This window comes from Miscanthus floridulus, chromosome 13 (assembly GCF_019320115.1).
Source record: "Miscanthus floridulus cultivar M001 chromosome 13, ASM1932011v1, whole genome shotgun sequence".
In the NCBI taxonomy this organism is placed as follows: domain Eukaryota; kingdom Viridiplantae; phylum Streptophyta; class Magnoliopsida; order Poales; family Poaceae; genus Miscanthus; species Miscanthus floridulus.
The window spans coordinates 5,441,328-5,585,506 of NC_089592.1; the positions used below are offsets into that span (position 1 = coordinate 5,441,328).

The following is a 144,179-nucleotide window of genomic DNA, read 5'->3' on the forward strand; positions in this document are numbered from 1 at the left end:
GCGTGGTTGAAGACGACGTGCCTGCCATCGACTTTCCTGGCATGGTGGTGGATCTCCCAGACGTCCATCCCATTCCCCTCCAGAAGTAGCAGCACGGCGAGCTCCACGGTGTTGAGGCAGATCTTCACCTTCTACAGCTGCTCCACTCGTACGACGGAGCGCAGATCCGAGCCGTACTCTTGTGGAGGAGCTGTAGAAGAGCCGGAGCGTGGCGCGCCTCCGCTGAATCCACCTTCACGACGATGTGCTCCGGGTGCTCGTGGAGGAGGAGAAGGCCCTCCTGAAGGCTCGCGACGGTCCTCCCCACCGCTAGGGCCTCCATCTCTCCTTGTTCATCTTTTTCTCGCTCTTTCTCTAGATAACTGATGTGGGGTGGGGCTTCTCTCTCCTGTGTCCCGAGAAAAATGGACGGCTATAACACTGTGGGTATTATAGTGACGCGATTTCTTGCCAATCACGTTTGTGATGCACGAAAGGTGCCCAGTCGGACCCGAGGCAACCATGATAAATCGCGTCACTATGGGGTGATTGGTTACTCAAAACTTTGATGCATGCGTACAACCAAACACGATCTCGTTTCTTACTGGACCAACAACAAAGACAACCAAACACAGCAAAGTGCATAGTCTTATCATGGCTGGAAAGAGCCTAGACAGCCACTCCATCCCGGCTCGCTGACCCTTGAGCAACCAATCACCCCCATAGTGACGCGATTTCGTGCCAATCACACGAAAGGTACCCAGTCGGACCCGAGGTGGCGGGCAGAAGCTTCGAGAAGGGGAGCGTTGTCGCGGCATTGGACGAGTCCGCACCTCCACGGGTGCGGTGCGGTCGTCCGAGGGACCCGAGTTGCTTGTCCTTGCTGGGAGCGGGCGGACGGAAAGTAGTGAGGGAAAGCAATAGAAAGAAGAAAGCAGGAGACGGGTTGCCGACGGAAAAGCAAACGACGTCGGGTCTCCGAATTGGTGGGAGTGTGATCTCCAAGCTGGTGCCTCTAGCTGGCAGGTGGGTCCCGTGCACAGAAGCATGAGTACATGAGGGGAATCCGAGGGGGAGTGACGTGCGCTGTGTGCGGGGAGCGGGTGCGTCGGCGGATATTCTAGGGTGCTGGCTTGCTAGCCGACCGGAGGGCTTTGAAGATCACAAGTTTCCCAACCATGTCTATAAACTCCAAAAGGAGCTCTATGGGCTTAAGCAAGCACCAAGAGCATGGTATGAATGCCTTAAGGAATTCTTGCTTAAACAAGGCTTTGAAATAGGCAAAGTTGATGATACCCTTTTCACTCACAAAGTTGGCAAATATATATTTGTGTGCCAAATATATGTGGATGACATAATATTAGGTAATACTAATCATTCTTTTTATGAGGAATTTAGTAGGATCATGACCAAGAGATTTGAGATGTCCATGATGGGTGAATTAAAGTTCTTCCTTGGATTTCAAATCAAGCAAGTGAAGGATAGAACTTTTATTAGACAAACAAAGTACACCCATGATATACTCAAGAAGTTTGACATGGTGAATGCCAAGCCTATCAAAGCTCCTATGCCAACCAATGGACATCTAGATCTCAATGATGAAGGAAAAGCTATGGATACTAAGGTATATCGCTCCATGATCGGCTCTCTACTTTATTTATGCGCATCTAGGCCCGATATTATGCTTAGTGTGTGCATGTGTGCTAGATTTCAAGCTAACCTAAAAGAGTGCCACTTAGTGTCCGTTAAGAGAATCTTGAGATATTTAGTACACACTCCTAACCTTGGCTTGTGGTATCCTAAGGGCTCTAAGTTTGATCTACTTGGGTATTTGGATTCCGATTACGCTGGTTGCAAAGTAGATAAAAAAAGCATCTCGGGGCCATGTCAATTCCTTGGACGGTCCCGAGTGTCTTGGAGTTCTAAGAAGCAAAATTGTGTTGCCCTTTCCACCACCGAAGCCGAGTATGTTGCAGCCAATGCATGTTGTGCTCAACTACTTTGGATGAGGCAAATCCTTCAAGATTTTGGATGTCACTTCACCAAAATTCCACTCTTGTGTGACAACAAAAGTGCCATAAAGTTAGCCAACAATCCCGTAAGCCACTCAAGAACTAAGCACATAGACATCCGACATCATTTCTTGAGAGACCACGAAGCCAAAGGAGATATCAAACTTCACCATGTGAAAACTAAAAAGAAACTAGCCGATATCTTCACTAAGCCTCTAGATGAGTCATGATTTTGTGCTTTGCGTAGTGAGCTAAATATACTTGATTCTCATAATGTTGTTTGAACTATAGCACACCTTGATTGATGAACTAGTATGGATAGGAGAAATAAATTGGAAAGGTTTAAATATTGTGCTTCAAAATGATTTATCATAAGAAACAAGTGCTTTAAAATCTTGGATGGAGCCATTCTCTTCCTTTCCTCCTCAATCCACGTAAATCAAGGTGAAACCCTAACCTAGTCTCGATCTATGCTATGGAGCTCTATCTTTGTTGAATGATGGTTTCTAGTGACTGCATGATTAGGGTAGAAACTAGTTTGATGAATGAATTGAATCAAAACACAGATTCATTTGTTGATCCTCATCTATACCCACGGCAGTGCCGCATGTTGGGTGTGGTAGTGCCGCACTCAACAGAATGAATATGTAAATATAGATGTTGTTCCATCGATGACTCTCTATTTTGGTTGGATTTGTGCACCAGATGTATTTCTATCTTAAACATGTAGCTACTTTACCTACATTATAGACAACTCCATGTATTTGTTTAGGTCTACTCATTCTGAGATTCTCTAGTGGTTTAGGAGAATGGTTGAGAAATAGTCTAAATAGTTGAGAAGAAATGAATCATGGGAGAGGTGAAGCACTAGGTGCGGCAGTGCCGCTCGTAGGGTGCGGCAGTGCCATACCCTCTGACCAGATTGGTTCAGGGTGCTTTTCTAACCCGAGATTTGAATCATCTCATCTATCTAGAGTGTTTTACAAGTGTTCTTCTATACCCCTTATGTATAGTTTCTCATTTGGACCTATATTTATTTGCATAGATGGCCTCTGGAGGTGATGATGATCGAAAGGGGAAGAGGAAGATGACCGAGCCTCGGGATAAGCAGATGCAATAGTAGTGCAGTAGGCAGAGATGTTGCTAGAGACAGAGAGAGGAGAGATCAGATAATTTAGGATGAGGAGAACCTGGAGAGGGCTGGTCGCACCATTCCTCCAGGTGCTTGCCCAGATACACCACCTCATCTTGAGGAGTTTGATAGGAGCTACATCAGAGAGTATTCTGAGGTTGTAGTTATGAAGCATCCAGTTGACACACGTCCTCATCCCGTGTTCAATTATGCAGAAAAGCTAAAGATGGTGGAAGAAGCACGGGAAAACAAATCCCTATGAGCAGCCAAATGATTTGGGGATTTACTACATGTTTTGGAATAAGTTTCATTCCAACTTCTATGCATATATGAACTTCAACTCCAAGAAATCCAAGGTTGTCAAGATGCAGTATGTTGATTGGAAGGAGATGAAGGCAAAGAATGAACCTGAGTTCAATAAGGTGATCAAGGTTTGTGAGTTGTTTGGCCTCACTAATATTATGAGCTTCAGATATAATTGGAATGAAGAAGTGCTAACCTAGTTACATGCTACTTTCTTCTATAGCGTCTACACTGATGAGATTCCCTGGATGACTAAAGGACAGCATTATAGAGTTGATTTTGTGACTTTTTAGCCGGATCCTTGGTTTTGGAGAGTAGGAGCGGGGTTTCACTTACATTCATGATGTGGCTAGAGCTGAGATTCATGATATTGCCTATATGTGGATTGACAAGAGAAGTGCAGATGGGAAGGTCAGTGGCCTGAAGAGCTATTATTACATTCTAAACAATTTGATCAGGCACACTATCAATCCCAAGGATGGAGCAGCTTCTAATCTTAATGGATATGTGAGGAATGTGCTTGCTAGATTTGCTCCTGTAGGTGACATGTTCAATGTCCCTCGCTTCATGTGGTGTGAGCTACAAAACGCCATGGAGGATGGGAAAAAGGGGATACCCTATGCTCTCTATCTCATGTTTATGATTGAGAGGGTCACCGGTTACAGGTTTGATAAAGATGGTCTCCACACCGTCTACAAGATTGAGAAGACACAAGCCTCAGGTGCTAGCAGGGCAGTGAGATGGAGAAGTTTGGGAGATGAATTAAGGTCATTTTCACCACTTGCACCTATGCAGCAAGGACCGCATATGAGGACCGGTTGGAAAACAGTGAAGCCAACCGAGAGTCTAGAGAGCATGCAGGGCTGCCACCTCTTTCACCAGTTCAGTCACCACCGATGTTTGATGACCTCCCTAGCCTTTCTGAGATAGATTCAGAGGATGAGGAGGAGGATGAAGTGGATCGTGATGCCTAAGAGGGGGGTGAATTAAGCAACTTAAAATTCTAACTCTAAACTATGGCCTCTTTTTCTACCCTTAGCAAAACTTATGCAAAAGATAAACTATCTAAATGTGCAACTACGGTTTTGCTAATGTGCTGCTATCTCTACCGCAAAAGGAGTAATGCAATCAATGTAAATGAGGAAGCTAAAGAGCAAGGTAGAGATATGTAAACTCCCATCGATGACTCTGATATTTTTACCGAGGTATCGAGAAGCGCGCAAGCTTCCCCCTAGTCCTCGTTGGAGCCCCTCGCAAGGAATCCCTCGCAAGGGCCAAGCTCCCGGCCGGGTAACTCCATGGATAGCCTCAGGCCTTCCCCACATGCAACTGGGTCTCCGACGTACCTTCCGGCAAGCTCTCCCGGATGCTTCCCACCGTCTTCACTAACAAGCTTCCGGCCGAAACGCCACGGGCCTTATTCCCTCTGGTACACGGTGGCAGCCACACCACAAATGCGGTTGGTATAATCTCGCAAGACTACAAGCCCCTCCGATGTACAACAATGGTGCGCGCAAGCACCGAGTGGTAAGAGGTATGCAAACCTCACTAAACACTAGGCCTAAACCTAGAGCAAGCGCATAAGCGGTGGTCTAATCAACCTAAGCACTTCGCAAAGCACCTACGCTAATCACCTAATGAAACACTAAGCACTATGCAAGTGGAGATCACTAAAATGGTGTATCAACATCCTAGATATGTTTCCTCAGCTCCACACTCCTCAAATGGCCCGTTGGGGGTCTATTTATAAGCCCCACTAAGAAAGTAGCCGTTGGGGACGAAATCCCGCTTTTCTGCTACTGACCGGACTCTGACCAGCGTCTGGTCACAAAATGGCTCTCTGGAACCTTACTGATGTTGACCGGACCCTAACACTCAGCGTCCTGTGCAGCGTCTGGTGCAGCGTCCTGTGCATCGGAGCGTCTGGTGCAACGTCCGGCCGCTGCTGCTAACTCTGTTGTTGCCGAGCCTCTTGATCGGAGCGTCTGGTGTAGTGTCCTATGTAGCATCCGGTACAGCATCATGTGCATCAGAGCGTCCGGTGCAGCGTCCTGTGCAACGTTCAGTCACTTCTGTGAGCTCGTTTCTTTACGATCTTGTGTCCAGCTTAGTTTCTATCTGTGCTTGGACTTTGCTTGATATCTTGGGTCTTCTCTTGTGCTTCTAAGGTCTTGCTTATGGAGTTGATCATCGAATCATCACGTTGCCTTCGTCCAAGTCACATCTTGCATCCTATTGAACTACAAAATAATCACTTGTAAATTCATTAGTCCAATTTAGTTGTGTTGGTCATCAAATGCCAAAATCCAAAGTAAATGGGCTTAGGGTCCATTTTCCTTACAATCTCCCCCTTTTTGGTGATTGATGACAACACGACCAAAGCAAGCAAATAATAGAATTTTGAAATTTTAAAAACTACCTACTTGCTAGGATGCAATGCAAGGGGCAAGATTATATGATGCTAAAAGATACTTCTTGTAAAACTAAGGAATATCACATAAAAACTTATCTTGCCCTTGCAAATATCCCCATGTGGCATTATGGATTTAAACATTGCTTTCTATAAATTCTCCCCATTCCATTGGCAATCCATAATCCACTCTCCTCCCTTTCTCGGACCATTACCACTTGTAGACCATTATAGTCTAGCTTTTGGTCCTACAAATTAATGCTTGCTTTTGGTCCTCTAAATTCTCCCCCTTTGAAATCAAACACCGAAAAGGAAGACATTAGTAGCACAAGGGATGGTCAAACTTTGTGATCCTTTGTGTAGAGTGGAATAGATCACCAAATTTGACTCTCACATTATATAGATTAAGCTCCCCCTAAATATATGCATACATATGGTAGAAGGTAAAGCATATGCATAATTGACAAATTATTGCTCAAGGGAATTTAATCTATATAATGCATGGAGAAAGCATATAAATATCAAAATAAAATGAACATGATGATATTGATTTAGAAATACCACATGTGGAACAAAATTTGATTTCTACCACTTGCAATAGGTGGTGGATATTTGAAGTATGATGCTTAACTCTAGGGGACACCATTTTCCTTGCAATGAGACTACTACACATATGATAAGCTTGAAAAGGTGTTAGTCTCAAGGCATCCAACTTGTAGAGTAACCTCCCCCTAAATTTGTGCATACAAGTGTGGAATACTTGTAAGAATCATGCACATTGATTTTAGGATCAAAATACCACTTGAAAGATGACATCACATGAATGTGAGAGTCATTTTCGAATATGATATTCGGGAGAGATTATCTACAATTTAGACTTTGGCACATATTAGATGAACAATTGTAAGACAAGCTATGTGTCGTGCTCCTAAACAATTTAAAACCATGTATGTTTGCTCCAAGGGTTAAGAATGAAACCGAGGCAAGCCTACCATAAGATATACCTAGTATATGCATGACAAAAGATATAAGCATGCAAATGCAAACCTAGGCATGAAAAACAACTAGATGCTTAAGGATACCATTTTGTAAGAAATACCACTTGAAAGTAATAACATCTAGTTACCTAACATGGGAAGGGGAATTTGGGTCCATAGTATTCACTTACCCACATGGCAATGACTTTTTCCATCATGATGCACCCCATGAAATGCACCCATACTTTGCCAAGTCTCCAAATTCCCCAAAATCCATTGGACTTCTCACTTCCCTTTCGGGATCCAAACCTTCTTGGTGCTCTTCATGTTGGAAATGATTTCCTTTGGCACCCAAAAGCATTTGACTCCATTGTTGGCTTGCTTGTTCACCTTGATGGCCACCACCTTGTCATTTTTCTTCTTCTTTAACAAGTATGGTGTGGAGGCCTTCTTGTCCACCTTGTTGGTGTAGGTGTTGGAGAGCTTGCTTGTTTGCTTCTTCTCTTTCTTCTTTGCTCCTCCCCCATTCTTCACCTTGTACTCATAGGACTTGTGACCTTCCTTGTGGCACACGTAGCAAACCATGGTTTGTCCTTCATCAAGCTTCTTCACTCCCTTGACGGTGTTATCTTGATGAAGTTGGGCTTGCTTCATCTTGCCTTTCACTTGAGTCAAGTCCTTGGTGAGGCGAGCTACTTCTTGCTTGAGTTGCTCATTCTCCTTTGCAACCTCTTGTGTGCATGTATCTACAATAACTTTCTCAACACAAACTTGGTTACACAAAGATGAGTCTAAACATAAATCATTACAAGAAGTAGAGGCATCCTTTTTAGACATGTTAAAGATAGAACTTTTCTTTTTAGATGCCTTGGTGGGGGTTGTACTAACGGCTTCAAGCTTAGCAACTTTGTTAGTTAGGCTCATCACAATGTTTGCACATAGTTTCTATTTTAGCAAGCAAACTTTTATAAGCATCTTGTGAGCTAGCTAACTTTTCTTTTAATTTTTCATTTTTCTTCACAAGTTGCTCATCATTAATTACACATGCATTTGTTGTTGCACTAGCCTTAAGTTGCTCAATTTTAGTAGATAGTTCAACATTGAGATTAGCAAAGTTCTCATATTGTTCAAGCAAGGGTTTTATATGCTTCTTGTGAACTATCTAGCTTCCCTTTTAATTTTTCGAGCTTCTTTTGTTGACTAGTGCAAATTTTAGCATAATTAAGATTTTGATTGCACAATTTAATCATAAGAAAGCATTTCATCATCACTATCACTCTCACTAGAGGATGAGCTTTTGTTACCTCGTGCCATAAGGCACATTACGAGAAGAGCTTGATGATGAGTGCTTGCGCCCTCGCCTCTTGTGATGGTGTTCTTCTTCACTTGAAGAATCATCACATGACCTTATTGATGTGAGGGCTTGGTTCTTGCATGCCTTCTTCTTTGTCTTGGGTGTAGGCTTGTTTGGACAAACTTCCACAAAGTGCCCCAACTCGCCGCATCCATAGCATCCTCTCTTTCTTTGCTCATTTCTTTGATTAGTGAAAATGAGATCTTGGATTTAGGATGGGCACACCCTTGACATTGAGCCTTTGGATCATCTTCTCCACCTTGTTGATAAGTTTGATTGATTCTTCATCAAGGTCGGAGGTGGAGGAGGAAGATTGATCATCATCACTTGAACCTTCATCATCATCATCATCCTCATCTTCTTCTTCATTCTTCACTTGAGGAGCTTGAGCTTGAGCTTGTCTCAACTTGCTTGCCCTTCATCTTCTTTTTCTCGCTACATGCGAGAGCTTTGCCTTTGCTCGATGAAGAGGCTTCTTCTTGACCCATCTTACGTGACATTTCAAATGCCACTATCTTGCCAATGACTATGCCCGGGGTCATGGTGCTCAAGTTCTCCATGTTGTGAAGGATGGTGATGATGCTTACATATTTCTTTTGTGGTAGCACAGGAGATGATCTTCCTCACGATGTCCGCATCATCTAGCTTTGTTAATCCTATAGAATGGAGCTCATTGATAATTAGATTCAAACGAGAATACATATCACGAACAAGCTCATCATCATTCATTGTAAAGGAATCATAATTTTGCTTAGCTAGACAATGTTTTTGCTCACGGACATTACTTGTGCCGTCATGGAGCTCTTGGACTTTTAACCAAATTTCATGTGCCGTATTTAAAGTGAACACTTGGTTAAACACATCCATACTAAAAGATTCAAACAAGCAATTCTTAGCTCTAGCATTGAAATGCATTTCTTTTTCATCACTCTTTGTGGGTTTTTTCGGGATTCTTAATGGGTTTCATCCCGTCACGAGTGACTCTCCAAACACCCTAAATCAACCGCCTCAAGGTAGCAAGCCATTCTAGCTTTATAATAAGAGAAGTTAGTGCCTATCAAAGTGTGGAGGCCTAGAGGTATCCGTCCCAATCACTCTAAATAGCGTCGGCTCAACGGCGGTTAAGCCAAAGGTCCAAAATGAGCCAACCGGCTCCGATACCAATTGAAGTGGACCATGACGCCTAAGAGGGGGGGGTGAATTAGGCAACTTAAAATTCTAACTCTAAACTATGGCCTCTTTTTCTACCCTTAGCAAAACCTATGCAAAAGATAAACTATCTAAATGTGCAACTACGGTTTTGCTAATATGTTGCTATCTCTACCGCAAAAGGAGTAATGTAATCAATGTAAATGCGGAAGCTAAAGAGCAAGGTAGAGATATGCAAACTCCCATCGATGACTCCTGGTATTTTTACCGAGGTATCGAGAAGCGCGCAAGCTTCCCGCTAGTCCTCGTTGGAGCCCCTCGCAAGGAATCCTCGCAAGGGCCAAGCTCCCGGTCGGGTAACTCCATAGGATAGCCTCGGGCCTTCCCCACACGTAGTGGGTCTCCGATGTGCCTTCGGCAAGCCTCTCCCGAATGCTCCCCGCTGTCTTCACTAACAAGCTTCTGGCCGAAACGTCGTGGGCCTTGTTCCCTCCGGGTACACGGTGGCGGCCACACCACAAACGCGGTTGGTATGATCTCGCAAGACTACAAGCCCCTCTGATGTACAACAATAGGTGCGCGCAAGCACCGAGTGGTAAGAGGTATGCAAACCTCACTAAACACTAGGCCTAAACCTAGAGCAAGCGCATAAGTGGTGGTCTAATCAACCTAAGCACTTCGCAAAGCACCTACACTAATCACCTAATAAAACACTAAGCACTATGTAAGTGGAGATCACTAAAATGGTGTATCAATATCCTAGATATGTTTCCTCAGCTCCACACTCCTCAAATGGACGGTTGGAGGGTCTATTTATAAGCACCACTAAGAAAGTAGCCGTTGGAGACGAAATCCCGCTTTTCTGCTACTGACCGGACTCTGACCAGCGTCCGGTCAGCACTGACCGGACGCGTCCGGTCACAAAAACGGCTCTTTGGAACCTTACTGATGTTGACCGGACTCTGGCACTCAGCGTCCTGTGCATCGAAGCATCCGGTGCAGCGTCCTATGCAGCGTCCGGTTGCTGCTGCTGACTCTGATGTTGCCGAGCCTCTTGATCGGAGCATCCGGTGCAGCGTCCGGTGCAACGTCCTGTGTATCGGAGCGTCCTGTGCAGCGTCCTGTGCATCGGAGCGTCCGGTGCAGCGTCCGGTCACTTCTGTGAGCTCGTTTCTTCGCGATCTTGCGTCCGGCTTGGTTTCTGTCTTCGTGCTTGGACTTTGCTTGATATCTTGGGTCTTCTCTTGTGCTTCTGAGGTCTTGCTTATGGAGTTGATCATCGGATCATCACGTCGTCTTCGTCCAAGTCACATCTTGCATCCTATTGAACTACAAAATAATCACTTGCAAATTTATTAGGCCAATTTGGTTGTGTTGGTCATCAAATGCCAAAATCCAAAGTAAATGGGCCTATGGTCCATTTTCCTTATAGAGGAGGAGGACCAGCCAGAGCTTGATCCTCACACGAGTTTGAGGTCCACCTTGCAGTCCATGAGGAGGAGCACCAGGCGTGAGCACCACACTTCGACCACTCATCGCCAAGGGAGAGCTGTGGTGTCTTCTTCTTCCTCCTCCTCCGACGACGATGATGATGATGGTGGAGAGAAGGACGTTGCAGGTGCTAGTGGAGCTGCTGGTGGGGATGATGTCGATTGGGACACCATCCAAGAAGATGAGGAGTGAGTGTTGGTCTTTCTTCTTTTCTTCTCTTTTTGGTGCTTTATGCCAAAGGGGGATAAATTAGAGAGGGGTCAACAACTTTTTTGACTCCATGGAGATTGGACACCATGGAGAGAAGGTTGCTTGCAGCTAGAGTCATGTTCGTATCCGTTTAGAGTAGTCTTCGTTAGGTGAGAGTTTGAGAGTCCATTAGAAACTCTATTTATGTAATAATACTACTTAAGTACTTTATATATGTGTAGGATATGGATATATATTAATCTATGTTGTCGCTTGTGATATAATTGTGCTAGAATGTATATCTTTATATGTATCACATACTGTGTAGAATGTATATCTTTATATGTATCACATACTATGTGGTGTCTTTCTGATCTGTGCTGTTACAGCAAGTGCAGCAATGCAGTAATCCAACAGCATACAGTCTGAGAATTGTGAAGCTTTGCAGTCAGATTGCTAAATCAGTGATGCGCTGCGAACAGTATGTGGAAATCTTTAGAAACAAGGGATTTAAGAGTTCACTATGAAGCTTCGAAAACCATGTCTGAACTTGAAAGCTGCATGCTTTTCATTGGGACTGATTTCGGGCTCAGGAAGACCGTCAGGCCGCTCCTTTCCGAAATTGAGAAGACTTGTCCAGAGATGTAGCCACTAAATTATGACAGGTAAACCCTTTGCACTGTTCCATGCATGCTTCGGCACGAGACACTAGTGTATCTCTTGTTGTCGCATGTATCAATGTATGTATGTGCTTTGCTTTGTTTCATTTCTCGCTATTTTTTTATGGAACATATATATTGGAGTGTTGTTTTCACACAAATTGTATCCGTTCTCTGAAGAATTTATGTTTTTTAGGAACTCTGAAGAATTATGTTACCGTTGTCCTGTATGTGCCTGTAATAATTTTGGTATTAAAAGTTTACATGATGTGCAAGCTGGTTTGCAATGCAAACCTGCGGGTGTGTGGTGGCAATCCTGGAACCATACCTTGCAATGCTTCAAACCCTTGTCTGATCAAGAAGCTTTTTTTAATCTTTATTTTCAAACGTTTGTTGAGCTATTTTTCATTTTTCGACTATGTTTGACACAAATAAATAAATAAATTGCAACTATGAATATTTTCTAGGTCAACTTTAAACACTTAAGTGCATGAGATGGTTGGCTTGGCATGCATGAGTAGGTATTAGAGAAATAGGGTATATGTGTACTTTTATTAGCTTTTACTTAACGGGCTGTGGAGGATAATTGTTTAATAATGGCATGTGTAGATAATAGAGAAACATGGGTATTTCTAATTCTTTTCCCGCTTCCTTTTCGAAAAGAAAAGAGAGACTGAGAACGTACATCACCACAAATCTCCATCCACAGACAAAAAAAATCCACGTATGTGACAGATACCAAAGAAAAGCGACACGACACTGATCTGAATTGAAGGGGCGGTGTCCAATAACACAAGATACAAAGCATGGTCTATCCATGCCTACAAATATTACATACCTACTCTGATTATGAGACAGACATTGAACAGGCCTTGCAATCCAATTCATTCCAAGAAAGAAAGCAAGCTTCATTCAAATCTAATCTAATCTAACCTATTTATTCAGATAAGTTATCAGCATGGCACCGAGTACAGTGCTCCACCACCGTCAGCCTAACAGTAGAAGGAACCTTATCTTCAATATACGTTCTAATTGCCGAAACCCCTCTACGTGCTTCCATGAGAAAATCTTTACTCATGGGAGTGCACCTGCCACCGGACATTGCGCTATCACACTTAGGATCACCATAAGTGGTATCCAGTGTGAGCCGGCCAAGTGACTTTGCGTTCCTGAGAATATAACACGTTAGCTCAACCAAGCTCTTGGCTGAGTTGAAGCCTTTGAACCTCACAGTCTTAAGGCGGCCATGGTGCTGCATAGGCATCTGCCTCAACTGCAAGGAGCCGCCTCCGAAAATTGATTCATGCTGCATACTTTCCTCAGCTACCTGTGTGGGGTGGAAAAGACATCATAAAATAGAGTGAAAATGGATCCAGCAGTTACTAAATATTTTGCAGGATGGAATGAACAGCGTCTTACATCCAACAGCCAAGTCTCCAAGGAGGGAGAAGCGTCAAGGAAAGAAACCAGAGAAAAATAGTCATAGGATGGGCAAGAGGTCAATCTCAGATAAATAGACAGCCACTTAAGGAATAGGAATTTGGTACGAAGCATTGGTGTATTAACCCTCTGCAAGGTAAAGATGTTTCAGATTAGATTTACAAAAAAAAAATGTATGACTATAGTAATATTCATATATACATCCCCTAGTCTACAAAAACCAATGATTTAGGAAATCCGTACCTCATAATCTGAGCTGATGGAAAGAGTCTTGAGGTTTGGCATACTGGATGACAATTTAACACGGGCGTAACAGACGAGGTTGGAACGGCCCATGCGCAGGTTCTTCATTTGCAGTGTTTCTCCAAGGGAGACTTTTACACTCTGTCCTTCAAGGATAAAACAGGAGAGATTTCGAGCTTTGCTCTCTATCACTCGCAGCTTCACGCAACAAGAAACCTTCAGGCTATGGAGCTGCAGCAGGATGCTAGGTATCTTCAGGCACGTTATCTTCTCGCAACCATTGAGGTCTAACTTCTCCAGAGCATGGGAGTTGGAAAGAAAGCCCTCTAACTCATTATCCAAAATATGCACAGAACGCAGGAGCAGACTTTTTAGGTTTCTGAAGGGGCCAAGTTCAGGTGTGGGATGGAAGGCGCAGCAGGAAAGTTGAAGATACCGGATTGAGTTTTGGACACCATCAGTTAAAAGTGTGCATGGGACATTATGCTTCATGTCAACTCTATAACATAGCTCAATGGTGAGTTCTTCAATCCCACGTTTAACAGCAACCTGAAGCCAACTGTCCAGATACTGGTAGGCATCATAAATGCCATATAACTGAAGCTTGAGTATCTTAATGTTGATGCCTGAGTGGTTCCTCAGGATGTTGTCAATTATGCAGATGAAATTCTCTTGAGATGCATTTGCATTTGAGCAAAGGATATGCCAGTTTAAGGTTAGATTGGGATGACATCTCCAGAAACGTAGAAAGGCATGAGACGAGCAAGCAGCACGGGCAGCATCACGCAGTGGCAACAGGGAATATATATGGTGCAAAATGTCCTGCATGCACACACATGGGATAAAAGTCAAACATTGGGATTGTAAACCCAAATGGTTACTTATAAAGTTATAAGAGAAAGGAAAACAGCAGAACATGGAGGTAATATTCTACCCTAGGTAATCCTCCACATGAGTGCACATGGTATATTGCATTACACATTGCACATATGCCAAGAATCTGCAAAGCGAAGAGCTCACACATGGGGGAGTGTTGGGCTGCCTAATGTTGTAAATTGTAATTAGCCCATGGGCTTGCTTAGAGCCCACTATTTTATGTCGGTGTGTGAGTATACCTAAGAAATAGAACAGACCATCAGAGTGCAGGACTGAACAATTGCAGAACTAGGATCTCTGTTCTCTGTTTATAGATAATATATTAAGATAACATAGTGCAAAGAATCTGTGTGGCTAGAGCTGGCATGGGGATATTATGGTCCCCGCCACATAGCACCACGCTCGGCACACCTAACTTGTGGCGGAGAAAAACAGCGCCACACATTTGGCGAGCGTTGGCACAAAAATGCAGAGACAGCGCCACAGATTCTTCGACACGCCAGATCCGTGGTGGCAACCAAACAGACCTGCGGCGCACCAAAAACGCAGCGTGGCAAGCTGCAGCGGCAACCAAACAGACACTAAAATTTATGTCGAGTACCTCGGGAAGGGTTGGGATTGAACACATCATTCTTTTGGCGGCGTGAGAATCACCATGAGCATCTTGTTGACAGGGTGAGACCTTTCTTATATCCATTGATGAATCAATCGATCCGTCTGCAGACCAAAAATTGAATATGAATAAGAATGGGAAAAAAAGACAATCTTTTTCAAATAACTTTTTACTCCGTCCAAAAATGAATGTAAAACTCGTTTTTTCCATGATGAGTCAATCAACCTCAAGTTTGACCAAATCGTGTATGTAGTCTAGAGCAGACACTGCAAATCCAGTCACACCTGAGATAGAAGGCAGAACCACAGAACGACAGAAGGGGCGGCGGTCGCCGGGGCCGGACGGGGCGGGCGCGCCGCGGTAGGTGGGGCCGCGGTCAGCCGAGCCAGCCACGGTGCGGCGCCGTGCGGGATCTGATGCGATGCGAGGGCGCGACGCGGCGATGTTGTGACCTGCGAGGGCCGCGACTCCGGACGAGGAGAGGCGGGCGACCGGCGTCGGGGTCGGGGACTCGTGCTAAGATAAGCTCGTATGAAGAGAAGATATATGTTGCTTGGGCTGCAGCTCCGGGCCTAAATCCGCCCTATCTACCTCGCCGGTTCGCCGACGGATCTCCACGAGAAATCGCTATAGTTCTGTTCTGCTCTCCGTCAGATTTTAGGACTCTCTCTACGTGGCAGCCCTGCCCTCTTTTTATGTCCTCGGAGACGCTTGACTTTTGGATTCGAATTCGAATCATATAAACGCCAAAGAAATCGCGCAATACTATTCTGTCTTTTCTTTTTCTTTGAGAAGAGATATACTCCATCCGTTCTTAAAAAAAAAAACTGCTATTATAAAACTTGGGGACTTTCCCAATATTGATGGCAAATTACATTTTCTTTGAGCAACTGATGACAAATTACATAAAACGGCAGATGCTCCCGTTGATGAGCCGTGACACCAGCCCAATGACCCTCTCCTATCCGCTCATCCACTCGGCCCTCGCACCGGTGCTTAGGAGGCACCTAGGCCAGGGGCAATGGCCACCGCAAGGACTAGGCACGCGGCACCTGCAGCGTCCACCCACCGCCTAGGTGTAGGGTGGCGCGTCCTGCCGCCTTCGAGGTGCGCCACTCGGCCGCTGGCCCAGCCAAGCGAGGCAGGTGGCCGCCTCTGAATCACAGCGCTCGGCTGCTGGGCCCGCTAGGCGTGGCGCATGGCTACCGTCTCCCAGTCGTGCGCCCGCTGCCTCCCCACCACGTCGCGCAACCGCCATCACTGCGCCCCGCTGCGGGGCCGCTGCCTTCGGTGAGCTCCACACGCCGACGAGCCTTCATTTCTCCCAAGCAGCAAGGAGATGTTGCGCTGAAAGCGTAGTTGCAAACGTATATTTCAGATGCTTCATAGGTATATTGCAGGCGTTTCATACGGATGTTGCAAAAGTAGATCCAGATGTTGCATATGTTGCGAGCGTCTGTTTCAAATGTTTTATTTATTTTTCAGACCTATGTTGCATATGTTTCACACATAGGAGCATGTTGCAAGTGTTTTATCTGGATGTTGCCTATGTTTGCAATGGCTTTCAAGTGTTTTTAGGTGTTTTGGCAACTGTTTCGAATGTATGTTGCAAGAACTGTTTCGGACGTATGTTGCAACTGACGTTGCACATATTGCAATGGAACCCAACTATCATAGCCGCATCCTGGGCGCAGACGGTCTTACGTGCATGCGCGTAGGGAGCGGAGGGCGCGAGCTGTCCCACATGCGGTCAGGCGCTACGGGAGACCTGCTGGTGACATTGGCCCCTGCATGGGCGGGCGAAACAACCAGGCACAGAAACAGGGTGAAGAGAAACAAGGCAGCAACATCAGGCTCATGCATCCGAACGTCCCGTTACATAAATGCCTCTATAAAATGCTATGAGTTTTAAGGCACAGTGCGCTAACTAGAGTTACGATCAGACAACAGTACTCCACATAATCTTCTGAAGGATACGACGTGCAGTGGAGGCCAAATGAGTGGAGAGGCCGTGTGTGCGGTCGTGTTTGTATTTCGTCTTTATACTTTTTAACTAGTACGGTAGCTTTTTTTAACGTGAGATGGATGAATGTGTCTGTCAGGTGGGTCCCGCATAAGGACATGGTATCCTCGTACTCAGTTAAACCAGAGCCAAACGGGAGCAAACAGTTCATGTATGCACATAACACCCACGCGTTGCTACAGGATACTACTTACCTTGTATGTATGCATAATCAGCTCAACAAAAAGAAGTCTCAATCCAACTTTACAGTGGTTTTTTTACAAGGCATATATTCATTCAAATAAAGATATAGATGTTATATGCCCTCCCCAAAAGTATTTTTTTTATCATTTGACATGGAGCAAATCAATCTGTTCAAAATAATGAGATGAGATGGCATTACCATTCTACGAATTCGGATCACAATTAAGCATTCACAGTCTAGTTATTTCATACAAAGATAATTAAAAATATTAATTGATTGAATATGCACAAAAAAGAGAAGCTTTGCGTGAAAAAAAAAATTAGTCAAATTTACCATGTCCTGCTCTGTCACTATTTCTGAATCTCTTCATGAATCATGACACATTGTCGTGGTCGCTTTTGGTCCTAACCAATAGCTCTCAAGTTCCAAGTGTTGGTTGGAATCAGTCTTCCAATGGGTCAATTGCTCCTTGTGCTTGTCAACAAGGTATTTGAATCTTTTTTTACATATATATTGAATCACATGTATCCATTATGTCTATATTAAAATAGCTGCACAAGAGCCAGGGGATGGGACTGCATCACTTCCTGGGCCTCGCCCTTTTGCTCTGGAGGTGGGCTCACTTTCATTGGACATACCGGCCCAGGATGGGGACAACCAGGCTGCGGTGGATGAGCCGGCCCAAGCGGAGGGGCCTCAGGAAGGGCGGCCTACTACCACCGTTGCCGGACCGCCAATAGTCGCGGACAAACACCCCCGTTCAGGGTCATCTCTGATTTCATCAATCGGCTTAGGCTACCGCTGGAGGATGCCCTTGTCAAGTCGCCCCATGCCACGCCGTCGACTCCTCCCTCGTCCCCCGCCGGAGCGATAGACTCGCCGCAAGTCCGCTACCGAAGCCGGAGGTGCAAGCAAAGAAGGTACTACTCAGCAAGTGGAAGCCGCGCAAACAGGGCCAGAGCCTCAACTCGCCTGATGCGTCGATTGCGGACAAGTTCCACAAGACGTTCGCGGAGCCGTTGTTAGCGTCCAAGGAGGCAGCCATGCGTGAGCTCTTTCCGATGAAGAGCGCGCAGGGGCAGGGCGACACCGGTGTCGGATTGAGCGTTGTCTGCTCAACGTCGCTTCGTTGTTGTCTCCTAGGGCTGTAGGGCAAGATCTTAGATCGCACAATTAGTTTCCTAGTTAGTCATAACAGCGTGTGTTCCATCATCTAGCGGTGCCTTTTGTTAGTGTTCAACCCTATCACTTATGGCATCTCGTTGTGATGTGATGACGGACATGTAAGCTTTCCAAACTTCTTAATGAAACACGTAAGTCTGGGCAAAATACCCGATACCCATTACCCATATCCGAATTACCCAAACCCAGACCCGAATTACCCGAACCTGAGGTATCCGATCCCAAATTCAAATAACGATTTTGATTACCCGAAATTAGTTTGGGTAATTCGGGTAATACCCCCCGACACCCGAACTACCCAAACATTTGTCTCTGTCTTTGTGCTATTAGATGAACACTTGAACTTATCACTTTATTAGAATATAATTATCTTTGTTTGAACAAGTGACTTTAATACATTACTCTACAAAATGCTATTGAAATTCTATATAAATTGCTGCTGAAATTATATATAAATTGCTACTGAATATTTGTGTAGTTTGTTGTTTTTTTAATTCGGGTATATCGGAAATACCCGAACCCTGAATTATCGGGTACCCGAAATTACGGGTAATGTTTTTTCAGGACTAATATCGGGTAGCAGTTTTCATTACCCGAATTTTGAATTACCTGAATTACCCGACCCAAAAAAATCGGGCAACCCGAACGCCCAGGCCTAGAAACATGTGCTAAGCACGTTCTAAAAAAAATCTTACCACAATATCATAATTTGCTACTCAACAAGGGCTATAGGAGGCTTGATCACCCTCCTTCCTTGATTCCATTCAACCCTACAAATTTGAGCAGAGAGATTCAGAACAAAAGAAATAGAATCTATGAACCTAAGCCTACATGATCACTTGGTTAGAGTAGTCTTGGCTGAATTCAAGACCCAGGAATCAAGTCTCCTTGTCTTAGCTTACTTTCCACATATTTTCAAAATTCATAGCTGTTGGATTCTAAACTGGAGCATTGGACAATGGGCCTGTTTTGATGAGTTTCATATTCTTAAAAAAAACCAGTTTTTGCCTCTAGTCTCTAAAATCTAGATTCTGAACAAAAACTGGTGGCGGTGTTTGGATCCCCAATTTTTAAGAATCCGGCTTTATTTATTGCTCACAGGGTCACAATAAAACTAGCAAAAGCTGGATATCAACAACTTCTTGGTTTTTAAGAATCTGACAAACAGGACCAATATTACTCACCATTGGATTTGCTCAAACACAGTACCCCGCCATCAATCTTTGGGATTTACACAAAACATGGATGCAAACATAGGCAATGTATTTATATTAGATTTAATTCGAGTAGAGGATCACTTGGCTCACCTTCGAATACCTGGTATCTACCGGCACTCTGCCACACACTATTCATATTGCTCAGGGTCCGTATGCTAAAGTTTAGTCCGTTTCATATCGGACCCATTCTGTCTAAAACCTTAGGAATTCCTTAACTAGGAGGACTAAAAATGAGCTAATTATAAAACTAGTTGCACATGGGTAGACTAATTAGCAATATGAATCTATTAAGCCTAATTAATCCATAATTAATAAATATTTACTGTAGCACCACATTATCAAATCATGGGCTAATTAGACTTTAATAGATTCGTCTAGTAAATTAGTCTCAATCTGTTTAACTAGTTTTGGAAGGTTACCAGAGAAGAAGGGACCGATCGGTTACTTTGAAAATGCGGAACCGAGGAATTTCAGTTTCGGGTAATTCGGTTCGGTTTCAGTTCTAACCGATGGAACCGAATTTTTCAGGAACCCAGAAACAACCCATTCAATTGCAAATTTCGGTAGCATTTTGCCTGATTTTCATGCAGTCAAAAGGGACAATTTAAACAGCAATGCAGCATAAAACAACAGTACAACACATATATGTTATTGTTCTCTCAAATATTCAAGCATAGAGCAATATTCAAGCCTGCAGTAAAAAAACAAAGAGGTCCAACAGCATAGCAATGCTCCAGGCGTCCAGCACCACACACACACATATTCAAGCATATAGAGCAATGAAAAAACAAGAGGTCCAACAGCACAAGTGAAACAAGAAGTCCACCAGCCTGCAGCCCTGTACGGCTGCACCTTCACAGGAACCAGTCTACACTCCACAAGTCCACAGCCACTAGCCCACTCCTTACTTCCTTAGCTAGCCTGAAACAATATTTGCAAACTAAAACAAGTAAGAAAAAAATATATTTATGATGAGTATATGACTTCAAGAAATATATATATATATACAAACACACATGCTCATTTATCTTTAGACTATTTATTGTTCTTGCTTTCCTTTGAGGATTTGCTTGGATTGGAGGACTTGCTTGGCTATGATGAGCTAATGTTGGTGGATGTAAATATCTTCTTTTTGTTGCCTTGGATTTGTGACTTGGCAGCATGGGCATCAACAATGGCTTTGTCCTTGAATTCTTGAATAAATTCTAAAAATAGAAAACAACAAACAAAGAAAACATTAAATATTTTTTTCATTGTTGAAAACAGTAAAGAAATGGTACAATAAATGGTCATCCTCTTTTAGTTTGGTCAATTCTTCTGTATTCTCTACTGAGTTGATGGGAGTTGCTCTTCTAAACCAATCTTGAGTGCAAACAAGAGCTTCAACCATAAATGGACTAAGTGAACTCCTAAAATCATCTAGAATACGCCCACCTGTGCTAAAGGCCGATTCACTAGCAACTGTGGATATTGGAATGGCGAGCACATCACGGGCCAATGTAGACAATATGGGAAATCTAGTGGACTGCCCCTTCCACCAAGCAAGAATATCAAACTTTTTGGTATTTCTTCACACTCTTTAGCCAAGTACTTATCCAGTTCAGTCCTGCTGCCCCTGCTGCAATTGCTTGTTCCATTGTTCAGCTTAATCTTCTTTGTCAGCTTAGTCTTCAACTTTCTAGCACCCTCTCCACCTTGCTTAGATGGGGGTGATTCACTTGGTTGGAGCTGCACATCACTTGGAGAACTATTATTCCTGTATTCTTCAAAAATGTCTTGCAAGCATTTGGTAATTGCAGCCCAAACTTTTTGTCCAACACCATCACCTTTCATCTCTTTGATTACCATTTCTGTATAATGTGAAAGCTTGTATCTAGGATCAAGTACAGCAGCAACAAAAATCAGCAAGTTAATATTTTCCTTCTCCTTCTCCTTTCCCTTTGCCTTGTCAATTTGCATTTCTAAATGTTCATGCCACTTCCCCCAATACTTGTCATACTTGTCTTTCATTCTTCTCCCCATTTCTTGCTGGACAGAATCAGAACTACTCATCCATTCATTCACCAATTCAATGACCTCTCCAATCTCATGAAAGTAAGTGTGAGCAGTCACACTTAATGATGCTGAAACATGTTTTGTTACTTCAGCAAAATGCCCTAGAAACTCAGCTAGTTTTCTTGCATTATCCCAATCATGCTCATCAGGAACTCCTGGACCGGGAACACCTGGCTTAATGTCACTAAGCAATTCAATTGTATAGTATGGATCTTCATCTGGATACCTTGCAAACACCTTTTCATATGTGCAAGCTGCTTTTAGCATATCATATGTCGAGTTCCACCTAGTGCACACATCAAGGTTCAAGAATGCCTTGCTATCCACTTTCTCCCATTGTGCAATCTCTTTAAATTTGGCCAATCTTGATGAACCATTCCTAACAAATCTAATCGCAGCCCGTACACGCTTGATAGACTGGTCTACTTCTTTCAAACCATCTTGGACAATCAAATTAAATATATGTGCAGCACATCTCATGTGAAGGTATTTGCCCCCTGCTATGCTAGTTTTCACACTATTCATTTGTCTTCTCAAATAACTAACACCACTATCATTTGCACTAGCATTATCTACTGTTACTGTCATTACTTTGTCCAACCCCAATCAAGCAATACTTTATGCAGGTGTTTTCCAATATCATCCCCCTTTTTACCTTTTACCTTAAAAAAACTAATTATCTTTTTATGCAGGCACCAATCTTTGTCTATAAAGTGGGCTGTCACAGTCATGTAATTATCTTGTTGCTGTGATGTCCAACCATCGGTTGTGAGGCAAACTCTATTGCATTGTTCTTGAAAGAAAATTTTAAGTTTTGCTTTCTGCTCAAAGTACAACTGCACAGTGTCCCTAGTACATGTCCTTCTAGAAGGGATAATGAACCTAGGGCAAGCAAGAGACATGAACTTTCTAAAACCAGGCTTCTCAGCAAATCCAAATGGTTCCTCATCTTCTATGATCATTTCAGCAAAAGTAGACCTAAGCAATTCAGGATCAAACTTCCAAGTACCTACACTAGTGCCTTGATTTACTGACAAAACACCTTGTTTTGCATCATCACTAACTCTATGAGGATTACGCTTGCAAGTGTTAAAATGCTTACGCATAGCAGATGTACCATTGAGCACTGGATGTGCTGCAATTTCATTGCTGCAATAGTTGCATTTTCCCTTGACCAACTGACCTTAATCGTAGATTTTGGTGAAGTGATCCCACATGCTAGATCTGGATGCCATCGGCTTTCTCTTCTTTTCCTCCTCATCTTCTACATCAATGACCTCCTTCTCCTTCTCTGCATCACCATCAGCCCCAGTAGCAGCACCATCCTTCTCTACATCACCATCAGCCCCAGTAGTACCACCATCCTTCTCTGCATCACTATCATCCTTGAAATTCCCATCACTCCTGCCAAAGGTCTCTTCCCAATCCCTCATGTCTTAGTCCATGTCCTCGTCAGACATCTGAAGAAATGCAGTCAAGTTATCAACTACAAATCCCCACAACAAATCAGTCACAAATACAGTCAGATCTTTAACACTTACATTGCAGGACGCAGTTGATGTAGCCATTGTGGAGTAGATCACAAGAAGTGGTGGCGGGCGACAATGGCTTAGGGCCGGTGGCCGGGTAGGTGCAGGGTGCGTCCTGCCTCCTGCGCCGATGCTGGACTGTCGGCCGTCTGCGCCTAGCCGGCTGGGGGCTGGCCGTGTCGGCCTATTGGGGTTGCGGAGGGGAGGGGAGGGCCGGAAACCAGAGGGGAGGGGTCGCGAACTCGGCGTCTGGAGCGCCGAGGCCGCGCGCCACATGGTGGATGGTGGATCGGCGCGGTGGGGGTGGTGAGGACTGAGGAGAGTGACTGAGTGATATCGATGCTTAGGGTTTACCTCTGTTTGGGCTGGGTTGTATTCTAGGGGCCTTTACATAGCTCGGTTATTTCAAGTCAATTCGGTTAACCGAGTGCTAGAACCAAATTAACCGTAATAATTTCGGTTCCTGGGAACCTAAAACCGAACCTAGGACCAAATATTTCGGTTTCGGTTCCGGTTAGTTCAGTTCGGTCCTCGGTTCTCGGTTTTTTGTGCCCAGATTGATTTGTGGGCGGGCGGCGGGCGCGCTCAAAATCAAAGCAACTCGCGCGTTGCGGCGCTACCCCGTCCACTGTGGGCTGTGTGGCCAGCCGCCCGGGGCCGGCGTATGCGCACAAGCACACCGACAACACGGCGTTGTCCCTGTGCGTCCCACGGGCCAAGGCGAGGCGAGGTGAGGCGCGGGAACCCACGTCGACCACAAAGGACCAGGAGCGGAGCGGATCATCAACATCAACGACTGCAATGTTTTTTTTTATTTTAACCCTTTTTTAATATTTATTTTAAAAATAACACGGCACCTTTCTATTTCCACATCTAACCTGTTTGGCCACGCCACCTCGCCTGGCGCGACAGCAGTGCCACGCAGGCAGGTCAGCCGCGCGCTGACCGGAGACGTGGCAGACCCTGCCTTGCCGTCGACTGCCGCGCCACCCCGCATGGCGCGGCAGGGGCGTACACAGGTCGCGGCCGTTGCTCTCCCTCTCTTCCTCTGCTCCCTTTCTTCTTCCTGGGAACGCTCGGGTGGGAGCTTGGAGCTCCAAATGTGACGCCACCGAGCATCTCCCGGCCACATCAGTCTCCAGGCGACGTCGGTGGTCGCCCCCAAGCTTCTCGCCGGCCTCGAGCAAGGTAATGAGGCTCTTATTTCTTGTTTGAATGGTGGTTTCAAAGATTAGGATTGGTAGATAGGGTTTGGAGGAAAAGTATATTTGGGAAGGGTTGTAATCTATTGTAGGTAGATTGGATATGTTATGAAACTTTCATATGTTGTCTTTCCACTATTTTTACGTGCACATGTAGTTACATTTTCTCTATGTTAAATTTAATTAGTTAGTTAGAAATATGGGTACCATGTTTAGTTTAAGGTTAATTTTGGGTCGTACGTGTAGGTTATATTATGGGTACCATGTATAGTTTAGGGTTAATGTTTATGGTTTAGTTTAGTTCTTTAGTATTATTGGTTTTTTGTTTACATTAATTTGAGATCCTTAGATTGGTTTTAAATTACATCCCTTTTGTTAGATGCAAGAAATGTGGTGGAGCGAGAAGTGGCGAAAATGCGGTCGTCCTAGAGAATTATACCCTGACGTGTCTAGCAAAGATGCCCCATCCCTCCTGACCTCCCTGTCACTAGCTGTGACTGTGGTTTGCCGGCCCACGTGTTTCAATCGAGACATCGAGACACAACTGCCAGTTGCTTCTACACATGCAGTCGTATTAATGTAAGTAATTATTTCACTTTCATTGTTTCTTCATTTGTGTTAGTAGTTTACTAATATTTTGTTGGAATCATGTTGTATAGGACCATGAGAGGTGCTTTTTCTTTCAGTGGATCGACGGTCCTGATAAGTTTGACCCAAGGTACCTCCTTTTCGATGATTGGTGGAGAGAAAGACATCCACTTGAGCACTTCAAGCGGTGGGTTCCACTTTCCTCTAACCCCCCGCCAATGACGGACGAGGAGAAGCACATAGCCACGGCAAGACGACTTGAGGAACCTCCTCGGTGCCATTGCGGAGATCGAGCTGTGATATCTCCTTTGAGTTCGATGGAGTTTGTGTGTGCCAACAAAGACGAAGTAAGTGGAAAGTATATCTCTTGAACTGTTTAGATGTATATGTGCATGTACTAATCTATCATCTTTGAGGCGCATGGATTTGAGAAGTGTGATTTCAAAGAGTGGCTATAAGGTCCTAAGTCTCATTGGCCGGAGCCAAATAAAAAGAAGAAAGATAGGATAATTCACATAGTACCTCCGGTACTTTACGAATGTGGTGTTGAAGCCCACTATGGTCTAGTTTCTTCGGAGCGTGGAATAGGCCATTGGTGTGGCCATATGGTTGACTATGATGAGGTTGGTTATTGTTGTGTAAACCATGAAATCGAATTTACAGCACGTAATGACTTATGATTAAATTTTTTCTTTGAACAGAGCACTAGGAAATATAAGTGGGAGTCTTATGATGGTAGAGATGAATTCTTGGATGCAATCAAGGAGAAGCAAGTAATGGGACCACTACTAGAATCTCGATTTTTTCTGACGGTGCGAAAACCCACGGAAAAATTCGAATACCGTCAGAAAAATATTTTTCTGACGGTGTACCCTCAGAAAAATACCCACAGAAATATAATGACAGAAAAATCCAATTTTTCTGTGGGTTCACCGTCAGAAACAATTTTTCTGTGGGTCTCGCACGCACAGAAAAATTGTGTTCGCCCAGATTAAAACTAATTTTTCTGTGTGTTAATCCACACAGAAAAAAGAAATAAACGCACAGAAAAACTCATGTTTTTTTCTGTCGGTCTAGGTGAACTCACAGAAAAATTCATTTCGCCCAGATTAAAAAAATATATAATAGATAGCATACATATAAAGATCCAAATGTTCAACACATTCATTAATGACATCCGGGCTACATAGAGATGATGTTCAAATGATCCGGCATCAATACATTCAAAAGCATTACCATCTCATCTCAAAGTTCAAGTCCCAGTCAAGATGAGTAAAGTACCAGCATGCATCATTGAGTCATATTATACCTAAAACTAAAGCTAACAGATTAGAGCCTATCAAGGGCCTCGAGGTACTTCTGCTTGCAGATGTCAAAGAAGATCTTCATGGAGTAGCGGTTGTCCTCCAGCATGGTGAAGCCACTGAGGTACCTCTCCACCTCGTCCCACTCGCCGCCCTGCACGAGGTCCTCGAAGTGCTTCATGTTGAAGTAGAAGCCCAACTCCTGCTCCAGCCTGCACGGGCAACCGCAAAAAGCATCAGAAATCCCAGCTCACCCAGCAAAGAAAGGCTCCAAAAACCCCATTCATGATCATGGCGAGTACTCCCTTGTGCACCGTCTCCTTGAACTTCTCATCGAGGAACTGCAGGATGAGGAAAACCAGCTCCCTGCTAAGAGACGACATGGCTCCCTGATCACAGTCGGAGCCTCCAGCTCTCAAAAACATGAAGCTGGAATCAAATCAATTACGAGAAGCATGCAGATGTATCAGTGAATTGGTAGTTGGGTTAATGAGATTTTTCATGTAACTCTAGTGATTAAAGCTATGGATCAGAGCTTATTGATGAGAAACCATGAGAGTTACAACTAGCCTGAACACATTAACATCAAAGCACATTACACCATTGATTATTACTGCAAATAGTGACAAAAACTCTGCCTACTAATCAAAAGAAACTCTCTCCATTATTCATGTGATGCTACAACTTGTCTTCTGAATTGTTGTAAAATACAATTGCTGTAGTAAACAGCACTGTTAAGCCCTGAATCATATACACATGCAAGCTGTCAAACATAGATGTTTATAGATATACTGCATATATTATTGGTACCATATATTATTAGTAGCATAACAAAAGTGACTAGAGTTGTCTCACGAGTGACGACAGCGACATGTACATGATTCAAAATATCTCGGTTTCAACTGCCAGGCCGTTGGAAACAATGAAACGAACTGGAAGGATCATAGAAGGACGTATTGGATTTGGATTCGATGGCTCTAGGCACAAAATAAACTCTCAGAAACAGTCGACCCAGAAAATATATGGAGATAGGGTGCCAAATCTGGTAACAAGGACCAGAAGGAAAGCAGATGGATGGGGTGCCAAATCTGGTAATTGGAGCAGCCAAAGAAACAATCCTGGGAGACCCCAAGGAGACCAGATGAGAGGGGTCCACCTCCACCAAGACAACGGTTTGAACTAACAATAGAGGAGAAGAACATTCTTCTAGAAGTTGAACCCATAATATTCCGTGTGAGAAGTTGAGTAATCTTGAGTGGTTTGTCACATGAATGCAATAACAGAAAGCTAACATGGTAGAATGGGCTAGTTTTCTTATATGAGAAAGATGTCTAAAAAAATCTGTAGACCAAAATAATAATAAGACAGTGCAAAGGAACATATCAGTTATATACTAGCACAGATCAGTTATATACTAGAATGGTGATCAAATGATGTAGTATTCAACACATTGGCCTCAGATATCAGTTGCTCCTCGGTTGACCTTGAGCTTGGAGCATAAGAAACAAACAGAGTAAGAAACAAAGTTCCAGTACCTCAACACAAGCTCAAGGTCATCAGTTCTTGGCATGCTTAATATGATATCATCATTGGCAAAGTAAGTGAGGCCTCAGCTTAACGATATGTTGGTACAATTTCCAGATACTCAATCATAGGTGGCTGCCAAGGCAAAAAAAACAGATAGAAGAAAACTAAGATCATGTCCCATGGTTTGATGACAGTCATGAGAATCATTCAGAATGCACAAAAAACAAATTACAGCCACCTCAGAGTTTATTTTTCATGTTGCATCATTGGACAAATAGATATCAAGAGTTTGAACATCACAGTCATATCAAGAGATTGAACATCAGTGTCATAAATTCTAGATGCTTTAGCACAAAGAACCCTCACTAGATCTAGAATCAGAGCTATGGACTTAAGCAAGACGCGGCTGCCACACCATAGGGTGCTCCTCCAGCGCCTAGGGTTAAGTAAACATCATCGACCAAGGCACTTTGCTCAGTTTGTAAATTGGACTAGGCATCATCATGTGCAAAATCTAGGTGACAAATGCTTAGATTTCTGAAAGCAGTTGCCATCATATTTACTACAAGGCATTGAGATAAAGCAATTGTCAATGGGAGGAGCAGCCAAGCACTTACAAACGGAAGAAGACATGAGGTGCTATACTAGTCAGCGCTTTCACAAAAATATCCAAATTATTGCTAAGAAATAAGACATTGTTTCAATCTGTAGACAGAGTAACTGCTAATGCATGGTCTGAATTTTTAGACGCAAGCAACATATACACAACTGTATTTTCAATTCTACTACGAACCACATATCAATCTCACTAGATCTCTTTTTAATTTAATTCTAACACAACCAGACATGACATAGAAATATTAACTTTTTACTAAATATACAAATGTTACTACTGCTAGTCATCATATAAATTCATAGGTCTTATCCTTACTGGCACTTAAAGGCACTGGAATCACCAACCCACAAACTAAAATAAGTACAGACATTTCTAGTGGTCAGACTGCTGCTTGTGCCAACATGCTTGTGCCCCCAAGCCGCGCCAGATCGCGCCGCATATTAAATTCAGATGCTACCAACTCAAGATAGTGTCTGATAGCAACTACCAACTCAAGATAGAGCTGTTCACTTAAATCATTTGGGTCATCTCATATTGGCAAATTCCTTGAATGCCTAGTATGTCTGGCTGGGTTCACCAATACCATCTTTGTTGACTACAATCACATAGTGTGCTCTATCTGTTGCCTATAGATTGTTGACTACAAAAATAATTTAATATTGCACCTAGTAGGCACTTAAAATAGAGAAGACAAAACAGCATGAACATCAACTAAGAGCAAAAATAAAGTGCACAGAGTAATCTTACATGTCACTTTCATCTTCCTTAAGCATAACAGAGTAATCTTACATGTATTGCTCTGGTAAAAAAATCAGTACTAGTTATATTAACAAAATTCAATCCACATCCTACGGCATACACATGTGATTAGATCAGATCTGTTCTGAATACACATAACCAAATAGCTTAAATTAGGGTTCGTTCTCAAATTTGCACAAAAGGGAAGAGAAGGAACATGCATACCTGGCTTGTGTTGTGGGTGCTTGTCGTTGGCAAAGGGCTCACCTCGGCCACTGGAAGGAGGCTGCACTCGGAGCTGCAAGTGACCTGATGTGGTTGCGCTTGGAGCTGCAGATCTGGACGTCGGGCTGAGAAGGGGCTCTAGATCCACCATGCTCGGGAGGGCCCGCACGCCGGGAGGGCTGTGCTCGAGAGGATAAGAGGCCACCGCCATGCCCCGCCGCCGGCCGGATCCAGGAGAGGGAGGGCCAGATCCGGCCGGGTGAAGAAGGGGGAGGGGAGGGGCACCCGCCGGGGAAGAAGGGGGAGGGAAGGGGCGCCGGCGGGGGAGAAGGAGGGGAGGGCGCAGATCGGCTCGGTCGGCGGCGGATCCAGCCGCCTGGGGGCGCGCCCGCCATGGATTTGGCCGGATCCGGGGGTGAAGGAGAGGGGCCGCGCCCGCCGCGTCGATGAAGAGGGAGAGGGAGGAGAGGGAGTGGCGGCGCTGCTCGAGGAGGGGAGGGGCGCGGCGCTGAGTCGCAGAGGGAGGGGCGCTCTGAAAGGAGAGAGTGAGGGAGGGGGCGCGGTCTAGTGCGTTGGGGGCGCGGCGGCCGGCGGGTTAGGGTTAGGATTTTTTCTGTGCGTGTACATATTTTTTCTGTGTGTTTTTAAAGAACCGACAGAATAAATTATATTTTTCTATGGGTGTTTATTTTTTCCGTGTATGTATTGTCACGCACAGAAAAATTATGCGATTTTTCTGTGGGTTTTAGTATTTTTCTGTCGGGATATTTTGGAACCGACAGAAAAATCGTAATTTTTCTGTGCGTACCGAAAATAACGCACAGAAAAATTTATCACCCACAGAAAAATGCGAGATTCCAGTAGTGGACGGAAGATAGGGTGTGGATCTCAGCTCGTCGACGTCTTCGTTAAGCAGCACATACTGGAGATGCGTACGTTTGCTAGAGAAAATGATTTTCTTAACCCGATGGGTGTTAAGGAGAAGAAAAGGTTGTTGGAAGCCAAGAGGAAGGCAGAGGAGGAGAGGGCAAGGGAGGCGGCAGGAGTACTGATGCAGGTCATGAAAGACCTTGTTGGTGCATTGCCTAGATTTGGCAGTGAGTGATTGAAAGACACGATATTTTTGTTGGCTGTTTTGAATTATAATCGTGCTGCTAACTAGTTGCATTTTGTACATGCAGGGATGGGATGTAGCGAGGACCATGCCGCAGACGTGGCCCGTGCAAGATTCCAAAAAAATGCACAAAAGCACAGAACGAGAGGTGGTCGCCCTGTGCTATCTCAGATTGTGGAGGCCGATGAGGGGGGCGAGGATGAGGAGGACAATGCTAGATTGGGCGAGCTCATCGCTCTAGCGGAGGCGGGCTTGCAAGCCGAGGAGGACGTGTTCTTGCCTCAGGCCGCAGATGAAGCGGAGGCCGCTTACTTCAAGCGAAAGGCAGAAGAGTCCAATGCAGATGAGCCTAGCCACATGAACGAGGTTGTGGTAGAGGATTGAGACTCGGACGATGAGGTCTTTAGTGATTATGTTTATGACTAATTCGACTAAGGAAAGAACTTATGATCTGGATGGCCCTGTTCTAAATTGAAGTACTATGAATTTATTTGTTTGATGTACCTTATTGTATCAGATGTGCATGTATCGGACCCCATTTATTTGGACGAACAGTTTGCAGACTTATGCACTATAGTTTAGTACTTTCAATTTCAGATTATTTGGCCTATCCATTTGCGTGCATATAATATAGCTTAAAAACTTGAAACGATGGTGAATAAAAAAAGACAGAAGACAAACTGCAAATTCGTTCCAGGCATTGCCGCGCCATGTCCACCGGCGCGGCAGTATAGTACTGCCGCGCCAGGCGGGCTGGCGCGAGAAGGCTTTGCCGCACCACCCCGCCTGGCGCGGTAGTAGTATACACTGCCGCGCCGATGGACCTGGCGCGAGAGTGCCTGGGTCGAAATTTGAGTTCATTTCCTTTTGTTGAGTTCGGTTTTCTTCGGTCCTTTGTTTTTCAGTTTAGTTTCGTTCAAATGAGTCTAAGTCCACAACATTTATACTTTTGGACACAATATAAATGGCTAACACAACTTTCTTGCATTGAATCAACTACACAAGTACACAAGCGGTCACAGTACAAGTCCAGTGCACTAGAATCTACTAATATACAAAGGTACTTCACTACGTCGAACCAACCCTAAGTGCCAGGAGTGTATGGCCTGCGTGGTCGCCTCTGTCTCTTGCGCGTCGAGGACGTCACGTTCGGAGTGAATGCAACATCGGTGCGGTCGCGCTGGCGTGGGGGCACGGTGCAACCTCTGGTTGTCACTAGGACCCTGGACGTAAGAAATAACAAAATCAAGCACTATGACTATGTCGTACGAATAATGCAGTATTTGCGGAAACTTAACACAATTACCAGCGAGTCGGTCTGTGTGCCAACCGGTGCACCAGGCAGCTGTGAGAAGCCGATCTCCTGTGGCTCCCAAGGGTCCCACGCGTCTGCCGGAGGGTCGTGGTACTCAGGGGGCTGGAACCCGTGTGACTCGTCGCTGTACCAGCCGTGGTGCTGTACGCGGTACTCATCGGTCGTCGTTGTCGTCGCCGTCGTCGTCGTATGGACCAAGGGCCCCCTTCCCCCGAGGGTCCACTGTGCGTGCAGCAGAAGTGGCAGCAGTCATTGATCTTGAAGCCCCCTGAGGTGCAGCAGAACTGCTAGCACTCCTCGAATCTGAAGCCGTCGCATGGGGGGTCGAGTGTAGAGGACTCGACACGACGGGTGGCTCCCACGGAGTGCTCATGCAGTTCAGCTTTGCTGCAAGCTTCCTGCAATTTTTCCTTAACTTTCTGCAGAAGCAAACAAATGGGATGTTAGCAATACAATAAGGGCCTGTTTAGATTCCAAAAAATTAATTACACAGTGAATCGCGAGACGAAACTTTTGAACCTAATTAGTCCATAATTAGATATTAATTATCAAATACAAACGAAATACTATAGTGAGCCAAAATCCAAAATTTTTTGGATCTAAACGGGGCCTAATTGTATGTACGATATGAGATTATGGGCGTGTATTTTGTTTTCACCTGGGCAAACGCGTGAAGCGGCCCATGTGGTTGGCCACTACTGGCATGCAGTGCTTGGGCAGCTTCATCTGACATCCTCATGAGTTCTGTGGCTTGTCAATTATCAAAATGTTAGAAAAAATAGGAGCATGCCATGTTTACTTTTATTAGGCCCGTAAGTTCATATACCGTACCACGTAGCTCTGTAGTGGGCCCCTCTCAGGCTGTGTCTCGCGCCTAGTGACGGTGTCGTAGTCGTCTGAGAAGGTCGCATCGTCAGGCTCGTCCTCAATCCGGTGCTCGTTGTAGGGGGGCCTCAACTGCGTCCTCGTCGATCTGTACAAGAACCGAAGGTACTCGTCGAATGTGGCCCGGGCCATGTTTAGATGTCCTAAATTCCAGAATTTGGCACTATGCAAAAAGAAGATTCCCTGTCACATCAAACTTGCGGTACATGCATGGAGTACTAAATGTTGATGAAATCAAAAACTAATTGCACAATTTGGTTGTACTTTGTGAGACGAACGTTTTAAACCTAATTAGTCAATGATTGGATAATTATTACCAAATAAAAACAAAATGCTACAGTACACGCTACAGTGTCACGAAATCTGCCGGCGCCAAATCGGTGCCCAACTAAACATGGCCCCGGTCATATGGTGGACCCTCCGAGGGGTCCTCGCACGGTCTGTTCTCCCACAACAGTAAAGGCTGCACATGGGGTCCTTCTCCTTGTACCTCTTCTTCCGGTCGTACCTGTCATTTTCATATTAATAAGTGTTAGGGTGTACACATTGTCTTGCCAAAATATAACAAACAAGTGTTTAGTTGACTTACTTGTGTCAGTTCCGATTTGTAGACAACTCGGGGGCGGAAAATGTTGTAACCGACCGAACTGCCTGTTTACTCTGCTAGGTAGGTGGACCTCCACCACGTGGAAGTACACAAGTGGAACATCTGCACGCCAGATGTCCTTGTCTCGCTCCGTCATCTCACTGAGGCCTTATTTAGATGCCATCCAAATTCCAAGTTTTTTCACTCTCTTTCCATCACATCAATTTTTAGCTGCTTGTATGGAGTATTAAATGTAGGTAAAAAAAATAACTAATTACACAGTTTAGTTGAAAATCACGAGATGAATCTTTTGAGTCTAGTTGGTCCACGATTGGACAATATTTGCCAAATAAGACGAAAGTGGTACTATTCATCGAATTCAAAAAATTTGCAAAATGAACCAGGCCTGAGTTGGTAAGTTGCTAGCTCGCTTCATGCTCAAGGCTCCCAAGTAACCTATCAATGCCGAACATAGTTGGACTTCTTGCAGAACACATGCCCTGAAAGAAACAGCTTCAACTCAGACAATGTAAGGAATACCATCCCCTTGCTAATGATCTCATTCTTATGATTGTACAATGATTTTCTGCACATCTACAATCCAGTGTCACATACAGCAATATATGTCATGCTGACGTCCCGGTAATTAGGAACTCCGCTAAAAGGTACGTTCACGGACCTCAGTTGCATCAGCTCTGTCGCTGTGTAAGGCTCTGGTGGCACGAACTGTTGTGCTTCGCTCAACCTCACCCATGAATCATAAGGGGTACCATCCTCCACTTGACTAGGACCTGGCACATCTCTAGGTACTGGCACATCTCTAGCTACTGTATCCTGAACCGGTACTGCGTAACGGTTACCTAGGTCAACTGGCATATCTCTGCCTCCATCATCATCATCCGAACTGTCTGAATCACTACTACCTTCAGCACCAATCATTTCATCCTCTTGCTGCTCCTCCTCGTCCCACTCAAACGAACCCACATCGAAATCATCGTTGATACGACCAACTGAAAACCGCCTAGATTCATCAACTGCCATTGGAGAAGAGTGAAGTTGCTCCTACGTCAACTGACCGTTCATATCCATATTGCCAGGTGTTGCATGCACATGGACCCCCATACTGTTCATTGTCTGCAACGCCGTGATAGGACGGCCCATCCTCCTTCCTGTAGCCATCCTCCACCACCATCTCAGCCATGGGCACCTTTGACCCTGCAATGACCCGTATGTAGCGAGACCAATGACCCTTGTTGCGCAAGGGCATTAACACGAAGTGTGTCCTAGTCTTTCCACTATCAAACCTCCCCTTCAATGTGAAATCACCATCGAACTTTTCCTTCACACGCAACAAAGAGCTCACTGAAGTTAGCAGGCTCGTCAAACATTTCCAGTTCCTCTTCCATATCCTCAAACACCCCATCCACTTTTGTAACGCTTCCTCCGTAAAAAAATTGGACTAAGCAATCTATCTACAAAAGTATTTCAGCAAAACTAATCAAGTCTTCCAAATCCGTGTAGCGCATACAACTAAACCTAGAGCTAACACTACGTATACTACTCCAAACTAACTAATCTAACTACCTACAATAACCCTAACTATACTACACTATAACTAACTAAACTAAACCCTAACTATTCTAACTATACTAAACTAAATTCTAAACCCTAACTATACTACACCATAACTAGCTTATGATAATAATCTGACTATACTAACTATTCTAATCACTATACTAATCTTAAGAGTAAACCCTAACTACATATCAGTTCGTTCAAATAAAAAAATCAAAGATGAAGTGGGCAATACCTTGCCTTTGGAGGGGGGACCTTGGGGGACACCCCTGATGACAGCAGGCGAGCAAAGGTCCACCGGTGGCCTGCCCTGGCAGGCGGCAGGCGCCTACAGCGAGGGAGAGGGTGCCTAGGGGAGAGAGGGAGTGGGGAGAGGACCGAGGGGACAGAGAGACGCTATGGGGAGAGGACCGAGGGACAGGGCACTGAGGGGGCGGAGCAGCTGCCAGCGGCGACGGCTGTGGGTGGCGGACCGAGGGAGACAGTGAGTGAGCAGAGAGGGAGAAGAGAAGCAACGTCGCGCGTGCAATGTCTATTAGGCCCTGCCGTGCCAGGCGGGGTGGCGCGTCAGCGCCGCGCCCGAGTCGATGGCACGACAGGCCCTTGCCACGTCAGCGGTGGCACGGCAGTAGTGTTTGGCTGCGCCAGCGGGTTAGATGTCAAAATAAAAAAGTAGCCGTGTTATTTTTAAAATTACTATTAAAAAAGAGCTAAAAAAATTCAGCGCAGCCAACCCGACAGACTGACTACCGCCTCGCTGCGTGCTGCTGTCCGGAATCCTCCTACGGGCAACCGCAACGGCCACGGCATCGCGCGCACCCCCGGCCGTCCCCGTCCCTCTCCACTTGTGGGTGTTTACTCTTATAACACAGTACAGCCTACTCCTCCTACCACGCAGATTTCTACTACACTACTACAGGAATCAATTTGCGCAGCGTGGCCAAAATGCGCTCCATGGCGGGCACCTCTTTTGCCCGCCACGGTTAACCGCGACGGGCCACCTTACCTGCCCGCCGTAGGAAATAGTTATTTACCGCGGCGGGCGGTATGAATCTCCCGCCGCGGTTAATACGATTTACTATGGCGGGCTCTTTAAACTGTCCGCCGCGGTAAAGAGTTGATTTACCGAGGCGGGCGTTTTATCTTGCCCGCCGCGGTAAAGCCTGTACAAATACACAGCACAAACCCTTCATCTTCTCCACGGGTCTTCCTCTCTCAAAACTCATAGGGGGAGGCTTTGCCCTAAAATTTGAGGAAACTTTTGATTTGAGTTGAAGGGCTTGGATTTGAGGGAGGAGGACATCATAAGAGGTTCATAAAGGCTCTCCCTCTCTCTATTTCCATCACCTAGAATTCTCTCTAGATCTAGATCTAGATCTAGATCAATTTTAATGGAAAAAATGATGTCATGTATTTCTTTAACTTTAGATTCATCATAGATGCATGCTTCATCTTTCACATCGTCATTTCCTCTCTTTTTCATGATTTTGGACGTAAAAATCATCAATTCCTCCTAATTCTTCTTTATTTAATGTTGATTGTGAAGGATAATGTTCGTAGATATGATGGATAGATCGGAATGGATGTACCGGATCGATAGAGTGAATGATCCGCGGTACCTCTTTGAATTAAGGAAGTTTGTTGCGGCTGGTAAAGCTCACTGTGAGAGACTAAAGCGGATGACAACCATATGTCCATGTTCTTGTTGCAAGAACCTGAAAGCCCACCGAGACAGCGAGGTGCAAACTCATTTGATCATGTATGGTTTCATCGAGGGCTACACAGTCTGGACATTTCATGGCGAAAGAGTTGGTGCGAGTGGCGGTGCATCTGGAGTGAGCTCTTCGACGCCGACGACAACAGCACCACCGGTGAATAAAGATCCTTCAGCAGCAGCTGCGCCAGCCGACACTGACAATAGTTGTCGTGATTACATCACGGTGGATGATCTAATGCAAGACATGGCCGACGAAGCCGGCGATGGTGGTGATGGTCAGGATACTGTGAGCCAACCCAAGGATGTGCAGCTTGTTGAAGATCTAGTCAAACACTTCGATGAAGACGATGTTGTGTTGGGTTGCCCAAAGTGGTTGGAGAATTTCAGAGAGTTGAAGCAGGCGGCAGTTTATCCTTTCTATAAGGACGGCGGCGATTGTCCGAAGGAGTGCACGGCGCTCCATTTTAACCTCCATATGTTGATGTTGAAGTCTCATCATGGTTGGTCTGACACTAGCTCCAATGAGTTGTTAAGCTACCTTGCCACCACGTACCCAACGGCTAACAAGGTGCCCGCCAATACTTATCAGGCCAAGAAGTTGATTCGGCCAGTGGTAATGAAGCTTACAAAGTTTGATGCAAGCCCTAACCACTACATCCTATATCGGGGCAATGAGTATGAGAATTTGACGAGTTGTCCGCACTGCGGCTTTAGTCGGTACAAGAAAAATGCTGGTTGTCGCGTGGATGCAGAAGACGAGGGAGGCTTGTGGGGTGGTCGGAAGAAGAACAAGAAGGGGGCAAAGAAGAGCAGTGCGGCCAAACAAATCTCGGCTCAGCAGGACGATGAAGAAGAGGGTTACACGCACAGAAAAAGTCCAGCACTGTCGGTGTGGTACTTGCCCGTGACCGATCGTCTGTGTGCAATATTCGGGAACCCGGACGATGCCAAGCTCATGTCCTGGCATGCATCAGCTGACCACCTAAAAGACGATGGCAAGCTATGGCACCCATCCTATGGCAAGCAGTGGAAGGATTTCGACGAGGCCTACCTGGAGTTTGGCAAGGAGCCCAGGCATGTTAGGTTCGCGCTGAGTACCGACGGGATGAACCCGTTCGGTGAGCTTAGTAGCTCGCACAGCACTTGGCCCATCGTGCTCACCATGTACAACCTACCTTCCCATCTATGTCAGAAGCGTAGGTACCTTATGCTGACCATGCTTATCTCCAGACCGAAGCAGCCCAGCAACGATATAGATGTGTTCCTAGAGCCGTTCATGGAGGAAATGAAGATACTATTTGATGTTGGGGTCCAGATGGTGGATGCATCCCGCAAGGAGAAGTTCACACTAAAAGCAATCATCTTTGTCACCATCACCGATTACCTCGGTCTCTTCTCACTGTTGGGGCAGATCAAAGGGAAGACTGGCTGCATAATTTGCATCGACAAGACCTGCTACACTTACCTTAAGGGATCCAATAAGATGGTGTACACGAGGCACAGACGGTTCCTCGCCAAAAATCACAGGTATAGAAGAAGTATTATGAACAAATACTTTGACAATCAGGACGAGCCGCAGCGTGATCAAACGACGCAGACTAGTTGGGGGACAAAGGTGTATGAGATGGTCAAGGACATGGATCAGGTGGAGTTTGGAAAGAAGAAGAAGCTGCCTGAAGATGGGCCCAAGCAGACAAGGAAGCGAAAGCGGGACCAGACGGAGGAAGTCCCCGCCGCCATTCCTTTCAAGAAGAAGTCAATTTTCTTCAAGTACCTGTCGTATTGGAAAACACTGAATACACCCCATGCCATCGACTGCATGCACCTGGAGAAAAATGTCTTTGAAAGCACGATCGGTGTCCTACTGGACATCAAGGGCAAGACAAAGGATGGTATCAAGTCACGGACGGATCTTGTCAATCTGGGCATCAGGCCGGACCTTCACTCGGGACCGCCTCAGAACGGTAAAGTCGATATCCCGGGTGCGGCCTGCAACCTAACGCAAGACGAGAGGATGGTTTTTCTTAAGTTACTTAGGGGTATCAAGGTGCCAACTAGTTTCTCTTCCAACATCAAGAGCCTGGTCTCCATGAAAGACCTCATAATGACCGGCTACAACTCACACGACTGCCACGTCATGCTGACGGTGTTCCTACCATTTGCGATTAGGGCTATTCGTCCAGAGTACGTGAAGATGGTCATCACACGGATGTCATACTTCTTTAACCGCATCACCTAGAAGGTCATTGATAAGGCTGAGCTGCCTACCCTGAAGGAGTTCATCGCGAAGACCCTTTGCCAGCTCGAGATGTGCTTTCCACCATCTTACTTTGATATTATGCCACACCTAATGATGCATATGGTCGATCAGATCCATCAACTGGGCCCCATGTATCTACACCAGATGTGGATGTACGAGCGGTTCATGTCCACCCTCAACAGATATGTCCATAACCGCGCTTACCCGGAGGGCTCTATGATCGAGGCATACACAATAGAGGAGGCCGTGAACTGGTGTATGAGGTACATAAGAGATGGGAGGGTGATTGGGCTGCCTGTCCATCACCACGAAGGCAAAACCTCAGGGATGGGGTGCACAGGCCGAAAAGTACGCACCGATGTGGCAAATCAAACGGTGCAAGAAGCTCATTACAGCATCCTTCATCAGTTAGTGAGCATGGAGAAATACATTGAAAAGCACCTGGAAGAGATCCACGCCGCTAATGACGGGCAGCGCACGGAGGCATGGGTCCAGAACCATCACAAGAACAATTTCATAGAGTGGCTCAAAGAGCAACACATACCCCTTCAAGGATGCCCTGATGAAGATACGGAGACCGTTAAGAGGCTTGTGTTAGGCCCATCCAGCCAAATCACCACGTGGCAAGGGTATGACGTCCAGGGCTACAGGTTCCACACGAAAGACAAGGACAAGAAGAGCTCGGCACAGAACTATGGTGTTCGATACGAGGGCGAAGAAGAGTCCACGGGCCAGAGGAGGCAATACTATGGGCAAGTCAAAGAAATATGGGAACTTGACTACGGCCAAAACCTACGCATAACCGTCTTCCGTTGCCAGTGGGTCAAACCGAATGCGGTTGCAGTGGACAGTTATGGGCTAACCACCGTGGACCTCAAAAGTATCGGCTACAAAGATGACCCGTGGGTACTAGCAACCAATGTCGCACAAGTGGCCTACTATATATATGCAGAGGACCCAAAAAGGCATGTGGTTGTGTCCAGAAAGCAGCGGATTGTGGGAGCTGATGGGGTGCAGAGTCCCAAACAATACAACAACTACGCAGAGCTCAAGCTTTTTACCGATCATCCAAAGAAGATCAAGGCCGTCGAGGACCGATTCAACAAGTCCAGGATGATGCCGTGGGCCCGCCCCGACGGTGAGAAGAGGACGGTGAAAGCACCTACACCAAAATGATATATGTATCCCAGAAACATATATGTAACTTATTGTAGTGGACTCCATTCAAGACAAGTTGTAACTTATTATTAATATCATGGAACCATATGTATGCATCATATATTTTGTTGTGTTGTTTTTTTCTTTTTCATATTATGTGATCTATGTTCAAACAAATGAAACAAGCTTGTATATATATATACTCCTCTATAGCTAACTACTCATCCAACTACGACTGTACTACTACACTCTACTCCTCCAACTACTACTCTACTACTCCAACTATGTACTACTCTACTACTACTACTCCAAACTATACTACTATCTACTACTACTATACATACTCCTCTATAGCTAACTATCTAGTATATATACTGCTCTACCTAAGGGAAAAATAAGATTCCAGATTGAAAAAGGGTAAAATAAGATTTCAGATTGAAAAATATTAACCGTGACGGGCGTTCTAAGGAGCCCGCCGCGGTAAATATTAACCGTGATGGGCGTTATAAGGAGCCCGCCGCGGTAAATATTAACCGTGACAGGCGTTCTAAGGAGCCCGCCGTGGTAAATATTAACCGTGACGGGCGTTATAAGGAGCCCACCGCAGTAAATGATGGCTTATATATACTCCACCACCTCCCCCAAATCGGTTCAAAAACCACCGCACCGCTACCAACGAAGGGCTGCCCAAAAACCACCGCGCCGCCGCGCCATTGCCGCCGTCGTGCACCTCCATCGTCGCCCCTACCCTCCACGCCGTGGTGCCCTCGTCCTCCTTCCGTGCACACGCACCCGCGTCGTGGTGCCTTTGGACGTCGATGGGAACGTGGGCCAGAACCCTAGGCCCATCCTCCGCCATCCGTCCCCGTCTCCCGTCCCCGTCTCCGTCCGTGTCCCGACGCCGGTGTACCTCTGTCCGCGTCCCCACGCCGGTGTGCTATCCTCCCCCGTCTCCCGTCCTCATCTCCGTCCGCCTCTCTGTCTCCACAGTCATCTGTGGCCCCGCGCCGTCCTCTATGGAGGCCTAACCCTAGCACCGCCAGCTCCACAGCCGAGCCCCAAGGAGACCGCCCGGTAATGTGCCAATTGCTCCCCTAATCCCTCCTATGGAGCAATGCCAACTATGGATGTTCTTCTCCGATTTTAGTTTTCCTGAGCAATGCCAACTATTGCTGCCTATGATGCAATTCTGTTTATTGAGCACTTGATGCCACTGCCTATGATGGCACATGTTGAGATGAATTTGGAAGAAAAAATACTAAATGCTGCCTAGGATGCGATTCTTGTTAACTGAGCACTAGATATATATGATGCCACTGCCTATATGTCCTTTGCTGGATCTGCTCCTTTTAATTTGTACTACTCTTGAGTGGGTGCTCAGTTTCAGACAGCAGGAAGGGAAGAGAAGGGGTTGGGTTTTTCCACTGCCTATGATTTGTACTACTGTTATCTCTGAATCTAGGAGGATACTTGCTGCTGCTGCTGTACTACACTCTACTGCTGCTGTACTCCCATGTCCTATTTTGATTTTTTGTGGCACATATGCTTTGTTTGGTGTCTCCTATTGTGGGCTCTACTACTCTACTATCTGCAACTACTACTATTTTCTATACTGCTGGCTGCTACTACTAGCTGCTACTATACTCTACTACTACACCCTACTGCTACTACTATACTCTATCTGCTACTACACTCTACTATTTGATTTTGACTCCATCTATGTGGCATATATATGCAATGATGAACTTTTAAAACAAGAGCTAAGGCAGTGACTCTATCTTGATGGCCGAAGGACTTAGCGCTTTGGGGCCGAATTTTGAAACTATCTTGATGGCTTTTGTTTGGTATTTGCAATGATGATTCTTTTCACACTTCTAAGCTGAGGCAGTGGCATATGCAATGATGTGAACCCTTTTATGCTGAGGCAGCGGCGATGATGATCGAGTGCCCCCGCTAAACTAGGATGGCTTGTATACCAGATACAAGCAACCAGTTTAAAAGTGATGTGATGACAATGGGGCAAATCTGAGCCAACTACTACTACTTTACTACTCTAGTACTACTCTACTTTACTACTCTAGTACTACTCTACTTTACTACTCTATAACTGTGTGTATACAACTGAAATATGTATTCATTGTAGCTTTCCAATGGCGGAGGAACCGATAAGCGAATGGCGCGACCCTACCCCTAGTGCATCATCATCAACTAGCCTCGAGAGCCACGTGTCCGTGACCCCGAGGCCAACAAAGAAATGTCGTACAGAGGACGAAGATGATCTGACCTACCAACCGAGGGACGACGAAGTTGAAAGTGCGCGGTCTCCAAACCCTGAACAGATGCCGGTGGTGCCTCGAGAATTGAATTTCAAGGAGGAACAAGTCAGGGACAAAGAACCCCCCCGCTCCATCTCCAACCACTTCAGGCAAGTCTAGGGGTCAGAGGACAAAGCTGAGAAGGGGGGAACACGGGAGGCACCGGAGGGAAATCCACGGCGAAGTCCATGTGATCCATGAGGTGGGACCAGAGGGAAACCCGTTGTCGCCACTCACGGTCCTTGCCAAGTTCAGCAACCAGGTGGCATGTATAGTCAAGGACAAGGTGGAGATCACTTGGGAGGACTAGAACAATGTCCCGATCGACTACAAGACACATATCTGGGGTGAGGTGACGAGGAGCTTCCATTATCCTGAGGACGCCGATCTTGACAAGTGCAGGGAGTGGGTCATGCATGTGGCAGGAAGAGCCTTTAGAAACTTTAAGTCCATGCTGACCAGGTACTACCTAAAGCTAGGCAAGTCACCCTGTGTCAAATACACTATGGTGAAGGAACATCACTGGGAAGAGTTCTGCAAACAAAGAACAACAGAAGAAGCAAAGGCAAAGAGCGCCAAGTTCAGTGCACTCGCGAAGAAGAACCTACACCCCCACCACTTGGGCATGACTGGGTTTGCTGGTAAGAGGCCCTAGTGGCAGGAGGAAGAAAGGGCTAGAGCTGCCGCCGGGCTTCCCGATCCATACGATGGTGTAGACTTGAGGGCTAAGGATTTCATCTATGCCCGCAAGCCGAAGAAGCTCAAGGAGGGCGCGAGCAAGTTCAATGAGCCCAAGTTTGAGGAGGTGGAGAGGGCTATCATCAAGGCCGCTAAATCCAAGGATAGCTTCGAGGTTTGCAGGGGCCAGGACTTGCTGACCCTGGCGCTGGGAACCTCGAGCACCGTGGCCACGTCCGTGGCATGTCATTGAAGATGAGCTAGAACTCAGTGGAGTCATGGCAATCCGACGCTACCACATACCGGTCAAGGCAGAGGTACAAGGAGGGCATCTTTCAGAAGGGCTATGATCAAGGCGTGGCCGAAATGATTAGCCGGTCCATAAAAGAAGCCTTCACGAGCAATGACCCAGATATGGTGTCGATGAGGTCACAGATGCTTCGCCAGGCTGGCGTGGCCGTGCCTCAAGTTCCACAAGGGCAGACACAAGGGCAGCCACTGCTGATGATCGAGGATTGCCTAAGGCACCCCGTCGACGCCATCCGAGAACCCATGCACGTCCACCTCACGATCCCATTCAGCAGGGCGAAAAAGTTGACCGTGGGTGAGGGTTACATGCACCCCAAAGAAGATATCAAAGATTTCAACCAAGGCCAGATCCCTGCCAACTATGCTGCCATGATACTTACATGGTATGCGACTGAATATGAAGAATTTGAAATGGAATATCCAAATGCAGAAGGGGTAACGATCCTTGCAGCTACCTTGGGTTCCGAAGTTCTGTGGAACAAGGACAACATAGAGATCATTCTCTCAACGCTGACTTCTACACTGACGGCGACACCAGCATCACAACCATCCGTTGCCGGATCTTGTCCCCCCGATGATCCGGATCACGACGACGACGATGACGAAGGCAATGGCGGCGATGACAAGGGAAGGAACTCACCCCGAGGCACAAGCCCTCACCCTCGTTCTCCTCCTCCAACAACAAGTCCACCTCCACCTCCCGGCAGTCCATCTAAGGGCACGAGCAAAGCACCGGGAGGCACAAGCCCTCACCCTTATTCTCCTTCTCCAACAACAAGTCCACCTCCACCTCCCGGCAGTCCATCTAAGGGCACGAGCAAAGCACCGGGAGGCACAAGCCCTCACCCTTATTCTCCTTCTCCAACAACAAGTCCACCTCCACCTCCCGGCAGTCCGTCTAAGGGCACGAGCAAAGCACCGGGAGGCACAAGCCCTCACCCTCGTTCTCCTCCTCCAACAACAAGTCCACCTCCACCTCCCGACAGTCCGTCTAAGGGCACGAGCAAAGCACCAGGAGGCACAAGCCCTCACCCTCGTTCTCCTCCTCCAACAACAAGTCCACCTCCACCTCCCGGCAGTCCGTCTAAGGGCATGAGCAAAGGACCGGGAGGCACGGAGGAACCGGGGGCAAAGACACCGCCTGCTGCCATTGCGAGCACAAGCCACTGTCCTCCACCACCGACGAAGACTAAAGGCGACCAAGGGCAGCTCACATACTCACTTGAGTTCAAAAGGTATGGTAGCGGCGAGCATAATTTGCTAATAACTTTTCTTTGCCATAATATGGTACTAACATTTCTATCCCAGGCCGAGATCACCTTTCCATCTATTTCCTGAATCGGATGACTGCCCCAGCAATTACGAGCATGGGAAGTTCATGATAACCAAGGCCCAACTCATCGACGAGGAAAGGTGGGAGACAAGGAGGTTTCATCTCTGGTACATGGAAGCGGCAAAAGCTGGCCTGCATGGTTTTCTAGTCAAGGTTGTGGCAGAGTACTTCCACTTGCCCGGCAACGATGTAGAACTCCCCGTGGACTTCCACGACATGTATAGACTACTGCGGGAACAAGACCTTGACATCGCCCAAGTCACCTTGTTCTCTATGTAAGTGCTGAATTGAGAGTTTCACATATCACCTGCCTTTGAATCGGTCAATACTACTTATATATGCCACGATGGTTTGTCCTTGCAGGTTGATGGCCTATATATCCAAGGAACTAAAACTTGATGTTATCTATCTATCTCCAATGCATATTGCTCAAAGAATCATCATTGGTTACCACCTATATGACAATCATCCAACCATGAAAGACTTGACCAAGCGACAGAGAGAGACGCATAGGAAGAAACTGATGGACAATGAGAAGTTGAACATTTCAAGATACATACTAGGAGCAATAAAGAAGATCAGGGGAAATGGGTGTATCCTAGCTGCCTACCACTTTGGGTAAGTCGAAGACATGCCTGTAGATATAAGTGGGTAGCTAGCTAGTATTATTATTTCTCGTCGTAACCTGTATTTTGTTTCAATGGCGCAGCCAAGGCCTCGAGGGTCACTGGGTTGCATTTGTCATCTACCCTCAGGATGGCAGGTCCTGCGTATTTGATTCATTGACAGTGCCAAACTAAAAAGGATACAAGGCCTTTGAAGATTGCCTCAGAGTGTAAGTAACTGAACTGTCTTCTCATATGCGTTCTAATGCCCTGCCTAATACTAGTAAATTTTGTATAGCGCTTATAAGGAGTACGTGAAGGATCCTGAATGCTATGATCGAAGAACAGAGAAATTTAAGGCTAAGCATAAGAACCGCATCAAAATCAGACGCAACTTTCTGGTAAGTATTTGAAAGGTTTAATTATGCTTTCCGTTCATATGTGTTCTAATGCCTATGTTGTAATGCTTGCGTATCGATCATGCAGTGTGCCAAACAACCGGTAGGATCATAAACCTGTGGCTTCTACGCCTGTGAGTTCTTGAGGGTGTGCAAGCAGTATAGCAGCAGTTGGAGGGTGCTCAAGATTGGATTGAACTGGTCGAGAGACATGCAGAGCATCCAATACAGCTTCAAGCAGACAAAGGCGGACATATGTAAGTTTGTCTTAGATAAATACGTGCTTGAAGGGGGCACGTTCTTCCATGAGAACAGCCCGCTAGCGATTTTACCGGAGTACGAGAGGCTGAGGAAATGGCCCACGATGATGCGTCCGCATGATTACACCTTAGCGCATGTATAACGACTTTAATATGTAAATGTAATGAATTAACGATGAAAAGAACGACGAAATGAATGTATATATATGTATATTATCTCATGTGTAATGCCTGCATACTTTTTAAGTTTAATCTGTGAAATATGGATGTGATTTGGATTTGAATTTGAATTTATATGCATGCTGTATTTTATTTGAATTTATATGCCTGTTGTATTTTTTTTAATTCAGTAAATAATTTACCGAGGCGGGTAAATAATAAAGCCCGCCACGGCTAATACACATAACCACGGCGGGCTACAAAATGTGTCCGCCGTGGTAAAAGTATATTTACCGCGGCGGACGGTGTAACGTGCCCGCCGTGGTAAAAGTATATTTACCGCAGCGGGCACGTTACGCCGCCCGCCGCGGTAAATCGGTTAACCGCGGCGGGCAAAGCCACCCACCGCGGTTAAGCCACGATTTACCATGGCCTCTAGGCCGCGGCGGATGGCTTTGTCCGCCGCGAAAAACCCAAATCATCTACCCCCAGTAAAATTTGTGTAGTAGTGCTAGCTGCTGATCCCTGCACCACCCAGCAGCCACCAGAGATCCGGCGGCACTGCATGGAACCACTAGCACGTAGCACCAGCCGTACTCGTTGCTTCATGAGAGGCATGCTACTGCTAGGACTACGGTCTACGAGTACCGTGTCGTCGCTTCATGGGAGTAGTACTAGTACTAGTAAAAATGCACGACTGCTAAGGACTGGCCGGCAGGAACATTCGTCGTAGAACAGACAAGATTTTGTGTTTAATTTGCTGCAAGGAAATAAAACAAACAAAGATCGATGTCTACAAAGAGGGGACGCTGGACCAATTGGTCTGGCTGTGCGCTTTGCATACTACCGATCAGAGTTTGAACCCTCTCGGGGACGCATTTGTTGGCTGGAGAAGGCGTAATTTATTTGTGCGTTTAAAAAAAATTCTCTCGTCTGTCCATGTTAAAGCACAAGTCTAAGGTCAGCCTAGTCTCATTAAAGCTGCTACGGTGCCACTGCGTATGGATGGGGCAGAGGTTCGAGGGTTTTCTCGACCTTCGTGAAAAGGTCTTATTCTTAAGCACAATGCCCATGGCTGTCTTACGCCGCACAGGTCACAATGTACTGCTGTATCACGTACGTACGCGACCATCGCGTCCCCCCGTGCACGCTCGCAGGGTCGCACGCAGGCACTGCTTGCTTGCTGGCGGGCGTTGGGATTCCGATCCATCATGCACACCACCCTGGGCCGCCGCCGGCAGGCACGCCATTTGTTTTCGAGACAATTCCTTATTTGACACCAGACAAATGACCCGTTCCTTTCTTGGCCCTCAAAAAATTTTCGTTCCCTATTTGACATCGAGTTCAACTTTCGTTCCTTATACGACACTCCGTCGGGTTTGCCATCCGTGAACCGTTAACTGACATGTGGGCCCCACCACCCTTCTCCCCTTAACTGACATGTGGCAACCAGACAAAACGACGGCGGCGCTTGGACGGGGCGCATCCGCGCGTGGAGGTGGCGGCGCAGGCGCGCTCGCGCGGCCAGGGGCGCGTCCCGTCCCCGCAGCTCACCCCGCACCCTCTCCCGTCGCTCCACTTCTTCCGCTCCCTGCCCAACGGCGCCGACCTCCTCGCGCACCCGCAGCACCTCCTCAGCTGCTACGTCTCCCTCCTCCACTCCTTCGCGCGCTCCAGGGAGACCGCCGGCCCCAACGCCACCGGCTAGGCGCGGCAGCTCGTCTCAGAGCTGCGCGCGCACGGGGACGCTGTCCTGAGGCACCTCGCGCCGGCGTCGTCGGCCTCGTTGATCCGCAGCCTCGCGGCGTTCGGACTCTCCGAGGAGCTGCTGTGGGTGTGGCAGGCCATGCGCCTCGCCGGCATTGAGCCGTCCAGGCTCACCTACAACTGCCTGGACGGCCTTGTCAACGCTGGCCTCCTTGACACTGCCATCAACGTGTTCGACGCAATGTCCACGGAAGATCGAGTGCGTCCCGACGTGGTTTCCTACAACATTCTCATCAAGGGGTACTGCCGCGCGGGGAGGACGCATGATGCGATGGCACGGCTTGCGGATATGAGGGAACAGGCAGAGCTCGCGCCGGACAAGGTGACATACCTCACTCTCATGCAGCGCCATTACAGCGAGGGCACGTTTCCACAATGCATAGCACTGTTCCAAGAGATGGAAGAGAGGGGAACGGGGAAGGAGATACCTCAACATGCTTATGTGCTGGTGATCGGCGCCCTCAGCAAGGACGGGAAACCATTTGAGGCGCTGGCTGTGTTTGAGAGGATGTTGAAGCGAGGTTGCCCAGCCAATGCAGTTGAAGATGGCGCAAGAGTCGATCCACATCCCCACCGTGACAACGACGATGCCCAACTCGCCTCCTGCTGCTCCAGTTCCTGGACGACCTGAGCGCGAGTAGGAGGACGCCGTGGAGCACGCGGACTCCGCCCCCCGTGACGACGACAGCGGCGTTGGCGGCTCAGGCCTGCTGTTGAAGATGGCGTTGAGGAACTTGCGAGCCACGCACCGAGGGACGCCGGCCTCCTTGGTAGCCTTCTTCTCCGGCGCGGGCTCGGACTTCGCGGCGGCGGCGACGCTCGAGACGAGAGCCCGTCATAGCTGGAGCACTCGGAGAGTCGGAGAAGCTCGACGTGGTGGCACCGTGCGGCCCTGGAGCCGCCGCCGCCGCCTTGCTGCCACGATAGCTCCTCGCCGCGGGGATGGGACGCGCCCCTGGCCGCGGGAGCGCGCCTGCGCCGCCACCTCCACGCGCGGATGCGCCCCGTCCAAGCGCCGCCGTCGTTTTGTTTGGTGTCCACATGTCAGTTAAGGGGAGAAGGGTGGTGGGGCCCACATGTCAGTTAACGGTTCACGGATGGCAAACCCGACGGAGTGTCGTATAAGGAACGAAAGTTGAACTCGGTGTCAAATAGGGAACGGAAATTTTTTGAGGACCAAAAAAGGGACGAGTCATTTGTCTGGTGTCAAATAAGGAATTCTCTCTTTGTTTTCTCGAAAACCCCCCCATGCAGTGCTGCCATGCTGGCGCCGTATTAACAATCCGGTCAAATCCCCAGTCAAACCTAACCCTTTTCCATCTTTTCTCTAGCGTATACAGTGGCTTTCTGTTTTCACCTCTCGCTTCACTCACTTTTCTGCTGACTCCTGTGCAGTGTGCAGGTGCGCCGCCTTTTGTTCTCGCCGGTAGCCGATTGGGCGGCAGCCTGCGGCGAGCGCGGTGTCTGGTGCGATGGCCGCCGAGCCAAGCGACCGCGCCTGCCTGCCCTGCCCTGCACTGCACACAGGTTAGTTAACAGTGCAGTGCGTGCGTCCGTGTTGGCAATGCAATGCAATGCAATGGCAGCGTGAAGTGACGGTGCCACTGCATCGTCACAGTACGTGTCATCGCATGCCTCCACCGCGCATCGACATCGACATCGCGCGCGCTGTCTGCGTCGCTGCACCCTGCACCTGCTCTGCGCTGCGCTGCATGGCTCCCAGTCATTCACGGGCTCTCCGTGCCGTGTCCGTGGCCAGTGGCCACTGCGTTTCATTAGCTCACAGTTTCGTTCGTCTGCCATCGCGCGCGGCAACCGTAAAGCCTCTTGATCATTAGTATACAGAGGAACAAATCTACGTTCAAAAAAAAATTACAGAGGAACAAATGCATGGTCATGGATATATCACTACAGGAGAGGTAAAATTCCCCGAGTGTCGCAGGCTTCCCGAGTGCCAAAAATCGGACACTTGGCAAAGGCAATCTTCCCCGAGTGTTGCACTCGGGGAAGAAGAGCACTCGGGGAAGAGAGGCTTTGCCGAGTGCCGCAGAGCAAGGCCCTCTTCCCGAGTGCAACACTCGGGGAAGAGCGGCACTCGGCAAAGAAAAATGTTACTTGACGACCCAGCCCGCCCACGTCGTTAAAACTAAAAAAAAATTGCTTTGCCGAGTGTCGCACCCTGGCACTCGGCAAAGAGGCTGGCTTCCCCGAGTGCCCTGTCATGGCACTCGGCAAAAGGCCTCTTTGCCGAGTGCCAGGGAAGGCACTCGGGGAAGAATTTTTTTTGTTTTTTTTGCGCCATTTTTTTGTGAGGCCTTCTCACATTATTTAAAACTCCTTGTTCAAATTTGGGACAATTTTGACTTTTTTTGGTATATTTCGTTAATTTTTTTCGTTTCGTTGAATTTTTTTGTATACTTTAAATTTGAACTGCAGGTGCATGAAATAATGGAATTTGGTGATTCAAAAAATGATATTCATGATATTTGGTGTATGTTGAGGCCGTATCCAGGAACTCACATGAAATGTCGAGCATCTTGTTGACGTAACATGACGAGGTACTTGCGGGAAAAGTGTATTTAAATCATATAAATCCGAACAAAGTCCGAAAATCACGAAACTTGTCGGGGCGTCATGTTATCGCATGTAGATGCTATGATAAAAAATTGAGAAGGTTTCGAGCAAGTTGTGACGTCGGATGCCTAAAACCCAGACATCTACCTGGCCTTTTCTTGCTTTTGATAATAACCTGACCGGCCATATCTATATTATTTGGCCCTTTCAGAAACTGAAGCCTAGCTCAAAAAAAACTCACTCTGTTTCCCTCTCATTGATCTTGAAAGTGGCGAGAAATGGATCATGATGATGTGGCTGGCTTTTATTAGTGGAGGTTAATTGCAAACATATATTCCTGACCTCGATCTGAGACTTCTAATTAACCCAGTACAATATGCAGCGGGATCTGTTCTTTTCATCTTTGATATTAATATGTTTCTTGATTCGAATGGGCAGGGCCTACCTAAACCTTGGATCTGGTGGTATTAATATTAACTCCTTGAACGATTCTTGACATTGGAGCATGTACAGATCAGCGAGCAGTAGAGTATAAAGGTACTTCCATTGGCACACTACTACCACATGCCATGCATGTTGTGCATGCTCTCTATTAATTTGTCAAGTTAGCACGACATATAGCTTGTATAGACAGCGAATCGATCGATGTTTACTTGCAGGTGTCCGAACTCCTAAGCTGACCCGGCCCGGTTGATGAATGGCAGGTGATTCAGCTAATTAATTCATTGTGATATGTGAAGAAAATAAAGCCAAATCAACTCTTCCGCTGAGGGTGGAGTAGAGGCCACGACTGGCCAAATCTGGTCCGCTTCAGCTCAGCTCTGCTCTCGATCCCTGGGCTTCCTTTCTTGGCATACGGCCCGTCCACCGACAGCAACCACATAGGCGTCGGTCCTGCCTGGGGCGTGTGCTCAGCTCAGCTCGATAGATAAGGTAGCAGCGACCAAATTTGCTAATAATAGCATTGTAATTAATTTTTGGGATTGTGTGACCATGATCAAATTACAACTGCGTGATGGAATCCGTGTGCTTAATTCTATCTCGGTCTATGCAACAGGGTGTGTGCTCATGCTTAATTACTCGATCTAGCTTCTATTTGTACTCGCAAGTCAGGTTTTCCAAGTCTTCTATGTGTGTGACACTAGAAACAAGAGACGACGAGTGGTTCTCCCTGGGAAGAAGCGGGTTGTCGAAGTTGAAAATCAAGTGGAGGAGGAAGAGTTCAATTATCAATCTAATGAAATCTCTCCTTTCGATACTTCCATCCTCCCTAAGATTTCGGCGAGCGAACTAACACCATACCTAAGAGATGGTCATAAGGAGGATGGCCCCATGGCAAAAAGACGCCGAAAACGGCAAGTACACACAAAATAATGCTAATGTGAGTTTTGAATATGCCCTGTGATTTTTTTAGAACAAGGTGATTTAGCAAACTGCTTAACTTGTTGTTTATTTATGCAGGTGAGCTCCTCAACTGCTTAATTTGCTAGTGCTGAAATTTGAGCAAATGGAATCTGATATATATGATATATATACTTGGTAGAGATAGGAGCTAGCATGTGGATGTATATGTTTAACTCTTGCAGTTGGTTGCTTTCTGGTGTAAAATTCTAGAACTGAGTAATTAATAAATATATTGTGCAAATCCGAGTAACTGAACTCTGAATTCTGAAACTCACCAAGACACTGATGCTAAACTTTCAGATGCATATTCCTGATTAATATCTGTTGTTCCTAATAATTTTCCTTCTTTTATTTGTATGTAAAAAGAAGGGCTCCCTATGTGTGGGATGTGAGATACTACTGAGTCAATCGAATGGACTATGACCAGTCCTGGGTTCATTCAAGGAGTTAGCAGTTTACTTAGGAGCCCAAATATTACTGATCTGCTAGGACATAAAGTCAAAATTAAAGCAAATAAATCCTCCAAAGCTAGACCTCGTCAGGCACCAAAACCAAATGCTGGCAAGTAATCATTTATATCTTCATTTTGACTTGAGGATTTTAGGATAACACCAATTACCTCATGAAATTTTGTATTGCACCCGTTGCAACGCACGTGCATTAATCTAGTACACAGAAAAAGCCTGTCATTTCTAGTCATTTGGTTCCATGGTGATCTCTTATGTAGAGGCATCTACTTAGAGTCAAATCCTGTGATATCTGAAATTCTTTATAGAGGTTGTGCGAAATCCTGTAACCTAATGTTCCTTTGCTGAATTATATTGTTGCAGTGTTTATGTTCACATCTTCAGGCTTTGAGCAGATATGTGGTGTCTTCAGTTAATCTAGCTGCACATCTAGTAGGAGACTGAGAGAGCCTTGCTGCACTCAGGTTTGTTAATTTTTTCATGAATCTACGTCTAGTCAAGGAATGGATGAAGTTCAGTACTATATATGAACTGCTGCCAACTGCACGCAAAGACTAGGTGATTTGCTGATGTTAGGAAACAATTTTAGGAAACAATTTTAGGCCGAGCGTCAGAGGATACAAGCTTTGGAGGCCCAGCAAGAAGGTTTGCTCAAGTTCGTGCAACAACTTGGGCAGCAACAAGGTTGGGAGATCCCAGCACAGCTGCTTGCACCACCACCACATCGTCGAGAGTCTACTCCGGTGAGTATGAGTACCGATGTTTTACTTTCTTTACTCATGCTTAGTGTCAAACCTAGTGATGGCCTTTGTGCCGGATTTGTTGATGTGTCGGCCTTCGTGCCGGATTTGTTGATGTGTCGGCCTTCGTGCCAGAAATGTGGTTGTCGGCCTTCGTGCCGACGTTTTTCTTGCAGGTTTTGGAAACCTCCCCGTGCAGGGGAGGTGCTGCCGAAATTTTCAACTTTTCCTTAAACTCCTTTACATTTTTATCTTGTCACTCACGTGATCTCTTTTCTTTTTTGCAGCATCAATCGGGGGCGGCGTCGAACCATGTCGTAGGGTCGCCGGCATCGCACGTCGGGCCATCCCCACCTGGACACTCGCCGGGATCGCACCCTGGGGCGTCCCAACCCTCACAGTCGCCGTGAGCTGCCTGCGGAGTCATTTTTATGTATTGAACTTGTGAACTTGGAATAGTGTGTACTTTTGAACGTGTGGTTTGTAATATATTGTGGATTTCGGACAAATTTGGTCGTTTGTGATATATAAATGTGGTTTGTGATATATTGTTGTTGATTTGTGGTTTGTGATATATATATGCTTTGTTGTTTACATGGAAAAGGAAAAAACAAAAAAAAAGAATTTTTAGAGGTGGCTTCCCCGAGTGCCTGAGCTGCGGCACTCGGCAAAGAGGGTTTTTTTAAAAAAAAACAAATTTCTTTGCCGAGTGCCTGAGCTGCGGCACTCGGCAAAGATTATTTAAAAAAAAATTCAAAAATCTTCCTCGAGTGTTGCACTCGGGGAAGAAAAAAAAACGGCGTCGGCCTTCGGCCAAGCCGGAGGGTCTTCCCCGATTGTTGCACTCGGGGAAGGCTTTTCCGAGTGCAACTGGGCCTTCCCCGAGTGCAACTGGCACTCGGGGAAGCCACTGGCTGCTGTAGTGTATAGAGGCATGCCGCATGCATCACCCATGTTTTTTTTAGCGAAACGATAACGAACAAATGTTTTTCAAGCTAGGTTGCTATCTGAGTAGAGTAGCTGTACAGTTATCGTGCGCCGGAATTGTTAGGTGCTGCCTGCATATATGACTGCATGTACAGTATCAGTATTGTAACGCGTCGTGGTTTGCGGTCCAGGTTGTACGTATGTTTGTCTGCCTCTGCGAGACCCGCCGGCGGTGCACGTCAGCAGGGACAGCGCCGTCGTTCACGCCATGCATGCATGAGCATCACTCGCGGCACGCTAGCTTAGCTTCGTCACTGTAAGTCTGTAACTCGGTTTTACGAGTAGTTCTATGTTTATCTTTTTTTTTTAAACAAATTTTTTTTACTAATTCTACTTTGCTTGTATACGATGGTGGTTCGTTCTCAAGAACAGTACATTAGTACTGGAGTATATATAGGAACTCACCTTTCGGCCGTCAACATATACAGTAATATGCAAGCTAGCTGTTGTTGGAGTCTTGGAGACGAGACGTTCACCTGAATCCATCTGTATCTTGGCCATAATGGAGTCGTACTCACTCAACTTTAGAAGCACAGTTACTGCAATGGAGTTAGGCTGCTGCCATGTAAACTGTAATGGTGGTTTATTATAAATCGTGCAGAATGGGCACTTCTCTGATCAAATATGTTGGACAAGGCCAATTGCCTAGGAATTATATACACAAAACTGAGCACAAACTTAGGCCGATCTCATGCATCATGCATGCCGGCCCAGTCCACCACGCCGGTGCTTAGGCCAACTGGGCTTGATACTAATTGGGCGGCCCAGCTTTATTTTAGAAACAGAAGCCACGATGGGCTGCCGAGTTCTGTACAGATTGGTTTTAGATTCAACATCGAACCAGGTGCTGGGATGGGCTATTCATCGTTGAGCCGTGTTCTTGAGTTCTTGCTTGTTCGACGATTCTCTGAGTAGAAATTAGCCTTCTAGGTGAGGTCAACCGGGTAGTAACACTCGACATGATGTTAAGGTTGCAGGGTTCGGGTTTTTTTATCTGAAACTAAATCGATGTATCACATCTACACCAAAATTGATAGTTACCTCCTCCACCTAACGGAAGATTTGGCATCCCCATTCTCATCAGTACTCTCTGCCAAAATGTGGTTTGCTTTTGTGTGCCATAAAATTTTGAGCAAGGTGAAACTCCGTCTTTTGAACTAAAATCAAGACCAAAATGTAAGGACCACTGCTACGAAATTGATTTTAGCTAGTAGACAAACCATTTCATTAACGAAGGCGGTCACAAAATGTAGCTGTCTCTTAAAATAGGTGACGATTTTCGGAGGCAATCATTTTATTTTAGGAGACAGTAAAAAATGTTTGCCTCCAAAAATCTATTAACAGAGACGGGCCTCTTAAGAGGTCTGCCACTAAAAATAGGAGCTAATTTTGGAGGCGGGTTCCTTATGTGGTTTGCCTCCGTAAATATACCCGAGGCCTAGCCATGCCCATATCCAAACCTTATATATATACAGAAGTTAGGGTTTCATTCAAACTCTCTCACTTCTCCAATCCTCTCTCGTCCTCTCCCTCACTTCCCGCTGCCCCCCTACTCTCCCTTTCCCCGTGACACCTCTGCCAAAGGTTGCACGCGCGTGCGTGACATTCTCCCCCGATGACGGCGTGCATGGCCTGCTCCACCGACGGCCGCGCCCTCCACCACCTCGTCTAGATCCACCGACGGCGCCCTCCACCACCTCCAAATCCAGCGGCGACGGCGTCCTCCACCACGTCCAAATTCGGCAGCGGAGCCCTCTACCACCTCCACCTCTAGATCCGGTGGCGGCGCCGTGCACAGGGCTAGTCAGAACGGAGAGGGCGGGAGGCAGGCCCCGTCGATGGGTTTAGCGGGCTCATGATGAGTTTTGTTTTTTTAATCTATTTTCGGAGGCGGGCACTTGATCGCCTCTGAAAATACCGATTTACACAGACGTTGTTACGGAGGCGCCCACCTCGAAAAACCTTTTTGATCGTCTATGAAAATCTAGTATATGGTAGTGGACAAGGCCATATTAGCTTTTGGTCCAAACAGACCCATGGTACGAGGCGATGGTGCTCGCGGGGCAACGGTGCCCCTGACATGTGTATGCACCCAGGCCACATAGATCAGGTGCCTAACAAACGTGCTGATAGGCACCATGGTGCACGGGCTCGACGTACTCGACACGCCAGTTAGGCTGGGCTAGGTACACTACGACCATGTTTGATACTGCTCTCCCAGCCGCTCCGCTTATAGGCTCACAACTTCGTCAACCAAACAGGAAGAGGAGGAACGACTCTGCCCGAAATTCACGCTGAGAGGAACCGAAGAATGGAGGAGCCCAAAATTATAGGTTTGCCTGGTTCTGTCCTCTGTGCAGACAGGCCCACCCCAAAATGCCCTTCCCCCACGCCGATGTGAGCATGGGCGGTGCTCGGAGGTGAGACTCGACAACACCAACATCGATGGAGGGAGGTGCGGATGGAGGGGAGGCAGAGGGAGGGTGTGGGAAGTGTCGAGGCAGAGGTACGGTGCGGTGACATGGTCGAAGCGAAGTGAGCGAATAAAAAAGAAGGGAAAGAAAAGAGAACTAGGAGAGGAGGAAAAAATAAAAGAAGAGAGGAATACTCCCTATGTCCCAAAATAAATGTCATGGAATACTCCCTATGTCCCAAAATAAATGTCATTCTCGTATTCTGAGGAGTCAAACACTTTTAACTTTGATTAAATATATATAACAAAACATTAATATTTATAGTACATAATTAGTATCATTAGATAGATCGTTGAATCTATTATCATATATAATAAACTTATTTGAAGATACAAATGTTGGCTAATATTTTCTACAAACTTAGTTAAACTTAAGAAAGTTTGACCGGCACGAATATAGAGCAAGCATCGTGGTTGTTCGTTGGAAGTCAATGTGTGGATCTCCAGTGGCTCGGGCACTAAAAAACACAAGAGGGACAGGGCAATCTATCCTGGTTCGGGCTTCGGAGCTCTACGTCTAGTATACTGTTCTTCGTATTATGGACTACCCAAATTGGGGATTACAATGGAGGAGATTGAGATTTTGGCAGGGGATCGCTCTGTGTTATCCTACGACTCGTTGGTGCTCTTCCTCAGGGAGTAAGAAATCGACCTCCTCTAGCTGAGGTTCTCTGGTGTGTTTCGTCTACTGTGGGATATTCTAAAGATCATTCCCCTTGGTTGGATTTGTCCCCCTTGGTGGGATTTCATCCCCCTTCTATACGAGCCGACCCTCCCCTTATACTACGAGGAGAGGTCAGGTACAAATCAGTTTTGGGTTTTAGTCTATAGTCTACGTACGCGGGTGCAGGAGTGTGCTGCCGCACGTGTGGATAGACCTTGTCTTCATCGCGTAGGGAGGACTCGACAGAGCCGCAACTGCCCCCTGACGTCACTGCCTCCACCTGGCTCTTGACCGTCAGGAGCTGTTTGGTGCAGCACGGCCTCCCCCGGGTGAACCTTCTCAAGGCTTCCTTGGCTACGAAGGAGCCTCTGTCTGGAGGGGCTGACGAGTGGGCCCTAGTGCCCTTCGCCCTTGGAGTTGGTGAAGTCGCTTGTCCTGTTGTGTCATGCCGGTTGCATGACCCTATCGAAGGAGTGGCCGACATAGCCTTGCGCCCGTTGAATGGACAGACGATGTGGAATCTTCGTACCTGTCAGGCCTCAGATGCCTGGCAGGTTGCCCGTGGCTCGAGACGTTGGTTCGTCATCCAAGCGCTAGCTCGGGCCTGCGCTAGGTTGGAGTCAGGCTCGGGCTGCTGTCGCTCGGCAGTCCGGGGCCTTGGCGAGCCCCCGAGTCTCGAGTAGTGGCCATAGGTGTGCTCGTGCTCTGCCTAACTCCTTCTAGAGGGTGCGCGCGAGCATACCCGATGGGTATATCCCCCGAGCCCCCGCGCGATGTATGAGATCGGTCGGGGGGGGGGGGGGGGGTGTCCGTCGGTGGACTTCTCCTCTCCCGGGGACTTAGCATACCCCTATGTTAGACTCTCGCCAGTACCCCCATCGTTGTTTTCTAGGCCCAATTACATAGCTTAGGGGCCTGTAAGGAAAGGTTTACGGCCCATTCAAAGCCCCTAGATGTGCTATTGTAAAATACAAGCCCCACCAGGGGGGTAATGAAAACCTCCCTTCTCACCTTTCCTATAAAAAGAGGAAGAGGGGGAAGGTGGAGAGAGACTAGACCCATCACTCGCTTGGCTCTCCTCTCTTTTCTCTCCTTCGTTCTCTCATGTTTGTTGGTAAAACTAACACTTTATAAATTGGACTAAGGGAGTACTTTCTAATGGAACAAAATCATTCACTGGATATACTAAAACAATGTGAAACAAACTTGTCTCCAACCCCAATCCCAATGGATGCACAAAGCCATAGAGTACCTATGTTCAGTTTTTTTCTACCGAGGAGACACAATCTCAGAATAGAAAACAAGTTGCACATAATAAATACTGTATGTGGTTCCATATCTCAAAAGAAAGAACAAATCACATATACAACTCACACCAACCAGTTACTATACTACTCTGCAGACTGATTCGAGAAACTAGTATCCATATACTACTATGACTTACTACTACTGATCACGACTCTCGCCAATCACGATTCTGGCCATCCTGATCACCCCCACTACCGTATACTACTAGAAGAATTACATACTAGTACTCCTCCTATTGACGACGGGAAACAACACGAAAATGGAACACAACACAACATCCAATCCCAAGCCAATTGGGGCTTGCTTCTCGCCGACATCGGCCTCATCGCCGTCGCCGTCGTCGTCACCGCCGTCTGGCTCATCGACGTTGGGGATCTCCACCACTAGACGCTTCAGATCCAGCAGCTTCTCCTTCACGACGTCCATGTTGTCAAGCAGCCACTGCATGTCTTTGGTCCCGTGGTGGAGGTGGCGGGCGTGGCGGTGGAAAAATTTTAATTCTCGGGCGGCAACGACGAAGGAGTCGCCAACCCCGTCAATTGCGCCCCATCATGCGGAGCAACCACCCATAGCGGTTGAGGAGGCACCCGTCGATGGCGCTAGTTGGGACCTCCTTCAGCACGGGCACCACGACCACCAGGACGATGTCCAGCTCGCAGCTGACGTGCGCTAGATGCCTTAGCTTCTGGTCACGGTCGAAGGTCCACTCGAAGGCCTGTGTCGTAGTCGTCAGGAGCTGCAACAGCGCCGGGGCCTGGCCATCCTCCCCGAACTGCATGAACACGGCGATGGGAAGTGCGTCGTGGCTGTCCGTCAGGAGCGCCGCCTCAGCGACCCCGCAGATCCCGACCCTCCCATTGGCTGCCATCTCTCGCCGACCGTCGGCTCCTCAATGCTCTCACTCTCTCTCTCTCCCTCTCTCCGGTGATGTGGATCTCAATTCTGATCTGGTGGGACCAGATGGCGGTTACGGGATGTGACTTGTGACTACGACGTGGGTCCCATTTTATAGGAGAGGGAGGGGAGGTCAGGAGAGGAGCGGATGGATGGATGCCAGCGCACCGATCCGTGTGCTCCACCCTGATTGGTCGGTCCCAGCCATTGACACTTCGATAGTTTCGAGTTCTATTCACGTCTGATTCGAAACCTGCAACTAGTGCTGATTTCACTTTTTTTTATCTCTTTGCATAGATTTTTGTTGCATCTCATATTTTATGTAAACATAAGACTTTTTATCATCTATCCATTTTTTTTGTTGAAACTATTTGGACACATTTGGATGCTTCTTTTTCAAATAGGAGCACGGGAGAATGGGAATGGCTGGGAGCACCGGATATGTACTCAGTTGAGGTGAGCCTGAACAATTGTGATAGTAGTGTCAATTTGCAAACTTTTGCTCACAGCCCCAAGTCTGGAACACACTACACGGTTATACATGGACATGCCGTTGACGCAAAGATTGGTCCTCACACCCAAAGTGTTAGAACACACCGATCGCAAACGGATCGAGAAAGACGAACTAGAGGAGGAGGTGGAGGAGGAGGTTGTCACTCCTTCGATCACCAAGTGGAGGAGCGTAACACCAGGGGAGACGACGGGGGATATGCCTGTGCCATTGAGGCGCCAGGCACTGTCCTATCCGACTGCTAGGGATCGGCAGAGGGTGCTGTCTCCATGGCCAGTTGGGGGAGCAGAGTGCACCAGATTTCTCCAGTCCGATCACCATATCTATCTGGTGCGGCAGTGGCCCTGCCAAGTGTAACACCCCTGGTGTTACGAGCTTGTTTAGCACCACGATTTAGGTCTAAGAAAAAAAATTCCATAACGAGTTTTTTGGATTTTTGATTTAAAACATACTTGATGTGATGAGTAAATCCTGTATGACTTAGTTTTATGGACTCAAATAAACGTCCAAGTAGATTACTCAGTGCGTAAAGATATTTAGAAATATCTGACAATAATTCGGGCAAATAAATAGCGAACGGTTTGTTCTATTAGATTAAGCATGAAAATCAACTTTTATAAATAAAATAAAATCCATTAATAAATAGAACGATATATATTAACGGTTCATTTCTCCTCGCACCGACGCCCCTCCCCGTCTTCCCTGTAGCGCCGCCTTGGTCCACGCTGGACCACGCCCCTCGGCGCTGCTCCTCCCGTGCGCCCACGCCGCAGTCGCCGCTGCTCCGTCCCTGTTGCTGATGCCGCCGTAAGGCTCGCGCAGGGCCTAGCTGGGGTTGCGCCGGGTTTGCCCAGTGCCATGGAGCCCGCCCTCGCCTACCGTCACCTGCTGCCTGGCGCCGACGATGCAGCCGCCGCCGTTGTCCTGCGGCCGTCCGTGTGCGCGTGTGGCGGGTGCTCCTCGGGTCCCGCCCAGCCACGCTGTTTCCGTCCTCGGGTGCGGCTGGAGCCGCTGGCACTTCCCCGTGCCGCCTCGCTTCACCTCCGCCGCCGGCGAGCCGCCGATTGGGCCGGCGGATTGCTTCCCTGTCCGTGCTCTGTTTTGGAGGATAAGGTGAGGACGTAAATATGTAAATACGAGATTTTCCGAGGGTCTAGATGTAAAGACTGTGACTCGAATGAATTGTAGAAACGGTAGCATACTAAATAGATAGAAACTTGGGGACATTTTTGCAAAACCGTCAGTGCATCCTGGGCTTGCCCAGTTGGGCTAACTGGTTGGGCCACGCTCGCTGTCCGATTGGGCCACCGACCTCCTCTGTGGGCCGCGTGCGCCGTGCGCCCTGTCTGGGTCGGCCATGTGCCGCTGGGCCGCGCCTGGTCGGTAGGCCACGCGCACGCCTGTGGGTCGTCGGCGTCGCCTGCCATCGCCTGGGCCGCGCGTGCGCCTTCGGCCAAGCCGGTTCGCCGGTCGTGGGCCACGCTACTCCTTTCATTTTTCCAAGGAATTAGAGAAGATTTCGTAATATAAATTCTGAGCTGATTTTGTTATTTAAATATAAAATCATTTAGGAGTCCATAGATTATGAAATCAGTTTTGTTAGTTTCTTAAAATCATGATCTACCTGTTAGTATATTTTGTTCACATAGTTTGATAATATTCTTGGAAGCTATATAATTAATTTAAGGTACTTAATATTGTAAAAAGGTGAACTTATAGGAGTTTCTGGGATAAATCGGTGATAGTGTTGACTCTAAAAATTTTATAGTAAATTACTAATGTTATTAGTTGTTCATTGTAATTTTTGTAGCTCCAAAATAATTAGTTTGCTAAAGATAATGATGCCCTATTTTGAATAACGATTAAATCGATAGAATGAAATAAAGAAACTACCTGGGTTTGTATAACTGAAATACTATTTGGAAAATAACGCCTTATTCGACAACCTGGATATGTAGCCTAAGTACGGTCGTTGTTAGGACTAGCTCGTTAACTTGAGAGACGTAAATCGTATTTTACGAGTCCCGATTGAAGTCGATTAATTATATCTTTGCATTACATCGCATTGCATATCATAATAGGGACGTCGATGGATCACGGAGTCATCGGGAGTTGCTGGAGAAATTGTCCTTTTGGAGATCGGTCGCCATGATGGAATGCTAACTTCTGATTAAATCTTACCCAGGCAAGCCCCGGTGCATAACCCCTACTTTTCTGTACTTTAAATTATATTTGTGCATTAAGTTTTAAGGAGTTGAATGGAACCCACTTGTATATATATATCTTTATCCTATGAGTCTTACTAGTATGACAGGATCGTGTAGATTGCTATGCTACAGGACTCCGGTAGAAGTTGAGTGATTATCTATCACTCGCGAGAGATAGGAAATATATTACTGTATTATTATCATCTGGAAAATATAAATGGTGGAAAGGAAAAATAGTGACCGGATAGGGATATGATTTGGGTATTGGTGGGTGTAAGAGGTTGTGTCGCCGGGCCATGGGGCATAGCTTGGTTATACTGCTTTCCCTGTTCGTGTCGGTTAAGGATCAGCCATTACATAAGACTCTAGGCAAGTCACAGACTTATTATCCCGAGCACATACTTGGGATGTGCGCTTGGAAGACTTGTTGCTCTCTTGTCGTGGATCCGGCTCTTTTCGGACCGACTGTCAGGGTGGTTTTTGGGTTAGGAGGTCCTTGCACCGCACTGAGTCCGGGACTCAGGAGCGGGGGCTTGGAGTCCCAGTTTGGACGGAGACCTGGACACCCAAGATAGGAGGGTGATGGGTTGGTCCTGCTTGTGCCTTGGGTACAAGTGGGACGTGTGTTTTCGGGATACCCAGCTGGGGGCATTGATTCACGAATCACCGAGAAATCCGGTATGTCTTGTCGAAGGCCTAGCACTTTAGTAAGAACTGAAAGATGAAAGATGGAATGAAAAAAGGAAATCTAATTGCTTACCACATGCTTGAAAGTAGCACATGTGCTTACATAGAATGGTTAGTTAATGAACTAATGCACTGCTAATAAAAATCGAATATAAGGACGCACTTTTAGTAATGCTCCTATAGATACAACAAACCCACAAGCCAGATAGCCTTGCATATCTTTGGAGTCTTTTCTTTCCTCCTGTTGGGTAAGTCTTGTTGAGTATAATTGAGTACTCAGGGTTTTATTTCCCCCTGTTGCAGGTGACATGTGGATGCTAGAGCTGACTCTTGTGTGTGGATTCCTCCTAGTAGACTCAGAGAGGATTTCCTTTACGCTGTGATCGTAGTTTTTTTTTATAACTCTTACTAAATATTTTTATAAATGAAAGTTTTATAATCTGTTGTCATAGTTTACATATCAATGATTCATCATGTCATGATTAGCTAATTATTTCCGCTGTAATTCTAATCACATGTTTATATTCCGCTGTTCAATTAAATTATTCATACTTATGATAATATGATTACATTCCGTTGTTATAATAATAAATATTATACTCTGATGTTGTATTAAAAGTGATGTAAGAAATTGTTAAGAATGATGTAAGCTTTATTCTCTAATTTGTGATCCTGATGGAAAAATGTGGATTTTCGGGTTCTCCCTTGGGGTGTGCCCGACAGGACCGTGTAATTTGGTGTTCTCCCTTAAGTGCTTAGTGTCTAATGAAAGATGAGCACTCCTAGGAGGCATTAGATTAGGCGGTTCTGCCACACCAAGGCAGCCCAGTCTCCCAACAGTCATTGGAGTTGGGGCTATATTAGGGGCGGCGCCAGGGGTATGCCCCTGTATAGGCATACCCAAGATTTTGAGAGAAAAATTAATATGTATACATAACTTTATATGTGTCTTGGTATGTTTACATCATATTGTGCAAATATGGCTCATAGGCTCAATCCAATAGCCGTTTCTGGCAGCCCACAAAGGAACCAAGCCCAGAAAACATTTGCGTCGCTCGCTTCACCCCCTGCTGGCATGCTCGGTTGCTTCCGTCGCTCACGTCGCCTCCTGCTTTGCTTCCTCGGCTCTGCGCGACCGCGCCGCGACCTCCCGGCTCCCCCTCCCTGACTCTAGTGACCGACGTGGCGGCACCACCAGGCAGGGGCAGCGCCTTGCCACGACGCCACCTCCCCCACTCTAGCCAGGCCGACTCGCCCGTTCCCCTCCCCCTCTTTGGCTCGGCGTCGGCGGCTTGCCCCCTATAGCCCTGCCCCCGTGAAGGAGCCAGCCACCGACGGCCATGGGCGGCACCCCTTCTGCAGCAGCAGCACCCTCCGACCAGGTTAGCTGCCGACGCCCTCCCCCTCCCCCTCGGCGGCTTCAAGCAAGGTGAGAAGTCCAGAGCAGATCCAGAACACCCTAGATCCACTCCTCAGTGATTCAGTGAACTATTGAAATTTTCTTTCTCTAATCTTTGATTGTATTCTTAATTCTTGTAATGTATATGAGGAAGAAGGGTGTTGGCATATTTGCATTGTGGGATAAAGCTGCAAAGGAAAAAAACAGCCTCCACATCCACACCAAATGCTAATTCTGTTGAGATTGAGAGTAATGAGAGAAATATGCTGTTAGCACTTGTGCCAGCTTAGAATGATGGTGAAGCTTCCCAACTTGTGCAAGCTCAGAATGATGATGAAGCAAATGGTGCAATGAACTATCATTGCTTCCATGTTGATATGTTTATGAGCATCATTGATAGGCAACTTGGAGAACTGAATGACATATTTGATGAGGTAAACACAGAACTACTTTCTTGCATGGCCGCATTTAGTCCACTTGATTCATTTGCTGCTTATGATCAAGCCAAGTTGGTTACACTTGCTACAAAGTTTTAACCTAAGGATTTCACAACTGAGGAATTAGGGAAACTTCCATGGCAGCTTACTATGTACATTTCTCATGTTCGTAGAGTTGAAAGGTTTAAAAATTTGAACAACCTATGTGAGCTTTCAGTTAAGCTTGTGGACACACAAAAAGATGAACAATATTATGTTCTTTACAAGCTTCTTAAGTTGGTGCTAATTCTTCCCGTAACCACTGCTAGTGTTGAAAGAGTGTTTTCCACGATGAATTATGTGAAGAACAAGCAAAGGAACAAAATGGGTGATGAATATTTAAACAATTGCCTGGTTACATTTGTTGAGAGGGAATTCTTTAGTTAAGTGAAAGATGAGGATATCATCTATCTTTTCCAACAAAGGGATCATAGAGTTATATTGTAGTAGCCTTTACTGTTTTGTAATATATCTTAATTATTTATGTTTAGAACTTGTACTTTGGTTATTATTATGGATTTGTTATGGCCATTATAACTTATTGTCCATTATATTACATATTTGCTTCGAAATTTTTTATACGTGGCTGTCGACAAAAGATGCTCGGCGGTCCACCGAGGGGTATCCCACAATGCTAGATTTGTCGTAGAGGTGAGCGAGATGGTAATACAAGCACCAAGACACAAGATTTAGACAGGTTCGGGCCGTCTGATCGACGTAATACCCTACGTCCTGTGTCTTTGGTGTATTGTATTGAGTATGAGATGTATGGATCGTGTCCACTAGGGGACCCCTGCCTCTCCTTACATACTCTGGAGGGGTAGGGTTACAAGGAAAGTATCATATTTGGTACTATACAATATCTTGTGGTGCACGTCGAGCAGCGCCATGCACGCCTTGATCTTGTGGGCCGGACCACCTCTGATGGTGCGACCCATGTCTTGTCTTGTGGATACCGGGGGCCATACCCCCACAGCTAGTCCCCGAGCCTGACAGTAGGTGACGTAGTCACATGGTGCCAAGGTCAGAAAGTAGAAGACCAGCCGAGCAGGCAGCCAGTCCCCGAGCGTAGCCTCGAGATGAGAAAAGCGCACATTCACCGCAAGGTGAAGTGTGCCCACTTAGTCCCCGAGCCTACTGGAAGATGAAGAATGAATCTTGTAGCAGGGTCAAAGAAAAAGAAGTTTGAAAGCTTGCCGACGTCATCCGACATGTGCGTATCAAGACCCCAGACGTGCTGCCCAAGATCAGCACCCTGACCCGAATAGCATGGAGCAGCTTGATAGCACACCGACGAGACGTAGAAAGATCCGAGGAGCGAGGAGTGCCTGCCGTCACTGGCAATGTCCAAGCGCTGAGGAGCGAGGAGTCCCCGGCATCACTGGCGATGTCCGAGCACCGAGGAGCGAGGAGTCCCCGGTGTTGCTAGCGATGTCCGAGCACCGAAGGGCGAGGAGTCCCCGACGTCGCTGGTGATGTCCGAGCACCGAAGAGCGAGGAGTCCCCGGCGTCGCTAGTGATGTCCGAGCACCGAAGAGCGAGGAGTCCCCGGTGTCGCTGGCAATGTCCGGGCACCGAGGAGCGAGGAGTCCCCGGTGTCGCTGGCGATGTCCGAGCACCGAGGAGCAAGGAGTCCCCGGCGTCGCTAGCGATGTCCAAGCACCGAGGAGCGAGGAGTCCCCGACATCGCTGGCGATGTCTGAGCACCGAGGAGCAAGGAGTCTCCGGTGTCGCTGGCGATGTCCGAGCATCGAGGAGCAAGGAGACTCCGGCGTCGCTGGCGATGTCTGAGCACCAAAGAGCGAGGAGTCTCCGGTGTTGTTGGCGACATCCGCAAGGTGAAGTGTGCCCACTTAGTCTTCGAGCACAAAGAATCCGAGCCTCGAGGAGTAACCAACGTAGCTAGCGATGTCTGAGCACCGAGGAGTCCCTGGCGTATCTAGCGATGTCCGAGCACTAAGGAGTCCCCGGCATAGCTAGCGACGTTCGAGCACCGAGGAGTCCCCGGCGTAGCTAGCGATGTCCGAGCACCAAGGAGTCCCCGGTGTAGCTGGCGATGTCTGAGCACCGAGGAGTCCCCGGCGTAGCTGGCGATGTCTGAGCACCGAGGAGCGGGGTGAAGTGTGCCTACTTAGTCCCCGAGCATGAAGAATCCAAGCACCGAGGAGCCCCTGGTGTAGCTGGCGATGAAGCACGAGCGACGAACGGTCTGGTCAACTGGTCGGCGGTGAAGTGAGCATTGAGCAGAAGCGACCGGCGAACAGTCCGATCACTGGTCGGCGACGAAGTCCATGAACCTAGCGGTCCGACCAGTTGACTGGTGGAGAAGTCCGAGCACCAGGTGATCCGATCACCTAGACGATGATCCCGCAATACAAATATATAGAAAGGGTAGTACAGGATGTAAAAATATATGAACTCCGAAGAAAAATCAGCAATGATGATGAAATAGCATATGTAGCTCGATGATTAGTTGGAGCGAAGATGTATTTATATTTAATATAAACCGCCCGACCAGTTAGTATGTAGCCGAGTCTCCAGCCCTAGCTAGCTCATAGTCCAAAACATCGAGCGTGAGGCCCGTGCACGTGTAGGAGGAACAGGCGTCACCAAGGAGCCGCTGCCGACCACCCATAATGCAGAGGGCAGACGCTCGTGCACGTGTAGGGAGGAGCTAGAGACAGGGCCATCTCTAGAGGCGTCCGAGCATCAACGCGACTGTTCGGGGGTTCGGGAAATCGTTTGGAGAGCAAACATAGAGAAAACAGCTCGAAGAAACATTATGGCGATATACGAAGATTGGAGAATACTTAGGAGAATATTAAAGCGTGACTTAGCTTTAGACAGAACGTTTGGTCGGCGGCATATGGTGTTATCTGGTCGGCGTTGATGGCGAGCACCTGGCGGGCGGTGAGTTGTTGGTGAAGATGACCTTGGAGGTGGTTTAGATAGGTTCGACCATCAGTATGACGTAATACCTACATCCTATGTTCTGATGTATTGCATTGAGATGTCGAGTAGGGGACCCCTGCCTCTCCTTATATACTCTGGAGGGGTAGGGTTACAAGGAAAGTATCCTATTTGATACTATACAATAGCTTACGGTGCACGCCGAGCAGTGCCGTGCACGCCTTGATCTTGTGGGCTGGACCACCTCTAATGGTGCGGCCCATGTCTTGTCTTGTAGATACCGGTGGCCATACCCCCACAGCTAGTCCCCGAGCCTGACAGTAGGTGACGTAGTCACGTGGTGCCAGGGTCAGAAAGTAGAAGACCAGCCGAGCAGGCAGCCAGTTCCCGGGCATAGCCTCGAGATGAGAAAAGCGCACATTCACCGCAAGGTGAAGTGTGCCCACTTAGTCCCCGAGCCTACTAGAAGATGAAGAATGAATCTTATAGCAGGGTCAAAGAAAAAGAAGTCTGAAAGCTTTGCCGACATCATTCGACCACCAAGGGAGCACCGAGGAGTCCCCGACGTCGCTGGCGATGTCCGAACAGCGAAGAGCGAGGAGTCCCTGGCGTCACTAGCGATGTCCGAGCACCGAGGAGTCCTCGGCGTCGCTGGCGATGTCCGAGCAGCGAGGAGCGAGGAGTCCCCAGCGTCATTGGTGATATTCGAGCATCGAGGAGCGAGGAGTCCCCGGCGTAGCTGGCGATGTCCGAGCATCGAGGAGCGAGGAGTCCCCGGCGTTGCTGGCGATGTCCGAGCACCGAGGAGTCCCCCGCGTCGCTGGCGATGTCCGAGCACCGAGGAGCGAGGAGTCCCCGGCGTCGCTTGCGATGTCCGAGCACCGAGGAGTCCCCGGCGTCGCTGGCGATTTCCAAGCACCGAGGAGCGAGGTGTTCCCGGCGTCACTGGTGATGTCCGAGCACCGAAGAGCGAGGAGTCCCTGGCGTCGCTAGCGATGTCCGAGCATCGAAGAGCGAGGAGTCCCCGACGTCGCTGGCGATGTCCGAGCATTGAGGAGTCCCTGGCGTTGCTGGCGATGTCCGAGCACCAAGGAGCGAGGTGTTCCCGGCATCGCTAGCGATGTCCGAGCACCGAAGAGCGAGGAGTCCCTGGCGTCGCTGGTGAGGTCCAAGCACCGGGGAGTCCCCGGCGTAGCTGGCGATGTCCAAGCACCGAAGAGCGAGGTGAAGTGTGCCCACTTAGTCCTCGAGCATGAAGAATCCGAGGGGCGAGGAGTAACCGACGTAGCTGGCGATAAAGCACGAGTGACGAACAGTCTGGTCAACTGGTCAGCGGCGAAGTGAGCATTAAGTAGAAGCGACCGACAAACTATCTGATCAACTGGTCGGCGACGAAGTTGATGAATCTAGCGGTCCGACCAGTTGATCGGTGGAGAAGTCCGAGCACCGGGTGATCCGATCAACTGGACGATGATCCTGCAATACAAATATGTAGAACAGGTAGTACACGATGTAAAAATATATGAACTCCGGAGAAAAATCAGCAATGGCGATGAAATAACGTATGCGGCTCGGCGATCAGTTGGTGTGAAGATGTATTTATTTTTAATATAAAGCATCCGACCAGTTAGTGTGTAGCTGAGTCTCCAGCCCTAGCTAGCTCATAGTCCATAATGTTGAGCGCGGAGCCCGTGCACGTGTAGGAGGAACAGGCGTGACCAAGGAACCGCTGTCGACCGCCCATAACGCAGAGCGCGGAGCCCGTAGCACGTGTAGGGAGGAGCCGGAGACAGGGCCGTCTCTGGAGGCGTCCGAGCATCAACATGACCGTTCGAGGGTTCGAAAAATCATTTGGAGAGCAAATATGGAGACAACAGCTCGGAGAAACATTACGGTGATATATGAAGACTGGAGAATATTTAGAAGAATATTAAAACGTGACTTACCTTTAGACAAAAGGTCTGGTCGGCGATGTATGGCATTATCTGGTCGGCGTTGACGGCGAGCACCTGACGGGCGGTGAGTTGTTGGTGAAGACGACCTCGGAGGTGGTTCCGAGATCGGATCTGCTGTCGCGGGGGCTGGTGTAGCCAGCGATGAATCGTCGTCGTGGACCGACATGGATCTCCACGAGTTTGATGATGAGAACGCGCCGTTGATTTGAGGTCCATCTGGCTCGCCATGGGATCAAGCGCACACCCCTACCTGGCGCGCCAACTGTCGATAAAAGATGCTCGGCAGTCCACCGAGGGGTATCCCACGATGGTAGATTTATCGGTGGGGGTGCGCGTAATCAGGAACCGGATGGTGACACAAGCACCAAGACATAAGATTTAGACAGGTTCGGACCGTCTGATCGACGTAATACCCTACGTCATGTATCTTTGGTGTATTGTATTGAGTATGAGATGTATGGATCGTGTCTATTAGGAGACCACTGCCTCTCCTTATATACTCTGGAGGGGTAGTGTTACAAGGAAAACAGGCTATTTGGTACTATACAATATCTTGCGGTGCATGCCGAGCAGCGCCGTGCACGCCTTGATCTTGTGGGCTGAGCCACCTCTGATGGTGCGGTCCATGTCTTGTCTTGTGTATACCGGGGGCCATACCCCTGCCGCAAATGGCATACCCAGCCGCAAATTTCTGGCTCCGCCATTGGCTATATATGCCCCCATACTTGACCATTGAAAGATGTTGGAGCTCATGAAAGTTGTGCTTGAGTTGAGGCTCAACTCGATCTATCCACCATATGCCACCGTAAGTTTGAAACAGACACCAGATTCACCCTCTCTTGTGTCCTCACGGACCTTTCATATGTTCATTTTCGGCTGAAGAACGACTGATCCGTTGGTAGCCGATTCGTGCACCGTTTTTTGGTCGCCTGATGGTTTGACCTGGCCCGCATGCGGTAGCAATGGTACGAAGATACTCTATCTGTCCCTTTTTATCTATCCTTCTTACTTGGTGAGATGTCAACCATACTTAACTTTAATTAAATATATAAAAAGAAATATTAGTATTTATAGTACATAATTAGTATCATTAAATAGATCGTTGAATCTATTTTTATAATAAATTTATTTAGAGATATAAATATTGCCAATATTTTCTACAATATTAGTGAAACTTTAGAAACTTTGATTGACACGGATCCCACGGTGACACTTAAATAGGTACCGAGTATGTAGCCTCAAATATTCTGTTCGACTTACCCTATATTCGGCTTGTTTTTTTAGCCAGAACAGTGTTTTTCTCTCACAACAATTCAGCCAGAACAACGTTTTTCAGCCAGTTTCAGCCAAGATTTAGCAAGCCAAACGGGGCCTAGCCAATTGGAAGCTGCCACCTCAGTGATAGAAAACGCGCGCAGTTGGCCAAGCCAATTCGAGGTCTCCGATTTGGAGGACGTACTCTCTGCCAAAACTTGGTTTGCTTTTGTACTAGTGTTGCCAGCATAAATTTTTTGAGCAAAGTGAAACTCAGTCTTTTGAACTAAACAAAGACCAAAATTTAAGGACAAGACCAAATTTCAGATTGGTTTTTGGTGGCATAGAACCAACCAACCAAATAGGCCCATGGTACGGGGCGACGGTGCTCGTGACACGTCTATGCACCCGCTGATAGGCACCATGGTGCGTGGGCCGAATGCACTCGTTCGGTACTCTTCTCCCAGCTGCTCCGCCTATAGCTTCACAACTTTGTCAGCCAAATGGGAAGAGGACGAACAACTCTGCCCAAAATTCACGCCACGACGAACCAAAGAATGGAGGAGCCCAAAATTATAGCTCTGCCCGGCTCTGTCCTCCGTCCAAGTGGGCCTGCTCGAAAATTCCCCTCCTTCGTGGTGACATGGGCATGGGCAGTGCTTGGAGGTGAGGTTCGACGCCGCTGACGTCGCAGGGAGGGCGCAGGCGGTGCCGAGGCAGAGGCACGGTCGAGGCGGAGCGAGCGGATACAAGAGGAAGTGGGTAAGAAAGAGAGAGGGAAAGAAAAGTGCTCTTAGTTTCCAACTCTTGGGGTCGGATGCGCTTGCCTATTAGTTGCGGCTCGCCAAATGAGCTCTTAGTTTGTACTAATCTGCTAAGGGCACGTACAACGGGTCTCCTGACCCGTCTCCGTGAAGTCATTTTTGCGGAAAACCCGCCCGCCAACGCGAAGAGACAGGTCCATCGTCGTCTGGCAAGGCGATGGGGAAAACTCGTGGCCCGAGGTGGAGTCGCCGCCGGCTCGAGTCGCCATTGTACGGTCGCCTCGTCGACTCGAGTTTTTGCGCGTGGGGTTCTAGTTTTTGCGCGGGAGTTGTCGCGTCGTACTCTCCGACCTCCCTGACGCTTTCCTAACGACCGCCACAACGTCGAGCTCGACACGTCCTTCTCGTCTCCTCCGCCGGCGCCACCTCCAAGAATAGACAGGGACCAAAGTGATTAAGTTAACTGTCTCTCTGTGGCCTGTGGGCTTTGGGATGCCCATCAGGGAGGTTTAGAGAGAGAGAGAGAGAGATGCTTGCTGCTTAAATGCAGCCCAATGGTACAGGAGCTTCAATCCCTGGCCCATGTGCTTGGCTCGCAAAGCGGAGGAAGGTCGTCCACGGCCACGCGTGTTCCTTCAGCCAATGGGCTGAAAGAGGCCCAAGACTGAAAGCTAACCTTAGCTCGTGAGCCATGACCATAATTTACTCACTCATCAGATAGGGTGCAAGTTGTAAGCTTAGTTAAGTTTGTAGTAGATCGAGCTCCAAGTTTCGGGGACACTAGTTTGACAGTAACAACACAGCTCGAGTAACGAATTACATCTTGTTGCAACTGAAAATTTAATAATTAAAGCATCAGATACACACAAATTGACAGAACATCTCTACGGACAAATCGACATGTCATTCTACAAAAAAGCAAAGATTAAATAAGTCTTGATAATTCATTCATATACAAAGCATGGCCCATCCAAAGTTAACTTAATTCATATACACAGCCATATAAATAGTTCAAGAAACAAAGAAGGGTACATTCCACCATCTTCCTCCAGAATATTTAATTCCACTGCCATGGCACCGGCTGCAAGGCCCCAGAACTGTTAATTTAACTGTAGATGGAACTTTATTCTCAATGTATGTTCTGATAGCCGAGAGCGCTCTAGGGGCTTCCATGAGAACACCATTAGCAATGGGAACACAATATTTATACTTGCCTTGACCACACCTAGGAACATAAATGGTGTCCAACGTAAGACACTCAAGTGACACTGCACTCTTGAGAATATAACAGGCTAGTTCAACCAAGCACTTGGCTGAGCTGAAACCACATATCTTCACACTCTGGAGGTAGCCATGGCGGAGATCTGGCATGTCTCTCAGTTGTGAATCCGCAAAAACCGATTCATGCATCATATTTCGCTGAGACACCTGACAATAAAAAGGATAAGATGATTCAATTAAATGGACCCAGACTGACCACATAGCTTTGCAGGAAGAAATGAATGAACAGCGAAAGAACCTTACAGTTAACACTAAAGTCTCCAAGGAAGGAGACGCGTCAAGGAAAGAAACCAGAGACAAATAGTCATATAGTCGGGAGTTGCCTGTAGACGTCAACCAGATGTTTAGGTGCTTAAGGTTGAGGAATTTGGTAGGAAGCATTGGTGCATCAACCACCTCCAAAAAAAAAAAAAAAAAAAAAAATCATGTATCAGATATGTAAAATGCAATCCGTACATATTACTAGCTTAGAAGTTAGAACACCCTATCTTGTAGAGAACATACCTCAACCTGTGAAATTATGTCAAGAGTTTCAAAATTTGGCATAATGGTTGGCAGCTTGGCACGAGCATCATGGACAAAGTTTGAACAAAAGATGACTGGTTTCTTCATTTGCAATGTTTTCACAAGTGAAAAGTTCAACCTGTGTCCTCGAAGGAAAATACTAGAGAGATTTGGAGCTTTGCTTTCTGTCACTTTCAGTACGTCTCTCGCATCCAGAAACACTAAGGCTGCTGAGCCGCTGCAGGGCACAAGGTATCTTTAGGCAAATAATCTCCGCACAGCATTCCAGCTCTAGTTGTTCCAAGGCAAGAGAGTTGCAAAGAAGGCACTTTAACTCATCCCATGTAATGTTCACATGCGACAGATGCAGATTGGTTAGGTTTCCCAAGGGGCCAAGTTCAACTGTGGGATAGAGGTCAACAAAACGAAGTTGAAGTGAGTTTCGAACCCCATCAGATAATAATGATTATGGGAAGTTGCATTGTTTTTCTGTTTCGGGCAACCAGAGGGTGAGTTCTTCAATCCCTGGTTTAAGAGCAATCTGAAGCCAATTATCAAAATAACTAGTGCCATTGAACCCCCTCATGCCGCTGTAATCAAGATTGAACGTTTTCAAGCCAGTGCCTGAGCGATTCCTAAGAATGCGGTCAATTTTGTGGTGGAAATTCTCTCCATGCCCATTTCTCTTCAAGCCAATCGTATCCTTATTGAAGATGAGATTGGGATAACATCTCCAGGAATGTAAAAAGGCACCAGATGCACAAGCAGCACGAGCAGCTTCACGCATTGGCATCAGGGAATGTATGTGAAACAATATTTCCTGCAAGCCATTACTTCAATTGAAGAAGGAAAAACAGTACAAGCACACGGAGTAACATTGTACCCCAGGGTAGCTCTCCACACAATGGCACGTGGTGCACTGCATTATATAGGTAAATTGTTCAGAGGAACATAACTGTGCTAGGTAAACTCAGTAATGCAGCACAGTTGCTAACAGCTAGCCCCAATTAACAACAGCTTTAGTAAAATGTGCTTTTGCTTGTATTAGTAGTCAACAACAATGTTTCCGGTGCAGTTGTGATGATGATGTACTATTGTGCAATAACATGCTATAAATAGGTTAATACAGTGAATAAACAGAAACGAATATGCAAATTCTGAATATTTTGGCTTACACATCTTTTTTTTTTTGAGAAGATGGCGCGACGACACCTGGCCCCAAAAGATTAAAGCCCCCCTAATCAGTAATTAAAGGCCCAATTAGACTCCTTGCCGCAGCCCACACGAGCGCCGATTAACATTCACCAATGCAACTCCATTGGCCATCACGACCTTCCAGCTTCCAACTTCCAACTTCCAACTTCGGCCTCCATCAGCGCCACGACTACTCGTACTCGGCAACTCGCCTTCCGGCTTCCAACTTCCAAGTGAAGATTAAGCCACGAGATAAGAGGGGGGCTGGGCATTATATATGACTAGCAAACATGCTCGTGCGTTGTGACGGGAGAAAAAAACTATCAAACATTTGTGGTGAACGACGATAGAAATGGTACATACTATTTCTCTAATTAATTAATGTCGGAATTTTCAGGGATCGATAATTAATGTTGAGGCTCTTTAGTTTGGCAAATACTAAGATAACACATAAATTAGAGGGAGAAAGCAAATATACACAATTTTGATTTGGTATTGGTTCTTGAATTACTCCGTGCAGTAGTTAATCAATATATCTTATTATATTGTTCCTCTGACCAATGAGAAAATGGGACGTCGATACCATCTTCTACCGCTTTAATTTCGGCCACTTGCCATCTTCTTCTTGTTAAAAAAGGAGAAAAAAGAGAGAAAAGAATACATACACCAACCAATGAGAAAAATGGGACGTAGATGCTTCTTCCTCAAGAAGAATAATTTCACTGAATTTGTTCAAATGACAATTTGCAGGCAGGTTTTGGAGAAAGCGCACCGTGCGCGTGCTGCATTTCCATTAATATCTTGGCACTGAAGCTGGCTAAATCTAAACATGCACGTTATGATTTGTTCTCGCCAAAGGTCTTTCGGAGAAACATATCTGACTTTGCTTGATGCCCCGATGATGTCGATGATACTGGCCTTTCCATCTGTGAAGAGGCCTATAACCTACAATGGCGTAGTAGCGGTTTGGAAAAACGCCTCTGGAAATCGATTCTGATTGCATCGAAATGTTGGATATAATATGGGCTTCGCCTATATAATATTTAATAAATCAAATAAAACTCTATGGTATGTAACATTAAGTATTGTATGGTTTAATACCATACGAGATTTTGACTGAACGTTGACTCAGCTTATATGGTTGGAAATTATTCATCTAAATTGAGAAGCTGAGAAAAGGACAAAGACGTGCCACACGCGCGCGCGCCGCCGTCGCCGCCGGCCGGGCCGGGCCGTGGCCGTTTGTATGTCATCTTTGCATGCTGTAGCGTTCGTTAGGAATATACACATGCACATATATGAACCTGCTGATATTATATTTATGGATTAAACTGATAATGAAAATGCCTAAATTTCTAACAATCCAAAAACCTAATGTTAGGCAATTTTCTATCAGTGATTTTGCTGCTGCTTTGAAGCCAAATAATTTTGATGGCAAGAATTTCATGATATGGCGTGCCAAGATGGTATTGTGGTTGACTGCGATGAACTGCTATCACGCCGCACATGGAAAGCTGAATAGTTTACTCCTGAGCAGGAGAAAAAGTTCTTGGCTGCCGATAATCTGTTTCGAGGCGCCGTGATCAGTGCGCTTCATCCCAAGTATGAGAAAAACTACATATCTTGCACATCAGGCAAAGAGTTATGGGATGCTCTTGAAGCAAAGTTTGGAGTTTCTGACGCTGGCAATGAGTTGTACCTTATGGAGCAGCTGTATGACTATAAAATGGTTGAAAACCGTTGTGGTCGAACATGCTCATGAGATACAGGCACTAGCAAAGGAACTAGAACATTTCCCATGTTTGTTGCCCGACAAGTTTGTGACCGGCGGTATAATCGCTAAGCTGCCACCTTCTTGGAGGGATTTTGCCACTTCTCTAAAACACAAGAGACAAGAGTTTAGCGTGGGTGAGCTTATTGGATCTCTTGATGTTGAGGAGAGGGCGAGAGCAAAAGACAACCGTGGAAACGGAGTTGAGTCTTCCGCCGCCAATATGGTGCAGAAGAAAAACTCATTTGCATCTCGTAATAAAAAGAAGAAGAACATGCAAGAGAACAACAATGCAAAGCCTAAGCAAACTGCACAGTTTAAGAAGAAAAACAACAAGAAAGGTGGATGTTGCTTTGTTTGCGGGAGTGATGAGCATTGGGCAAGTGTGTGCCCAGACCGCAAATATAAGCAAGAAAAGAAATAAGCAAACGTGGTAATTAGCAAGATTGGAGGAGGAACATCTGGGTATGGTAATTCTTTACCTTTTGTTCTCTCAGTTTGTCTTTCACCTGAGTGGTGGATGGACAGCGGTGCTAATATTCACGTGTGTGTTGATGTTTTTTTGTTTACCTCCTATCAGGCCGGCAGGACTGGAGCCTTGCTGATGGGAAACGGTTCGCATGCGCGTGTTCTTGGTGCTAGTACGGTCGTTCTGAAGTTTACTTCGGGAAAGACGGTGCTATTAAAGATCGTGCAGCATGTCCCCTCCATCAAGAAGAATCTTGTTAGCGCTTCTCAGATATGTCACGATGGCTTTAAAATTGTGCTTGAATCCAATAAATGTGTTGTGTCGAGACATGGAACATTTGTTGGAAAATGTTATGATTGTGGAGGCTTGTTCCGCTTATCTTTGCTTGATGATGTGTGTAATAAAGTGGTGAACAATGTTAATGTTTCGGATGAGTCGAATATTTGGCATTCACGACTTTGTCACATTAATTTTGGCTGTCTCACGTGGCTTGCAAATCTGAAACTAATCCCGAAATTTAACTTAGTCAAAGATTCTAAGTGCCAGGTGTGTGTGCAATCGAAGCAACCACGCAAGCCTCACAAGGCTGCTGAGGCGAGGAACTTGGCACCATTAGAACTCATTCATTCTGATTTATGTGAAATGAATGGCGAATTGACTAAAGGTGGTAGACGATACTTCATGACATTTATAGATGATTATACTAGATTTTGCTATGTGTATTTATTAAAAACTAAAGATGAAGCGTTACATTATTTTAAAGTCTATAAAGCTAGGGTAGAAAATCAACTTGAGAAGAAAATCAAGCGTTTGCGGTCCGATCGCGGGGGAGAATATTTCTCAAATGAATTTTCCAAGTTTTGCGCGGTGCATGGAATTATTCATGGGAGGACACCACCATACTCACCACAGTCCAATGGGATTGCAGAGAGAAAGAACCGCACTCTAACTAATTTAGTAAATGCCATGTTGAAGACTACGGGACTATCTAAGGAATGGTGGGGGTGAGGCTATATTGACAGCATGTCATGTTCTGAATAGAGTGCCCACAAAGAACAAAGAAATTACACCATTCGAGGAATAGGAGAAGAAGAGATTAGATCTCTCTTACCTGCAAACTTGGCGTTGTTTGGCAAAGGTGAATGTGCCAATAAACAAAAAGCGAAAGCTTGGACCAAAGACTGTTGATTGTGTCTTTCTTGGTTATGCTATTCATAGCGTGGGTTATAGATTTTTAATCATAAACTCTAGTGTTCCTGATATGGCTGTTGATACAATCATGGAATCTAGAGACGCTACATTTTTTGAGAATGAGTTTCCCATAAAAAATGCACCTAGCACGACTAGTCATGAATTTATAATTCCCCATGAGCATGAAAATTTTACTCCGATAGAACAAACTGAGGAACCCTATATGCAAAATCCTAAGGGGGATGATACTATAGTCACAAGGAAAAGTAAGAGACAGAGGACTACAAAGTCTTTTGGTGATGACTATATTGTGTACCTTGTGGATGACACACCAACGACTATTGAAGAGGCATATTCCTCTCCTGATGCTGACCTATGGAAGGAAGCAGTACGGAGTGAGATAGATTCTGTTATGTGTAATGGAACTAGGGAAATTGTTGATCGTCCCTATGGGTGCAAGCCTATAGGGTGCAAATGGGTGTTCAAAAAAAGCTTAGGCTTGATGGTACTATCGAGAGGTACAAGGCAAGGCTTGTGGCCAAGGGTTATACTCAAAAGGAAGGTGAGGATTTTTTATACTTATTCACCGGTTGTCCGATTGACCACAATTCGAGTTTTGCTTTCCCTAGCAGCCTCTTATGGTCTTATCGTTCATCAAATGGACGTTAAGACAGCTTTCCTAAATGGAGAGTTGGAGGAGGAGATCTATATGGATCAGCTGGATGGGTTTGTAGCAAATAGTCAAGAAGGTAAGGTGTGTAAATTATTAAAGTCATTATATGGCCTGAAACAAGCTCCTAAGCAGTGGCATGAGAAGTTCGACAGAACTTTAACATCTATTGGCTTTGTTGTGAATGAAGCTGACAAATGTGTGTACTATCGGTATGGTGGGGGTGAAGGAGTCATTTTGTGCTTATATGTTGATGACATACTGATCTTTGGATCCAGCCTCAAAGTGACCGAGGAGGTGAATGAATTTTTAATCAATAATTTTGAGATGAAAGATTTGGGAGAGGCTGATGTTATTCTTAATATCAAGCTTCTGGGAGAAGGTGATGGTAGGGTAACTCTGTTACAATCCCACTATGTGGAAAAGGTACTGAGTCGCTTTGGATTTAGTGACTGTGCACCTGCTCCTACACCTTATGACCCTAGTGTGCTATTGAGGAAAAATCGGAGAATAGCAAGGGATCAGTTGAGATATTCCTAGATCATTGGTTCGGTCATGTATCTTGCTAGTGCAACTAGGCCTGACATCTCATTTGCTGTGTGAAAGCTGAGTCGTTTTGTGTCAAACCCGGGAGATGATCACTGGTGTGCTCTTGAGAGAGTGATGCGCTATCTAATAGGTACCATGAGCTATGGTATTTGTTATACCGGACATCCAAAAGTGTTGGAAGGCTATTGTGATACCAACTGGATCTCTGATGCTGATGAGCTTTATGCCACAAGTGGATATGTGTTTTCGCTTGGAGGTGGCGCTGTTTCCTGGAAGTCTTACAAGCAGACTATCTTAACGAAGTCTACAATGGAAGCATAACTCATAGCTTTAGACACCGATGGCTCTGAGGCCGAGTGGCTTTGTGATCTCCTTATGGATTTACCGGTTGATGGAAAACCCATACCGGCTATTTCTATGAACTATGATAACCAGACTGTGATTACGAAGGTTAACAGTTCTAAGGATAACATGAAGTCCACAAGACTTGTTAAGAGACGACTAAAATCTATCAGAAAATTGGGAAACTCCGGAGTAATAGCGTTGGACTATGTTCACACGTCTAATAATTTGGCAGATCAATTCACTAAGGGTCTGTCACGCAATGTGATAGAAAGTGCATCGAGAGAGATGGGTTTGAGACTCACTTGAAATTTACTATAGTGGTAACTATCGATGCGGGACCCACAGGATATCCCGCAAGGGAGAGAGAAGATCTAATCCAACTTGGTTTCTTCCCATGTAATCTTAATAGTAGAACTATTAAGTAATCCTACTAGGAAATCTCATTGTAAACCGACTAGGACTCTGGCCTCCTGACTATATAAAGGAGGGCAGGGCTCCTGAGAGAACCGATAATTGTACAACACAACATATCACAATCGATCCAATGCAAAGGCTAAAGGCCGACTGGACGTAAGGTTATTACTCGATCTACGATCGAGGGCCTGAACCAGGATAAATCGACTGTCTCTTGCGTTAACCATCGAGTTCGGCATACGCCGAAGCCCGAACATACTGCCCTGGGTACCCTCGTGGCAGGCTATCGGTGGTGAAACACCGACAGCTGGCACGCCAGGTAGGGGCTTTCGGCGACTTTGCATCCGAGAGCTCGATGGACCTCGACAACATAATCTTCCCGACGAGATCAACTTTCATCTTCGGCTCATGGGTCTGTGAGGCGGACGTCAATGGCAAGCTTCAGGGCCATCTCCTCAAAGATCCAGATCATCTTAAAGAAATTCCTATTTTAACAACTACAACGGATCAGCTCACCAGAAGATTCGCACAGCTCATAGTGTCCGATTCAAATCAGATTTCACGGCCACTCGTATCCGATTTGAATTCAAGCTCCAAGACGAAGTTCTATCCGAGTGCTTTCAAGAAACCGAGTTCTTTTTTGGCAAGATTCCAGAGCACAACCCAAAACAACTCGGATTGCCCTCAGAGTTCTTTCAAGAAGTCGAGTTCTTTTCCATTTGGGCTCGACAACATGGCAAAATCCTATCAAGGACAGTTCGAAAGATCTTTCAATCCAAGATTCGGGATACCACTGACAGGAGCTCAGGAGGGTCTCGTGCTAACAATAACATCGCAAGACTATATCATCCACTGGCCAGGTTCCGTTCCTGAAGGTAGCGGAACCCAACTAGTCGGCACAACAACAACAGCTATTCTACCTTACCAAGAAGGAGACTCGATCTACGACACCGAGGCATCTACTAAAATTATCAGCGACTCCGACAGCATTAAAACTAACGCCAATAACAGAATGACTCACACACGAGAAGTGCTCATGGTTCGACGTCCGCGGTCACCATCAAATCCCCCGGAAGCACCCGATGTCAGATCATCAGATGAATCAGAATCCAACATATCACCCTTTGCCCAAGGCTACGATGGAGAAACCGAGAGTCAGAAACAAGCTAGAGAAAGAAAAAACAAGTTGAAGCAAGGGCGCCAACACCGTGCTAGGCAGCGCAGGGAAGCTTGGATCAGATATGAGTCAGAGTTGGCTGAGTACGACAAAAGAAAGTCGCAACGAGAAGTCGAAGGAAGACGCACGGCAAATACGCCTTACGATAAGATTCGAGAAGCATTAGAAGAACTCGGAGCAACTTCACATCCCAGTGAGAAGTATGAACAGCTCCAGGACTTACTCCGATCGACGATCCCGAGAACGCATGAAGAGAGAGCTCGATCAAGACTACCCGCCAGATCAACAACCCACCGGCAAGAAGATCAAAATCAAAGGAAATCTGCTTTCAAAAGACTTGGGCCGGGTGGAAGCCATGACGGAGGAAGTAGGAAGGAACATAATCAAGGCCGTCGATTTGAACAACCAAGGAAGACCAGGAGTAGGGTGCCTACCCAGACAACCTCGCAAGACTACTCCCATCAAAACGACAGTTGGCCAGAAGAAGGTGCCGAATCTGAATTCAAAGAAACCAGGACACACGACAGATTCCCCTGTTTCGCGAATAGGCTTGCATTGGTACGATTACCTCACAAATTCAAACCGTCTGACCACTCCAAGTATGATGGCAAAACTGAACCAAGGCAATGGCTCAGAATATATTCACAATCAATTGAACTAGCCGGAGGAGACGACGATATCAAAACCCTATTCTTTCCCATGGCACTGGAAGCCATGCCCCTCCAATGGTTCGACAAACTAAATCCAGGATCTATCAGAAATTGGGAGGATTTGCAAAGAGCTTTTTGTGAAAATTTTGCAGGAATCATTACACATCCAATCACTCATGCAGAATTAAAAGGACTCAAGCAAAAGGGAGGTGAAAGTCTCAGAAATTACTATCGACGATTCGGCGAACTACGAGCTCAAGTGCATGACATAACCGAACGAGAAGTAATTGAAGCTTTCTCTCACGGAATCATGGCTAGATGGCAATTTCAAGACTTCTGCAAAGAAAATTCAAGAAACAATAAAGAATTCAGACGAACAGTAGAAAAGATGATTACTGCAGAAGAAAAAACACGAGAAAGGTTCCCGGACAGAAGCAACCAGGACAATTCAGACAAGCAAAATCACCGAAATAGCAGACATCAAGAAAGAAAACGTAGACCAGATAATACTGTGGCAATGGCCGACAAATTAAAGAAGTTTTCCAGACCCAGAAGGTATGATGACATTGAAAACATACGTTGCCCATTGCACCCTAATGGGAGGCACACCATCGGAAATTGCTACACTTTCAACGATCGATACACAAGAAAAGATAGTAAAGAAAACACCAAAGAGGACAAACAGAAAAGAGATGAAGACAACCACGAGGACAAAGGATTCCAAAAACCTAGGGGAACGGTAGCAGTGATCTTCTCAGGGGCTCCGGATTGCAGAAGCAAACATCAAGAAAAACTAGCACTACGGACCATTATGACAGCAGAACCGGCTACACCAAGATATCTCAATTGGTCACAGTACCCTATCCAATTTACTAGAGAAGACCAATGGACTAGCGTGGGAAACGCAGGCCATTATCTACTGGTTCTAGATCCAACTATTGCTGGTATGACCATCACCAAAGTACTAATCGATGGGGGAGCTGGACTCAACATCATCTTTTCAGAAACTCTAAGAAAGATGGGACTACAACTCGCCGGGATGATCACGCCAACAAGCACACCTTTTTACGGAATAGTACCTGGCAAAGCAGCCATGCCACTCGGACAAATTACTTTACCCATTACTTTTGGAACTCCTTCAAACTACCGAACAGAGTTTATCAAATTTGAGGTCGCTGACTTCGATTCGTCATATCATGCAATCCTCGGACGCCCAGCACTGGCCAAATTCATGGCAATACCACATTATTCGTACTTACTGTTGAAGATGCCAGGCTCCAACGGTATCCTTTCTCTTCGAAGCGATTTGAAGCGTGCTTTTGACTGCGACGTTCAGGCGATCCAAATTGCAGCTAAAGCATAAGCCGACAATGGAAGAAAAGAAATAGCCACAATCGCTGCAGAGACAAGCCAAGAAGAATTAGAAATACCGGCTAAAAAGCTCAGCATCATCACACTACCAAAAGAAGCCGATGTCAAGCAAATCGACTTAGGCACAAGTGATACCTCCAAGACAGCAACCATCAGTGCTCACCTCTCGGCAAAATAGGAACTCGCGCTCACCAACTTTCTTTGGGACAACAAAGATATCTTCGCTTGGAAGCCGGCCGACATGCCAGGAGTCCCGAGGGAGTTGGCTGAGCACAGAATTGATGTTAATGAAAGCTCCAAGCCTATAAAGCAACGGCTACGACGATTCTCACCCGACAAAAAGGCAGCAATTAAAAAGGAAATAACAAAACTAATGGCAGCCGGATTCATCAGAGAAATCCTTCATCCAGACTGGCTAGCAAACCCGGTCCTTATGCAGAAGAAGAACACGGATGAGTGGCGCATGTGCGTCGACTACACAGATCTCAACAAACATTGCCCAAAAGATCCGTTCGGGCTACCACGCATTGACCAGATAGTTGACTCAACAGCAGGATCTGCACTATTATCTTTTCTCGATTGCTATTCAGGGTATCACCAGATCGCACTAAAAGAACAAGACCAGAGCAAGACATCTTTCATCACCCTGTTTGGTGCATACTGCTACAAGACCATGTCATTTGGACTAAAGAACGCTGGCGCCACGTACCAAAGAGCTATCCAAACTTGCCTTGGGAATCAAATCGGTGAAAATGTGGAGGCATACGTGGACGATGTAGTGGTAAAAACAAAGAACCCAGACACTCTGATTGGAGATTTAAAGCAAACCTTCGAAAACTTGAAGAGATGGAGATGGAAATTGAACCCAAACAAATGTGTATTTAGAGTGCCCTCAGGACAACTACTCGGATTTTTGGTCAGTCAGCGAGGGATCGAAGCCAGCACCAAGCAAATTCGAGCTATAACAGAAATGGGCCCACCTAGAAGTATCAAAGATGTGCAGAAACTAACGGGATGCATGGCAGCCCTCAACCGTTTCATATCAAGACTTGGCGAAAAGGGGTTACCTTTCTTTAAACTACTAAAGAAGACAGACAAGTTCGAGTGGGCAATAGAAGCCGACGAAGCTTTCAAAAAACTTAAAGAATACCTCACCTCGTCGCCCGTCCTAACACCTCCAAAGAAAGACGAAGATATGATGCTATACATTGCGGCGACTTCTACCGTAATCAGCACGGCAATAGTCATAGAAAGAGAAGAACAAGGGCGCGTGTATAAAGTGCAACGTCCCATATACTACATCAGCGAAGTACTGTCAGAATCCAAAATCCGGTATCTGCATGTACAAAAACTACTCTACGCTCTACTCGTCACCTCACGCAAGCTTCGCCACTATTTCGAAAGCCACAAGATTACCGTGGTGACAGATTTTCCACTCGGAGACATCCTACACAATAAAGATGCCACGGGGCGCATATCCAAGTGGGCAGTTGAAATCGGAGCTCTTAACATCAATTTCACCCCGCGAAAAGCAATCAAATCTCAAGCCCTCGCCGATTTTGTGGCCGAGTGGACAGAGATTCAACAACCTTTATCAGATACAATCCTTGACCACTGGAAGATGTACTTTGATGGATCACTCAAACTAGGCGGGGCCGGTGCAGGCGTTCTCCTCATTTCTCCAGAAGGAAAACAACTCAAGTACGTCCTTCAGATATTATGGCAAGCTACAAATAACGAAGCAGAATATGAAGCCCTCATCCATGGGTTACGAGTGGCAATTACTCTTGGAATAAAGAGATTACTCGTATACGGCGATTCAGCAGTAGTCATCAACCAAGTCAACAAAGATTGGGATTGCACCAAAGAAAACATGAGTGCTTACTGTGCTGAAATACGGAAACTCGAAAAACATTTTCAAGGATTAGAAATTCTACACGTCCTGCGAGATTCCAACATTGCAGCAGACGTCCTCGCCAAGCTCGGATCAGATAGAGCAAAGGTTCCACCCGACGTATTCATAGAAGAGCTATCAGGTCCCTCTATCAAACAACCCGGTGAAACAACCCATGAAATTCAGGCTAAAGACGTTCAGATCTTGGTAATCAACACTTCATGGAGCCAAGTTTTCATCGACTACATCAAAGAAAATAAATTGCCAGCAGATAAAGCAGAAGCCACCCAAGTTGTTCGCAGAAGCAAAAACTACGTTCTAGTAGGAGATAGACTTTACAGAAGAGCAGCATCATTAGGAATACTCCTAAAATGTGTCTCATTCAAAGAAGGAAAAGAGATCCTAGACGAAATACACTCAGGTTGCTATGGAAATCATGCCGCTTCAAGAACACTAGTTGGCAAAGCATTTCGCACCGGATTCTACTGGCCAACCGCTTTGAAAGACGCAGAAGAGCTTGTCAGAAAATGCAAAAGTTGCCAAATGTTTGCAAGACAAGCCCATGTACCAGCTCATAATCTTATCTGCATCCCACCCGCTTGGCCTTTTTCCTGCTAGGGGTTGGATCAAGTAGGACCCTTGAAAAAAGCAAAAGGCGGCTTCGAGTACATCTTTGTAGCAATCGACAAGTTCACCAAGTGGATTGAATACAAACCACTCGCAAAATACAGCGCAACCAAAGCAGTCGAGTTCATCGAAGACATTATGCACCGCTTTGGCATGCCCAATCGAATCATCACGGATCTAGGCTCCCCCTTCACAGCTACATAATTCAAGAGCTGGGCACAAGACTGTGGTTTCAGTATAGACTATGCGTCTGTTGCACATCTAGAAGCCAACGGACAAGTAGAAAGGGCTAATGGACTCATACTAGCCGGATTAAAACCAAGGTTATACGAAGAACTAGTGGACTATGGGTCCAAATGGATTGAAGAATTACTGAAAGTAGTATGGGGGCTACGAACTCAAATAAGCAGAGCAACAGGCTACTCACCCTTCTTCCTAGTTTACGGGTCAGAGGCCGTACTACCCGTCGACTTGATCTGGACATCCCCAAAGATAGAACAATACGATGAAGGAGAAGCAGAACACACAAGAAGATTAGAACTCGACAGCTCAGAAGAAGTCAGAGTAAACGCTACCCTCCAATCAGCCAGATACCTACAAGGTTTAAGACGGCACTACAACAAGAGTACCCAACCTCGATCAGTGCAAGTCGGAGACTTAGTGCTAAGAAGGATACAAAAGACTGACGGACGACATAAGCTACTCAGTCCATGGGAAGGCCCGTTCATTGTCACAAAAGTCACCGGACCAGGCACATACAAGTTAATGACCGAAGATGGAAAAGAAGTCAGCAATACATGGCACATCAGCCAGCTAAGAAGATTCTACGCGTAAAAACAACTCAAGAAAAAGCAGATATGCAAGCCACAAGGGACCAACGTTCACAATCGATGAAAGACAATACTCTTCAACAACATATGTATTAATTTATATTCATGATCAATAAAGATGATATTCATCCAGAGCATGTCTTGTCATGACTTCCAACGAGTTGTTTTCACGAAACAAAAAGCAAAATGGCTGAAAACATGCCTGAGCGTCCCGGCCGAGAGCAAAATAGCTGAAAAGACACTTGAGCCCGCCGATGAGGGTAGCTAAAAGCTAACACCCGAAACAAAAAGCAAAATGGCTGAAAACATGCCTGAGCATCCCGACCGAGAGCAAAATAGCTGAAAAGACGCTTGAGCCCGCCGATGAGGGTAGCTAAAAAGCTAACACCCGAAACAAAAAGCAAAATGGCTGAAAACATGCCTGAGCGTCCCGGCCGAGAGCAAAATAGCTGAAAAGACGCTTGAGCCCGCCGATGAGGGTAGCTAAAAGCAAACACCTGAAACAAAAAGCAAAATGGTTGAAAACATGCCTGAGCATCCCGGCCGAGAGCAAAATAGCTGAAAAGACGCTTGAGCCCGCCGATGAGGGTAGCTAAAAGCAAACACCCGAAACAAAAAGCAAAATGGCTGAAAACATGCCTGAGCATCCCGGCCGAGAGCAAAATAGCTGAAAAGATGCTTGAGCCCGCCGATGAGGGTAGCTAAAAAGCTAACACCCGAAACAAAAAGCAAAATGGCTGAAAACATGCCTGAGCATCCCGGCCGAGAGCAAAATAGCTGAAAAGACGCTTGAGCCCGCCGATGAAGGTAGCTAAAAGCTAAAACTAGTCGACCGAAATTGAACTTCAAAAGACCCTCCAGCTCTTCGTTCCGAAAAGCAAGAGGCTCGGGGGCTACATCCAGATAAGAATACTTTTTCCTCAGAAAAGCACAAGCGCCAAGTTCGTCAAGGCAACATTCTATGCTGAGTCGTTTTTACATAGCGCGGACGAAAGGTTATCAACACAAAGATTTACACCTAACAAGTCATAGCGTGGACAAAGCGCTCGACGGATCACAAAAGAGGAAGAAAAGAAAAGTACTCGACAAATCGAGGGGTCTCATCAGGATAACGCACAGAGTTGTTTTGCGGAGCAGAGACGAAAATAGGACAAAGTACTCAGCAAGTCAAGCAACTTCGACCGCACCCACGCAAAGAATACATCAACAAAAATAAAGAATCTTCATTTTAAAGAGGAGTGTAATATTACAGGGGGATGCTCAATCGGATCAGGCATTGTCATCAGAAAGGGAAATGTCAATATTTAGACTGTCTACAACCCTACTGGCTAAACCTTCGACCTTAGGCTCCATCTTCTCAATGGCGTCAAGATATTCTTTGCTTTCAGCTTCCTCTGCTATCTTGGACAGAGGCGCCTCTGGAGCAAGGACCCGGACCTGGGCCAGCACATTCTTGGTACATACTTGAGCACACTTCTTCGCGAACTCTTGAAAACGAGTCAGAATCCGGGGAATGAACTGCGCCCAAGATTGCCCGTCATCCGCTAGAGTCCGGAGAACATCGGCTACTGAACAAAAAGATTTCCATAAAACGTTCCAATTTTCAGTAGCCGTCGCCAGCTTCCCGGACAAGCCTTCAATAGTTTTTTGGGCCTGCACAAGATCTCTATCAGCTCCGCGCCTAATCAGCTTAGCAAGGGCGAGTTCTTCCTCAGCATGAGTAATTACCTCCTCAGCCTTATTATGACTAGAGCGGACGAGAGCTTTCATTTCATCGATACTCTCCGAGAGCTTCTGCTTTTCAACTCGGAGAACTAGACAAGACACCCAAGAACAAGTCAGCGAAAAAAGAAGTCAAAAATACAAGAAGAAACAGGCAGAACCCGCAGCACCTTTGCATTCATTCCTCGCAGACTCCACCGCGGCGTCCCTCTGCTTCTCCGTCTCCACGACCCGAGCACGAAGGGTCTTCTCCTCCTTTTGGTACATTTGACGCTCTGTCTCCAACTCAGCCCGGAGAAGGTCGAGATCGGCTTTCAGAGCATCCACCTCAGAAGACAACTTTCTCTCATTCTCAGATGAGAAAAAGAAGCCAGAATGATCACGAGAGAAAGACTGAGCAAAAAGGGGCAAAGAGAAACAAGGCATAAGGACAGAAGTAAAACAAGCACGCAAAAAAGGAGTGGCAGTAAAACCTACCTGGAGCTTTTCACCAAAAGAAGTCGTGAGGGTCAACAAGCTCCCCCAGGCTGTGGTCAGCTCCGATAACCGATGGGTGGCATCGAATTGTTGTACCACGTCACCGGAAAAAGAGGGACCGCCGGAAGCAAGAGAAGGGGAAGAAGAAGCCGGCTAGGGCAAAGAAGGAGCGACCAAAGCAACCTCCAGGGAAGCCGGAGCCAAACCCTCAGAAGGACCCGGCACGACGGCCACAGTCACCTCCGGAGCGGCCAAATCCGCAACTTCTCCAGGAAGCTCCGAAGCCCCCGCAGCAACTTCATCAACAGAATGTTGTGAGTCCTGAGGCTCGAAACTCGTCGGCACGGCAGGAGGCAAAGAAGAAGTCGACGAAGAAATGAGAGAAGATGAAACACTGAAAAATGATAAAAGGAAGCGCCGATAAGAACCAGAAGAAGGAAGAGAGAAACCAAAAAGATAAAAGCCAGAATTTACTCACCCGACCACTCTCTTCTTCACGAAGCCAAAAGAAGGCCTCACAGGGGGAACCGCGACGGCAAAAACATCCCCGCCACCCGGCGACGGGAGCGGGATAGCTGACAACGGAGCCGCGGAAGAAGCCGGGGCTGGAGCCGTGGAAGAACTCTGCACTGGAGGAGCGGTAGAGCTCAGGACAGAGGCTACCAAAGAACTCGTCACCAGAGCTTTAGAAGAAGTCAGCGCGGGAGCTTCGGAAGAACTCACACCCGACCTCTGATTACTTCAAAAAGTTCAAGACTAAAGGTCAAGACAAAGAAGAGAAATTCGACGCAACAGGAATATGAAAAACAACTCACCGCCGCATGATGAGGGGTACTTCATCATCCTCTTCTTCCTCAGCCAAGGAAACCAGAGCACCTGCTGAAAAGAGGATAAAAAGTACTCGGTTCAAGAGAGAAACAGGAAAATAAAGGAACAAAGAGTATTAAATGTGCTCACCTAAGAGCATGCTAGCAACAACTGGAGTACCTGAGGGAGTACTTGGTTTGTGAGGCTTCTTGGAGACGGGCAGGCCAGATGAAGACCCATCCGCTCGCCCCCTCTTCGGGACACTGTGGGGACCGTGAGGGACTAGACGAGGAACATATTCTTCATATACATCAACAAATCCAGAAGAAACCCCAGGAAGGGCTGTAAGGGTTTGGGACTTACTAATTGCAGAAGTTCCAGCTAGACGATCCCCAGTCTCCGCCACGACAGGGAGAACATCAAGGGGGATCGGATCGACAAAATTCTGCCCAAGCCCCTGCGAAAAAGGATAAAACACCGAGACAAAGAAAAGCTAAGCAAGAACGGAAGCAGCAAGAGTACATAAAGTACTCAAACAAAAAGATAGACAACTCACAGCTGGGGGCGGGTTGTCGGCTGAGAACTCGGAGACGGCAGGAGGAATGACGCTCACTCCTTTCAGCATCTTCTAGAGACACTCAAGTACCTCCTCACCGGTCAGCTCAAGAGCTGGGACCATGCGTGAAGGATCCTCAGCCCCAGAATACTCAAAGCCAAGATGCTCCCTCTCTTTCAAAGGTTGAACCCGACGATGAAGAAAGCTCGAAACAATTCCGAAGCCGGTCAAACCCTGCTGCTTCAGCATGCTAATCCTATCAAGAAGGGGCTGGATCACTTGAATCTCAGCAGATGACTCAAGCTTCTTGTCCCATCGGTCATTCACCACAGGACCAGATCCAGAGTGGATGACGAGAGAAGGGATCAGATTGGCGGCATAAAACCACTCGGCACGCCAATCTTTTATAGAATCGACCAGGTCATAGTCAAAAAACTTAATCTTGAGACCCTAGCGAAACTGAATCCCGCAACCGCCAAGAACACTGGTTTCTTCACGGCGGGGTTGAGGTTTTAGACGAAAGAAAAAGCGAAAAAGAGATAGAGAAGGAGGGATCCCAAGGAAGGCTTCACAAAGGTGAACAAAAACAGAAAGATGGAGAACGACATTTGGGGTTAGATGGTTCAGACTAACCCCAAAATAACCAAGAAACTGATGAAGGAAGGCGGAAGCAGGAAGACAAAGTCCGGCGTGGACAAAAGAAACAAAGAGGACAATCTCACCAGGACCCGGAGCCGGAACCCGATGCTCGCCTGGAACTCTCCATTCAGCGATGACTTTGCTTTGGATCAAGCCGTCGCTAACGAGCTCACGCAGCTGGTCTTCGCTTGTTGTTGGAGCCGGCCAAACCTTCTGAGCAGCCCTCATGGCCACGAACTCCTGGTTTTTGATCAAAGAAAGAGACGACTCCTCGTCCACGAAGGTCGCCAGAGACTTGCTTGCGGTCTTCTTCTTTCCCATGAACTGGCGGAAGCAAAGAAGGCACTAGGGAAGAGGAAGCTAGGATGATGGTGCTTAAATGACAGCGACGATGACGGTGGCGGATTTCTGAAAGCTAGGGTTTAAAGGCAAAAGCTAGGCAGCAAGGGAAAGGAAGATAAAAGGTCCTTAAATAGATTTTTCAGTAACAAAAATGGCCCACAAGGCCCGTCAAAAAACAGTGTGAACGCAACGGTCCATTTACCGACGCTGCTAAAACGACGGAGGGCACGAATCCACACAACGGTACAAACCAACAGGCAGATTTCAGACTTATCCGCACAGCACCACGGCAGGTTTATCAGATAACTACAACAACAACTCGTCAAGCCAAGAAGAAAGGAAGGGCTACCTCGCAAGGAACAAAGTAACCCGGTTATTTAAGAAAGAACTCGGTAATATCATGAATGACAGGGATCATAGCAGAAAAGTAAAAGACAACTCAGAAGACAAGATTCATTACATTACAAGCAACTTCAAAAATAGAAGATTACAAATCTTATAAGACCCAACGAACTCGGCGCCACAAAAAGCAAAGTAGCAAAGAGGAACATGGACACGGCTAGGCTTTGGAACGACTACGTGTCCCAAATTGCTACTCAGAAGGACAAACCGCCATCAGCTACACTGTTTTCTTCAAAGGACGGACGCAGTGCATCCAAGGCGGAAATCGGCAGCACGGCAGGGCAACATGGAACAGAGAAGGCCGGCGGGCATCTGTCTACCCAAGACCGATGTGATGCTGGATATGGTGTTGATCTGCACTGGACAGTCTCAAGACAGGCGACGAGGATCAACCCAGAACTGTCGAATGAAGGAACGAAGCCCATATCACAAGACTTCCTCCAACTACCACCACGTACATCCTGGCACAATGCTGTCGCGGGATTAGCCTACCTCTAATCCCTATCACAAGACTTCCTCCAGCCACGACAAGACACACAGGAACTACAAGATATGCCCGGGGGCTGCTCTACTTCACAAACTACCATGTTCATAACCATGAAGGTTTCAACAGAATGTCCAATGGATGAGAACAAGCACTCCAGGACAGTATTTATAGACCAAAGGAGCGGCGCACATGGACTAGGAGTACCAACAAAATAAGCCTAACAAAGGACACAGTGAAAAAATAGAATTCAATAATGGATGACTCAGGCGAAAGGAAACAGTACTCAAAGACAGGCATATTCGGAAGAATATACCAGCACAGTACAACCCGTGAACAAAAGGCATTTACACTCAACCACCACCATACAACTACATCTAACAATAGCAGACTATCGAAGAATACGCCAAGACCTCGCATCTGAGTTCTTCTTGAACGAAACAACACGGATATACGCTCGGGGGCTCAGCCAGCATCATAGCTTAATCAACACTAAGCTAGGGAGCTCGGCCTTCATTTCAACTACCCCTGGAGGCTCGGAACCAAAGACAAAGGACCAAGAATACAAGAAACTCAAGACTAAAATGACGACGACACATCAAGACTCTTCATCCGACTTCTTTTCATAGCCCCAGAATTTTTCGAAGACAAGAATCTGAACCCTCCAACTTTTGCAAGTAAAAGCAAGAGGTACTGTGAAACTACTCGGATGATGGTTTAATCCAAGACTAAAGGGCCACTACGTAAAGATGCCGCAAAACTACTCGGATGATGACATAATCCAAGTCTCGGAGACTACTTAAGAACACAAATTTTCAAACAACATAAAGGATCAAGACCCTCCAACTTTTTGTTCCAAATAGCAAGAGGCTCGGGGGCTACACTCAGTGAGTGCCCTTTTTCTTCGAAAAAGCGCACGTCACCAAAAGACTTCCTCAACGCGGACCACTTCAAGACATTACGACAAAAAGAACTCAGAACGAGCCATATTCGAGTTCTTTTTGATAAAACTTCAACGAACAATCAGAGCAACTTCAAGACAAGATCCTCCAGCTCCTTGTTCCAAATAGCAAGAGGCTCGGGGGCTACAACCAGATGGATGTACTTTTTCTTCAAAAAGCACTCACCACTCGAAGATCCTAAGAAGCGCTACAAGGTTTCACTCCAGAAAGCACTCGGACGACATTTTGTTCCTACAAGACTTGAAGGAGCAAAGCAAGGCTTTCAGAACTCAACCATGAAGTGCTCGGGGGCTTGTCGATGCGGGACCCACAGGATACCCCGCAAGGGAGAGAGAAGATCTAATCCAACTAGGTTTCTTCCCATGTAATCTTAATAGTAGAACTATTAAGTAATCCTACTAGGAAATCTCATTGTAAACTGACTAGGACTCTGGCCTCCTGACTATATAAAGGAGGGTAGGGCTCCTGAGAGAACCGACAATTGTACAACACAACATATCACAATCGATCCAATGCAAAGGCTAAAGGCCGACTGGACGTAAGGTTATTACTCGATCTATGATCGAGGGCCTGAACCAGGATAAATCAACTGTCTCTTGCGTTAACCATCGAGTTCGGCATACGCCGAAGCCCGAACATACTGCCCCGGGTACCCCCGTGGCAGGCTATCGGTGGTGAAACACCGACAGTAACCTGTTCTATGTGATCGGAGATCCCGTGAAGTCGAATGGTGAAACAAGCTAGTAGTAAATTGTGAGGAAAGATCCTTAGTAAGACTCATTTCTGATGCACATCTTTCCTATCTGTAAGGCAGGTTGGTTTTTACCTTAATGTGTTCTAAGTGGCTTGCTAAGGCAAAGATGTTGTCCTACATAACATCTTTCGAGGAGCACACCTATATGAGTCAGGATGCTGGTCACAGTCTATGAGATTTGGGTGATCTCTAAATACTCATGAAAGGCACTGGAGTATGACTTATATGCTTCAAACAGAGGAGATGCCTTTTGCAGCCAAGTATCAGCTAAGGACTTTAGTGACATTCACCTCACACAAAACTAGCAATTTAAGGCATAGTCCATTGTTTAGTTGTGACTGAGTGAAACTATTGCTCTAGATGGATGCTCAACTTAACAGTCTCCATCGAAATACTGGTATATAAAAGAAATGTGGTTCTGAGACTACTTTGTTACAAACCCTAGAGTTTGGTGGGGATTGTTGGATATAATATGGGCTTGGCCCATATAATATTTAATAAATCAAATAAAACTCTATGGTACGTAACATTAAGCGTTGTATGGTTTAATACCATATGGGATTTTGACTAAACGTTGACTCAGCTTATATGGTTCAAAATTATTCATCTAAATTGAGAAGCTGAGAAAAGGACAAAGACGTGCCACATGTGCACGCGCTGCCGCCCGTGGGCGTGGGCGTGGGCACGGGCGCGGGCCGGGCAGTGGCCGTTGTCGTAGAACCGACCAATTTATAAGAACACAAGTACAATGGCAGCCCGCAAACGGTCGCACTGTCATACTTGAGCCCATATAAACCCGGTAGTCTGTCGAGTACCATGACGGATCTCGATAAACGATCCACAAACAACCAAGATCGTACATGATTCAACATACATGTCACATATTACATAAAGTTCGCAGATACATTTCCATAATCAGAGTATGAAATAAAGTTATTACAAACCAAGTTTGATAGATAATAGCGGAAGCAAATTAAGTTTGAAAGTAAGGTTTTCAACATAGTTTAACACAGTGCCAACTTACGATCACAGTCCACAAAAGCATATAGAGGGATTAGTAAAGAAGCCTGCCCAAGGCTTAATCCTCATCCACCGCGGGATAGAAGCAACTCTTGCAATAACCATGATATATTGTGCCATCTGCAACAATGGAAATAAAACCCTGAGTACGAGAAGGTACTCAGCTAGACTTACCCGTCATAAACCAGAAATAAATTGACTCCAAGGATTATGCAAGGCTGTAAAAGTGGAGGTAGCTTGACAACATTTTGCATAAAAAGCAATTAACTCAGCTATACAATTATAGTTCTATCATCAAGTTAATTATGACTATCCATCCCTAAATTAGCAACTATCCTGTGCCAAACATGTGGTATTTTATTTTAAGAGCATACAATAGTAACCATAGCAGGTATAGTAATTCCACGTTTATCCGAACCATTATATTCCATAGTACAATTACTATGATATTGGGGCTCGCCAAGTTTCTCACTATCCGGGAGAGACGGCGATTCGAATCGATTTCAACCAGCTGGGAATTTATTCCTAACACAAACCTAGGCATACCATGCGAAGGCAGCCTTAGGTCACCTTTGGTACAACTCAAGTACACATTTCGCAGGTTCGCCCAGGGCCGCACAATCAGGGACACCAAATGCTAGGACGTTCAGGCCCAGCCTACCCTTGGGCTCAGTCTGGCTCCCCGCACATCCTTACTACCATCTAGAGTGCACACTTTGATAGAGCGGGGCCTGGCCTGAGTTGAGCTACTCGTCTTCGCAGTCGGAATGAGTTATCCAGCCAGCTAAGTGATAGGCATGCATTTAATCTTGTCAAAAGTGCCAACAATGGTACGGTCCTTAATCGGCATAGACGGAATCACATGAGTAAACCTACCATAGACTCTGTCCGGCCTCGATTTACATTACCCCATGGTTCTTTTCTACAATAGCAAATATAACCAACCGTGCTTCGGTATCCACCTATATCTCGCAGGTGACAGGAAATCACCCGACTTCTACCGGTCTAAGCATGGCTAAGCATATATTCGATCCTAGACCTATATAGGGTTACAGATATATTTCTGGACAAGGAAATTATATGCATCGAGTGGTTCCAATCAACTCTTATAACCTAATGCATCAATCATAAAGGGCCCGGATAATATTTTGTAAAACACTGGGAGGCTTAGAATGCTCCGGGGCTTGCCTTTCAGAAAAGAAGTGGGGCGGTGGTCAGGGCACTCCGGAAGCTCTTCTAGGGTCTGCTCCTCTTCTTAGGGAACTATGGCTTGAGGAATCTCTTGCTGGTCCCCTTCCTCTCCTTCGTTGAATTCGAACAACGTTATGTCCTCGGTCGATCCTAGATGCATGAATATGACATAAGATATTGCGAATGCATATATGTTGACAAGTATAGTATGATGATACATGTTGAATGCATTCTTGTAAGTATTCTTAATAGCATGGTGTCAAAGTAATAACAAGTGCATCACATTTTACTGAGTATGTGCATATCTCTTCTTGGTTACTTAATCAAACACTTCAATAATTCATTTACTACACCACAAAACAGTAGCTACTTGTTTTACTCATAATTGGAGTTCTACTTATCCAAATGCTGTGATCTTAGACTTTCTGGAAAGATTATAAAATTTTCTACAACTCTTATTAAATAACCAAAAGCTAATTCACACTCTATCTTAATCAAAATAGGCAATAAATCCAGTGCTGTCCAGAAATTCCAAAGAGCAAGCATTTCAGAATACTAACTTTAAACAGCTATAAATCCTAAACCCTTTTTCGTATTGTCCTAAAATTTTAATACGAGATATATGAAGAAGTTACCTACAACTTTGTTATTAACTATTTTTATAGGAAACATCATTTTTACCATGCAACATACCAAACTACAGAATCTGTCCGAAAACCCTTTTACCCGAATCATAAAGCAACGATATTCTTACTGCACATAAACATTCCAAATCTGACCTCACCAAGTATACCAATAGTTCAAGGACATCAAATAAACTCAAGAAAACATAATGTCCAATCCCAAACTATTCATTTAAATGCCTTTATCAATTTAATTAGATAATTAGGTTAAATAATAAATATATACCTAATGTGCATAATAGATTTTCAGAAAATTACATAGGACTCCTAATGCTCATAATAGGCTACTGTGGAAATTTCATACCATTTGCACATGTATAACATCCTATGCAAAAATGAGAAGCTAAGAAGGGTTATTTTAGTGAAAATAGTAAACCCTATAGAAAAGTGTCAAGCAACAGATTATCTATTTTTCCTAGCTTCATATTAGTACCATACTACTGTACAAAAATTTGCATAGCCATTTATTACATATTTTTATCCCTACAAATTTCCTTAGAAAATGCTATTTATTAATGAATAAATAGAAAGACCATATTTAAATCAAGTTTCCAGCAAGCTTATTATTTTTCCTAGCTAGAGCAAGTCAATACAAAACCCACAAAATTGGAATCACATTTTTATCATTTTTTAGCTCAAGATATCTAATTTACAAAATTGTAAACATACATAATGCATTTATCTAATTGCATTTTAATCCTTAATAAAAACATCAGAAACTGTACCTATCATATTTTTATAAAATACTACACTTCCTAAGGAACACTACAAAATTTGGTTCACAAGATTTGGATCTCTACAACTCAACTTATCATTTTTCAAAGTTGCACACATAACTGAAAATAAATGAGCTATCTTGTGAAGCTGTGTCGCTGACAGCGGGGTCCACCGGTCATACGGGCCCGCGCGTCAGTGATAGAAAAACAGGGGAGGCGGTGCTGCTCGACGCGGATCGGCCAGAGTTCGCCGACGGCAAGCCTCACCGGCGACGGCACCTGTACTACAAGCTTCCACACAACATCGCGCACCTATAGAGCTACCTAGCTAGGCCTGTCATCGGAGCTAACAACGATGGCGGCGTTCATGGCGGGGCGGCGGAGCTGGACGTCGGTGAGACGCCGGAGCTAGCCATGAAAACTCAATCAAGAGCTACACCGAGCATTTACACACGATGACGAAGCTAACGCACCCACTATCACTGCTAGAGGTGGTCGAAGACGTCCCGGCCACGGCAACGAGGCACGTCGGCGGAACTCCGGTGAGTCCGTGCGCGGCGCTGAGGCCTTACCAAGCGCTTCTAGATAGCAGGGCAGTTGTGGTGGGGCAGTGGGAGTACGACGACGCTGCAGTGGTGGCGATTGCACGGCGCGGGCGAGCTGGGTGCTGGCAATGGCGACGGCGGTGTTGCGGTGGTCTACTGCTATGGCTGCAAGTGAGCGCAAAGGCGAAGGGAGGCAGGAAAATGGAATGCGAGAGCTGGGGAGTCACAGGCGAGCGCTGGGGATGATGAAGGCGCGCCCTGGCTCGGCGTGGCCTGGCTGGTCAGACCGGCGGCGACGCGCAGCTTCCTCGCCTCCACGCGACGGCCAACGTCTGTGGCCGGTCGGCCACTGAAGACCGAACGAGTTAGCCATCAGAACCCCAGAACCGAGCCTGACGACATGATTTGAAGCAATTAAATCTCCTAGTCCGTAGCTTGTTAGTGCAAACAACCTAAACAGAACTTGTAGCCCTAAGTACCAGCTACAAAATCTCTTAAGAAACTTTCTTCTAATTTGCAACAGTTAGGGAGTAAAATCAGTCCAAAGTTGAGCCTGTCGAACTGTCAGTGCATAGGACTTAGAAAAATTTTCTAAGTGTTGAAAATAGTGCAAAGCTGATTTTTGTGAGCCAATTTCAAGCATGTTAGGAGATAAACTAGTCTATGACCCAAACATAAAAGTTGTTCCCCTTATCAAATACTACAACTTTGCTTAATGCGCATATCCATGCAAAGTCTCTATCATATAGTTCAAACTTGGTCAAACCCATTACATTCAATGATGACTTATACTTAAACTATGACTTAGTGACCAATTTTGCCCTAGCCATGAATACCAAAGTTGTTCATAATGACACTTTAAACATGTTTAAGCTATTCCTTGGATCACACAAACATTTCATACATTGGTTACACATAAAGCTCTCCAGGTCAACATCCATAGCATCACTTAAGTACTTGATCATGCAAAGTGATCTTCATGAACCATGTTCCATTAGTCATCCTAAGTGTAGCTAATATGTTTTAGTGACACACATCAACCATTTACATGTATTCACTCATGACCATATGCATAGATACAAAGAAACATAAAATAACAAGCATGTTTCATATGTTTCAATCACATGTTTCAAATGTAAAAGCTTAATTATGAATGTTTGATGCTCATGCTCATGCAATGCAAGTCAAATTATGCAAGCTCAACACCTAGGGTGTTACAGCCGTGCCGTGGCATGGCAGTCAGGTAGGTGGCGAGCGAGCGGACGGGCGTGGCCAGTCTTTTGCCACTTAATCCGCATAATCACGGGAGTTACTCCCTTTGATGGTGGAGGCGAACTGATTGCGTCAGTTACCATCCTTTTCGCTTCCGATTCTCCGTCTCCTGGGATTCTCCACTGCCTCTCTCCCTTCCCGTCGCACCCATATATCCGAGTCCTCCATCAGTCCAGATGTCCGTCTTCCGCAATCGCTCCCGAGAGAAACCACATCCCAACAGCCTTCTAGCTTCTCCATCCCGTACCTCTGCGCGCACAGAGCAGCGGGAGAGCAGGTGCCTCCGGAACCCTCGCCTGCTTGAGAACCTTGCACGGGGTGTGCGGCGATTAGGTTTTTACGGAGCGATCCACGACTGCTCGTCCACGTACGTCTTCTTCTTGGTGGTGATCGCTCTTGGATCCCGTCCTCTTCCTGGTGATTGCCTACGGAACATCAAGACGTCTTCTTCCTGGTGATCCGTTCGTGGGACTGCACTGCGAACATCGTCCTGCACCGACTGTGGTCCGCGACTTCGAGCAATGCACTATGTCGACTAGTGCGAATGGAGCCTCTGATGCCCTCGGCATGAGACCCTTCGCTGGGTACAGTTTAATCTTTTTGATTACTGTAATATGCACCTTTACTGTATTCATTTGTATGTCATCTTTGCATGCTGTAGCGTTCGTTAGGAATATACACATGCACATATATGCCGTCACGAACCTGCTGATGTTATATTTCTGGATTAAACTGATAATGAAAATGCCTAAATTTCTAACACGAAAGCCATATCAGGCAACAAAAAAAGATGTGTAAGCCAAAAGATTCATTTATTTTGGACCACCTTTACTTTGTTTCTTCTTCAAGCTTGAGCCTGACTTGTTCTTTCCAGCTGGGACAGCTAGCATATACTATACGGGAGCAGGCCCGTATATTGGGCAGGCCCCCCTAATCAGTAATTAGTCATTAAGTCTAATTAGTTTAAGCTTAGTTAGCCTAAGTGTTAGTTTATTTTTAGTTTCTTGACACAGCTCACAAGAATCACCATGTAAGTATTTACCGATCACTTATCTGACTTTATCGTGATGCTTGGACTCTCTTCAACATGACTACGGCCTTCCATTCAACAATTCAATGTACCCGGCATTCGCATTGAGCGTCACTCAGAAGGCAGACATTGTATATGGCACCATGACATTTAACAAGACAAGGCGACACTTGCCACGACGAGTTCCTTCTTGCTACCACGAGTCGGCCATTAAGTCCATCCTGCTGCTTGTTAATTTTACTTTTTCTTCTCTACCGACATGGCTTCCCAATTCTTATTCTCTGAAGGACCAAAACGGCGACCAGATGAGGGGTGATGGGAGCCTCAAATTTCTTTCAAAAACTTGGGCCGCTGTTCCAAAATCAAGCCCCAAATCCAAACACACGAGAGAGGAGTGATCCATGAGCCAACTAGGTGGCTAGATATCTATGACAATGACCAAAAGACACAGCAGGACCCTCAAGAAACAACCAAGCGAAGCCCTCGACGAAACGCCCTGAAACGGAGAAGACTGCACTTGACCGGACTGTCTGAGGTCGAAGTGCGGACTGTCCGCGGAAGAGGGGCCGGACTGTCCGCCGGCCAACACTTCGAAAACAGACAGGCAAGAAACAATTCTGTTAAACCTTTCACTACAGTTGCGGACTGTCCGCGGTCAGGGCCTGGACTGTCTGCAGGCAAAATCTCAGAAAACGAACGATGAAAAACAATTCTGGTCTGAACTGTTCACAGCAGCGGTGGACTGTCCGCGCCTGTGCTGAAGTGAAACAGTACAGGCAGCAGAACACGGCTGTCCCCGACCCCGAGGGCCGGACTGTCCGCGGATTGACCCCGTACTGTCCACGGTCTGCGGGACAGAGCTCCCCAAAATCGCCAAGAACACAAATTTACCCGATTTGCGACCAAATCAAAACCAACTGCCACCAAAATTGAACCAAGGGATCACAAGGCAATAGGTGAGCTACTCCTAAGAGATCATTGCTCAAAGTTTAGTCAATCAACGGAAAATTTGGATCAGGCGAAGAGCACCAGTTTTTCGACTCCGAAAATTGAATCGCCCCGATCTATGAACTCGTGAGGTTTCAATCAAATTCATTCGGTGGAAAGGTTCAACTCACGTCCTAGTTCGTTCCAAATCAATCGGTTTAACTCAAAACAACTCACAACTCAAGAATCGAACACGAACGTGAGAAGGGGTGGAGAGGAAGAAGCAAGAACGCGAAGAACACAAATGAAAATTGCACAAAAGGATCATACCATGAATCCCGGAGGGCACGAGGAGGTTATGGCCTCCATTCCCGCAAAAAATTCTTCTGTTCGATTACACAGATGAAGTAGCTAAAACATCCGAGGACCTCTTCAGAGAGAGAACTAGAGAGAGGGGAGACGTAGAGAGGTGGAATGCAAATGGCAAGAGGTGAGGGTGATTGGGGCACCCTCATCCTTATTTAACAGGGCTATTACATAGTTCCCAAACTGCCCCCGGATACATAGAGTGAACCACCTAACCCTAAGGCATTATGGTCCAACTCTGTCTTATGTCGATCAGACGGCCACGCTTCCTGCACAGATTTGCTTCGTCTCGACGCAACCTCTGTGATTCCGCCACGTGTCGCACCGTTCTTCTTTGGAACCTCCACCCGGGTTTTGAGGCCCAAACCCGAAAACCATCCACTAGTGCTTTTGTGGCCCAAACCACCAAACCCTCTCACGAGTAGCGTACTCCATACGCGTCCCCCGCTCCTCAACACGTGTCACCACCGTCCTCGACCACCCGACCGCCAAGTCTTCCAGAGCCTCCGCTCGACTTGCACGTCCACCGTCTTGACCCTGTCAACACGGCCACTCCTCCATGTACACATGCGCTTGTCGATGTCCCCAGGTGTCAGCCACCGCGGCTGGTCCTCCAGCGCTCCGGTCGCTCAGTCCAAGCCGCACGTCCGCCCTTCACCGCTCTCGGTCCATCGGCACGGCCCGTCTCTACTTGACCTTCACCTCGCCATCAACCACCGCCTCCGAGCTCCACACCTGCGCACCACAAGCCAAGAGACATATTGCACAACCCAACTCACGCCATGGTTAGTTCACCAACTCAACCCAATACGCGAATCACGTTGACAATCACTCATCACACAAGACCACATGGGCACATATTAACCATGTGTCAGCAATCTCCCCCTTGATGAGTGCATTGTCAACACCAACACACAAAATCACACAGATAAAGAAGCAGAAGAAGGGGAAGGAAGAAGGAACTTACCCAAATGACCAAAAGCCAATGAAAAGCCAAAGCAGGGTCATTTGAGGTAAGTAAAACTTGCAAAAACTTGGTCCCCAAAGACATGGGCAATGGCTCAACGCAACCAAGTAAACCACATCTAGTCCTCAAGAAGAGGCAGAACAGGCTCAACACCACTAGCAAAGCTCAAAGCACCTGAAAACAGCTAGACCCTCCAGAAGAGGCAAAGGCTCAACACATCTAGCAAAAGCAACTCAAATGCAACTCCCCCTGAACAATTACAATCTCTCAAATGTATGCACTCTCAACAAAATGACTCCCCCTTTGACTAGTTTGTGTGAAACATTCTCCCCCTTATTGATACATGCACTTATCAAGCTAAAGCCCAAAGACTACAACTCCCCCTCAAAGTATGATGAAAATGCACAGGGATGCAGAAAATGCAAAACCTTCAGGAGTATATCACTTAGAATGAAAGAATGCTCTAAGGGATGCCGTCATGTGACTAAGACAATAAATCTGAAGGCTGGCAAATGCTCAAACTGATCATAGGATACAATAGTGAATTGCAAATCATTTTGAGCCAATTTTAGACTTGAAAAAGCATTCACCACAGAATTAGCACTTAGCATGTATAAGCAGGAAATCAACAAGTGCTTTCAAATCTATACCAGGTGAACTACCTCAAGCTAGTGTCTAATCAACATGCCACAAAAGAATTTCAAAACTTGTGTTTTACATTATATTTTCATTTTAGTCATTTTGCACAAGTAACATAGAAGACATGTGATTGCGAGAGGTTGTAAGCACTATCTTGCCTAACTTTTCAACCGGGCGAAGCCTATGTCAAAAGACAATCAGAAGCTCAAAGCATCAGTCTCGGTCATACACTACACTGCTCAAGTTCATCTCTAAGTGCAATAAGAAGCAGTCTCGATACAGTGATGTGTGATAATACAAACCCTCTCGATCTTTCTATTTCAATTATCTTGGAGTCATAATGTTAACTGATTTTTTTGGAGTAAAATGAGTGGAAGCGAAAGACTCCAAGACTGAGAAATAGTAACCTAGCATAAACATGATAGAACAAGGATTTCACACATCCTACACATGCTAGGAGCTAGACTCAGTGGTGAAACAAATTTGTAGATTTATCAATTATAGATCAAGTTCACATTGAAAATAGACATAGCTCATCAAAAGTGTAACATATGATCAAAAGGAGCCTAAGCTAGCCATACCAACATCATGTATCACATAAGCATCTATCACTAAGAGCATAATCTCATTCTCAAAGATATACACATGAAGCTCACGATGCACTATAATACATGATGCAATGCAAAAGGAGTATGATACAAAAACAAAATAAAGATTAGAACTAGAAAACCAAGAAAAACCAAAAACTAGAAAACAAGAACCAAAGCTTCCCTCCTCTAAAAATGGAAGCAGACACCCAACTCCCCTCTCAAGCAGGCAAAGGATACTAGCTCGAGGGGTTTTGTAAGGATATCCGCAAGTTGGTTTTGGGTGTCAATGTGGCAAAGGTCAATGTCTCTTTTCTCATAATGGTCACGCAAGAAGTGAAAGCGCACATCAATGTGTTTGGTCTTGGAGTGGAGAACTGGGTTTTTGGCTACACTTATGGCACTTGTGCTATCACAAAGCAAAGGTACTCTAGTGAAAACTAAGCCAAAATCTAGTGCTATCATCCAAAGCAGTTGGGAGCAACAACTAGCGGCAGTGACATATTCAGCTTCTATGGTGGATTGCGCTACGCTGGATTGCTTGCGAGAAGACCAAGATACCAAAGAAGAACCAAGAAACTAACAAGTCCTCAATGTGGACTTTCTATCTAAGCGGCAACCAGCAAAATCCGCATCAGAATAACCGCAAAGAGAGAGCAAGGAAGAAGTAGAATACCAAAGCCCAAACTTAGGAGTGAAACGAAGGTACCTCATGATCCTTTTGACAGCTTGGCAATGAGACATGCACGGCAAAGCTTGAAAGCATGCACATAGACACACAGCAAACTATATGTCCGGTCTCATCGCCGTCAGGTAGAGCAAAGACCCGATCTTGCTGCGGTACCCCTTCTGGTCCACGACTTCTCCTTCTTCATCGGCATCCAACGCCGTCTTGGTTGACATGGGCATCAAAAGAGGCTTGGCCTTTCCCATATCAAACTTCTTCAGCACGTCCTTGGTGTACTTCCCTTGGTGCACGAACGTCCCTTCTTGGGTTTGCTTGATTTGCAACCCAAGAAAGAAGGTCAACTCTCCCATCATGCTCATCTCAAATTCCCTGCTCATAAGATCTGCAAACTTGGCAACAAGTGCATGAGAAGAGCCACCAAAAATGATATCATCCACGTAAATCTGAACCAAGAGAGTGTCATTGCCTTGCTTGGGGAGAAACAAAGTTTTATCAACTGAACCCATTTTAAAACCCTTGTTAAGCAAGAAGGTTTTCAAACGCTCATACCATGCTCTCGGGGCTTGTTTCAAACCATACAACGCTTTGTGAAGTTTAAAAGCATGGTTTGGAAACTTTGGGTTCTTGAAACCAGGAGGTTGCCTCACATAGACCTCCTCCTCTATGTAGCTGTTTAAGAAGGCACTTTTAACGTCCATCTGAAAAAGTTTAAAACCCTTTGAAGCAGCAAAAGCTAAAAGTATTCTAATTGCCTCTAAATGAGCTATAGGAGCAAAAGTCTCCTCATAGTCTATACCTTCCTTTTGGCAAAAACCATGGGCTACCAACCTTGCTTTGTTTCTCACTACCACCCCATCTTCACTCTGTTTGTTTTTAAAGACCCACTTTGTTCCTATCGGATGGCACTCTGGTGGAGGTGGTACTAAAACCCAAACTTGGTTTCTCTCAAAGTTTTCTAACTCCTCATGCATGGCATTTGAAAGGATCAAGATGCCCAAGAGGGGGGGGGTGAATTGGGCTAATTCTAAATTTTCTTGCAATAATCAAATCCTATGGATAGCCCAATTAACCCCTTGTGCCTAGAAAAGTGTTTCTATCTAATTAACGCACAAAAGACTTGCAACCTATGTTCCAAACTTATTCTAGCATGGCAATTCTATGAATGTAAAGACAAGTATTGAATTGCTCAAAGTAAATACTTAAAGTAAATGCTCAAAGTAAATGGAGAGAGGAACGCGGCGATGTTTTGCCGAGGTATCGGAGAGTCGCCACTCCCCACTAGTCCTCGTTGGAGCACCTGCGCAAGGGTGTAGCTCCCCCTTGATCCGCGCAAGGATCAAGTGCTCTCTATGGGTTGATTCTTCGACACTCCGTCGTGGCGAATCACCCAAAGCCGCTCACAACTTGAGTTGGGTCACCCACAAGCTCCGCCGGGTGAACACCAAGCTCCCAATCACCACCAAGCCATCTAGGTGATGGCGATCACCAAGAGTAACAAGCACGAACTCTCACTTGACCACGCGAAGCCTAATGAGAAGATGGATGCACACTTGTCTACTCTTGATTCACTAATGAGGTTTCACTCTTGGATTCTCAAATCACAAACACCTCACTAGGACCTTGCTCTTCTTGGCACTCACAAACTTGTTTCTCAGCTGTTGAAATGAGCAAAAGTAACTCCACACACGAGTGGAGCTTCTATTTATAAGACAGCCTGAAAAATGAACCGTTATGAGCTTCTGTGGGGTGACCGGACGCTCCGGTCAGTTCAACCCGCGCAATAGTTTTTAAGTGATGACCGGACGCTGTCAGGGTCCGGTCAGTAATGACCGGACGTGTCCGGTCGCTCTTGGATGCTTACTGTACTCGACCGGACGCTGGATACTCAGGGTCCGGTCAGTATTGACCGGACGCGTCTGGTCACACTTTCTCAAGTCTGGACCCTTACTGGAGTCGACCGGACGCTGGCCCTCAGCGTCCGGTCACATTGACCTTCCAGCGTCCGGTCACACCAGACTTGTTCTCCTCGGTCAAATGAACTGACCGGACCCTGCGGCCAGCGTCTGGTCGCACCGGAGCCAGCGTCCGGTCAGTATTTGACCCTCCATTCACTTCCAACTCTCGATCATTTGTGAATGAAGTTTGCTCCATGGGATCAAAGGGCTTCGTAGGAGCTACCTAGAGCTAGTTTTAACAAGTGTGCACCACACCTAACTCACTAGACTCAACTAGGTCAAGCTACCCGTCCATACCCCCTTAATAGTACGGCCAAAGGAAAAACAAAGTCCTAAACTACTCTAAGTGTCTCTCCAACTCCAATCGACACTTAGAACTAGTCATCCTTAACCTTGTCGTCCATCCTTTGAAAACCGAAACGATTTCCAACGAGGGGGCATGACAACTTTGATTGGCCAATCGATCTTCATTACCATGACCTAACTTAATTGCCTCTGCAAAACACACGTTAGTCATAGTAATCTTGTATTGTCATTAATCACCGAAACCCAACTAGGGGCCTAGATGCTTTCAATCTCCCCCTTTTTGGTGATTGATGACAATACCACCTCGAGTATGTGAAAGAGTGAGGTTTTTGACAGGCTTGGTTCATATAAGCTTTTGTTGATAAGAACAAAAATGTTAGTCAAGCTTATATGACCCAAGCCTACTCAAAGGATGTGAATTAAGCATGAGTACGATTAACAAAGCTCATTTGCATCGGAGTGTAAACGCGGAAGCAAAGGCAAATGAGCAATAACACAAGTGTATAAATAATGTAAAGTAGAGAGCACACATGTCATATATCACAATCACATAGATAACACTATCACATAGATAGAATAATATGCGTGAAAGTAAACACACGAATGCAAAAGTAATAGTGTATCACACAAATAAAACTCCAAATGTATATAATAAGCTAATACTAGATAACTAGCTCCCCCTAAATGTTGCTCCCCCTGAGTCTACATACTCGAACCCTCTCCCTCTTTGGCGTCAAACACCAAAACCTAGGGGTCGGTCGGCGGGGCTGCAGCGGACGAGCCGGGCGCTGAGGTGCAAGGAGCAAGCTGGAACTGGGTGCCATCATCATCTGACCCTGAGCTCTGAACTGACTGACCCTCTGTGGCAGGAAGTGTCGCTGAAGCGGTCTGGGTCTGAGCTAGGACAAGTGCTGCCTGTGAAGCTGCTGGTACATCTGTAGGTTCTGATGACGCGACTGAGCTAGGAAGCCTCTGAGTAGTCACTACGACTGGGGCTGCTGTAGAAGGACCGGTGGCATGCATATGAGGTGGTGTGGGCATGCCAATCAGCTCGCTGAAAGATGCTCCAAGACTCCTAGAGACTGACGTGTTAGGCACAAATAGCGAGGGTGACTGCTTCGGTGTGAAGCCCGTCTGAAGTGGAGTGAACTACGGGGCTACCATGGGTGAGGCTAACCACTGGGACACCTGTACAAGAGGTGAAGCAAACTGAGCTGGAGGCTATCCCGGACTCTGGAGCCCACTGGGCTATACTGCTGGAGTCGTCGAAGTGGTAGCAGGCTGAGCAAGCTAGGGCGAAGGCTGTGGCTGTGGGGCCCCAAGAGCTGTCACTACATGCTGCATGAAACCCATAAGCTGCTGCTGCAAGAGTATCTACTGCTGATGCATCTGCTGCTGCTGCTGCATGACCTGCTGCTGCCTCTGGAACTCGTCCTGTCGAGCCTGAAACTGGGCAAAAGTAGCAGCTATCTCCTGTGCCTGTCTATCCTATGTCTGCTGCATCCGCTCAAGAATAGCAATGAGAGCGGGGTCTGTCTGTGGAGCAGGTGGAGCAGAACTGGAGCTACCGGCCTCTGCATCATGTCTGTGTGGAGGCATATGAGGAATAGGCTGGTAGTCATCGTCAGAGCTATCACTATACTCTCTCACCTCCTGCTGTGCCTCTAGCTCCTCCTCCTCAGTGGCTGCAATCCCTCTAATAATCTCATCCTGCTGAGCTACAGACTCTGGCATGTCGGGACGACGGCTAGGCTGTCTGGGTGCCTGAGGAGTGCTGTGTCTGATCCTCTGTGACAAGTTGTAAGTTGGGAACTCTATGGTAGCACCTGTATACTCATCCATCATACCTGGGGGCTTATCAAGCACTACTCTGCGGATGAGAAACATGATCCAGTGAGCATAGGGAAGCTGCCTGCGACCCTTGAATCCCTCAGCTATTGTATCCTCCATCTCTAAAAGAAGGAGGTCCCAGATATCAAATACTGTCTGCTGCATCAGGGCATTGAGAAGCCAGAGCTGTAAGCGAGTCAGGCCCTCCTTGTATCCCAACCTGGGAAGCAGTGTCCTCCTGATAATGGCCTCTAGCACTCTCGCTGTAGGAGTCAAGTCACTAGGGTTCCTGCTCGACCCCTCACCAAAGGGCTCCTTGAAGCAATGTCGCACTAAATCTGTAGGGGGCACCAACCCTCCATGAGGATGCCTAGGAGGCTCCTGCTATCCATAACAAACCTCATGCATCCTGACAGGCTGATCCTGTAGCCTCAGTATCTCTCTGGCCCTCCCACTCGTCACTCTGTAGTCTCTGCCTCTGAAAGCAAAGTGAATAAATCTGTGATGTGGATCGATGAAGAGTGAAGCATAAAACTGACGAACCCAAGATGGTACATATATTCCCGTCCGTCCAATCAAATCTATCAACCCTGGCAAATATGATAAGTAAGGCCGAATGTGCTCTCCGGCTACTGCCACAATAGACTCTATGCAGCAGACTCTCTGAGATCTGAACACTGCCCCACTATTGAGATAAGCATTGTAGAAATCTTCCTGCAGTGGCGTGTAGAAACCCTCAGCTGCTCTCTCATCCCACCTCGGAGGAAACCAAACCTCAAACTCTACAAATCACAGCTGCTGAACTTGTCTGGCCGTGGCAGCCCTCAAGTCGAGATGCACCACTGGAGGTGGACCCTGTGGTCTAGGTGGTGGACGTGATCCCCTCCGCTGTGTCGGCGGCCTCGGCGAGACTAGTACATGGGTCCGTCCAGAGCGGCGAAGCTGGGGTGCCGGCTCTGTCGCCTCGGCCTCCTGGGTCTGCTGTGCCTGCTCGCCCTCCTGAGTCTACTGAACTGGCTCCTGCTCTGCTGACTAACCCTCCTCAATGACAACCTGTCGTCCTGCTAACGTGGCAGTCCCAGCTGGACTACCATGACGACGCTCAACCTCCTCAAGCGCAGCTCTCACTGCTGGTGAAACTGGCTGATCTGCAATGATAACTCCGCTGCGGGCACCACCTCTCTCGACATGGTCTGCTGCCTCTGCAACTGATGCTGCTCTGGCTATCTCTCTTTCTGGGTACTTCCTCTTCTTGGATGCAGTCTTCTTTGTTGCCTTGCCTTTTGGCCTCGGTCCATACTCGCGAGCTTGGCCCCGAGTTATCTGACAACTGTCACACAAAACTTAGCGGCACAACACGCTGTACGATAGAATAGATGGATATACAAATAAATACAATATATCTAATAGATGCAAAACACTAATAGAGAAAGCAATGTAGATACGAACTTGAATCGAATGGCTTTCTACCTGACGAACGACGATCCAAGAAAAGATGAGATGTCACGCGGGGGATCCTCGGAACCGAGCTAGGGTTAGGGTAAGCAGTGAATCAATGGCCCTGACATAATGTGAAATCAATGCTTGATGAACTCAATCTAGGTCACGTGCAACTTAATGCGGGTTCAAAGGCACGTCCTTACCGAAGAAAACGACGGCGAGGAAGGCACTGCCTGGTGGTGACCTGGAGAGGCGGCGGTCTACTCGGGCTAGGGCACGATGACTCCGGCAAGAGGTGGAGCAGGGGTGCAGACAGGGCAGTGCGGCGGCACGAAGGGCGCGGTGCTGCGGTGGCGAGCTGTGGAGGCGCAGCGTGCTGGACGGCGGCGTTGGCACGGGTGAGCTACGGCGGCGACCTGGCGGCGGCATGGGCTAGGGCAGGATTCGGTGGCGTGGGTTAGGTCAAGAAGAAAGAACCCGAAGGCTGCGGTTATATGGGGGTCCCAAACGCGACAGAGAAGGAAACGGAGAAAAGACACCTGAAATCGCGCGAGATCCACTGACCGGACGCTCCGGTGGTTGCGACCGGACGCTACCACCCAGCGTCCGGTCGATTCCAGAGAGGTCCAATTCCTCTGGAATCGGGACCGGACGCGTCCGGTGGTCCATGACCGGACACAGGCAGGGTCCGGTCAGTACTGCCTATTCATCCTTCGATCGACCAGACGCTGGATCCCCTCCTGACCGGACGTACAAACGCAGTGTCCGGTCACTCCTTCGGCAGCAGTTCACCTCCTGTGAACTGACCGGACGCTGGACAGCAGCGTCCGGTGCAGCGTCCGGTGCACCTTTTCCAGCAAATCTTCAAAGTTCCTTTGCGCTGCCTGTTCCCAATTAAGTCCCAACTTGAATAAGATCCAAATAAGCACCAATTGGGACTGATGTGAGTGACCTCTCTCAAACCCTCATATTTTTCAAAATATTTTGCCTTAGGCTATTATTCTTTTTAGGAAAGTAGTCAACAAGAGGGCAAATGGAACAAAACGACAGAACAACATTCATGCATATGTAATACTTGTAAGTAAATCTAGTTGCTTGTCAAGTTTGATCCAAGGTTAAGCTTTTTCACACGCTTTTCAGCGGTTATCTTAACCATGTTAGACAAGCCCTATATGCATTGCGACAAATTTAAACATGTTGTATATTACAATGAATGCAAGGGACAACACAAGCTCAATTTTTAGTGAAGTTGCTAAAATCAAGTACATTGAGCTCATTTCGCAATCTACAAAATGTAACCTCATCTAGCGGTTTGGTGAAGATATCCGCTAATTGATCTTCGGTTCTTACACCTTCTAGTGAAATATCATTTTTAGCAACATGATCTCTTAGAAAGTGATGACAGATATCTATGTGCTTGGTGCGAGAGTGTTGAACCGGATTATTTGCAAGTTTTACTGCACTTTCATTGTCGCACAAAAGAGGTACCTTCTCTAGAACTACTCCATAGTCTAGCAAAGTTTGTTTCATGTATAGTATTTGTGCACAACAAGCACCCGCGGTAATGTATTCCGCTTCGGCGGTGGACAAAGCCACACTATTTTGTTTCTTGGAGGACCAAGACACAAGTGATCTACCAAGCAAATGGCACCCTCCGGATGTGCTCTTTCAATCAACTTTGCATCCGGCGTAATCAGAATCAGAATAGCCAATTAATTCAAATAAAGCTCCTTTGGGATACCAAAGGCCAATGCTTGGTGTGTGCTTAAGATATCTAAGGATTCTTTTTACGGCAATTAAATGTGTTTCCTTAGGACTAGCTTGAAATCTAGCACACATACACACACTAAACATGATGTCAGGCCTAGATGCGGTTAAATATAACAAGCTACCAATCATAGAACGGTAGAGAGTTTGATCAACCGGGTTACCTCCCTCATCTAGGTCGAGATGTCCATTTGTAGGCATTGGTGTCTTGATTGGCTTACATTCATCCATCTTGAATCTCTTGAGAAGATCTTTTGTATATTTCTCTTGAGAGATGAAAATGCCTTCTTTCATTTGCTTGACTTGAAAACCAAGAAAGAATGTAAGCTCACCAATCATTGACATCTTGAACTCCTTCGACATCAATTCACCAAATTCTTTGCATGAGTCTTCATTTGATGATCCAAAGATGATATCATCAACATATACTTGACAAATGAAGATATGCCCATCAAGCTTCTTGGTGAATAGTGTAGTGTCGACCTTCCCAATGGTGAAGCTCTTCTCAATAAGGAAGTCCCGAAGGCGCTCATACCAAGCTCTTGGGGCTTGCTTAAGCCCATATAGTGCCTTGGACAACCTATAGACATGATTAGGATATCTATGGTCTTCAAACCCGGGAGGTTGATCAACATAGACTAGTTCATTAATAAAGCCATGTAAAAATGCACTTTTCACATCCATTTGATATAGTTTCATTTCATGATGTGATGCATATGCAAGAAGGATACGGATGGCTTCTAATCTTGTAACCGGTGCAAAGGTCTCTCCAAAATCCAAACCTTCAACTTGAGAGAACCCCTTTGCAACTAGTCTTGCCTTGTTCCTCACAACAACACCTTGATCATCTTGCTTGTTGCGGAACACCCACTTTGTTCCAATGACTCTTGCACCTTTTGGTCGCTCTTCAAGAGTCCAAACTTCATTGTGAGTGAAGTTATTCAACTCTTCATGCATGGCATTGATCCAATCCGGATCTTTAAGAGCTTCTTCTACTTTGGTAGGCTCATAGCAAGAGACAAAAGAGTGATGAGCAATAAATGAAGTAAGTTTTTGAGATTGAGTCATTACACCCTTTGATGGACTCCCTATGATGAGATCTTGTGGATGATCTTGTAGGAGAGGTGTATTTCTTCTATTGACCACTTGAGGAGGAGGTTGTGGAGCATCAACATCTTGTGCTTGTACCACCATTTGCTCATGGGAGATATGAGTATCTTTATTTTCTACTCTCCCATCTTTTTCACCATCTTGTGGTACACTTGATGAAGAAGGTTGGTTAATGACTTGTACATCATCTTCATCATCTTTTGGCTTGATGTCTCCCACCGGAATATTCTTCATGGCCTCTCTCAACGGTTCATCACCTACATCATCAAGATTCTCATGTGCTCCTTGGGAGCCGTTAGATTCATCAAATTCCATATCATATGTTTCTTCAACCAAGCCGGTGGCATGATTAAATACTCTATATGCTTTGGACTTCAATGAGTAACCAACAAGAAAACCTATATCACAACGTCTTTGAAACTTCCTTAGGTGTTGCCGCTTCTTGTAGATGTAGCATTTGCAACCAAACACCCTAAAGAATGAGACGTCCGACTTCTTCCCATTGAGCAACTCATAAGGTGTCTTGCCAAGGAACTTTTGAAGGAATAGGCGGTTGGATGCATAACATGCGGTGTTGATTGCTTCCGCCCATAGAGCTTCGGGGGTGTTGTACTCATCTAGCATTGTCCTTGCAAGAGTGATCAAAGTCCGGTTCTTCCTCTCAACTACACCATTTTGTTGAGGAGTATAAGTTGCGGAGACTTCATGTTTGATTCCAACTTCATCACAATAAGCTTCTATGTTTGTGTTGTCAAACTCTTTGCCATTGTCACTTCTTATCTTCTTGAGCTTCACCTCAAATTCATTTTGAGCTCTCTTGGCAAACTTCTTGAAGCAAGAGGCAACTTTGGATTTGTCATGAAGGAAAAACACCCATGTATACCTTGAATAGTCATCCACAATCACAAGACAATAGAGATTTCCTCCCAAACTCTTGTATGTTGTTGGTCCAAATAAATCCATGTGTAGGAGTTCTAGCACTCTTGTGGTTGACATGAAAGCTTTGGTTGGATGAGTGTTTGCAACTTGCTTGCCGGCTTGACATGCACTACAAAGCTTGTCCTTCTCAAACTTCACATCCTTCAACCCTCTCACCAAATCATTCTTCATAAGCTTCTTGAGTGAGCTCATCCCAACATGAGCAAGTCTTCTATGCCATAGCCACCCAAGTGTTGTTTTGGTGAATAGGCAAGTCTTCAAGTTTGCATCTTCGGAGGTGAAGTCAACTAGATATAAGTTGTTGTATCTAAATCCATTGAATATCACTTGATTGTCATCTACCTTGGATACAACAACCTCCTTCTCGGTGAATAAGCATTGAAAGCCAAGATCACACAATTGCCCAACGGATAGCAAGTTGAAGCTCAATGAAGCAACATAGAGCACATTGGAGATGGAATGATCATTTGATATTGCCACTTTGCCCAATCCTTTAACCTTGCCCTTTGAATTATCTCCAAATGTTATTTTCTCTTGTCCATCTACCTCTTCATCTAGTGAGGTGAACATACGAGGATCACCGGTCATATGTTGAGTGCAACCACTATCAATAACCCAATGACTTCCACCGGTCTTGTAGTTCACCTACACACAAGAGATTCAAGCTTTAGGGATCCAAACTTGTTGAGGGCCCTTCACCTTCTCAACAAGTGACTTAGCCACCCAAATCTTCTTAGGCCTACTCTTGTTGGGGGGTCCTAAGAACATGACTTTCATCTTTCCACTAGAATCTTTTCTAAGCATGTAGTGAGCATTGAAAGCAAATGGTCTAGCATGCTTGGGCAAGGGTTGTGGTGGTGGAGTTTGACACTCATGAGCAAAGTGGCCTTCTTGTCCACACTCAAAACATCTCTTTGGCTTTGGCTTTGGCTTTGATTGTTGGTGTTGAGCTTGGGCCTTCATCTTCTCTACACTTGCCATATATCTAATGCCACTTCTGTCCATCTTCATGACGGTATTCATGAGTAGCTCACTTTGGAGATGCTTGCCTCTAGCAAACTTGCTCAATCCCACCTTGAGATGCTCTTTCTCCATCTTGAGCTTCTTGTTCTCTTCCTTGAGAATATCATTGTTCTTCTCTTCCTTGAGTTTCTTGTTTTCTTCTTTGAGCTTCTCATTCTCAAGGATCAACTCTTTGTCATGATCAAGAGTTTCTAGCACAATGGTGTTGTGACTTTTCATCTCTTCAAGATCTTTTATGAGCTTCTCATTGTCACTCTTGAGCTTGACATACTCATCATAGTCATTGCACTCAACCACTTGCTTGCCTTTGCTACTAGATCCATGCTCAATGCTTTCATCAATTAAATCATCACATGAAGTAGCTATATCAATCTTGACAACATGGTTAGTAGCATCATGTGGCTCATTTGGTAAAAATTCTTGAGCAATAACAAGAGTATCATGATTAATCTTAAGAGTAGTGTATTTATCTTTTAGCTTGTTGTGGCTAGTGATGAGTTCATTGTGCACCCACTCAAGTTTATCATGTTTATCTTTAAGCTCTTTCTTGGAGGATTTGAGCTCCTTGAGTTTGGATGATATAGCATCATTAGTTTCTCGAAGCTCATCATTAGCCTTTTCCAATGTATCACACTTAGCTAAGAGTGAATCATTTTTAGCATCAAGCTTTTCATTTGTAGCTCTACTCTTTCTAATGATCTTAGTGTATTTTCTTAATATTTTGACAAGATCATCATATGTAGGTGAGTCATCATCATCGCTATCGCTATCATTATCACTAGCATGTTCATCATCACTACTATCATCACTCTTAGTTACCTTGCGTTCACCTTTGGCCATAAGGCATAGGTGTGTAGAGGATGATGGCAATGATGGCGGTGAAGATGCAAGATCAATAGCAATGGCAGCCACCTTTTCATCGTCACTATCATCATCGGATGACCCACTTGATGAATCAATGTCCATGAGCCAATCACCGACAATGTAGGCCTTTCCACCTTTCTTCTTCTTGTAGAAGTCCCTCTTTTTGCCATCTCTCTTCTTGTATGGCTTGTTCTTTTTCTTCTCATCTTCATCTTCATTGCTTGAGTCATCTTTCTTGCCCTTGTTCTTGTTCTTGAACTTGTCTTTCTTGGGCTTTGTACATTGATGAGCTAGATGGCCAAGTTCGCCACAATTGTAGCAATCCATCTCGGAGATTGGCTTTCTTCTTGAGCTAGTGAAGAACTTCTTCTTCCTGCCGTCAAACTTGATGCCACTCTTGTTTAGCCTTTTTAGCATCTTGGCGGTCTTCTTCACCATGAGAGCAAGGCTTTCTTCATCATCTTCATCACTTGAGCTCTCATACTCAAGTCTTGCTTTGCCCTTATCTTGGCTAGCTTTGAATGCTAAGTCTTTCTCTTTCTTCTTTGTAGAGGATGAGCCATCTTGTGGGGTGATGTGCATGTACATCTCATGAGCATTGATCTTTCCCAAGATTTGTGTCGGTGTAGCGGTGGAAAGATCACCTTGGTGTAGCACGATCACAATATGGCCATATTTTTCAATGGGGAGGACACTCAAGATCTTTCTCACAACGTCGGATGGCGACATTTGAGTAAGTCCAAGCCCATTGACTTCCTCTACAAGAACATTCAAACGTGAATACATCTCATTAGCACATTCTTTGGGAAGCATCTCAAATGAATTTAGCTTTTTAATCACAAGATGATAGCGTTCCTCACGCTCACTCTTAGTTCCCTCATGGAGCGCACAAACGTCCGACCATAGTGCATGGGCATCTTTGTGGTTCCTTACGCGGTTGAACACATCTTTGCAAAGACCTCTAAAGATGGTGTTGCGAGCCTTTACATTCCATTTTTCATAGTTCACTTCATCGCCTTGAAGTTGTGCGGGATTCTTAGGTGTTGGGAACCCTTGAGAGGCGGCTCTAAGTATTCCAACGTCTAGAGCTTCTAGGTATGCCTTCATGCGAATTTTCCAATATGGAAAATCATCCCCCTCGAAGATAGGAGGAGGTCCATCCCCGTGAGACATCTTACTCTAAGCGGTTAAGCTTAAAAACGTGAGCACGAGGCTCCGATACCAATTGAAAGGATCAAGATGCCCAAGAGGGGGGGGGGTGAATTGGGCTAATTCTAAATTTTCTTGCAATAATCAAATCCTACGGATAGCCCAATTAACCCCTTGTGCCTAGAAAAGTGTTTCTATCTAATTAACGCACAAAAGACTTGCAACCTATGTTCCAAACTTATTCTAGCATGGCAATTCTATGAATGTAAAGACAAGTATTGAATTGCTCAAAGTAAATACTTAAAGTAAATGCTCAAAGTAAATGGAGAGAGGAACACGGCGATGTTTTGCCGAGGTATCGAAGAGTCGCCACTCCCCACTAGTCCTCGTTGGAGCACCCACGCAAGGGTGTAGCTCCCCCTTGATCCGCGCAAGGATCAAGTGCTCTCTATGGGTTGATTCTTCGACACTCCGTCGTGGCGAATCACCCAAAGCCGCTCACAACTTGAGTTGGGTCACCCACAAGCTCCGCCGGGTGAACACCAAGCTCCCAATCACCACCAAGCCGTCTAGGTGATGGCGATCACCAAGAGTAACAAGCACGAACTCTCACTTGACCACACGAAGCCTAATGAGAAGATGGATGCACACTTGTCTACTCTTGATTCACTAATGAGGTTTCACTCTTGGATTCTCAAATCACAAACACCTCACTAGGACCTTGCTCTTCTTGGCACTCACAAACTTGTTTCTCAGCTGTTGAAATGAGCAAAAGTAACTCCACACATGAGTGGAGCTTCTATTTATAAGACAGCCTGAAAAATGAACCGTTATGAGCTTCTGCGGGGTGACCGAACGCTCCGGTCAGTTCAACCCACGCAACAGTTTTTAAGTGATGACCGGACGCTGTCAAGGTCCGGTCAGTAATGACCGGACGTGTCCGGTCGCTCTTGGATGCTTACTGTACTCGACCGGACGCTGGATACTCAGGGTCCGGTCAGTATTGACCGGACGCGTCCGGTCACACTTTCTCAAGTCTGGACCCTTACTGGAGTCGACCGGACGCTGGCCCTCAGCGTCCGGTCACATTGACCTTCCAGCGTCTGGTCACACCAGACTTGTTCTCCTCGGTCAAATGAACTGACCGAACCCTGCGGCCAGCGTCCGGTCGCACCGGAGCCAGCGTCCGGTCAGTATTTGACCCTCCATTCACTTCCAACTCTCGATCATTTGTGAATGAAGTTTGCTCCATGGGATCAAAGGGCTTCGTAGGAGCTACCTAGAGCTAGTTTTAACAAGTGTGCACCACACCTAACTCACTAGACTCAACTAGGTCAAGCTACCCGTCCATACCCCCCTTAATAGTACGGCCAAAGGAAAAACAAAGTCCTAAACTACTCTAAGTGTCTCTCCAACTCCAATCGACACTTAGAACTAGTCATCCTTAACCTTGTCGTCCATCCTTTGAAAATCGAAACGATTTCCAACGAGGGGGCATGACAACTTTGATTGGCCAATCGATCTTCATTACCATGACCTAACTTAATTGCCTCTACAAAACACACGTTAGTCATAGTAATCTTGTATTGTCATTAATCACCGAAACCCAACTAGGGGCCTAGATGCTTTCAGCATTAACCCAATCGGGATTAGATAAAGCATGTCCAACATCTCGAGGCTCAAAAGAAGCAACAAATGCAGAATGAGCAAAGTGTGAGATGTGATATGACTTGGACCGCGTGACTCGCTGGTCGATGTTGCCAATCATGGTCTGAGGTGGATGGCGACGCTGAATGTGGTGTGGTGCCTCCATGGAAGAAGTTGCCTCCCCCTCAACAACAGCTGGTGCCTCCTCAGGTGCACCTGGCATAGGCTGAGGAAGCTGCTTGAATGGCCCCCAAGAGGTGGAAGTAGAGGGATCAGGACCGTGAGCCGAAGTAGTCATCGTAGGCTCGAGAGGGGCAGCCGGTGGAGTCAGCTCGGGATCACCCCAATCGGCATCTTCCTGCTCCTCCTCCACAAAGATGCTTTCACCAAGCTCATCCTCACCTGTACGCTCAAAGACAAGAGTTGCACAAGGTATGGTTTCATCGAATGTGACCTCACAGGTCTCCACAACATGGTTAGTTTCAAGGTTAAGTACGCGATAAGCTCGAGAATGAGAAGCATAACCAAGAAATATCCCATCGGAGGACATGGACTCAAACTTGTCCAAATTACCTTGCTTGAGGATGAAGCATTTGCATCCAAACACCCTGAAATGGCTTACCTTGGGTGGCCGCCCAAACCACAACTCATAAGATGTCTTCTTCATAAAGGCTCGAAGAAAAATGTGGTTTGAAACATGGCAAGCAGTGTTGATTGCCTTGGCCCAATATCTCCTAGGAGTCCTATGCTCATCGAGCATCGTCCTAGCCATTTCACCCAAAGTCTGATTTTTGCGCTCAACAACACCATTTTGCTGGGGGACATAAGGAGAGGAAAACTAGTGCTCGAGACCCAAGGAAGTGCAAAAGGTTTCAAAATGAGTATTCTTGAATTCTGTGCCTTTGTCACTGTGAATCGCTCTCATGACATTCTTAGGGAACTCATTTTGCAACCTCGGAATCAAATCTCGAGCATGAGAAAAAGCCTCATCCTTACCCTCCATGAAAAACACCCAAGAGTAGCGAGAAAAATCATCCACGATCAATAGAACGTACCACTTCGCACCAACTGACCGAACCCGAGCTGGACCAACTGTGTCCATGTGAAGTGTAGCTCACCGGGTTCCTTAGTCATGACTTGATTCACAGGAGGGTGAGAAGCAGCAACCATTTTCTCGTGGCGACAAGGGTGACAAACGAGATCCTTCACAAATTTCAACTTGGGCAATCCTCGGATTAGGTCAAGTGAGCTCAACCTAACAAGTAGATCGAAGCTTAAGTGACCAAGTCTCCTATGCCACTTCCAAAGATCAGAAGAGGATCTAGCCATAAGACAGCGAGAAGAGCCAAAGGAGTGAGAAAAGTCTGCTCGAAAGACATGGCCAAAAGGGACAATATGACAAACTAGATTTCCCTAAGAATCAAGAACTTGAGACAAGCCGGTCTTAAAGCGCACTTCAAAACCATCCCCAAAGAGTTGCAAAACAGAGAGCAAGTTAAAATGCAAATTCAAAACCAGTGCAACATCCTTGAGAACAAAACTCTCGTTAACCCGAATGGTTCCACGAGAGACCACTTTACCTTTGCTATTGTCCCCGAATGTGATGTACTCCTTGCAACTCATGGGGTCAAGGTTGGAGAACCACTTTGAGCTTTAGGTCATGTGGCATGAACTGTCGGAATCAATGAGCCACGTGTTCTCTAGGCCTCCGTCCTGTATCAATAGAAAGGCATGGGATGAGCAAATGGCGCAACACTGGGGTTAGTAAACTATGAAGGATACTAGTGTTGGCTCATTTGCCCTAAAAAAGTGTTAGGAAAAACACTAAACATGCCATGTCCCATTTGAGGAAAGCGATCACCACGAGGGGGAAAACGTGGTCCACTAAAGCTGTGAGACCGAAAGCCACTTCCACGAGATTCAAAGTCATATTGATCACGACCAGAACCCCACTGGGCACGACCACCATGTGGTCTCACAACCTAAGGCCTAGCACCTTGAGGCATTGTACCTCTATGTCTAGCACTGTGCCTCTGAACAGGTGGTTGTAAGGGACCGTGACGCCTAAGAGGGGGGATGAATTAGGCAACTTAAAATTCTAACTCTAAGCTATGGCCTCTTTTTCTAACCTTAGCAAAACCTATGCAAAAGATAAACTATCTAAATGTGTAACTACGGTTTTGCTAGTGTGTTGCTATCTCTACATCAAAAGGAGTAAAGCAATCAATGTAAATGCGGAAGCTAAAGAGCAAGGTAGAAATATGCAAACTCCCGTCGATGACCTCGGTATTTTTACCGAGATATCAAGAAGCAAGCAAGCTTCCCCCTAGTCCTTATTGGAGCCCCTCGCAAGGAATCCCTCACAAGGGCCAAGCTCCCGGTCGGGTAACTCCGTGGATAGCCTCGGGCCTTCCCCACGCACAAGTGGGTCTCCGACGTGCCTTCCGGCAAGCCTCTCCTGGATGCTCCCCGCCGTCTTCACTATTAAGCTTCCGGCCGAAACACCGCGGGCCTTGTTCCCTCCGGTACACGGTGGCAGCCACACCACAAATGCGGTTGGTGTGATCTCACAAGACTACAAGCCCCTCTGATGTACAACAATGGTGTGCGCAAGCACCGAGTGGTAAGAGGTATGCAAACCTCACTAAACACTAGGCCTAAACCTAGAGCAAGCGCATAAGCGGTGGTCTAATCAACCTAAGCACTTCACAAAGCACCTACGCTAATCACCTAATGAAACACTAAGCACTATGCAAGTGGAGATCACTAAAATGGTGTATCAACACCCTAGATATGTTTCCTTAGCTCCACCACCTTCAAATGGCTGGTTGGGGGTCTATTTATAATCCCCACTAAGAAAGTAGCCATTGGGGACGAAATCCTGCTTTTCTGCTACTGACCAGACTCTGACCAGTGTCCGGTCAGCACTGACCGGATGCGTCCGGTCACGAAAACGGCTCTCTAGAACCTTACTGATATTGACCGGACTCTGGCGCCTAGTGTTCGGTCACTCTGCTGCTCAGCGTCCGGTCACCTCGGCGAGCTGTCCAGCATCCGGTCCAGCGTCTAGTCACCTCTGTGAGCTGTCCAGCATCCAGTCCAGCGTCCGGTCACCTCTGTGAGCTCGTTTCTTCACGATCTTGCATCCGGCTTGGTTCCTATCTTCGTGCTTGGACTTTGCTTGATATCTTGGGTCTTCTCTTGTGCTTCTAAGGTCTTGCTTATGGTGTCGATCATCGGATCATCACGTCGTCTTCGTCCAAGTCACGTCTTGCATCCTATTGAACTACAAAACAATCACTTGCAATTTCATTAGTCCAACTCATACTAACGCCTCTCATCTCTCTTCCTCCTAAAGCAGAACTCAATAAGGTGACCATCCCTATGGCAGTAGTCACAGTGATACCTCACCTCTCTCTTGGGTGGTGGTTGGTTCACTCTCTTATGGGTATGGTTCACTCTTGGTGGCTTTTGGACTCTAGGAAGGGGATCCTTAGAGATGTTTGGTAGAGTGTCACGTGGGTTCCTAGGATGGTTAGGTTTTGGAATCCACACTTGTTTCTAGGGTGGAGCTTTTGGAGGTTCTTCAAACACTCCATTTTTAATAGTGGGCTCAATGGGCTTAGGTGGAGTAATTTTGATCAACTTGGGAGTGGTGGAAGGTTTTTCACTCAGGGTCTAACCATTGCACTCACCAACCTTGCCATAGAGATTTTCACCCTTCCCACCTGAAGCAAAGCCTACTACCGGTCCACCAGTTCCCCTCCTGAGCTGGTTAACCATCATGCCCAACTACGGCTCACAACAAGACACCCAGCTCAAGATGGTCCGAAGGTATGTGTTTTTCCTCCACGTATCTCATCTTGTCGTGCCTACAGGACTCAAGCTCCAACTCTAGACTCTCACAAAGCGCACACCTAGCAATAGTTGTGCTATCTAAATTGGCCTTCTCAAGAGCAAAGATCTTGGCATTCTTCTCTGCCAGCTCAGATTATAGGCCCGAGCAGGACTTGCATGCACCCAACAAAACAGACCTAGCCTTCAACTCGTCATGCTCATTTAACAGAGTGCCATACTTGTTTTGCAAAGTAACAAGACTAGACATGTGAATAGCACAAGTATCACACTCTGTTTCCTCGGTCACAGTCACAGAAGACCTAGCGAGCTCCAAATCCTTAAGCGCTTGCTCTAGCTTTTCCTTATACTCTTTTCTCTCATGAGCAGCATGCTTAAGCAGTTTGTCCTAAGTAAAGCATTGCTCAAAGCATCTACCTCAGCGGTGAGCTTGTCGGCAGAAGATAGTACCTTAGGGGTGTTGTCACCGATCGCTTCATCCTTGTCGGTCTCCTCATCTCCAAGAGCCATGGTGCAAAAGCCACCATGAGAGGAGTTAGTGAAGAAGCAGAGACCATTCAGTCTCTCCTCCTCCACCTTTCTCTCGAGCTCGTTGTCGCTTGAGGAGAGGGAAGCTTGCTCATCACTGGAGTCATTGAGATCGCTGAGTGATGCAAGGGAGGCGCATTACTGAGCCTTGGCCTTCTTCAGGAACCTCTTCTTGAGCGCCTCCTTGTCAAATCCTCCCTTGGACTTGTGCTTGTCCGAGGAGTGCTCCCGCTTCTCTTTGCACTTGCCGCCGTCGTACTTGTTGGAGGGGTACTTGCTTTTCTTGGGGCAGTTGGAGACGAAATGGTCTGGGTCTCTACAACCAAAGCATCCTTGGTTCGAGCCACCATGCCAGCGATACAAGCGATTGTTGTGAAATCATGAGAACTGGCTGATGACTAGAGCCAACTCGTTGTCTCCAAGCACCTCCACCTACTCCTCTGTGATAGACAACAAAGAAGACAATGCAAAGAGAGGCTTTGAAGGGTTAGTGAAGGAACTTGAGCTAACGTTACCTGAGACCAACGCCATGGTAGGCACAGAGGGGTTCTCAATCTTGGCTCTAGTGTTGATGTCAATCTTGGTAGACTTCAACTTACTGAAGAGCTCCTCCAAGGTGAGTGTCTCATAGTTGGGTGACTCAGTGATTGCAGCAACTTTCACCTCCCAAACCTTCCAATCAAGGGCATGTAACAGTTTGATTGCCCTCTCATGATCATCATAAGGTAGTTGCGCTCGATTTGCTCTCATTTTGTTCACAATCGTCTGAAAATGAGAAAACAAAGCATCGACAGACTCTCCACTCATTTGGGCAAAGTTTTCATACTCACATCTATACATATCGAAGAGTCTAGTTTTCATTTGGGCTATACCCTCATGGTAGCTAAGAAGCTTACCCTAGATCTCTCGAGCCATAGAGAGGTGAGAAACACGATCAAACTCAGTGGGAGAAAGACATGAGCAAATAGCATTACGAGCCCTACTATTTGTGTTGTGTTGATTGATTTGCTCCAGACCAACACGCGCAGCAAGAACCTCGTAGTTTGGATCCTCACAAATCTCCCATACACACCAATCCAAACTCTGGAGATATGCAGATCTTCCAATAAGCATAGTTTGTACCATCGAAGTACGGCGGCTTCCCGGAACCGCGCTCCATGTCGCCTTCGCGGATCACATACCAATTAAGGTAGAATGATCCTTAACCGACTCCGATACCAATTGTAGGACCGAAACAACGACCAGAGGGGGCTGAATGGGAGCCTCAAATTTCTTTCAAAAACTTGGGCCACTGTCCCAAAATCAAGCCCCAAATCCAAACACACGAGAGAGGAGTGATCCACGAGCCAACTAGGTGGCTGGATGTCTATGGCAATGACCAAAAGACACAGTGGGACCCTCAAGAAACAACCAAGCGAAGCCCTTGATGAAACGCCCTGAAACGGAGAAGACTACACTTGACCGGACTGTCTAAGGTCAAAGTGCGGACTGTCTGCGGAAGAGGGGCCAGACTATCCGCTGTCTACGCCGGACTGTCCGCCAGCCAACACTTCGAAAATAGACATGCGAGAAACAGTTCTATTCAAACCTTTCACAACAGCAGCGGACTGTCCGCGGTCAGGGCCCAGACTGTCCGTAGGCAAAATCTCAGAAAACAAACGATGAAAAACAGTTCTGGTCTGAACTGTTCACAGCAGCGGCGGACTGTCTGCGCCTGTGCTGAAGTGAAACGGTACAAGCAGCAGAACACAGCTCTCCCCGACCCCGAGGGCCGGACTGTCCGCGGATTGACCCCGGACTGTCTGCGGTCTGCGGGACAGAGCTCCCCCAAATCACAAAGAACACACATTTACTCGATTTGTGACCAAATCAAAATCAACTGCCACCAAAATTGAACCAAGGGATCACAAGGCAGTAGGTGAGCTACTCCTAATAGATCATCGCTCAAAGTTTAGTCAATCAGCGGGAAATTTGGATCACGCGAAGAACACCGGTTTTTTGACTCCAAAAATTGAATCGCCCCGATCTATGAACTCGTGAGGTTTCAATCAAATTCCTTCGGTGGAAAGGTTCAACTCATGTCTTAGTTCATTCCAAATCAATCGGTTTGACTCAAAACAACTCACAACTCAAGAATCGAACACGAACGTGAGAAGGGGTGGAAAGGAAGAAGCAAGAACACGAAGAACATAAACGAGAATTGCACAAAAGGATCATACCATGAATCCCGGAGGGCACGAGGAGGTTAGGGCCTCCATTCCCGCAAAAATTCTTCGGTTCGATTACACGAATGAAGTAGCTAAAACATCCGAGGACCTCTTGAGAGAGAGAGAACTAGAGAGAGGGGAGACCTAGAGAGGTGGAATGCAAATGGAAAGAGGTGAGGGTGATTGGGGCACCCTCATCCTTATTTAACAAGGCTATTACGCAGTTCCCAAACTACCCCTGGATACATAGAGCGAACCACCTAACCCTAAGGCATTATGGTCCAACTCTGTCTTCCGTCGATTGGACGGCCACCCTTCCTGCACAGATTTGCTTCGTCTTGACGCAACCTCTGTGATTCCGCCACGTGCAGCCCCATTCCTCCTCGGAACCACCGCCCGGGTTTTGAGGACCAAACCCGAAAACCATCTACCGATGGTTTTGTGGCCCAAACCACCAAACCCGCTCGCGAGTAGCGTACTCCATATGCGTCCCCCGCTCCTCGACACGTGTCACCGCCGTCCTCGACCACCCGACCGCCAAGTCTTCTAGAGCCTCCGCTCGACTTGCATGTTCGCCGTCTTGACTCGGTCAACACGGTCACTCCTCCATGTACACTTGCACTTGTCGATGTGCCCAGGTGTCAGCCACCGCGGCTGGTCCTCCGGCGCTCCGGTCCCTCAGTCCAAGCCTCATGTCCGCCCCTCACCGCTCCCGGTCCATCAGCACGGCCCGTCTCTACTTGACCTTCACCTTGCCATCGACCACCGCCTCCGAGCTCCACACCTGCGCACCACAAGCCAAGAGATATGTTGCACAACCCAACTCACGCCATGGTTAGTTCACCAACTCAACTCAAGACGTGAATCACGTTGACAATCACTCATCACACAAGACCACATGGGCACATATCAACCATGTGTCCACATTCTCATTTAACTTCTCAATTAATAATAGTATGTGCTCTTGCCTAGTGGTTGAATGAATGCTTAAGAAGGTTATTAAATAGCTGTTATAGTTCTTATTATTGAAAATTGTAACGATTAGATAATGAAACCTAATTCAGTTATTTTATTTGTCTAAGCTTTAGTAAAATGTGCTTTTGCTTGTATTAGTAGTCAACAACAATGTTTCCGGTGCAGTTGTGATGATGTACTATTGTGCAATAACATGCTATAAATAGGTTAATACAGTGAATAAACAGAAACAAATATGCAAATTCTGAATATTTTGGCTTACACATCTTCTTTTTTTTTTTTGAGAAGATGGCGCGACGACACCTGGCCCCAAAAGATTAAAGCCCCCCTAATCAGTAATTAAAGGCCCAATTAGACTCCTTGCCGCAGCCCACACGAGCGCCGATTGACATTCACCAATGCTACTCCATTGGCCATCGCGACCTTCCAGCTTCCAACTTCCAACTTCGGGCTCCATCAGCGCTGCGACTACTCGTACTCGGCAACTCGCCTTAGGGCTTCCAACTTCTAAGTGAAGATTAAGCCACGAGACAAGAGGGGGGCTGGGCATTATATATGACTAGCAAACATGCTCGGACATTGTGACGGGAGAAAAAAACTATCAAACATTTGTGGTGAACGACGATAGAAATGGTACATACTATTTCTCTAATTAATTAATGTCGGAATTTTCAGGGGTCGACAATTAATGTTGAGGCTCTTTAGTTTGGCAAATACTAAGATAACAGATAAATTAGAGGGAGAAAGCAAATATACACAATTTTGATTTGGTATTGGTTCTTGAATTACTCCGTGCAGTAGTTAATCAATATATCTTATTATATTGTTCCTCTGACCAATGAGAAAATGGGACGTCGATACCATCTTCTACCGCTTTAATTTCGGTCACATGCCATCTTCTTCTGGTTAAAAAAGGAGAGAGTGAAAAAAATAAAGAAAATAATACATACACCGACCAATGAGAAAATGGGACGTAAATGCTTCTTCCTCAAGAAGAATAATTTCACTGAATTGTTCAAATGAAAATTTGCAGGCAGGTTTTGGTTGGCTCAGAATGAAAATGCCCCGCGCGCATGCTGCATTTCGATTAATATCTTGGTACTGAAGCTGGCTACATCTAAACATGCACGTCATTATTTGTTCTCGCCAAAGGTCTTTGGAAGAAACATATCACTGACTTTGCTTGATGCCCCAATCATGCCGATGATACTGGCCTTTCCATCTGCGAGGAGGCCTATACCCTACAATGGCGTAGTAGCGGTTTCGAAAAACTGCCTCTGGATCGGAAATCGATTCTGATTGCCTCTAGAGCCATATCAGGCAAAAAAAAAAAAGATGTGTAAGCCAAAAGATTCATTTATTTTGGACCACCTTTACTTTGTTTCTTCTTCAAGCTTGAGCCTGACTTGTTCTTTCCAGCAGGGATAGCTAGCATATACTAACGGGAGCAAGTAGTTCACGCCAAGTATAAGCTACCATCGTCCACGTACGTAATAGCTGAGAATTGAAAGAACCATTCCTGCCTTGCATCTCATATCCCAGTCCAAGAACATTGGCGCATTGCTCCCGTTCACCATAAAGTAAAGCCGCCTTCGTTGCATTAGCAGGAGGAAGCAACAAGTAGTTTCCAGTTCCAAGCGCGCGCGAGCTCGCTAGGCTGCTGAGCAATAACCTAAGTGGCACGCGATGGCGGATAGTGCCCAAGTAGAGGGGAGGAACGGCGGTGGATCCGGCAAGCCGCCGCAACGGCCTACTACCACGCATGCTGAGCCGGCTCGTGCGTACGCGCACGCTCGGGCGTACGCGCACGCTCGGGCGTACGTTTCGCTGGCTGTGAAGGGCTCAGGCCTCCTGGCTCTCTTGTTGTCCACGGTAGTCCTCCTTGGCGGCTTTGTCTCCTCGCTGGAGAAAATGGATTTCTTCTGCATCACAGTCATTAGCGTGATACAGGCAGCCGGGTCAGTAATCTCATCTTATTTAATTTTCTCTCTATTTCTGTTATCTCCAAGTATTTAATTCCGAGACGATATTCACAAAACTTCACCCTACAAGTTTCAAATAAGAGTATTTTTCTTATTAGAAACTTTTTTTTAAAAAAAAGGTTCAACCTAGCGGGATAGGACCGGGGGAGTTCCGACCCCACTTCATTCATTCATATTTTATTTTCCAAGTCACATTACATATTTTTTTATCGAAAAGCCACAGACAGAAAAATGCCGGATATGTAATAATATAGAGAAGACAAATCACATTACACATATAAGTCATGAATGAACATGTATATACCCTATCCTTACTATCACCTTGGAAAGACCAAGCCAACACATATCTCATAACCTCGACATGAACAAAGTCATTATAGATGCCTCACTATTGATGAACACATCGGCTACAATAAAAGAATAATACCATTAAATCTTAAAAAAACCTAGAAACACGCGAGTACCATACCAAGTTGAGAACTTTAACTCAAACGTGTAGGTTCCACCACGAACAAGAAACGTGGTGGAACCTAATAAACTGAGCTAAGCTCAATTCGCTTCGGTCGTTCAAATTGGCCCTGAAAATTCTTCACAACTCAAAGCAGTGGATTAGTTGAACTAAAGAAAGGTTCCTAGATTTGTCGAAACATTTGCATAGAACATCACATGTGTACTATGTGAACTTACAAAATACATCATAGAACATCACTTGTATACTGTGTGAACATTACAGAATATATCATAGAACATCACATGTATACTACGTGAACATCACAAAATATATCATAGAACATCACATACATGTATACTACATGAACATCACAAAATATATCATAGAACATCATATAGTATACTACGTGAATATCACAAAATATATCATAGAATATACATCACGTAATATACATTTGTTCTCAATCTAAAAATAAGAAAAATGATTAGATTAATATGAAAATATGAAAAATAAAAAACAAAAACGAAAAAAGAAAATGAGAAATGAGAAAAGAAAAGAAAGAATAAAATAAAACAAAAAATACATCCCCTAGTAGACCGTGACTGATCGGGACCGGGAAAATATTTTGGAACCAAAATTCGGACGTGAGACCGTGATTGACACGCCGAGAAAAAAAAAAGAAAAAGAGACCGGTTGGACCGGGACAGAAAAAGAAACGGTGGCTTCCTTCGTTCGCTGAGTTCCAATGGCATGGGCGACCGTCAAAATGGAATTGGGACATATCTGAAATTTCCATAAATATCTGAAAATGGAGGCTGATTAGGTTCGGTACATATCTGAAATTTCCATACTTCATGAAGAAATTTTAGACCAAATTAAAATTATCCAACCCAAGTGCACAGTGGCGGATCTAGAAAAATAAGTAAGAGTCCATCTTTAGCCCTATCTTTCAAGCTTTGATAGGTGCAAATAAGTAGGGGCTTTGTCTCTTCGCCGGGGAAAATTGATTTCTTCTGCATCACAGTCATTACCGTGATACAGGCAGCCAGATCAGTAATTAATATCCTCTTCTTTCATTTCTCTCCATCTATCCCTGTTCTCTCCAAGTATTTCTGAGACGAGATTCACAAAACTTCACCCTACAACAGTTTCAAATAAGAGTATTTTTCTTATTAGAAACTTTTTTTTTAAAAAAAAGGTTCAAACCTAGCGGGAAATGTCTGCTCTCTGACTCTGTTTCCTTGTAGGACATCAATAGCTCTAGCCAGGGTTCACTTTATCGATAGCAAAAAAAATATCAGAGGTCACCGATAAACAGGTTTATCAGATTTATCGAAAAATTTCTCAGTTAAAATAAAACAAAACATGTTACATAAGTTATGAACGAACACATATATATCATATCCCTACTATCACCTTCGAAAGACCGAGCCAATGTATCTCCTAACCTCGGCATAAAAAAAGTCATCATAGATGTCGAACTATCGATGGGCACGTCGCCTATACTAAAAGAATCACCATTAATTCTTAAAATAAATCTGGGGAAACACAAGCACCATGTCAGGTTGAGAACTTAAACCCAAACATAGAGGTTCCACCACAAGAAATGTGGTATAACCTAATCAACTGAACTAAGCTCAATTTACTTCATTCGTTCAAATTGTTAAAAGGATCTGACGATGCCGGGAGGGGGGGGGGGGATAGGGTAATCCTCAAAATTTCTTCACGACTCAAAGCAGTGGAAGTCGAACTATAGAAGGTTCGTAGATTTGTCGAAACCTTTGCACTTGTCCAAAGATTCCACAGGTCGTGTGTAACACAAAGTCACCAACCAAATGAAGTCAAGAATGATATCATTGAATCACAAGGCTTGCTTAGATTGAGTATAAGATATTCCTTGACTTTCCTACAACTAGAACTTCATGCACAAGTATATAGGGTTAAACCCTAAAATTCAACGCACAAGAGATATTAGAAAGCGAACTAACAATAACAAGCATAAGAGACACAAGGATTTAACCCAAGGTTCAAAAGCGACACCAAGCAGGTGCGCCTACATCTTTCGTTGTTTAGGAGACCATAAATGTCTTGAGTCTCTTCTAACTCCATCCTCTTTTCAAGTGATCTAAAAGATCGAGCTCAAAGTTTCCACTAGAATTAATTTGGGCAATATACTAACCTCATGGAGACCATAATTGATTGGAAGATTCATCTGTGACACCTAGTTGTCTACAAGTCAAGCTCCAAAAACCACCAGCTTAACAAAGAAATCAAATGTTCAAAGGATGGATTTGAGTTTCTTTAACACTTTCCTTTTCCCTACTCTTAATTCCACACCAAATCTCTCAAAGAATCAATGAGCTGAGGGAGCAAGAGAAGGGAGTGAACGCTTGGGAGTCCGTCGTCTCCAGTTAGGTCACAATAATTCAGTGTATTCATTGGAGGATAAGGGGATCAACCGATCGAGTGTAGAACCACCATAGGTGAATAGTGACCTTTGCATTACGGAGGTTGATTAGGGTCCGTACATGTCTGAAATTTCCATACTTCATGAACACCCTCCATAGTGTTCTGAACTGTTTATTGTGCTGATCGTACTGTAGAAAACACTGTTATGCGCCGTTCACTCTCCCGTTGGACAATGTACCAAATATTGGTCTGCACTGTTTTTATGGCGCGGGTCATTTACTGTAGACAACATTATTCACCTGATTTTCTGTTCCTCGGTCACTGTTTGTCGCAATGTTCATTTCGTTTCCTGTTCACGCATGACAAAAACCAACGCAGCGTAGCGCGCCCACGGTGCTAGTAGTAATTATTTGTCATTAATACACCAAAATCCACTAGCAGGCCATAAGCACTTTCACCGATCAACTTCATTTTAATATTACTAATGGGAGGTTCCATATTAATCCTCACAAAATACGCAACAAAAAAATCCTAGAAATTCTCATTTAACCAAAAAGATCCGATCATCAATTCAGTAAACTCTAAAAACCATTAATAATAATAGTCATTAGGTACATATTATATTTTTTAAAAAAATATCTACTTTTGCAATCATTAAAAAAGCTTAAAGTAATATCCTAAATCTACATCTAAAATACCCACCTAAATTTGCACTCTAAATTACTCATCATGACATTATGATAGATAATCTATATAACCCCTTATATTTGCATTTAAATTACCGATTCACTATTTAAGATAAACTAAAATATCCCCTCAAATTTACATCTAAATTATCAAATATCCATTAATATAGAAATTGTTTAAATAACCATAAATAATGCCTATATATTTTTCTAAATTACCTACTTCTAATAATCTCTCTCTCTCTGTGTATATATATTGCACATTGACCATACATTTTAACTGAAAACTTATCTGTATCACTCTCTCTAACACACACATATTAAAAACTTTAAGAACCATATAAATAACTATAAATTATGTCTATATGTGTGTTGAGTATCAAACATAGGGGTTGCCTAAACCTCTGGATTAGCGTCATGACGATACAATTAACCCCCTGCTAATTCTCCTAATCAGCCAGGGACTCGGGGCTGCACCCGTCGTGTAAGATCGTGCGTACCCTCCGGCCTATTACCGAATGGCATGATGGGTCTCATAGGGCCCACCCCGGGATAACGCCTTAGCACCTGAAGGACGAGTCGCGAGGACAAGTCCATGCTCTAGCCTCCCATGCCCGGGAGCTTGGCCAGGCCCACGTGGTTCCCGACCTTGGGAAGCGCTAGCCGGTCAGGACCGCCATACGCGCGCTCGCCTTGCTTGGGCTAGGCTTCCCATCCTGACTAACATGAGGAATATTCCTCCGGAATCTGCCAGGTGCCCAAAGCATGACCGGTGAGCAGAGTCACAGGGCACCAAGCCCTGCCGGTGCTCTGTTCCCTTGCTCCCACGAGGCCGTGTCGGACACCTCCGACCCAGGGTCACGCCCGGAGCGTGACGCAACACGACAAGGGTGAACCTACGTCGTGTGGATGCGCCTGGGCCCGCATGCTGGTCTCACTCTACGTGCGAATGGACCCTTGTCATGCGATGGAAGCTACGAGGACAAATATCCGGGGAAGGCCCAACGGCCACTGCAGCTTCTGACGGTCAGTTCTAGGCTCCAGCAGAGGATGTCAGGGACGGTTCAGCATTGTTAGCCACGACCACGGGACGAGGGACGGCGCCCGGCGCTGCCACCAACCAAAGATTAGGACTCGAAACCCTAGAAACCTCACAAAACCATGCTTCTTCTACTCCCATCGCCCTCTGGTATATAAGGCAGGGCATGGGCTCCTGTAGAAGGGATCGATAGAACCCATAGAGATGGAGCCGACCGACGAATCGATCAAACCCTAGATCAGTAGCATAGCGCTCTCCTACCTCTCTCTCTCGTAAGAACTCGAATAAGCATTCTAACACGAAGGACACCACTACTGGAGATAGGGCTTAGACACCCGAACTAGGGTAAACCCTTTGTGTTTTGAGTGCTTAAACCACCGCAAGCCCACGCATCGACCCACGTCCGGATCACTAGATTACTGCCATGGAATGAACCCACGACAGTTGGCGCACCAGGTATGAGAGCGTCATGCGTGATCATTGCCTTTTGGTGGCTCAGGCCACCATCTTTGTCGCCAAAGCAGGAGGCATCCCCCCTCCCCGAGGGAGGCATGCTCTTCTCCAATGAGATCATCTTCGCCGGCAGCGCCTTCACCCTTGGCTAGGCTCTTAGATTTGGGAGCCTAGACTACGTCGTTAGCCGCAGTGGTGAGCTCCATATCTTTGGTCGGGCAACGTCGGAGGGAAACGAGTCCCCGGTCCCTTTTCCTCCGGTTGGCCTCCTATGTGTTGACCTAGAGGTCCTGTCCTGTTAGATCCACCTCGGTCTAGGCCCGAACCCCACCGTGGCCAAATGCCGCCGGATGTTCTAGACGCTGGCCAACGTTCATCATCAGATCACCACTGGAGAGTTTTGTCACCGGCTCCCCTTTTCTGGTGCACTTTCCTAGATCTCCCCTACAAGATTCGAAATGCTGCTACCTTGTTCTAGCTCTAGCTGGAGCATCTAATGAGTAGTGAGGCACCTTGCGGTGGCATCCTTTCCGATGCCTCCAAGGCCGATGTTGCCTCACTGCGTGCCTTCCTCGAGCCACTCTCAGGGATTGACTCAGAGTACGACTCTTATGAGGCAGAAAGCTTCTACCTGGGGTGTTGTGAGTGCTACTTCATCGCTGAAGGGCAGGCCAGTGTCGATGACATCGACGCCATGCCCCCAGATCTGACTCCAACCCGAAAGGCCGCTTACCTCCGAGAGAAGGCAAAGCGCCTCAAGGCCCAACATGCCGATCTAAGGTTGAGCGCCCATGAGCTCGAGCAGAAGTAGGAGGAGATGGAGTGCCGACAAGGGAGCAGCACACGGACCCGGCACAAAGCCCCGGTGCGAGCAGCATGGCCATTCTGACCAATGTCGGCCACACGTGCATGATCGGATCGAAGACAACCAGGACGTACGGGACACCAACTTAGCAAGGCAACGATCCCGAACCAAGTCACTGACCCCACACCTTGACCAAAGAGAAGGAAGCCCAAACGAGGACCACTTCGGTCCGCTGGTGTTTAGGACTAGGATACAGGTGGCTCGCTGCCCGAAGTGCTTCCGACCCCTATCACTGGCTTGAAGATTATCGGCTCGTGATGAGGGATGGAGGGGTGGGGGTGGACAACAACTTCACGGTCCAGTACCTCCCACTACTCCTATCAAGCTCGGCGAGGGCATAGCTCGAACAACTTGTTGACGCTGGCTGCATCACCAACTAGGCCGACCTTCGCATGATCTTTGTGGGGTCCTAGCGAAGGGAAAGGCCAGCGCCCCGAGCACTTCAAGAAGGCATTCAAGGAGATGTGCATGTTCCATAGTCGCCAGGCAAAGCACCTGCTCAAGGACTGTGGCACCATGAGATGCTATGTCAAGGGTACCCTTGACCTCAACAAGAACAATAAGGTCCAAAAGCCTCCCCAGAAGACGGATGATGGAGCCACCAATGGGAAGGGCGACGACACCGACTTCCCTCAAACAGAAGAGTGCCTCATGATCTTCGGTGGACCTCTAGCCTACAAGTCTCAGCGACAATGGAAGATGACCGAGCGGGAGGTGAACACCGTCGTAATCGTGGTGTTGATGTACCTACATTGGTCTGAGGTAGCCATCACCTTTGACTGGGGTGACCATCCTGATCATGTGCCCTACCCTGGCCAGTTCCTGCCCATTGTCAGCCCGATCATGGGCCATGTGCGCCTCAAGAAGGTGCTCATGGACGGTAGTAGCGAACTCAACATCCTCTACACCAACACTCTCGATAAGATGAAGATCCTAAGGAGTAGCCTCCATCCGAGCAGAGCGCTGTTCTATGGGGTCATCCCGGGCAAACAGGTGGTACCCCTCGGGCACATCCGGCTGCACGTCACCTTCGACGAGACGGACAACTTCTGCAAGGATCCACTCACCTTCAAGGTGGTGGACTTCCTGGGCTTGTACCACGCCTTTGCTCTGGCTACCATGCTACGCGAAATTTATGGCAATTCCTAATTACACTTACCTCAAGCTCAAGGTGCCTGACCCGAACAGAGTCATAACCATCAGTGCCAACTTCTAATGGGCTACCTCTGTGAGAAGGAGTGCCTTGCCCTCGCGACCGTGACCATAGCCTCCGCTGGCCACGCAGATAGTGGTCAGGAAGCAAACGGTATGGTCCCCAACATGAAGAGAACCAAGACAATGGTGTCACTGGGCCACACAAGCTCCGACCAAGCCATGCGCGCAATGACGAGCAACCCATGAGTCGCTCTGGACTTATGTAGTCGGTTTGTCGAGTAATGTGTTTCCGAGTGGAAGGCTTTGGAAGGATGTAGTTGACCGCATCTCAACCAACTTGAGTGCCGTGGAGGACGAGTCTATCCTAAGTGAAGCACTAAGCACTTGAATAGGGGATGTAGTCGATCGGATCTTGATGGGCTTGGGTGTCCTGAAGGATGAGTCGGTCTAGAGTGCATCATTAAGCACTAGAGTAAAGGACGTAATCGTCGCGTCTCGATAGGCTTGTGCGCCATGAAGCGCGAGTTAGTCCAAAGTGCGTTCATTGAGCACTTGAAGAGAGGACGTAGTCGACCGTGTCTCGACAGGCTTATACGCCGTGAAGGACGAGTTAGTCCAAAGTGCGTTCATTGAGCACTTGAAGAGAGGACATAGTCAACTGCGTCTCGACATTGTTGTGGATATCAGGACGGAGTCTCAACTAAGGCAAATAACACCATGGTCTAGTACCAGGTGTCCTATTGACTGGATTGAGATGGTTTGACTTGAAGCAGGGTGCCACATCCACAAGGAAGCACTCGGCAGGCAATCTGACCACTCGGGCGACAGAACGAAGAACACCAAGAGTTGTCTGTACATCATGACGCATATCTTGTACTAAATACTGTAATAAGTCGGTATTAGTATAGGATAGCAACAGACGCTAAGTGGCTTATCAATTAGGCAGTTATTAGTAACTGGCTAGTTAATCGGCTGTTACTGATAACTACAACCCACTGATCGGCCTTAACTCTCCTTGGATTATAAAAGGAGGGTGTGGTTGATCTGGGAAAGGTTAGATGCTGTAAGTTGTTCTGGACGCTCACATTCTTGACTGGGCCCTCCTGACAATACACACACAAACACAAGACGTAGGGTATTACCTCTTCCAAGAGCTTGGACCTGTCTAAATCTTTGTGTCTCTTAAGCCATTGCCTATTGTAGTTCCGGTCACCCTACGAATCTTTACTATTGAGGGATTCGCCCTTGACAGTTGATGCGCTAGGTAGGGGAGGGTTTTGCTATAAAACTTTTCTCTACATCCGATACCGGAGATGCTACAGTCGCGATGGCTTACCTTCTTTTCTCGAACAACGTCGCTGCGGAATATGCCGCCAACCACTTCATCAACTATGCCTTCCATTTTGGGACGTTGGACTTCGTCGCCGACTGCTAGGGCGTAGTCACATTGATATGTCCGACTGCTATGCATTTGGTGGTGGCGATTATTACGCCGACTTTCGATATTTCTGACTCCAAGTCAGGGACTTGGGAGGAGGTGCCACATCGTTAGAGGAGGTAGAGAAGGTCCTCCAGGCCTCGAGAAATCTTCATGGTGACCCCCACAAACAACAACGATGAGGGGGCGACTCCACAGCGTCAAGCTCCACCGCGGGATCCTCGTCGTCCCCCAGCTTCGCCCCTGATGACTTCATCCTCTTCGGCTCTGGCTGCTACTTTCCAGTCAATTGGAGCTAACGTCATCACGGCGGCGGCATTGCTCCAAGGGCTTCAGATCCCAGCGGACAACCCATTGGCACCGGTGCTGAATCAGATCAGTGCCTTTGTCAATGCGACGGCCGTACAGGTCGATCAGCCCAATACTTTAACTCGACACTTTGGCAGTCGAGGAGACGCTCCCCGATTGTTAGTTGCGTCAATGCAGACTCAGCAGTCCACTCACCGTACCGCTACGTCCGGCCGCTCTCATCACAAGTCATCAGGCACGGCACACAAATCCAGGGCTACGGGATCGCAAGATCTTCGTAACACAATCAACTCCCGACTGGAGGAGAAGGCCGAGAGCAAGCAGCTAGCGACAGGCTCGGGACTCCGGCCACTCTGACAGCGTCTCCAGGACATTGAGTGGCCGGGCAGTTTCTGATCGGCTGGAATTGAGAAGTTCGACGGGATTTCAAATCTCAAAGAATGGATACAGATCTACAAGGTCGCTATTCGCGTAGCTGGTGGCGATGATAAGGTAATGGCAAATTACCTTCCTATAATGTTGAAGGGAGCTGCACGGACCTGGTTCACAGGTTTAGCAGCCGGCTCTCTAAAAATGTGGGAACAACTTGAGGATGTTTTCATCACGAATTTCCTCGGCACATGTGATCGACCCGGGCGAGACTAGGACCTCTACCAAATCCATCAACGCAAGAATGAGACGCTTCACAACTACATCAAGCGATACTTGCAGATGCGCAACACCATTCCCGACTGCTCTAACTCCACCGTCACAATAGCCTTCATAAAGGGAGTCACAAACAAGGACTTCATTGGGAAGGTGATGCGCAAGAGGCCGCGTGATGCCCGATAGCTATTCGAGATAGCTGAAGGGTATGCGGCTGCTGAAGAAGCTATTCTTCGGCAAGAGAAGGAGGAGGCCAAGTAGATCCACTCAGACAGAAAGGGGAAGGAGCCCCAGTCAGAGCCCGAAGGCAGTCGGGACAGGAAGAGGAAGTCTTCTCATACTGTTGCGGCGATCAATCGCCCTGCATCGCAGGGCAATTCACGGGAGAGGTTTGACGTTGGCAAGGTGATGGATAGTAAGTGCACATTTCATCCGAATGCCACTCATTCCCTTCGTGAGTGTTTCAAATTTTAACACATCCTAAAGGGTGCCCAAGAACAACCTTCTGGCTCAAAGGCGGGAGACAAGCAGCCGGCTCCTGTGGAGGATTCAGATTTCTAGGAGCCGAATGCAGAGCTGAACATGATACTTGGGGGTGCTTCTGTGGACGAGTCCAAGTGGCGGCAAAAGCTGACTGCTTGGGAGATCAACACAGCGGCGGTCGTCACTCCCCAGTATCTCAAGTGGTCGGAATATCTAATCACTTTCTTCAGGGAGGACCATCCCGATTGCGTGCCTCACCCAGGGAGGCATGCACTTGTGGTGGTGCCCACCATCGGCAAGGTCAAGCTCAATCGAGTGCTTGTGGACGGCGGGGCAGGCCTCAACATCATTTTCGCCAGGACACTCGATGACATGAAGATTCCACGCAGTCGGATCAAGCCGAGTGTAGCACCTTTCCATGGCATTGTCCCTGGGAAGCCCGCTATACCACTCGGGAACATTGAACTCCCGGTGACTTTCGGCACTCGGGACAAGTATCGTATCGGGACTATCAACTTCGAGGTGGCGATTTCGAGACGGCTTATGATGCCATCTTGGGAAGGCCGTTCATGGCGAAATTCATGGTGGTACCACATTATATATACCAAGTCATGAAGATCCCTGACAATGGCATCATTTCTATACGAGGTGATGTCCGATAGGTTTATACCTGCGAGCAGGAGCATATCCAACTCATCGAGGCTCTTGAGGTCTCCCTAGAGGCGGCGGATGTCAATCGCGCCGCAAAACATCATAAGGATCTCAGCGAGGTTGCTTCGAAGAACTCGAGTTTGGCCTAGCCCGACTGCCAACCAAAAGGGCAGTGCTGGACCAGGCCGAGCCCTCCAAGACGGCGATTATCAGTGTCGAGCTTTATCCTAAATAGGAATTCGAGCTCGTCACCTTTCTCTGAGACAACCGGGGTGTGTTTGCATGGCAGCCATCGGACATGCCCGGTGTTTCGAGGGTGGTGATCGAGCACAAATTGAACGTTTGGCCTGGGGTGAAGCCGATCAAACAACAACTCAGACGCTTTGCCTCGGACCAAAAAAAAGCTATCAGGGAGGAAATCACTCGGCTCCTAGCTGCCGGGTTCATCAAGGAAGTCCATCACCCCGACTGGGTTGCAAATCCGGTCCTGGTGAAGAAGAAGAATGGCAAGTGGAGGATGTGTGTTGATTACACTGACCTCAACAAGGCTTGTCCGAGTGATCCACTCACCCTTCCACACATCGATCAACTGGTGGATTCAACGGCGGGTTACAATTTGTACTCATTCTTAGATGCATATTCAGGATATTATCAGATAAGTCTGAAAGAGTCCGATTGTATCTATACATCATTTCCAATGCCTTTTGGCATTTATTGTTATGTCTCTATGCCTTTCGGTCTGAAAAATGCTGGAGCAATGTATCAACATTGCATTCAGCATTGTCTACATAAACAGATTGGGAGAAATGCTGAGGCCTACGTCGATGACATTGTAGTAAAATCAAGCCCACCTATCCTGACTGCCCCGATTGAAAGGGAGCCATTACTGCTATACATTGCAACAACACCTCATGTCATCAGTATAGCATTGGTCGTAGAACGGACAGAGCCAAACAAGGCACAGAAGATCCAACGTTCGGTCTATTTCATCAGTGAAGTACTCAGCGACTCAAAGGTGCGGTATCCTCAAATACAGAAGTTGATTTATGTTGTTTTAATCACTTCCAGAAAGTTGCAGCATTACTTCCAGCATCATCACATCACCATTGTCACTTCCTTCCCCATTAGTGACATCATTCGTAATCCAGATATTACGGGTCAAGTCGCCAAATGGGTCACGGAACTCGGGATGTTTGACATTGAGTACCGACCGAGGACAGCAATCAAGTCTCAGGCTCTAGCGGATTTCATTGCCGAGTGGATGGAGTATCAAACACCAACACCGGTTGAGGTATATGAGTACTGGACTATGTTTTTTGATGGCTCTCTTAAGCGGGAAGGCGGCGGAGCTGGTGTTGTATTAGTTTCACCGACTGGTGAGAAGCTTAAGTATATACTGCAGTTACACTTCAAAGTGTCCAATAGTGTTGCAGAATACGAGGCTATTTTTACGGTCTTCAGATTGCCATTTCTTTATGTATAAAGAGGTTGGTAATTCATGGAGATTCTCAGCTGGTAGTTGCGCAGATTATGAAAGATAATGATACAGTTGATCCCAAGATGACAGCATATTGTCAAGAAGTCCGAAAACTTGAGGACAAGTTTGAAGGCTTGGAGGTCACTCATATTCTGCGCAAATTTAACACAGAAGCGGACACTTTGGCTAAGATGGGGTCAGAGCGTTCTCCTGTACCGACGGGGGTTTTCATGGAAGTATTATATAAGCCGTCTATCACTATTACTACAGAACACCCGCCGACTGCTCCTGAAGTTGCTAGCATCGAAACCGACTGGATTTCAGATTTTCTGGATTTCTTAGTCCGAGACATTTCGCTGACTGACCCGGGTAAGGCTGAACGGCTTCAACGCTAGGCCAAAAATTATTCGGTCATCGATGGGAGTCTCCCGTCTCTATTGTAAGAGCGCTTCGGGAATTATGATGAAGTGTATATCTCTGGAGGAGGGTCAATCCCTTTTGTAGGATATCCACTCGGGCATGTGCAGTAGCCACGTCGGTTACAAATCCATGGTGGGAAAGGCTTTTCGCCATGGTTTTTATTGGCCGACTGCTGTTTCGGACGACCAACAGGTTGTGCGAACTTGTGAAAGTTGTCAGTTTTATGCTCGACAGATACACAGGCCAGCACAGGAGTTACAAACCTTTCCCATTACCTGGCCATTCGCCGTGTGGGGGTTGGATATTCTTGGACCTTTTCCAAGGGCCAAGGGTGGATATAAATTCCTATTCGTCGCAATTGACAAGTTTACTAAGTGGATTGAGGCAGAACCAGTCAGGAAGATCACGACAGAGGCTGCCATCCGCTTCGTACATGGGATAGTTTCCAGGTTTGATGTGCCAAACAGAATCATTACAGATCAAGGCACTTAGTTCACTAGTAAGAAGTTCACAGCTTACTACGACGACATGGGTACTCGGATTTGTCTTGCTTCCGTGGCACACCCACAGAGAAACGGACAGGTCGAGCAAGCAAATGCGTTGGTTCTTCAAGGTATCAAGAAGAAGTTGTTTGACCGACTGCACAATTATAAGTCTGCATGGGTTGCGGAGCTACCTGGTGTACTTTGGGCACTACGAACTACTCCCAACCGCTCTACTAGGGAATCTCTGTTTTTCCTAGTCTCTGGCGCTGAAGTAGTCTTCCCGTCGGAACTGAAGCTACACTCACCCCGAGTGGTTCACTTCAATGAGGACTCAAATCATTCAGCCATGCAGCTCGACCTTGATATCCTTGAAGAAGCTAGAGATCAAGCAACGGTCCGTTCAGCCTTGTATCAACAAGCCCTTCGGCGTTACCATCAGCGAAGTGTTCGTAGTCGGGCTTTCATTGTTGGTGACTTGGTACTCCGGCGAGTGCAAACCACTGAGAGCCACAATAAATTAAGTCCTTAGTGGGAAGGCCCCTATGTGGTCTCACAAGTACTACGCCCGGGGGCTTACAGATTGTCAACCGAAGACGGACATACAGTATAGAAGTCTTAGAACATCGACCAGCTACAACGTTTCTACATGTAATTTGGCTGGCTTACAACGTTTCCGACTGCTTTAGGCACTCAGGGGCTACTTGTAAATTTCTGTTTCCAAGAATTTTTGTACATTTGAAGCATTTTTCGAGTCCTTGTACACTTTTCAGTTCAATACAAGCACTCGGGAGATGATTTCATTATCTAAGGTTTACAGTGTTCGCGGCTATGTTTCTTTTCCACATTTCTAGGTTAAGAAGCAGTCAGGGGCTAACTGTACTTTTGCTTATAAGTCCATCACTGTTCTTGACTGCTTATACTTTCACAATTATGAAACTATAAGCAGTCGGGGGCTAACTGGCCATTAACAATTTTATGAATCAGTCTGTCATCTTTGAAGTAGTCGGAGATGGTATGGACATTCATTTTAAGTAGTCGGTGTTTCTGACTACTTTTACTTTCACAATTATGAAACTATAAGCAGTCGGGGGCTAGCTGGGTACTCGGACATCACAGAAATAACAAGACATAGAAAGCTGGCTGGGTACATGTATATTGTTGAAGACAAATATTCATTTATCATAGAATTTATATTACAGAGAGCCGATTACACGAGTCCGAATGCCCTTTAGGGGTCTACATCAAGCTCACTTGTAAAATCTTGGACAAGTGGTTTGGCCTCGGCGTACAGTCTGGCCGCTTCCTCGGTGTCTTCAACAGCATACCCATCATTGATGATGGAGTAATCTATCTCGGGGTAATGGGACTTTAAGATTGACACCGCCTAGGCAACCGCTGCGGTGCTGACTGTCTTGCAATGTTTCCGCACTTGTGTGTGGATGTTCTCAACTCAGACAGTCAGCGGTAGTGAAGCGTTTGGGTCGCCATCCGGATGCAGGTAGCCCAGGGTGGAAGTCGCCGCTGCTCACAAGGCCGATAGCCTTCTCGATTCACCCTTCAGTCGGCTTTGTAAATCCTCGAACTGGCTGAAGACGTTGTAGCGATATGATGAAATAAAAGGCAGTCGGCAGAGTAATAAGTCAGTCGGTAGAACAATGAATCAGTCGGCGCTTATAATTTGCTAGGGATTAAGGACTTACCGTCAAATTCAGTCTTCATCACAGTAGAAGCCTGAAGAGCTTTGTCCTTCATCTCTTGGATTTCTTTTTCTTTCTGCTCAAGGGACTTCTGGAGTTCTATAAACCCAGAGACAAATCAACAAATGAGAGAGAGGACATAAATGTTAAAGGTTTTCTTACCGGAGTATTTTGAAGACATTTCTTCTCGCTCCTTCCTTATGCCTTCCATGGCAGCGAGCAGTCGGGTATTCTCTTCTTCGGCATTCTTCGCCCGAGTAACCGACTCCTTTAGCTGTTTGCGCAGTCGGGCGTTCTTCTCGACTGTTTCCCATGTGCGGCTATTGGTATCCTCGATTTCTCAGAGCATTCAGGCCTTCTCCGACTGGTGCTCTCTGGCCCAGGTATCGGCTTCCTCGAGCTGCTTCCACAACTCGGTGTTTGCCTTCTCAATAGCTTTAGATCTCCTTGAGGAGGTGACTGAAGCTGCCGAGAGAGCTTGAGATCTGGCGTCTGTGAGTTCCTTCAACAGCTCAAGATTGTTAGCAGCGGTGGCGGCCAAGTCGGTCTCGAGCCTGCGGACCTCCGGGACAATGTCATGGATAAATTCCATGCATGTTCGGTTATGGTCCCTCATCTCCTGCAAGAAGAATAAGTTCAAAACGGTAATCAAGAGAACACTCGGGAGCTTCTCAAGGATCAACTTACTCCAAGGCTCTCGGTGTACTCGTGATGGATTTCCGCCAGCCAGTCCCAGTCCCAAGCCATTTCGTCTAAATTGATTGTACAAAGGTCCCCATCGGCTCCGTAGAACTCCACCTTGCTCGAGTCATCCACCCAATGTTTACCATCACGGAACAGAGGGCGGATATAGGATGCTCGGCAGGGGGGACTTGGGCCGTATTCGGGACTTGGCTGACTAGTACCAGGAGCATCTGGAGAGGGGTCTGAAGAACAAGATTGAAGAAAAAGAAACATGATGGGAGTGAATGCATAAGTGTACCTCTAATATTTTCTGACTGGTTGACTGCTATGTCAGCGGTCGGGGAGTTGTGAGGTGCGTCATCTTGGAGCTCCCCTGACGCTTCAACTAACTCCGTGATGCTGGGGAGGGCCAGGATTGTTGGAATCATGACATCCTCAAGCCTTGTGGGCTCTGCCTCGACAAGCAAAGTGATAGTCGCCCCAGGACTATTGACTGGCGAGATGGTTCTTTTCCTGTAGTGACGATTGTAGGAGTCGGATCATGCACGCATAGTAGATGACAAGTCACAAGAACGTACATAGAGGTGACTTTTATTTTGAGCCAGGGTCAAACGATGCTACCCCCTGCCTCAGCATATGGGGTGATGGAAGGGATTGGCTGGGAGCCATAGGCTCCCGACTGGTCTCATCATCCGACACCAGTGACCCGAGTGGTTTTGGGTTGCTCTCAGTGAGAGTGGACCAGAACCATTTTGGGGTCACAACTTGGAAGGCGCCGGGCTTGGGCGCACTTTTCTTCGAAGCTGGTGGGGCGATTTCCTTCTCTCGAGTGGCCTCTGGGGTCTCGAGAAGGGGGTTTGCCCCATCAGTTGTCATGCCACTCGAATGCCTTCCTTCTCCTTTGGTAGTAGGAGGCACTCGGGTGGGTATTGGAGCAGGAGATGGTGGGGCGATTTCCTTCCCTCGAGTGGCCTCTGGGGTCTCAGGAAGGGGTTTTGCCCCATCAGTTGTCATACCACCCGAGTGCCTTGTTTCTCCTTCGGTAACAGGAGGCGCTCGGGTAGGCGTTGGAGCAGTCAGCGCAGGGGCCATCCCCTGAACTGTCGGGCGCGCATTGAGGGGAGGTTCATGTCATCTTAGCCAGACGGCCTGAGGCACTTGGTGCCGTTTGGCGCTTGGAGCCTCTCGGGATGTCCGACCTCTCATCGGCCTGGTGC

General features: G+C 46.5%; 1 protein-coding gene, 1 long non-coding RNA gene and 3 pseudogenes across 2 annotated transcripts; 2 read left to right on the forward strand and 3 right to left on the reverse strand.

Annotated features, from left to right (window-relative positions):
• Positions 1-68, reverse strand: part of LOC136499320 (uncharacterized) — a 6,774-nt pseudogene extending 6,706 nt beyond the window's left edge.
• Positions 69-12,409: 12,341 nt separating this feature from the next.
• On the reverse strand, positions 12,410-22,076 carry LOC136499321 (uncharacterized). Its single transcript, XM_066495020.1, has 8 exons — positions 20,990-22,076; positions 20,573-20,638; positions 19,941-20,008; positions 15,112-15,343; positions 14,816-14,931; positions 13,339-14,160; positions 13,075-13,224; positions 12,410-12,982 (listed from the first exon to the last, which is right to left on the reverse strand). The coding sequence occupies exons 1-8, from the start codon at positions 22,074-22,076 to the stop codon at positions 12,593-12,595; spliced, it is 2,931 nt and encodes a 976-aa protein (XP_066351117.1). The 3' UTR covers positions 12,410-12,592.
• A 13,014-nt stretch (positions 22,077-35,090) lies between these two features.
• On the forward strand, positions 35,091-38,375 carry LOC136499322 (uncharacterized; annotated as a pseudogene).
• Positions 38,376-52,808: 14,433 nt separating this feature from the next.
• LOC136499219 (uncharacterized) lies at positions 52,809-53,382 on the forward strand. Its single transcript, XR_010769941.1, has 2 exons — positions 52,809-52,839; positions 53,124-53,382. It is a non-coding gene; the product is annotated as an uncharacterized lncRNA (long non-coding RNA).
• An 18,954-nt stretch (positions 53,383-72,336) lies between these two features.
• On the reverse strand, positions 72,337-74,436 carry LOC136499323 (F-box/LRR-repeat protein At5g02910-like; annotated as a pseudogene).
• Between the last annotated feature and the right edge of the window lie 69,743 nt (positions 74,437-144,179).

Excerpts from the sequence above, each read along its gene's own strand:
- LOC136499321 (XM_066495020.1), bottom strand. The coding sequence starts at position 22,076 with ATGACAGTAACAGTAGATAATGCTAGTGCAAATGATAGTGGTGTTAGT. Across the intron at positions 20,009-20,572 it reads TGCCAAGTCACAAATCCAAG|GCAAAATGCTACCGAAATTT; the intron begins GCAACAAAAAGA and ends CATGAAAATCAG. Across the intron at positions 14,161-14,815 it reads CAATCCCAACCCTTCCCGAG|GACATTTTGCACCATATATA; the intron begins GTACTCGACATA and ends GTGTGCATGCAG.